Source organism: Chaetodon auriga, chromosome 17 (genome assembly GCF_051107435.1).
Source record: "Chaetodon auriga isolate fChaAug3 chromosome 17, fChaAug3.hap1, whole genome shotgun sequence".
In the NCBI taxonomy this organism is placed as follows: domain Eukaryota; kingdom Metazoa; phylum Chordata; class Actinopteri; order Chaetodontiformes; family Chaetodontidae; genus Chaetodon; species Chaetodon auriga.
The window spans coordinates 8226679-8341693 of record NC_135090.1 but is presented as its reverse complement, the minus strand read 5'-3'; the positions used below and the strand labels follow the sequence as shown (position 1 = coordinate 8341693).

Here is a 115015-nt window from a genome sequence, read left to right as displayed (position 1 = left end):
GATGGCGTATTCAGAACGGGCGGCTACGCTGTTGAAAACATCGCAGTATGGCGTCGGAGTAACTTATAGCCTGCACTTTACTGATGGTGTGCGCCTGTGTGAACGGATGATCCATATTTAGGATGGACACAACTAAAGAAAATATGTTGAGCTCTTACATTTTTTTTTAAAATTAGACTCTTCCATTTTAGAGCAAAGTCGTGAATTAGATTGGACACCAAAAGAAACTCTTGCCATATCATTTAACTTGAAATGTTTTATTTATTTACTTGCAGTGCACCTTGACCAAATGCAACCGCATATTGGAAGCACGTGGCATATAGGCCTGTCTGAGTAAAATCAATATATATATCTCCCTCGTTTTTAATAAAAAATAACTAGACATTATAGCTGAGCGGCTTGTAAGATTGATTCGTTTGGGGTGTGTTGGCCTCAGTCCCCGCGGCTTTATTTGGCCCCTCCTAGAGCAGTGGAGAGGGGCCGCTCAGGAGCCCGTGGACCAATCGGTTGGCGGTAATATTTCAGTGGGGAGCCCTGCCTGTGAACCAGAGAGAGAGAGAGAGAGAGAGAGGGAGGGAGAGAGAGAGAGAGAGAGAGAGAGAGAGAGAGAGAGAGGCGGTACCGCTGCTTTCCGCTGCTGTCTCTCCATCCTCCATCCTCCTCATCACAGCGGTCGGGGAGCTGCGCGGGATAGGCGTGTGTTTGTGTTTCTGTCACTCCAGCGAAGATTACGGTCAGTGACACAAGAAGCCTCGACTTTAAGGTGAGGATACACATGAAGCGGCTGGATGAGGGGGGCAATGGGGAGGCTGGAGGTGCAGGTGCTCCTGTGCAAATGTTCTCTGAACGCTCACTCCGTGGATGCGAGCAGGCTGTCATGTGGCTTTTGTCTTTACGCGGGGAAGAGAACAGCTAGATACTGGTTTGTACTGGTGCAGCCGAACATTGAACATCTGGGAATGGTCGGTTTGCTGTCAGCGGGCGTCCCAGCTGTGTCAACTTGACAGGAAAAACATGAGAAGTTGCGCCATTTGCGAGTGCCGCTCACACACACACACACACACACACACACACACACACACACACACACACACACACACACACACACACATTCAAACAAACATCAAATTGTCTTTGGCTGGCAGTTCAAACAAGGAAAGCACTCGAAGATGACGGTTATGGCCGAGTTGCATTCGTGCGTAAATGTTCGCTGACCGTGAAAGCGCGCTTGTGCGTATCTGTGGTGTGTGTGTATTTTGTGTGTATTTGTGTGTGTGCTAGCTATGTAAGTGTGCATGTCCCGGAGAGGAATTCGCGCTAGCTGCAGAAGTATCGCGTTTACAGTAGGCTACGAAGCAGAGGTGCACAACGGCTTAATTAATCAGACGAGAACCGCGTACGACGAGCATGGCGCCCGGGACAGAGAGGAGATGATACCTCAGGACCACCCCGGTCCAGGAATCCTCCAGGGGGGTGCTGATGGCGAGGCGGGGGTCGTTTAGGATGCTGTACATTTATTATTCTACCTGTGTATGCTTGGATGATTAAAGGAGGCGAGCTTTTACAGCCGTAAAGCGCGTTTTTTTGCGCTCCTGTGAGAAAGGCTAAGCATTCTCCCTGGTTTCACATGAATTATCTCAGTTACCGCCCCTTTCCCTGCATGTTACAGCCATGCCGCTGCAACCCAGCCCCTCCTCTGGCACCGCCTTACTATATTTGTATTATTAGTTAGAACATTTGGATAAAGATCAGATGGATCAGGCACAGTGCAGGGCTCCTTCACACCACGCAGGTGTGGTTTGATACTTTTTTTTCTGTGGTGTGTCATGAGGAATTCGATGTAAAGGATGATTGTTTGAAATAATGGGTAAAACCACATACTGTGTACGTATGAGCTGTGTTACTGTAATGGAAGTTAATTGAACGAACATGGCAAGGTTTTTGCCTTTGATTACTGGGAATCCAAGCTGTATCTTGCTTTGTGAGTGTGTGCGTGTGTGTGTGTGTGTGTGTGTGTGTGTGTGTGTAGGTGGGGGGTTGCCTCAGTGGAGAGTAGAGTTACTGTATGAAAGGGCTCTGCAACATCTCTGCACTCAACACCATGTGGCTCCAAAACCAGATGACATGAAACCAAATATCATTGGATAACAAAGTGGAGTGCTAATTGACTGACCAGATACTGTAGTTTACGGAGTGAGTGTAGTGAATTATTAATGGTACAGTAAGACATCAAGCTCCCAGCTTGGAAAGTAGCACACTGGCCTTGAATGCTCAAACTCATCCTCCCTCAAAATGATTCAAACTACAAAATGAAATTTGTATTTTCTGGCTGAGCGGATGTGTCGTATCAAGCTGACTCCCTCCGTGTCCTCTTGCTTTCCTCTTGAGCGTGTCCTGCCTGCGCACCCAGTTTGCAGAAAGAGCTGGTTTCTAATGGAGACGCCCTCAATCAACTGCACTTTCCTGTCCGGAATCTGTGAGATCTGAAAAAAACTGTTCTCATTCCCAGGTAGTTGAAACAGCATGTTCTGTCATAGGAAGCATGTCCTTCTGTTAGCAGGACACGCTGCTCATTTTGTCCATTAAATGGAAAACGGGTCAGTTTGACAGGACAGTGAACAGTTACACAGAACAGTTACAGTGGAAATAAAGTTCTTTTCCCTAGTTTGTTAGCTTATATACACTATCATAAAATACAGCTAAAGACTATGCCATAAATGCTGAAGGAATTACAGGATTCATATCAAATTTCCTTTTTCAATTATAACTCCTTGTGCTGAAGGCGTAAATAAAAACTCCAAACAGCAAATAAAACCCCTGCAACTTCTTGAAAGCACATTTTGGAGGAATCCCAATCCTCTTCTTCTCTTCTTCATTCACCAGAAAATCCAGAACATTAGGAAGGAAAGATGCTATCAAAATGCCGGTTCACTGTGACTTATCAAGTCTCATTCAACCTTAAAATTGATTTTCTTATTTTCAGCCAAGGGAAAAAAACAGAACAGGCTGTGTGGGATGGATATTTCTTGCAGTGTGTAGGGTTGAATTTGCCAGGGCTCATTTTGGTGCATCAACACGCATTCCACAAATCCCATTATTTCTTTTCACCATCACATAAGAGGCTCGGTAATGATGCTCCGTCTTGATGGCTGCATGAGGATTAAGTGTCGTCTGTTTGAGGTTCTTACACACTCTGTTCTCTTGGAAGAAAAACAGATGTGGGGAGTGGGAAAAGCAACACCTTGTAGATCCGCGATAGTGCACGGAACGATTACAGCTCTGCAATTGTTAACGGTTCCAGTTCATTATTCCGTATAATGACTTGAGAAACAAAGAATTTCTTGGCACAAAGTGACTCAGTGTCCAATATCTGACAGGAGATTTTTGATTTGGTCATGTCAAAGACCTAAGATGATCAGTTGATTGTGCTCAACACTGATTTTATCTTGTGAGGCTGTACAATGACAATGCTGATATTAAGCAGGCATTCTCCAGTGCTACACCATATTTACCATTTTAGTTTAGAATGCTAGCATGCTAGGCTTTACAGGTAATAAAGTCAATAACGTAGCAACAAACTTTCTGCGCTGCTGTGCTGAATGTTGACATTTACATTACAGTTGTTTGTTAGATTAACCACTCGCAAAGGTCGGCTGAAATGCCACTAAAGACGTGGATCATCGCGAAACAAGACAGGGTAAGATATTTACGTTCACCTGTCTTATGTGAAGCTGTTAATGCCAATTTAACGTGGACTAACTGAGCAGCAAATTTTCAGCACTGCAGTGCTGAATGTTGACATTGCGGTTGTTTGCCAGGTTAACTACTCGCAAAGGTCAGCTATTTGTGTTTTGCTTGTAGTTTTAAATCTGTCGCCATAGATTCAACCCTTATGAACAACAACTTTTGGCACTCAGTAAAAGCTCCTCTTGATTTCTTGGTTTCATAGATCTGAGCAACTGTAAACGACGCAAAACATCAGCATTCTGAGTGTGTGTTATAGCACTTCCCATGCAGGAAATCACTTCAACAAAGAGTGACATGATGTCATGTGCAAACAACCTTTTAAGTGCCAAGCTTTTCTAATATTACTTCCAACGCTAAGTGAGTCCAGATTTAAATGGAAAGCTTAATTTGGACATCAAACAAGGGTAGCTTTTGCTTGAAGCAGCATTATGTAAGGATTGGTATTTTTTGCGATTTGGTGCCCTGACAGTTTGAGATGACGATTTACTTATTATTCAACTCATATGTATATATGTATATATATGGGCTTCGTCTTCCTGGTCGATCAATGCTTCTGTGCGGTGTAAACACCAACAACCCTCCAGTGCTCTGAGTTCCCAGTCTGGTCCAGGTGGAGTCAGCTAGCTGCAGGGCTAACTGAGCTAACTGGTTAACACCAGCTACACTTAGCAGCAGTTCGCGATTGTGTTAACAACAAGTAATGCTATCTGTCCATCAGGAAACCCCGTGAATCACACAGAGTTTAGGCAGGAGATCGTGCCTGCAAACCCAAGTTAGAAGCAAGAACAGGCATTCATGGCACGCAGTGGGAACGACAGAGGCACCGTTCTCCCTGTTACAAGAGAGCATGCAAGTGTGAAAGTGATTTTGCAGCTTTTATTTGAAGGTATACACTGAGTATTATTGAGAAATGTAATGGTTTGTGGACTATCTTTAAAATATTGAAAAGATCAGATTTCTCTGCCATCAATAGTTTCCTTGGAGTCAAACCTTTCAGATTCACCATTACTTTATTTCCCCAATACAAACTGACACTGATAGGGTATCCCTTTGCAACAAAGCACTTTATTATCATCTCTGCAGTATATCAAAGCTCTGTGCTGACATCCTGCGATCTGTAGGAAAGCAATAGTGGTCTGGATGACAAGGTGAAGGGCTTTGAGTGTTTTCATATTGTTACAGTTGCCTCTAAAGCTGACCGCTGCATGAAAACGCAGTGCAGAGGAAACAGTGTTATTTGAAAGAAATGCCGTCCATGTTAATATAGTGCATTCACTCCAAATCTAGACGAATGGAGGCTGCTGATGAGAACAATTTGGGGAAGCAGTGGCAGGCTAAGCACGTATACGTATGCAGAAAGCATCTTTCCCTACCTGCTCCTCTCTCTCTCTTCATGTTTTATGCTCTCCTCTGTATATCTCTTTCCCCCTCAACCCAGACTTTTATAAACTACACTTAGTGTGAAGCCATAAACAGGCCATTTTGCATATTGCATATCAGTAAAGAGCATTCAGGGATGGTACTGGGGGTTTTATTGGGCTCTCACAGACACAACCAGGAAAGTGGCGGCCATTCATGCACAATATAAGCATGCCATGTTCTGTCATCCATGTGTTTTATGGAGTTGATTTTTAAAGATGTCTGGTTGATCAAGACATCAACCCGTCAGCTTTTGCAGCCGTATCATGAATCCTCCAATAATAAACAAAGCTGAAGATTTGAAATAAATTACACTGTTAAGGAGATGAAAGTTAGCTTGGATGATCAGGTGGAGTGATAAGAGGCATGGACATAATCAATTTAAATAATCAAGATGCTAATTTTTTTTCTTGGGTAATATTCAGCTCAGTTTCTGAAGGGGCCACCATGACTGATTCATGGTCTAATTTGACTTGCCTGCTAATATCCCTGTGGTAATTAACAGTATAACATTTACCTTTGAGTTAATCAGTGGATGTAACATTAGTCATTTAAAATGTTGCCTGTCCTGCAGCTGTAGCTTCCTCATAGAGCCAAACAGAAGGAAGGAGGGAGATTACTGTCATTATGAAACGCAGGCTGGCAAAGATGAGATGAGTAGATGCTGCAGACATTACTGAAGCTAAAATTACCAGGTACATTCTGGGTAGGGGTAACACAGAGCAGATTCAGTATTGTATTGGATTCAGTTTTCGCTCTAAATCTTCTCTCCTCGAGCTTGCTGTAGACAAACCATTAGTCATGAACACGATTCATATGGAGAGGCAACCTGAAGCAGTTACTTTTCTTATAAACCAGTGATCCAAGTGGCATGAGTCATGTCAATTTGATTCTGAAATAAATCAACAATTTGCTAACTCCAAATCCCTTTAGTTACTGCTACTGCATCTGCCAAGCTTTCCATTCTTACATGGAGCATTGTGGTTCAGCTTGCTCAGCACGTGTTGCTAACAGCAAAAAGTTTGCAGGCAGAAACTTACGCTTACGTTCATCAATCTTCATACCGTGTAGTCTGCATGCACCAGACCGTCCCCACACAGATGGTTCCCCATGAACACATGAACTGTTACAGCCCCAGTTGGGTGCCATGCTATTATTCCAAGAGCCCATTAGTCTCGTTACCTGCATTATTTCTTTTCCCACCCATATTCTGTGAAGACCCACCCCTACTCTGCCTCTGACTGGCTATGACTCTGATAACCAACCATATAACCCTAACCAATCAGCGTTAAATGCGGTACATCCCATTTATGGAAGCGAAACGTCAGTTATGTTGTACATTTGTTACAGGTCCCTCTCACCTCTCCCTCCCCCCACACATCAAAAAGCTGATAGAAATACTTAAAGAGTTTTCAAGAAGTCAATTTATTTGATACCATATCTTAGTATAGGAAAAGTTAAAGGGGCACTCCCCCAATTTTACACATGGACTCATTATGAGGAGAAATCTTTGGCCTGTTAAAACAGTTGTCATGCCTTCTGTGGCTCTGGAAACAGCTTCACTAATTATGAGAAAAAAAACGCTGATGATATCATGCTGATGGTGTCACACTGATGGGTATCTTGGGCATTTCCACTTGACGTTTCAAGCGTCTTGTACCCAGATAAAATTTAGCTTTCCTTTACACTTAATGGCTCACTCTATGCCTTCAGTCAGCTGACTGAGTTGGAAGCGGGAAAGGGAAAAAATATATCGGGAGGCTAAGCATGAAAGACAGTCTTCCTTTAGCTAAACTTCATAACTTTAATCGGCTTTTGGAGGTACTCGTGCAGTCTACGTCCACAGCGATTGAGCAAAATAATTAATGTCAGTATAGTTAATATAATATTCCTATAGACATTAAACAGGTTAAGGCTGTCCCCATTGTGCTTAATACCACCCTGACATTTTGTGAAGTGTGGTTGTGATATTAATGCTAATCTTCTCTCCTGTGTCAAAGGCACTTTCTCCTCCCGTGTGTCTGTTGGCAGGCTCGGAGTGTTGGCGACAACACAAACACTAATAAAATAGCGAGACCTGTATTGTTAATCCAGGTTTGGTGGAGCCGCACACACATGCACACACTCATGTGGATGCTTTTTCATATCCTTCACGCTTCGCTTTTAATTGTCAGCACTCCCCCTCATATTCATACATACCTTCATTGTTGCTATAATAAAGCTACTCTTACTGGAGAGTTAGCGCCTTGTGTTGACACATTTCCCTCCTGAATGATGAGTATTTAATCACTCCCGCTGCTGTTCTGGCAGGACAACGGGTCAACCCAAACTCATAATAGCAATCTGTACAGTACACACTCACGCTAGATCTACAGACCGCTCAAAATGATGTAATGGGGAGAAAGATACTCACCCCACCCCCAACACTCCAATACAAACTCTGTGTTGGAATCGTCTTGTGGATGGGACCTGAAACAGAGCTTGCAGGCGAGCGGCAAGGTTAAAGAGGCGAGGGTAATTGCTGTAACCTATCTGGGTGGAAAAATGTTTGCTCGTGTTCCCACTGTACTCTTCTCTGATGCACTTGGGCATGAAATTGTTCCCCTTTCCACCCTAGCAAGCCCCAAGCCCAAGTCCATTGCCCATCCCCAGCCAGGCGAGCTGGCCTTTCTGCATGTGTGTCTTTGTACGCCAGGGTTGTCTGTTTGCCTTCGGTCGCCTGTGTTAGTGTTTACTTGAGTGGTTGTTGATGTGTGTGTGTGTGTGTGTGTGTGTGTGTGTTTGTGAGAGGATGTGTGTAGCGGAGGATGGGTGGGTGTTGGGTGTCAGCTGGCCCTCTCCAGTCCTCTCTGACTGACAGAATAAGTGAGCGAGCGCTGCAATGATTATGGGCTGCATGGGGAACTGCGGCAGAATGATCACTGAGCATTTCATACTAAAATCGGAGAGAGGGAGAAAAAAAAAACAGAGTAGGAGAGAAGCTGATTTGAGGTCTGCGGCTCAAGCGCTTCCGGAAAGGAACCATATTAGCATATGTTCATTCATATATTGACAGAGGAATGTGCGTTTGTGTGTGCGGGTGGGTGTGTGTTTTCAATCTTGCCGTCTTCCATGATTGATGAATTGATGAATTTCATGATTGATGACATTCAGTCCCAGCCATTCGTTTCATGGGGAGTATTAGAGCTCAGCCAGTCATATAGTATGATAAAATACGACTCCATTCTTGTGTGTGTGCTTCTGTTGTGTCCATATACTAAAAATATCCAACATATCCAACATGCTTCCCGCTGTGCTGTATGCTTGAGAAACGCTGCCCAGGAGATGAGTGTTTCCACTGTATATCCTAACTGTATATTCTATAGTAATTGTCAAGGGGAATGCACACATTCTGCACATTCTGTGTTTCCCATGACAATTACATGCAGGAGATATACAGTATAAGCAGTTGGCACCCAGTTGTGAAAAACATGGTCTATTCTTTTTCTGCATGGACTGATAGCACCCACTGTTTCTCTGAAAATGTCATAAAACATCTCCTATTTATCCAGCCAGAAATGAAACATCTTTAATGAGTTTGTCTTAATGAGGGCAAAAATCAGTGTGTTATTGTGTTAGACATAAAAACACCTGATTTCCATTATAACAGGAATCATCTACATCATCATCTACAGCTAAAAGAGCGAGGCTAAAGCTCACATGTACGAGGTGGAAAGTTGGCAACTGGTGACATGTGGAGGACAGAGCAAATACATGTTGCATAAGCAATGGGTTAGTTTTAGAGAACATTAGATAAAACTAAGTAAAATGTTCTAATAAAATGTAATTTAGCTGTGTAAACATTCCCATACCAAATAAAGAGCATGACAGAGCCACTGTCAATTCTCTAAATTCAGATAGAAGAGCACCCAGGACTCCCACAAAGCAGGCGTTTCAGTCCTGAAAAAGATCACTTCTAATGTAACCTGTAATCCCCCAAAATACTATAGTCAGCAAATGTAATGTTCCATGGCATTGAAAGTAAAGTAAGGTTGCCTCTGCAGTTCGTAAGCTGGTTAGCCAGCCATGCTAACATTTACAGTTTATGTTAGAGCAGAAACACACTTTTTAATCCATTCCTTTCAATTCACTGCCGTGTTTTTGCTTTGCTATGTCAGAAAACGCTGGCGAGTAAAACACTCATTCAGATCACAGGTTACTCACTCCATGCAGCCTGATTCATGGAAGCATCCTTGAAACAAGTTGATTGATTGGATACGAAATGATCTCTCCCCGGTGGCAAGTAAATGGGAATGACATTAGAAGACTTGATGCCGGATTAAATGACTTGTAAAAGTGGGTGTTTTTATGGCGGAGGCATGGCTTTCCCAGCACCATATGAGGGATGTGCTTTACCTGAAGATGATCAGAGGGTGGAGGAGCAGGAAGGGTACAGCAGGAATAAAGGAAGGCGGATTGCTGGCCTAATGGACTGGATGAGCAATTGTGTCGATGACTGAGGATGACGGGATGGCAGTCATTTGATGAATGGGTGATGGTGGGGAGGCGAGGTGGGAGGGAGAGCGATATGAAATGATAGAGAGGAGTAGTTTTTAAATGCTACATCATATGGTAGCTATTCATTTCATTTAGCTCAGTTCCCTCCTCAAGGTGCACCATTTTTTAACATTTCTTCGTGTCTTTTTTCCTCCGTTCTTCCTTCCTCCCTTCATCTCCTCTCTCCTTCTTTTCTGCCTCCCTTCCTGTCTTCTATCCCTGTCTTTTGGCTTTTATCCCTCACTTTGCCTTCCTTCCCTTTCATGCTTCCTCCTTCCTTCCTTTTTTTTCCTCCTTCCCTTCTTTCTTAGCTCCATTCATCATCCCATTCTCTCCACTCCTCCCCCATCTCATCATCTGCATATTTCCCTAATGCCCTCTTCATATCTGCCTCCATCACTTCTTACCCTGCCTCCATTTTCTCCATTTTCTCATTTTTATTTCACAACATTTGTCTAATAGCTGTCTTGCTTAACTCCTCCCTCCTCCTCTGTCCTCATGTTGTCGTCCCTCCACCCCCCAGCCCCCCGCCTCCCAGCATTAACATTTCAACCTCCCCATCTCTCTCCCTCTACATGTTTTCCTACCTCTTTTACATCGACCAGTCCCTTGCCTCCACTCTACAGCCCTCTCTATCTCTTGTAAGCGGGGCATGTGGTGGTGCAAGTACACGCTTTCAGTGGGACACGCCTGCGCTCAGATTTAAATAGATAATGGCAGAGCCCTAGTGCTTGTTGGGCTCTCTGAATAATGCAGGAGATCCTGAAGGCATTGTTGCCAGGCTTCACTGATGGTGACATGCATACGCCAGCTCACAAGCTTGCAATATTGATATCAAGAGAGAGGAAGGGACTCAGTGGCAGTTATTTTTATTTCCCCCCCTACGTGCCAGCTTTGTTCTTCATACTCAAAGTTGACTCAAGCTGAAGAGTGTCCTTCAAAAAGGATGACAGCATCAGTTGTTTAAGTAAGTGCTCAATAACGACGTATGACAAAGCCCTCTAGTGGCCGTATGGATTATGGCTCTTGTGTGTTCGGAGAAGAGGAGGAAGTCGTGGGACATTATTGAGCGTCTGCAGAGGGGGGAGTTCGGGCGGTGGGATGCTTCAGCAAAACATTGGACACCGACACAGCACAGTCAAACAAGGATCTACACATGTCTTTCTGTGAAGCACTTACCAAGTGTGAATTTTGTTGTGTAATTAGAGGGACCTGTTGAAGCTGATGGGGGAAAACTCAAAACTTAAACTACTAAAGGTGGGGAGGTACTCAGGTACAGACTACCCACACGTTACATTTCTGCCCTGCTTTACTTCTATGGCTTTTTTATAGTGCATGTACATGACATAGCTATTGTAGGTAGAGATGAGAAATCCAAGTCTTTCTCTCCCAGTGGCGATTTTAATACCTCAAATCAGACCGTCTAATACTGCTGCTTTCTTCTCCTGTGTCTCAAATCTGACTACCTGTGAGGAACTAATTTGACTCATTTTTATGTGAGCTGACAGGAAGGGATTGCAGTGGCACTAAGAATAGTCATTCACTGTCACTGAACGGACTTAAGTGATGGCCGAAACACTTAATTTTCTAATGCCAGTAATGACAAAACTGTCGTCCTGTGTTTTGATTAGTCAAATCAAGGCAGTACAAGGGCGAGTGCTGGTGTTCATTTAGTAACCTGCTGGAGAGAGCTTAGATGTCTGCAAAATCTGTCTGAAAATAGTCTGTAGAGTCCAGCAGGTGTCAGGGGTTAATTTCTCAATCACTTATCATATACATAGTTATTGGGGCATGTTTTAATTTTAGGGTTTTGGATTGAGAATTTGTCATTTGTACTGTCAGATTAGTCACTTTTGTTCATTATTTGAGCCTTGGTTTGGTTACTGGCAGCACATAGTTAATAGTACGGGCGACAACGCCCATTGCCGTCTGCAGACTACCCACTCATTACATTGCACTGGGGAAGGGGGGGCACAGAGAAGAAAAAATCCCTCTTGAGTCATAAGTCAGTCAAATCTGAACACATAGACACAAGGATAGTATGTATTTTAGAGCAGATAAACATCCATTAATCAGTTTTGTGCTGCAAAACATCTCAAAGTGCCACTGCTGGCAGGTTTTTATTCCCAAATCAAGCACAGTTTGAACTTCCCGACTAACAGCCAAGAATATACACACCCGGTTCACTCACGGATTGCGTGATATGTGTGATAGATGACAAGTAGTAATTAGTCCATATTCAAATTCATTCATCACCAGCTTGATAGCTGGTGCAGCCATATTTATTTACTCATTTACAACACTTGGGAGTACACTGTTTTTCAGAATAAATCACCTTGAAATCATTATAAACAGCGAAAAATAGACCGTGGCACTGTAGTTCAAAACATCACATGAATCCAAATTAGATTTGAGTGTAGCCTCTGCAACAAATAATTAAAAAAATCACCGCCAATTTACATTTAAATCAGCTGAGATGATGCGAGACGACTCTCCTGTACTGTGTACATGCTAAGGTTTCTTGCAGGAACACACTGATGAGCCACTGCATAGGTGTCAGAAGTGTGCAGGAGACAGTGCCAGTGGAAAATTTACTAATTAACCACTGAGAGCGGATCACAAAGATAAGATGACAAACACAGCCCTCTTTATCTTCTCTTCCTCCACTTTCCTCTGATGGCGAGGAGACAGATATTGTCATTTGATCTCATGTCATGCTCTTATGAAACTTAATCATAGGGGTGATTGTTTAGCTCTCTTACAAGCCACTGCACTAATAACTATCAGTGTTATCCATTCTGCCACCGTCACTAATATTCTGGACTGCTGGGCAGCTCATCTGAGATTGGCTGGTCTGTCAGAAAAGCCAGTCATGGTTTGTAACACAGTTAAGGGAAAGATTGCTCTTTTTTAAACATTTGCTTTAATAGGCCGAGTAAACTGTGACTTTTTGTGCTTTTCAGTCTTTTCAAGGTTTTAGGGAAAGTCTGGTGAAAAAGGGCAGAAAAATAAATAAATAAAGGAAATATCATAAAGGGACAAAAAAAGTGGAGCTGTAAGAAAGAAAAATATGCCCCATTGTCTCCTGGTATCCTCGCTGCGAGCTGTGCACTGGTGCTTGAGGAAAGAAGGGGAAAAGAAGATAGAGAGAGTTGTGTTTGTGATCTTATCTTGTTATTTTCTCTCTTGCTAGTTATTCACTACTTTTTCTGTAAAGCCTTCTCCTGGAGGGCGCTTCTTACTTTTCAAGAATACAGGGTCGGTCCCTCAGGGGGGCATTTTGGGAGGCTGTTTGTGTGTGGCTGCCTTCGACTGTCTGTCAGAGAGAAGGGGAGATGGGAACGGAGGAGAGGAAGGAGTAGATGGTGTTTGATCAGCAGGGTGCTGAGTCACACTGGGATGTGATGGAGAGATTGGTGCTTTGCGACAGAGGAGAGAGGGAGACAAAGAGACAGACTAAATGAGAGTTTTGAGAAGTAAAGCCTCAGTGGTGTCCTTCCTCCTTCAAGGTGTGTTTCACAGAACAAACACACGTACAGACACATATTGCACAACGCACAAGTCTTCCCTCTCTCTGTTTCCCGTCTCCGTCTCAGTGGGGGTCTGTCTTCCACTCGGTGTGTAATCTGTGAGGTAGATGAAGCAAAAATCCTGTCATATATTTTGCCATCCATCTGAGGTGTGGTACAGTGAGTATGGGAGTGCTGGCTGACAGCTGGGTTCTCGCCGGAGCTGACAAATGCGAGCTTCCGAAAGCTCCAGTTTTACACCTCCAACAATGCCGAGCCTCCTCCTGAATGATGCTGTGTACCTATTGTAGTGGGATTCGTTACTGCATCACATGTAGTCACAGCACACATCAACAGAAATACATGTGATGAAAACATTTCCATTTTCCTCTTTGCTTCTGCTCCATTGCAGCCACAATCAACACTAAGTTTGGGTTTAGTACATTTTTTTGAGCCATTTATTGAATCGTAATTTGTGCAGCATGGGCGGCTGATGAGACATAAATGATACAATCAATGCAACTGACAAAACATTTGCAATATAAGAAATGATGTAGATTCAAGCAGCCAAACAAAATGGTTAATCTTCTTGCACAACAGAATATTGTGAAGTTTTACCCAGTGATTGCTGCATGGCCACCACTTGAAGCATTGTTATATTGCCAAATGAATTTCCACGTTGTCATCTTAAGCTGGCTAGAAATATGGCATTGGCTGAGACCACATTACAATACTCACTTGTCCATTGCTTATCCAGTCATGACAGACTTACTCCATTTACTTGTCACTTTTTTGATTTGGCGAAACACTACAGCTGTTTAAGCCTGTTTATTTGAGTTTCCAGCTGATGGAATTCATTATTTAAAAAGATCATTTGGCAGTTGAATGAAAACAGATTTGCACAGAGCACAGATGAAATTGCAAGTTTGTCATTTATGTTTTTCCCCAAATTAAAACACTACAGCATGTCATTATAACAGCAATTTCCAGTTGGGGCCAGTTTGGGTTAAATGTGGCTCGTCTGGAGGAGGGCCAGAGGCAGCAGCCGCTGCCAGGAGGAGAGCAGGAGGGGCCCACAGCTGTCACACAGCTCTGACCTGACTGCATACAGGGGAGCAAAGGTCCTGTGGCCTGACATGATACTGCAGGGACCCTGACCTCTGTCTGCGATGTGACGGCCACAGCTAATGAGGAAGCATGCTGGAATATGAATAATAATTCAGCAATAGGAGAAGTGAATACAGAGATGAACTCATTGCTGTGTTTTGACATAGGTAAGTGCTAACAGTGTTAGCATTAGCAGTATTATTTTTACTAGTAGTAATAGTACTTACAGTACAGCTTGTGGTTGTCGATGCTATACTGGATCTGACCACTCGCTGGTATTACATTGGTAACAGACAAGGCCTACAGGAGGGGCATGCTTGCAAGGTGCATATACAATTACACAAACTCGCTCCTGCGAGTGTGACAGTCAGTTGCATTGGTCGGATCACCAGAGGGCTGCAGGACCAAGGCCATTAGAGCCCGAGCTCAGCCAGAGTTCTGGTACCTACAGCATCCACTAATGGAATACATTCACCACCCCTGTGAGTGTGTGCATTTCAATGCCTGTGTGCAGTCACCACACAGCAAAACATTCACTGCACATATATCTGCCTATGCAGTTAATTAACCCCATGCCTGTAAATGCATGAATGCATGTATTCCCCCCATTCCGACTGGTTTTCAGTTTATCCTCCGTGTGTCAGATTTACTTTGCTGAAGGAAATCCAGCACAGTCTCACAATGATGACTGCAGGAATGTTCACACAGTGTTAGAGATGATTGCCTGTAGGCATTTTGTTAAGAAGATTGGTGCCAAAACCATCGGTCGGTCCATTAATTGGTTTTGATAAGCGAGGAATCATTAAAGTGATCTATCAAGGAAATAACATTTTATTGTTACAGCTTCTCAAACCAGAGGTTTTGCTGCTGTCTCTGTTTAATATCACTGTTTATACAGTGGTTGTTTACAGTGATTTGTGTACATTGCTTTATCACAATAAAGCAGCCAGAGTGCTTGGATCAGTGCTGAACAATGTCAAACTTTATACAAGCAACTATAGAAGTCTTGTGTCCTCTTTCAGAGTAATCTTTAGTTGTATAAGTGCATATGGGCTGAGCTGCATGACACGATAAATAAATAACACAAAGTCATATCTTACATATCTAAAGCTTTCAGACTGTTAGTTCAGGCTATTTGAGGATGTCCGTTGATCAGTCATTAAAATAATAATTATCTGAGGCCTTAAAGAAGATATTGTTTGTGAGTGAACAGTAAGACCAGCTGGGTTGGATTTCGCCATGTTTTGGTCCATGTTTTACAGTATTTAGATGCTGAAATGCTGATTGTGCTCTCCATTACAAATTCCTAAACATTTTATTAGCTCTTATCAGGAGACTGATGTGGTTTCTGCACAGAATTCATCAGCAGGTTGTGAGCCACAGCTCTCTGTTTTATCATTCAGGTCCATTTCAAAAGGCTATTAAATGGCCAATCTCCAAATTGTCAGTTGTGCAGAGGTTAAATAGTGTTTATTGTGCCCTGTGTTGGATTTAGTTTTGAGTGAAAGCAGCCAGGAATTACGAGAGTGATAGGATTGTGTGTGTGTGTGTTGTGTGTGTGTGTGTGTGTGTGTGTGTGTGTGTGTGTGTGTGTGTGTGTCCTCTCAGCTCACCTTGCTGCACCCTGGACATCCCAGTTTGAACATTTCCTTTGACAGCTCTTAAGGGCCAGTGTGTATGTTTGTGAAGGTACAAGTGTGTACGTGTGTGTATGCATGTGTGTGTGTGTGTGTGTGTGTGTGTGTGTGTGTGCGCGCACTTTGAAAATAAATCCCATAGCTCATATCTATACGTTGGTAACCCTCCAACTTATATGATTTCCCCTGTCACTCAATCTTGACTTTTTCTAACCTCCCTCCTCTCCCTTCACCCCTTTCTCTCCTCTTTCTCCTCCCTCTCTCCTTTTCCACCTCTGGTGCTGCGGCCTCTGCTTCAGTCTAACAGTCGTGGAGATTTTGGAGGTATATGGACAAGGCAAGGGTCAAGGTGAAGCCAACAGGGAGTTTAAGAGAGGGAGAAAGAGAGAAGATGTAAGGGTCAGCAGTGATGGAGAGCCTGGGGATGAGGGATGGGGTCAGCAGAGAGAGATTGGATGAAAGTGCTGAAATGGAATGAATCAAGGTAGGAGGAAGATGTAAGGGTGAGGATGAGGTGAAAAGGGAGGACAGCGGAGGAACAAGGGGGATGGGAGATGATTTGAAGGGTGATATTGTGAGAGGGGGGTGAAGGTTGCAGGACTGTGCTCTTGTTCAGCCCATCAACATTCAAGATTTTCTTTTTGTGGTGCTGTTTGGAATATGAAAATACTCAAACAAAAATAGGGCGAGATCATTCCACCTCACCGATGCAAATCAGTGCGTTTGAAGGGTTTTCCTACAATTAAGCATCTTGACAGAAGTAAAGTGAGGTGCTGCACTGATGCTTGTCCTGGAGAAAATTAGGAGAATTGAAAGATTTGCTTCATGAAAAAGCACAACTGTATTTTAACCCTAATTTGAGACTGACATGTTTTTAAAAGAATAGTTCAACAGTTTGGAAAGTAGGCTTTTTCACTTTCTTTCCAAGAGTAAGAGAAGAGAAGAAGATCGATATCAATCTCATGTGTGCTCATTAGGTTTGGAGCTGGAGTCAGGGTTCCTTTAGCTCAGCTTAGTATAAAGACTGAAAGCAGGGGGAAACAGCTTGCCAGCCTCTGTCTGAACTTAAAACCTCAAAAAGCAGACTTACACACACACACACAATGCGTCTTGTTTGTTCAATTCAAACCTAAAGGCAGAGTAAAAGTGACAAACTCAGTCAGCCGGTTGAGGAATGCGTCTTTATGTGAATGTAGATGTCGTGTATGCAGCATTAATGTTTGCCGTCTACGCTCTGACCTCGTCCCCACAAGAAAGCACAGAGTCTGAGTGGGGAGTCACGATGCTAAGGTAGACTCTGAGCCTCCAGGTCAATGCTGGGATGCTGTGTCGTGTGAGTGTAGCAGCGGACTCCAGTTGACTGCCTCAACCAGCTGGCACGCTTTGCTTTATTTATGGTTGAAGGAGAGTTGGAGTCTTGCTTTCCAAAGTCTTGTCCTCACAGAGAGGTTGCCAGGTATTGGCACCATCTTGTCTGAACAGAGACTCAAACTGAATCCATTGCTCACTGTCAGTATCTGGCAACCCGCGCTACAGCAAGAGACACTGCAGAGAGGCACTGTGTGGGTGGATAAACGGTTGTTCGTCGTTTAACAAGAGAAGAAAATAACTTTTTTCTGAAATGTAATAATAGGCTTTGGCAAAAATGAGCAGCGGTGCTACATCACGCAGGAAAGGTTACATATTTAGTGAGAGAGGCAATTGTTTAAACCGTCATCTAGTAGCTACGTTGCTGTTGAGACGAGATGCATCGAGATCAGCTCAGGAAGTCGTTGATTGGTTGATCAATCGTATGTTCACTTGCAGCACATCTCAATGTCATGGGAAAAGAAAACTTCCTGCATTTTTACAGGAAGGAAAGTGGAGAAAAAAAACAGGCCAATCAGTCATAATCAGGTGCTGATGTGTAAGGAAACAACTTCCCTGAGGGGAATCCTTGAATAGTTTCAGCACGTAACTTTCCCTAAAACCACAGTTTTTCAAAATGTCTGTTGATTTAACAATCAAATAAATGAGAAACAACATGTTAATTAGCGAGCTTTAGTGGAGAGTATTTTTGAACCTTGGGCCGAGCCAGGCTAGCTGTTTCCTGCTGCCTTCAGGCAGTTAGACAAGGCTAAACCTGCCCTGACTCCAGCTCCATTTATTAACACACAAGCATGAGATTTATATCGATCATGTCTTACTCTTGAAGAAAAAGCACATAAGTGTTTTCTCCAAAATGCTGTGTTATTCCTTTAAGCTCGGCATGAATTCCAGCGACATGACTGTCAAACATGATCATGCGGTCATGATGATGACAGTTAGCCTCCATGGGGGTTCATTTCTAACCATCCATTGAAACAATACATTTCAAGGTGTAGGTCATTTATCCTTGTTTCCACTCTGTCCTTCTCTCTTTCTCTCTCTCTCATCCCACATTCAGTGCAGCCATTCAGGTCAGTTCTAATTACTGGGGTCCAATTGGAATTGGCTTTTCAATTTTTGACGCTGCAGTGGTGGAAATCACAAGGTGCCAGTGCCAGCTTTCTCCCACCCCCACCCCGCCGCTCAGCGCCCTCCTCCTATGACTTAATATGCCTGATACATTCACCTCACTGCACCAACACTCGGCAATGCAGTGTGACTGTGTATGTTTGCGTGTGTGTAAGCGAGCGGGAGAAAGATGAGGCTATTACTGTAAGTCACTACAAGGCCGGCCCGTATACGTGGCGAGGGTTGTGTGTTAGTGAGGATGTGAATACGTGCGTGTGAGCGAGGGAGAGGGTAAGTGCATGTGTGCATCAGTGGGTATGGAGAAAAATGGAGGGAGAACAGTAGAAAGAGAAAAGGAGGCATGTCTGGGAAGCGAAGGAGGGATGGGAGTGGCAGAAAGAGCCTGGGTCTCTCTTCTGTCTTTCCTTGGGTCCGCAGTGCAGGAGAAGAGAAGATTAAAGTGGAGACGCTGCTTTTGAAGTTGGGCAATGTAAAAGAAGCATCAGCTACTGCACGGATAGACACACACACACACACACACACACACACACACATGCACATAGTGGCTTCTTCCTTATAGCCTAGTAAAGTGAGGGAATATCAATGCTGCTCAGGCTGCCTTTGATTCAAACTGCCGTTATGTGATCCCTCACAACGTTTTAACATTCTCTCGCCTCAAACACAAAAAAAGTGCCCCTCCCAAAAATCCAATCCAATCCCCTATTTAAATGAGAGCAAGGTGATAAAGAAGCAAACTCGATTAAGTCTTGACTGAGTTGTGTTTGTGGCCGTTGTGGGGATTTGGAGCCTGGGTCCACACAGATACACCGGCAGCCCCAAAGCCCACCCACTATCGAAGACGGGGATGGAAATTACAGCTGTAAATGTTTGCAGCGGTGGTAAATAAGAGGATTAATCGTCCACTTTCAACACACACACACATGCATAGAGACACACACTTTAACCCGAGCCCAGTGAAAGAGGCCTAAATATGAGTCTGATGCATAAATGTCAAGAGGTAATTGTAGGAGTAATACTCAGACTGGTGAAATGTCAGACTCACCCTCCCATTAGTGGGTAGACTCCAACATGCACCCCAGTGCCATTCATTACAGGCATATGGACATGGTCTAAACTAATGATAAACAATGATTGTCCAACCACTTCGCGATAATGATTGTGTTGGTGTCACATCGTGCATGTACCACCTGTGTGCACGTCGGTGTCCGCTTGACGAGTGATAGGATGTGTGTTGGGCCCACCTACACAAATCTGCATGTGTGTGTAGTCACATCCATTCTTAGCTTTCAAATCAATCTGCATTTATGGACATCGACATGTGCCGAGCAGCAATGAAGAGTGATCATGCTTATAGTGTCACTGGATCACAGTGAAGCGCCCAAAGTGACAAATCCCGAATAATATTGCTGATGACACTTCAGAGGAGCTGTCTTCAGCTCATAAAGCAATGTGTGTGTGTGTGTGTGTGTGTGTGTGTGTGTGTGTGTGTGTGTGTGTGTGCGTGTGTGTGCATGCGTACTGAGTTGGGAGGAGCTGTCCAGAATAACCCCAGAAACGCATGGGACTCATAATGTGAATATATTGGATTTTAATGTCCTTGTCAAGTCGAATGGTTTCCCATTTGAATTCTCTGGAGGCTGGTGCAGGCACACGCCGGAGCTGCTTTCCTACTTGGCCTAAAATTCCCTTTCGCTGCATGTGAAAAAAATGGTCTCGCCTTTCTTGTTCTTTGGCTTCATCTTTTTGCATCATTCCCTTTGACTGCTCTTCTCTCTCACTCTCTCCAGAAGCCTCAAGACAGTGGAAGATTTAACGGATTTACCTGCTTTATTCACATGCAGCATTAGGCTGAATCTGCTTAGTGTGTTTGTATTTTCTTTTTTTTCCTTGTCTCTTTTTCCAGTCTCTTCCATTATCCATCCATCCATTCATCCATCTTATCCACCAGTGTAGGTAGTACTAGTACCTACACAGTAGTACCTTCTTGCTGTTTCCCTAAGTTTGTTCTTTTTAAACAGAAAACACATTTTACATTGTAATATTTAGATGTTTCTTTACAGGAAATGACATACAAAATAGCCACCAGCAAGCTAGGTTGTTATTTTCTAGAAACTTCCAGCTCCTTGGTGACCCTTCACCTTAGTGAATTAACCGTTTAGCCTAAACAACATGTGTCAAGCGCTCAACACTCGCGCCGTTAGGACATTCCTATAAAACAATACAGTCCAACTTATGTTGTCGTTGATGCTGCTCATGCCACGTTCAGTGAGGACATGGTGTTACGTAGCTAACTTAGCTGACAAAACTAACTTTAGCTTTTTAATATATGACCTGTTTGGACTGAAGAGGAGACAAGGTTATATGCAATATGCTTGCTACATCTGACCTGATGAAAATGCTGATTTTATCTTTAAAATGCTGCTTAATAATGGTGTAAACTCTGAATATTTTAAATTAGTTTTCGCAAAAAAAGCGCAGCATACCTTACTACAAAATGTTACATTAAAAACGACTAAATGACCACGTTAGCGTAATCAGGTATTTCCCCACTCATTCTAAGCTGCATGAACAGCTGTTGCTTGCCTGCGAAACTGTTATTTTTAGAAGTTACGCTACAGTGACGTTCTATTTACATAAATTCCTGGTTTCGACTCGACGACGCTACAGAAGTTTCGTAGCGCTACATGCAACTTAAGTTTTCACATGCTAAGACATTTAAGTTGAAATGATGCAACCCAATTTAGTAAATCGCTAGTTGTAAATTAGCTAGTATTTACATCTATCTATCTATATATCTATCTATCTAGAAACTTCGTGTTTTTTTTCTATCTGTTCTTGTATCCTTTACTCACACACATGCCCACTCTAACAGGTAAGCTTATTCCTCCCAAATATCATAGTGAGTAAAGTTTTGTCCAAGGAAAAATGAAATTACAGCTTCAGTCTAGAGACCCCAGCAACATCCAAGGAAACACACACACTCCTCCTGCCTACAGATTCACAGACTCTCGCACTGCCATCTCTACACAAACAACAAAAATGCAGCTCGAACAGCCTGCAGTACCAACGCACTGGCCACACATAGTTTAAATACATACATCCAAAGCCCTGCAATCCAGTTCTTCATCATGTAGGAAGCTTTTTCTAAAAACACATACTTGCAACATCCGCGCTCATCCAAGTACCCGCTCTTCCATCAGTGATGTTCGGGCTCTCAAGCTCGCTGTCTGCGTCTCTGAAGGGACTCCTACCTCACGTACCGTACACCAAGAGAAAAGCCACTTGAATTATTGAAGGCAGAAGGAGAGAGATGGAGAGTGAACAGGGAAGTTGTGCATGAAAGAATGCGAAGAAAGTGGCAGACTGAGGTAAAGATAGACAGAAATGGAGGGAGAAGGAGGAAATCATGGGGACACTTTGGGAAGGAGTAGACAGAACAAGGAAATGCATGAGAGAGTGGGGATGCCGAAGGAGGCAGAACAAACAGGAAGAAAGAGAGGTAAGTAGAATGTGTAGTTTTCCCTGTGGCTTGTTTGCCTGCTGATGTAAAGAGGAAATGGCTCAATCAGCAGGGGCTTTTACGTACACTGACTGTAACTAGTTGTGGAAATGCGTGCCACACACACACATAAACGTCCATGCCCCGCGGGACTGCAGGAGATGAAGGGAAAGAAAAACAGACACTGTGCAGTAATGTCTTCTTCATGCTCAGGTTACGCTGCTCGATAGTGCTGTCGAGGCTGTTGGGCTTTTTGCACTTTGCTGCTCATGTCACTGTTTATGGGTGCAAAACTTTCACGTGCATGTGTGGGTGTATCCTGTGTGTGCGGAGAGAGGGACATACTGTATACTGTACATGTGTGTCAATGTGTGAAAGTGTGCTATAAACTGGCAAATCCTTGTGCGGCTCTGACTTCCCCTGGTGCTGGCTTTGTATCAGCACCCAGCCGAACATGGCTGCAGATCAATGTCACACACACACACACACACACACACACACAGAAAAGCACACGCACACTTGGACTTGTTTCCAGTTGAAACAGCAGGTGGCACAGATAACAGCCACATAATCCACAGCCATTTGGATGACTGAATGTGATACCCGAAAAGTTTCTTTGCTCTATCTTTTCCTCCATCCTCTTTCCTTCTATCTCTCTCTATCAAGAGTAATTTAACATCCCCCAAAAGTGTTTGTCTGCTCACCTTCAGTGATTTAAATATGAATCTTTTTGATCTTTTTACCATGCCGCAGTGATGCACAGGTGTACTCTGGAACACCGTGACATCACCATTGGGTGTGGTCACAGGTGCAACAGAGCACACTTCTGGTGAGAACACAGGGAGGCTGTGAATGTCTTTTTTACCCAATGACTTCCATCATTTCCTGGAAAGATTATCCAAAATCATCACAAGGGTGAAATGGATTTTGCCTTCCAACATGGAGCAAACTAGATCATCTGGAGCGTACCCCCACCTTAACAGTGTGGAGGCAGTGCTGGTTGATTGCAATATGAGGACTTTCATATCAGAAACCAAAGTTTGTGTTCTGTCACAGACCAACAATTCATGTTGGCTGTAACAGGACCTTTCCAAACCAGAAACCAAAAGTCTTAGTTGCTGGACTATATTGTAGATGGCATTGGCAGATATTGAAGATCTAAAATATCCAGGGTTTTTTCACAACTGTCCAATATCAATGTCCTTGCAACACTGTTGAAAACGAAATAGTGCCGCATAAAGACACTTAATCTTCACCAGTGACAGTCACATTGTGCTTAAAAAAAAAAAAAAAAAACAGCCATGGATGCTAAACACCAAACATGCCAAAATCAAAATTCATAAAGAAATTGCTTTCATGGAAGTGTCACCAGCATCCTCGTTTATCTACTTCTTTATTTACTGCTCCATTCCTGGATACTGTGTATTCAGTACACCTCAGTGATTAAAGTTGAAGTGTGGGAAAGTTTCCGGAGAGGTATCTTGCTTTGACTGACAACGTTGCCTTGTCATTGTGAAAGCTGTCAGCCGGCTTGTATTTACTGCTGGCCAGCCGTGATGTCGCTCACACACACACACACACACACATACACACACTCTGGCCGGGCTGCCGTTCAATCCCTGCTGCTGCACCCTTGGCTAACACAGCAGGATGACTTCCCGAGCCATGTGTGTATTTGGGGGTTGGGTCAGGGGTGTGTATGTGGGTGTGTGTATGCGTACGCATGCATCCATACATGTAAAGTGTTTATTGGCGAGGCATTCTCCTCCCACATCTGCACATCACTCATCCTCAGGGAGGCCTCCCCCCGCTTTCATCAAGCCGCATGGAAAGTGGGAAATAATTAAGGGGTGAACAGAGTGAAGTGGAAAAGTATAGATGAGGTAGGAAGTACAGTGACACATGAAAGAGGAAGAGGGAGAGAGATAGCGAGCGAGCGAGCTTTAGTTAAAGTAAGGAAAGCGAGCAAGGCATGTGGCGCGGTGAAGGCTCTACTGGTCACCATGGCAACCCTTTAAAGGCCGATCCCCAATGCAATTAAAGTGGCTTTGAGGCAGCTAGTCTGAGGGCAGAGAGTATGAAAAATAATGGCAAGAAAGAACAGACAGACTTAAGGGAAACAACCCAGCTGAATGAATGAAAACCGGCTATTATGTGTCAGTAATTGTGAGGGTTGATTGTGGGGAGGTCTCCATTCTTCACACTGGTTGTGGAAATTTTAATAATGAAGACGCCTCCGGCAAGGCAAGTTTATGGATTAGTGTGCAAGTGTGCGCGCGAGCTGAGGTGTGCACGCGTTAATGCTCGTCAAGGTATGCAGTGAAAAAAAAAAAACTGCAGGTTGTTTATTGATACCTTTGACCACAGAAACCAAAAGCAAAAGCAAATTTACACACGTTAGCAATACTTCGACAAGACGAGACAGAGGGAAGGAAGGAGAGAGAAGAGGCAGAGGTTTGCTTTGTAGCTGTACCGAGGGAGAAGGGCTTAGGCTCAGGCCGCCAAGGTGATATTATCAATGAAATTAAACCTCAGAACTCTGTAGCATTATTGCTTGCAATCCTCTCCAGTCCTATCTAAGCCCATTAAGCACAAAAGAGCACAGCATATCCAGACAAAATGAGTACCATTTTCTTCGGTGGACACAAGATCTGGTTCGTTCTTATTGCTCAAGCAACTAACTGCTTAATCTAACAGATTGTGGGCTTTCGCGTCCCTGTCTGAAAGCAATATTCAAACTCAATATTCAGGCTTGTGTCATGACAGCCTTAGCTATCCATCCTATGAGGATCACGTTGATTAGTTCATGTCCACACTGCGGATCAACTGCCAGTCATTAAGTGCACGGAATGAGGATTTTTAGACCATTCAGCTCTAGCAAAATACCATTCATGTCAACAGTGAGGACACAGTTACAACAGGGAAACTCAGAGGTTTTCTGAAATCTCAGGTATGCTTGGCTTAGCTCTAAATAATATATAAAACTAGCATGCAAACCTGGGCAATTTATGTCAGCTGAAATCCTTCATTCATGAAATTCGATAATTATATATACAGATGGAGCACTCATAGTATCCAGTGGTGAATACCAAACTGTGGACAACACATCGTTGAAGGCCAAGTCAGATGTTTTGGAGAAATCTGGTGTGATCAGAGACTGTGGGAGTAACGCCAGTGGCTTTGCTGCTCGTAAAAAGTGCAACAAAGCATTAGCTTTTGTTAGCTGCAAGCTAGACACAGTGCAGCAGAGGAAACACTGAGGAGGCATTGATGCTGCACCAATTGAAAGACAGTTTTCCAAGAACACAACTCTCAAACTGCCAAAGGATGAGGAGGCCATGACCCAGTGTAGAATGTGTGTGCTGGGACATCAGATCATTTGAAACGGTGTGTGGTGACGGATTCAGCACATGGCTTGATTGACAGCGGTGCCCGAGCTGGCTGCGTGGACGCTCAGCAGCTTCTGCCTGATCCGACAACTGTATCACGCAGGCTGACAAATTATGCAGAGGACGTTCGACCAAACATCATTCCAGAGCTGAGGATGCAGCCGACGATGGGCTGTCAGCGATGGGGCAGTTACTTTGGCGATAGCGTCCAATCTCTCCACACAGTGATTGGCCACTTGTGCAGAGACTTGAACCTCTCTCTCTTTTTCCATTCTTTACAAACCGACTTCTGTCATGTTTTATGAGGAAAAATGTGCACAACACCATCAACGCTCATCTGAAAGTGTGTGCCATTATCTCCATATGTGTGATCCATAGCCTCCGTTACATCGAGAATCTTTCTACAGCACCTTTGACTGGTGTGAAAACAACTTTATTTCAAGTATACCTGAGCTGTAACTCTTCAATCACTCAACCAACGACATGAATCTTGCCCCGCACGACATTCCGTCCCTCGTGAAGTGAATACGGCATAAAAAACGACCACACTGTTGAGATGGAATGACATTTTTTTTTTGCCACAACACCAGGCCTGCTTGTTGGTGCAGGGGAAAAATGTCTTGTCACGATGGGTGGTGTGAAATGTTCTGAATGCCAAGCTTATAAGACGTAGACTCTGCTGCCTACATGCAGCCGGTCAACAGCGACTCCATTCATGTGGGAAAAGCTTGGAGGGGAAACGATGAGGATATTTTTCATTGCACATCCAGGGCAAATTGATGGCTTGTGTTGTGGCCGTAGCTTACTGAGTGTTTATAATGTAGCATTTGCACTCCACTGCCCCGATCCTGCGACCCCCAAAGGGAATTGATTTCTGCCGCTCCGCTGCCCTTTCGCGTCTCTATCTTCTCTCGGTTTTTTCCTGTTCTCTTTCATTTCATCCTCATTTTTCCTTTTACTCTCATCTTCTGCCCATCTCCTTCTGCTCCTTCTTCTCTTTGTACTTTCCGTTGGGCACACACACACACCAATGTCTTAGCGATTCTGCTCAGTCTTCATCTTTCTTCGTCCTTCATTTCATTCGCTCTTTTGCCCTCCTCCCTCCCTCTGGCTCTCTTGTCATGCCTGCTTGTTTTATTGCTTCATACAGTATCTCAAAGCCCCCAGCTAGTCTTTACTTCTCGATTCGTCTACACACGATCTGCTCCCAGCTTCATCTTTCTCCGCTGCTGCTCTGTACTCATTTTTTCGCCCGCCTGTTTCCCTCTCTCCTATGTTTACACCCTCCATCTGTCTAATCACTTGATCGTCTCCTTTCAGTCTTTTTTCGTTGTTTGTCTTTCCCTCTCGTCTTCTATTTCTTGCCCCTCCTCTCTGTTTGTGCCTCCACCGCCAAGTGTTATCCCTTCCTCCTCTTCTCCGTCTGTCTCTGTGTATTGGGTCCTGTCCTCAGCCCACAGCTTGGTTGACAAATGGATTATCTTTCCACAGACACCACATAACCATCTCCAGATCCCTATATTTAACCAGCGCCAGCTATTTTATAGCTGTCATTTTTGCAGATTGCTACTGACAAGGTAACACCCCATGGCACACACACGTGTGTGTCCAGTCTTTTCACATATCTCATCATCATCTTAACAGACAGATGTTTGTACTCACATTCACTTCAAGCTGAGTTCATACTGGTAACATCCAAGTGATTCAATTGATTAGTAAGTACAATTATCTCATCCTAAGTATCTCATCTATATTGTTTAAGGAAAACAAATTTGTTTAATGTTTTTTTCTGATTTCATGTACGCAGCAGCAACATGACCTATGGTGACCTGCCTCTCCATCTTTCTCTCATTGTTCCTCCCAGGCCCAAATATTAATGTGAAGGAGATCCCAGGTGGGCCCTTCTGGTATTAGTGACATATTAGCTTTGAAGAAGGCTGAAATTAAAGTATATTATTCACTGCAGGCTGTGGCTTGCGCTCTGTTCGGTTTTGGTTAGATTAGCTCAGGTGGTTGAGGCTTTTCAAAACTGGCCTTTTGTGTGAATTATTTAGCATTTTCCCATTGGAAACCTCCAGTAAAGGCTCTGGCCTGTCACACCTGGCCCATTTTTCTGTTAGGAGAAAGTTGTATCAACTGCATGACTGTGAACTTTAGCCATGACACCAGTTGACCTGACATTTCTCACAAGCTGCACCAGAGAGTACACGAAAGACAAGTTTTTGAAGTAATGAAATTAGAGATTTGACCTGTGCCCTCCTAATGATGGGGCTCTTTTATTAATTTCATTTATTTTCATGTTAGTTCCAGACAATCTTTCACTGTGTGTGTGTGAGTGTGTGTGTGTGTGTGTGTGTGTTTGTGTGTTTGTGCAGGGTTTCATAGTGTGGTGACCCCGCTTCGCCCCTTGTAATGAGCGACATTTATAATGTCTCACTTTCATACATAAATAACCAAACACTGTGTTTATTGGCTGTAACAAAAGCAGGAGGAGGAGGAGGAGGAAGAGTGAGAGATTCATCTGCATCAGTACATGACAACGGATCAGTTCCCAAACTCTGCATCAAATTTCCAAGTTAGTGTTACGGGCTGAGGAAATGGCTGAACTCCAAATGCAGGACACACACAATGGAGGATTGAATATTAAAAAGGATTTACTACAAAAATGGATAACAGGGAGAAGTTTCTCGGAGATAATGATAAAGAGCGAGGAGGTAGACGAAGTGAGTCAGCAGGTTTTTCAGGTGGTGGACTGGAGCTGGGCAGAGAGTTTGAGACACAGGGATATGATACTGAGACACTCACTCAAAAAACAGACAAAGTAAAGCTCTGAAGCTTGAAGTAAAGTACGAGGAGAGCAAAGTGGCCGAGACATGCTACTAAGCTTGTGAGTACAACAATCCAGCAAAGGTGAGGAGATCCAGGTTTTTATCCTGTGGCTGATGAGTGTGGATTGGCTGCAGCTGTGGTGGTTGATTGGCGCTGGGAGCAGGTGTAAGTGAACCAAGATTGCAGGGAACCACCCAGTCCAGACACACATATCTATACACACACACACACACACACACACACACACACACACACACACACACACTGGTGGTGAACTGTTGTTTAGCTGGTCACTGAAGCCCTGCAATGTTTTACTTACGGGGACATGGGAAATCAGGCTAGTGTACAATTCATCCTCCTTTGGGACAAGCTAAAAAGCTAAAAATGTATCACTGCCCAAATTTACTATTGTTTGTGCGCCTGGAGGCATCATTCTGAGGTGTTTCTGATTCAGTATTTGAAATAAAATTTCATTTCTGATGCAAGGGTTGTGCTATAGATCTGGATATATCTGAAATAGAAATGTATACAAATCAAGAGAACCCTGTTTGGGCTTGAGTGTGTGTGTGTGCGTGTGTGTAGTAATGAATTCTTTTAAAGTGCAGCATCAGTAGGTCCATGCTTTCGCTTTGCCATTTCATCTCCATGTCATTATCGAGGCACACCTGCACGGCATGTGTACATCTCTGTGTGCTTCTCTGTGATTATTACATACTGCATACATTAGAGGATGGGTGGCGTGTTACTGTGAGAGATTCACAGCTGAGGGAACGGGAATGGCATAGAAAGAGAGGAAGATGGATGGAGACGCATACAGAAGGGACCACGGTGGAGCAGACGGGAGTTAAGATGTGAGGATTTCTTTGAAGGGATGGGTGGGACGTTGTGTGAGGGGACATATAGAGATGGATTTGACACTGGCCCGGACAGGTGCTGTGGTCATAGCCACAGACTGAGTGAGAGACAGAGGCAGTGTGAAAAATTGATGTGCCCTACTTACAGCAGCTGAGCAGAGACAGGAGAGGGAGGGTGGGAGGCTGGGATGATGTTAGATTTTGGAAGCGAGCAAACCATGTTGTGTTTTTTCTTCTTTTGTGCATTACATCACACCAATTTGTTCCTGGGTGTGGGTGTGCGCCTGTAACTCGTTTAGCTTCATGTTCAGCCAACATGCAGCGCAGCTTTGTTGCTCTGTTTTTCTTAACATCTGTGTGTGTGTGTGTGTGTGTGTGCGTGTGTGTGTGTGATTTGTTTTCAAACCAGCGATTCCTCGCTGCTGTTGCCTTATTAATTTTACAGCCTTAGCTGTAAACTAGCCAAATATAAAGACTTTATCAGTTTTGCACACACACACATGCACACACACACACACACACACACACACAGACACACACACACACACCACTCTGGAGGCCTGGACCACGCAGCTCTCATTAGCCCATCTCACACTCTTCGGCACTGTTTGACCAAGTACAGCCCTTTATCTGCCCTCCTATTTAAACGAGGTGGGGAGAGGAGCCGGTCCCTGAATGAGTCAGCAGAATGGTAACCACCCTACGTTAATCAACGCTACCAAACTCCACACAGGAACAACTAAGGAGCTGTGTCACTTTAGCCTGTGTACTCCAAGGAATATCTTAATGACCAAAAAGGATTTATGAGGGCTAAGTTTCAGGACGCACACTTGGCTTTGAGTCTTTGAATTTATGCTGTTCTCAGCAGCTGGCTTAATACGGTGTAGTGACCATGACTCACCTGAGGGCTGAGATAACTATTACAGAAAGCAAGCTCGCAGTGTTTAACTCTCATCTGCCCACCTGTGAGGTGGGTATGAATTGATGTTTGATACTGAAGGAATTTAAGGTGCTTTGAAGGTTTTGCCTCAGGCAGGTGAAGCAGGTGTAGCATGTAAATCAGGCACTGCTGCTCAGATCTCCTCTTCTTCGTCCTCCCCCTCTTCCATCTTTTCCTGTTTCTTGTTCCCGTCCACAGCTCCAGGAGTGACAGCATTCCCATTTGATTGACAGGACAGCCTTCGCTTGTTACCACAGGGATGATCTCACAGATGCGACAGCAGTTTGTTACGTATATGACGGCCATGGGTAGACTGCAATGCACGCTACAAGTTGACAGACAATACCATGAGCCTCAGGTGACAAATTAGTTCAATATGTTCAAAGCCATGAAACATAACTACACAAACTGAACGGGCTGTCATGCAAGATGAAAGATAATGAGAGCATGCCATTGTGATGGACATGTATGAAGCTTTGACTGGGCTTCTAACATGTGAAATACACACTTGGAACCAGCTTAGGTGTCACGGTGGTCTACTGCTTAGAGAGACTCTTTCAACCATAGAGAATATGGTTTAAGGCCGTCCTAGCAAGGGTCTTTTTGCTGAAGTATGTGGAAGTAAAAGGCTAAATCCCTGCTTGACCTTTGACCTCCCAGAGAAGATAAACTTGAGTAAGTGGGTTTTTTTTGGTGTAGAATTGTCATGACTAGAACTGGGTATGAAACCTCAATACTTTTTCGGTACGGACTTTTAGTCTCTTCCTTTGCAGTGGTTTAATGGTTTTATGACTGCAGAATTGACGCCACCCCCTGCTTTCCGGATGAACCAACCCCTAACAATCGCAGTGGTTGTGGATGGAAACACTTGTTCATTTGCATTTTCTTGCAAATGCAGTTAAAATTTGCCATGCTTTTGGATGGAAACCCAGCTTGCGTGAACTTATTGTGCCGTTAGCAACTGAGCTAATGAGACATTAATGTGACCAAGCTAATGGAGAGCTATTATGACAGACGAGCGCTATCATGTTCCCAGCTGTTTGTTAGCAGTTTGCTGAAGTGGTGCACCAGCCCTGCAAGAAATCACTGTGTCACCAAGATTCTAGCGAAATGTCTTATTTAGGTATTGTCCTTGTACTTCTGCTGCTGTTTAGACAATGAGAGCCTTAACTTCATGTGTTCAAACTAAAAAACTAAACTAAAACTAAACTAAAAAAATTCCTCAAACTAAAAAAAGGTTTGCTTTTACATTGGTATCCAAATTCAGTACTCTGCCCTATTGGCATGACAGAAGACTGCCACTGTCCTGTTGTATAACTTTGTAGGGCAGTAGGATCATGCCAGGTCCCAACTTAACACTGGAATTAGAAAAAGATTCAGTTTGGCTGAGTTTGACTCCTGACCCAGACAAATACATAATGGTCACATTCTCCTGTTTGACACAGCCATTAAAAAATAAGGAATGGACCCAAACCACAATGAATATTTTAGTTTGACAGCATTGACTTATTGGGAACAGGAACGGCCTCAATAATGACATCTCTGCCTCGTCTATTTTCATATATTCTCATTACTGACTTGCACTACCAAAACCTGTTATAATGATGCTCCTAATGAAGTAAACACCACCGAACAGGTTGCAACTTATCAGAAGTTACATGCTAGTTAGAGAGAGTATAAAACTCAGGTGACTAAGAGGATAATTTTAGGCCCTGTTGTCTCTTCCCAAAGTCTTTATCTGTATTTTATGTTTGTCCATCTGTCTCTCTGTCACAGCGTTGAATCAGCTCGTTTCTCTGAGGGAGCATGGCACGCTGGGTAATTGAAAGAAAGGGGGCAACTGGCACAAGTCAAACAGATGGAGATGTAGTGTGTGTTGAGCGTGTGTGTTTGTGTGTCTGTGTGTGTGTGTGTCTGTGTTTGGAGGCGGGGGGGGGGGGGGGGGGGGGCGTCTGGCAGGAGTCAAACGATTTATCAGCTCCCCAATGAAGGCCAAAAGCAATGCTTGCCAGATCCCCCAATCTCACTGTCATACACGCGCGCACACACACACACACACACACACACACACACACACACACACACACACACACACACACACACCAAAGATCACATCTTCCAGTATTTCTCCCTCCCATTTTATGTCTGTCTTCATCCAGGTATCTAGTTTTTGGCAGCCTGTTGTTTGATTGTTTTCTTCCATTTATCCCTCCATCTCTTTGTAGTTTGACGGCTGGACTCTGCATACTACCTGTCACTCCTTTTTCAAGCACATCTCCTCTTTCTCCTTCCCATTTTCCTCTCTCCTCACATCCCTCTACTGTCTTCATCTTTTTGCTCCTTCGTCTTAGCCATTGGCATTCCCAGGAAGCGACAGGTGCCAGGCAGAAAGGGAGAGAGAGAGAGAGAGAGAGGAAGACATCGAGGGAAAGAGAGGGAAGAAGAAGAAGAAGAGAGAGGTGGAGGCGAGACTTGATGTTTTGTAGCTCTTGTGTTCTAAAGGAAGGTCTCTCCTTTATCAACAGTCTAACAGGCTGCTGGGCTCAGTCACCCTATTTTTTCTTCCACTGTTTACTGCTGGGTGTCGGGGCCCCACACAGTTGGTGCCATGCACACCCTCATACACACAGACACACACATCTTACCTTCATGCTTCACTGTGCACGCATAAATACACGCACACACACGTCTTTCCTTCATGCGTCAATGTGCACGCACAAACACAAACAGGAGCACGCTGGCTTGATTCAACAAAAAAGCACTGTCACCTAAAACAAATATTGACAAATACAGGGGATTTGTGAATTTTTAACAGCTAATTTTTTTCACAAAGGATCTCTTTTGTGAAAACTGGAGGTCACTTTTGTTACAGTAGTATGACCAGAAAACACTCACAATGACTTAGAAGAAACCATTTCATCTCCGAGCTGCTGTCCTCTCCTTGACTGTTCATTTAAGGATTTAAAGGAGCTTCTTCAAGGCGCGGAGGAAATAATCCAGTGTTTCCATAATCCCGCATCGACGTAGGCACTCAAGCGGTCACTTTCACATACACACACACACACAGACACACACTTTCAAAGCAGCACACGAGCAGACACACACACACACAGACACATATACCTGCTGCAGGTGTTCGCCGTGTCTCTGATAACCTGCAGAAATGGTGTGCCAGTGTGTGACAATCATTCGCCGTCTTTTTACCGTCTTAATTGTGGTCTGTGCTGGACAGGATTTATTTGTCACATGGAAACTGAATATTTGATAATCTCCATGCTTTTGAAATACTCTGAGATCCTCTGGCCTTTTCATCTCCTTCTGCTTTTTTCATCTGAAAAAAAAAATGAAGAGGCTTGTCGATCAGCCTTAGCCAGCCACCTGGAAACCACGTGATTATGTTATACATTGTGCGTTGTCACTTTGTAGTGCAAAATGAGCGATTGAAATCACGATTGGGTGTGTGGCCTCTGTGCAAGGTCTGTCATACATGTGAGGGAAATAAAATATGCTGCCACAATGTCTTAAAATAAAAAAAAAAGGTTTCCTGAGAATTTGCCACCCAAATATCCCTAAAATCTTCCTCTCTCATGCGAATTTAATTATCGACCTCACTAAATTGACTTGGACTTGCTTTCCCTACTTAGTTGAAGGTGACTTTTCCTTCCTCTCACCAGCCTAATTAAATTGTAGTTGAGGATGAGCCATTTGGCATCACAAAAGAATAGTTTTATTTCCTATCTGTAGCTTGGCGGAGCTTCATGGATAAGACTTGGTATGAGGACAACAAACAGCGTAATATGTTTTAAAGTGACTCCAGAGAGGATTGCAGACAAAGACAGGATATGAAAAGTCCTCTTTTAGGTCTCTGTTATACCATACTGCACAGAGATGCGGGGGGGAGAAGGGGGTGCAGCTTTCTTTTTTTCTTTTGCTGTCTCATTCCTTTTAAAAGTTCTGCAGTTTCACAGTCAAGCAGGAATCCATCCATTGCCCGACAGAAATGCCAGGACGCTATATCCTCAGCATGCACACACACACACACACACACATGCACACACACACACACACACGCACACACTCACTGAAAAATACCCCAGATACTCCCAAAAGCAGGCAGTCAGAGTGTCAGAGTTTAGAAGTTTAATTGGCCAATGTGTCAGTAGAGGAACAGAGTGTGTGTGTGAGAAGTGTGGACAACTGCAGAGAGAGTGCATCGCCCTCCAAGCTCTCTCTGATTTCCAGACCAAGATGTGTTCCTGTATGATTGTCAACCTCTCTTGTGTCTCCACTGTTTCAGTGTTGCAATGCTGAGTGAGAAAGGTGTGTGTGCGCGGCTCTTCGTCTGTGAGATTTGGAGGTCTTTGGTATGAGAACACTTTGTGCATTCCGGGTCTGTGATGCCTGACCGCGCTTTGTGTTCTTGAGGACAAAATGGCCACTTTTTCAGACAAGCACTTGGGTTTAAGGTTAAGGTCGTAATGAGTATTATGCCAAAGTTACAGCTCAGTGTCATCAGAAGGTGGTGTAGAGAAATTCCTCTTAGACATCTTTGAAGCACTGCACTGACTTGTACAAAGGGTGCTGTACAAATAAAGCTTGATTGATTGATTGATTGATTGATTGATTGACTAGCAAATTATGCTGTTATACAAGCTTGATGACACAGTGACTACTTGCAGAGCTAGTTGAAAATCCAGCCCCGATTCCAAAAAGAGCCTCTTTCTTTTTTTCTGTATTTCTCCCCCTGGCAGTTTGTTCTCAGGATTGTACATTATTTAATTCAACAAAGAGTTATTGAAAAGGCCAAGACTGCTTGTTCTGTCAACAAGTTTGTTGCCTTGGTCACCAACTGGACAATAAGTTCACAGTTCCATCAAAAGACAAATTTCTACCATTGACTCCTGTCTCATACCTGTCAGTAATCCGTTGCAGGGGAGGTTATGAAAATGGATGGTGAGTCACAGCTAGCTGATAATAATACGATACCGTACCTTCCTCTGTCTCGGAATCTCTTCTTCTCCTGTCCCTCAAAGGTCAGCAATGGCAAGACAGCTCGCCATTGATCGATGTCATGAATTTGCATATCAATGTTCACCAGAATATCTGAACTCCAAAAAAATATGTGCGGCTGTTCTTCGTCCCGTGAGCAAATCCACTGCATGTGATTTCATTGCAGTGAATTTCACCATGAAATTTCACCATTTTTGAAAAGCTGATGTGAGCAGTTCTTCATGGTGGTATTGAGGTTAGGTATTAAGAGACTTAGATGCCATCAGTGGAGCTGTCCTCAGTATACTGATACAAACCTAGTTGTATTAGTTGTGTGTACAGTATGTGTTTGTGTGCTCCTTTGTGTGAGCATTTCCCTGCTCACACGAAAGGGTAGGAGGACTCCCTGAAGGAAAGACCTCATTCCAAGGCCTTGCCTGTCGATATTACTGCTACAAATCAGACCTCCCACACCGCTGAGAGCAGCAAATAGTACACACTCACACACACAAGCACACACTCTCACAGACTCCATTGACTAAGGGAAAGTTTTATTACCAATCTCTGCCTGATACAGCTCCCCTGCTACAGTTTGGACTGTGCAAAAGTAGTTTGAATGCTCTCTGCCTTGTTTGTCTAATCCATGCATGATGTGCTTATGCATGCACATGTGTGTTTCTGCCTGTATCTTGTTTATCTGTGTGTATGGTCATGCGCATTTGTGCACACATGGATGTTTTATTAGTATGCATGTGCACTGGTTTGGCCTGTTTGCTCAGTTGGGAAAACAGATTACGCAGAGATGTGCAGTGTAGCAACAGAGAAAACAAAACTAGTGTGAATCAAATGCATCAGCATGTCGTCTTTGACACGGCGGAGCCTTGAAACCTTACACAACCCCATGACCTTTTGTATATTTTGGCTTCCGATGAGGGAGGGCCAGGACACTCATTAGCCATTAGATTATGTAATATGCACAAAACTAGTGATCTGTGATGTTCTTTTTATTTGTGATAACGCTTCATTGAATTTTATAACCATCCTACATTTGATTATGTAAATTTCCATTACAGTCTGATAAGCCATAGTGATTAACATTTATAAATCCATATATATTCTCAGTTCTCTTAGAATACAGGAATTATAAGAAGCTTGAGCCAGGGAAATTCCCTCCCATAACCCAGGCATTGTCTGATTTAATAGAGCTGTGATCAGCTAGTTAAGCCAGTTCTCAATTAGGATAGCCGCTCATCCCACCAGCAGATCACAGTGGATCGGCAAATGATCCCCCGCTAAAGCTTGGTGGTACAGGAAAAGACACTCATCATCGTCATCCATCTGCTGTAGATCCACCAGACTTCAATCTCGTTGAATGCAGTCTAAAACTTTGCCTTGTATCTGTGGGTAAAGTGAAAAAAGAAAAACTGTTGGAGGAAGAAACAAAAGGTGCGACTGATGGAGAGAGACAGTGAGAGACAGAAAGAGACCACCTACAGTGTTAATGCGACTGGACGGAGAAGGTGTGAGACAGACTGCTGTCACAGTGGAGTCCATCACACGGACGTCCCTTGAAGTTGTGAAGTCAGACACAAAATTCGAAGTAAAACATGAGCTTTCAAGGTGAAATTGCAAGAAAAGGTGGAAGCAACGGAAACAAATCATGCCCAGACATGGTTCCATATTGACAGCGTGTAGCTGATTTTAGTTAGTGCTTACTGGAAATCAGGGTTTCTCCAACCTTTTTGCACAGCGACTGCTCAAAGTTTTCTCTTTTACTCAGTTAATCATTTGCAGTAGGAGCAGAGACACAGCGAATGCAGATTAAGTAGCTAAGAGGGTGTATAGCAGGGGTCATCAACTGAATTTGTCTAAGGGCCAGAATTTTTCAAAGCAGACACTGTGGGGCACAGACTTTCACATAAAACAGATTCATTCATTTAAGTCTAATTAGCCTATTATTGTTTAATATTTCCCGTTTTTTACAAAATTAATGTTATATTCATGACTCATATATCAGTGTGAACAGACTCCTAAAAACATGGAAAATCCATAATGATAATTCGATACTAGAAAATGCTCTCAGTCCTCCACCAAGTCAGTGCTTAGTTAAAAACCCTCAGTTCAGCTACCACTGAATGAGTCTTTACCATAATCCAGCCAATGTGCTGCTGTCAGCTCCAGAGAATGGCTAGTTTGGGAGTCCAACAATTTCATCGTAGGTCCAAGGAGTAGAGAGGATGGAGCTGGAAAATAATCAATTTTAGAACAGGTGAACTATGAACTACAGACTTCTTGACTCATTGTCTACGATCACTGTCTTCCACTGGTGACTAATGTTACATGTGTGCATTTTCTGAGTGCATTAATATTCTGCGGGCCCGCTGGGAAGCTTTGGCAGGCTGGATGTGGCCCACGGGCCGCAGGTTGATGAACAGCGGTGTAGACAGACTGATGTCTTTGCATACTGATCACATGCTTTAGTTTCCCAGTCGGTCTCACGTTGTCGTGGGCATGATGAAACCAAGTTCAAAGTAATTACTGCAATAATTGCTGAAATAGTTGTTTAATTAGCACTCAGCTTTTTGTTGCATTATATTGTTACCTCGCAGCCCAGTTGGAAATGTTCTGTGATCCGATATCAGTCTGCGGCACGTGATTTGCTGTAGACAATAGCAGAGTGATACTGCTGTAGCTAAGGCAGCTACATCCCAAATCATGTAGCATCAGCCAGTGATTCATTTTAGAGGTTGTGACAAGTGACATACTGGTCAAATAGTGACTTCCTGATTCCTGAAAGCCGAAGCAACACATCATTACTGTAGTACCGGACATTGGGTGCAAGGATCGGTCTTTGCTCTGCCAGCTAAATGTGAAATGGATGTATTGTGTAGTTTCAAATAATTTGCGTCACAAATCAAAGCACTAAAAAGAATCTCCCCTGGCTCATTGTTCACTGTTTGTTTATTCTAATAATTCATTTTCCATCACAGACCCGCTCTTTTGTGTCGTGTCGGCTTTTCAAAATGTTGCACTGTTATGAACTAAATTAAATGGTTTTTATTGTTGGATTGATTCAGTTCAAATTCCCACTCCCACATACACACTCACACACACACACACACACACACACACACACACACACACACACACACACAGATTTCTGCTCCCTGGTCATGCAGATGCCTCCAACAGCATAATAAAAGAATAATTTAAACAGAATAATCCATTGGTTGAAGAATTGTCAAATCAAACCTGCGAACTATACTGCTCATTGTCCAGTTTGCAGTATTTTTTCTGACTTTGCTATTATCTCTTCTCTGCACGAGTTGGGCAGAGAAGGGACAGTAGCCATTCAAACCTTAGACCACTGAAATAAAAGAGAGGAGAGCCAGCTGTGCTCACCCAGGAAGCGCTCAGTCTGTCAGCCTCATGCTTCACCAGGCTTCGCTCTATGGTGAGAGAACTGGACTCTGGTGGTGCAGCCGCCGTCGTCGAATTGATTTGGCTAAGTGGCCATTTATTTTAATTAGCTAATGAATAGACCGGTTGAATGGAATGGATGCAGAGCAGTTTGACATGATCACGTTTAGAAAGCAGCAATGGAGCCCAGTTTACTAGAGAGCAGCTCCCCTGTTGCAATAAATCAAACACTGCACCCCGCTGGTTTTATAGTACAAGAGGTACAAAGTGAAAGTAGCTGCATGACAGATAAAATACAGAAGTTAAGGAAGTGAAAGATGGAAGACAAAGAGCATGGAGCAATGGAGAACGCTTCCACATTTTTAAAGCTGTCTTTAAAGTGTGAGGGACTGTCCTGACTCGCGGCATATCCTCTCCTCATCTGTCTCACATTTTCATTTTTCAGGCCATCAATATATCGTGCACTCCTCTGACCTTCAGATTTCTGCACATGTTGAAGCAGTGTTCATTGGGGCTTTTATTTTGAGAATGGAGTCTTTTTTTTTTTTTTTAGCTTTTTGCGAATCAAAAACCCAAGAACACAAGTCTGCTAAATTGGTTTCTAATGTGAAGTTCAAACATTAGCACGCCCGGCTAATTAGCGCGGTGAATTACTTTCAAGGCCAAAGGGCATTTCATTTGCTAAGCCAACCATATTTTGTGATCGCACATTCCTAGGTGAAATAGTGAAATACAAGAACAATGCCGTTTCTTATTTCCATGCTTTTAGCCTCTCCTCCTCAGTTAGCTAGCTAGAGCTGATACAAATGCTCAGTGACATTTGTCATTTCAGTATTAAAAGTGACGGTCGCCGGCCAGAAATGAGAAGACTGCTTTTGTCTACCTCTGCCTGGAAAAAGAGCAATTGTTTGAAAACATGATGAAGAATTTCTAGGTGTGAATCTACCACCTTTTTCATTGTTAACTTCAGTTCTGTTGTTAGATGCTAAAGACTGAAAAAGAATTGACACAATTACAGGTGTGAAACCATGAAGCCCTCTGTTGCACAGGCCTGTTAGCATGAACATTCAACCAGCTGTTCTCTTTAGTTTGACAGACGGTATGTGACATAAGAAACTTCTAACATCTTGTGTAATCTTTTAAATTGACATTTAAACAAGAGTTTGCAATCTTCTCAGAATCCAGACGTTTATGCTCACCCACTGAAAGCAGATGGTGAAGAAAACAAAGGCTTGGCAGGGTTTGCGATAACTGAAAGGTTAAAAAAAAAAAAAAAATGCATCCAGCATGTCTGAAAAGTCTGTGCTTCTTGAACCAGTGGTTACACTCCAAAGCTCCAGTTATGAAATTAAACAATGAAATAACATTAAGATGAAACATTTTACTTGTAGGCAATGCTGAGACAACCTAATTTTGCAATAATAAGCATAAGAATTCATGAGCGTGCTTTGAATTCAGGGTTAAGCTACCCTGGACAACTTAAACAAAGCACAATTAACAATCAGTGGAGCAGCTTTTCCAAGGAGAAGTGGAAAAAAGAAGGGAGTGAAGCGCAAAGAGAGAGCTGGAGGAACTCTAAGCAAAAGCCGAACGGAGAGGCTGCCTTAGCAGAGCAGATGGTTTCAGCGTTTTTGCCCCAGGCACTCCATACACACAGAAATCACTACAAGGAAGGAGAGAGAGATGGAGAGAGATGATGATTTGAAACACTAACTACACATCTGCACTTCCTCTCCTCCAGTGCTTCAGAAGGATAGAGAGAGCAGAGAGAAAACTGAGGGAGTTGTGACAGGCATCACCAACACTGCGCAACGTTCAGAAGCCTCTGTGTTCAGAGCAATCACAGTTGACACATGGCATCCATCATCTCATGATACACTTTACCAATACGCTTTCTTTTACATTTTGCCGAACTTATTGGATATTCTCCTTTGTCTGTCAAGCAGATGCACTGCTGCAATGTACTGATGTACTTTAGTGTTTGTGGGGGCAACTGAAACCTAAAACAGAGCTGACCTGAAATCCTGCAGCTGAACTTCAGCTTGCAGACCCATTTGACAGCCAGTCTCCTCAGCGTCACTTCAGCTGAAAGTACACTGTGGACAAACACACACGCATACACACACACATACAGACACCTATGTGCTGTGCCGGGCTGAGTGAATGGTGGGTGATGGATGAGTGTGAGGCTTGGCCGTGCTGCCATCTGTTCCGACATGAGACAGAAAGATTGGAGGGCTTGCGGTTCATTGAGCTTCAAGCTCATCACAGCATTCAGCTCACCTACTGTATGCACTCCACTGACACCTGGATGGATTTGTGTGTGGAGGAAGAGTCCACTGCAAGACGAGAGGACCTCTGGATCAACTCGCATTACTTAAGCAGAGATAATCATAATTTCAAATATGATAATATCTGACTGCGTGAGTCCATAGTCGCACCAGAGTCTCTGAAATCAATTTGCTCTGTTTCTTTTCTCATTGAAAGTCCCTCAGTGTCGCACTGCCACACAGTCAATTTTCTCTGACTCGGCTGCCTACGCCTCTCCGTGCACATGTGCCCCCTAACTACCTCACTCCATCTCTATGAGATGCCCTGCCATTCTCTCTTTATAGCACGATAGCCACTCTAAACACAATTGCCATCGATTGCTTCATTTGTCCATTTTTGCCTCTTTTTGAGAGTTTAGCTCAGGTGAGAGGAATCACAGGTTGTGGTCAAGTTTCTGCATGCGCCACCTGAGAGGAAGAGAATCAGAGGGACTGATAAAAAGCAGACAGCATGATGCGATATACTGCGAGTAGAGAGTAAATTTCAAATTTCTGTTTGCTGTGTGTTGCCCGGCAATGACTCACACAAATGCAATCACATAAAGTGTTAAAAGCCACTCCATTACCAAATGATCAACAACATGACACACACAAAGGCAGCCTTGGAAAGTCATATGCAGCATCACACCGTGCCATTTTGGCTGTTCTGTCTGCTGTTATGTGTGTGTGATGCAATCTCTCTCTCTCTCATCCGCTCACCCTTCCTCCTCCTGATGACTGGAAGGTTATCGTAGGAGTGTCATGCCCAAAAGCCAGCAGACAGCTTTGCCCTTTACAACAAAGTATCGGTGCTAATTAGAGACTATGAGTATGTCACTGGACTTAAGTGTGTGTGTGTGTGTGTGTGTGTGTGTGTGTGTGTGTGTGTCACTGTGACTATCCATGCATGGCTCTATCAGCCTTTTACACTCCAACACAGGAGCATGTTAGTTCCACTCATCATTTAAATGGGACTTTTGAGATCTTATCCTCAGTGTTATGAGGCCACATCTCCGGGCGGCCAGACATGGCCTGAAAATGTCAGTAATCCATCTTGCAGGGATATACTGCGTTTATTTAAATATCTATCCATAATACCTTTTCCTGATCCTCTGCTTTGTCTCTGCACACGACTGATATGCCCAGCTACTGGAGCTCAGTTTAGACTTCATCGTGACTGCTTAGCTGTAGAGGATCATCAGTCCGTTTCAAATATCAGTCCAACTGTCATGAGAAATTGGAATCGAAACGTGTCAATACAGTTTTTGTAAATAAACAAGACGAAGAGAGTCTGGAGCCATGCTGGTGTCTCTGTGAGAATGGACTGCAATGCTATGAGCTAAATACCAATGTCAGCATGCTAACATTAACAATGACAATGTTAACATGCTGATTTTTAGCAGGTATAATGCTTACCATCTCAGGTTAGTGTGCATTTGCTAATTAGCAAACACAATGTCTCAGCTGATGGAAATTCCGTTAGTTTGCAGGTATTTGATCATAAATTACTGGAAACACAATTTGAAACAGTGACCTGATGGGTTTAGATCTAGATAAAACGTTTTATGGCAACCCATCCAAAAATGATTGAGGCAGTGAACAAAAACTGGCACGAGACGAAACATCAGCGGATCACACCATCGTTCGTCCTCTTGGCGTCATGGATGTCTGTGCTAAATTCCAAGAAAGTCAATTTAAAATCTTTTATTTCTTTCATGGATTGGGTGTTTACTCGTATGCATATCTTGTGCTTCACATCAGTTAATGGTTAGGATAGCTGTGTTGCTGTTATTGCTTAATTTTACGCATAGGAGCTTAAAAATAATCAGAATCTGCAAAATTTTGTGTAAAGGTGTTGTAATTTACATATTCACCACTTGAAATCCATACTCTGTATAACAGGATGCGGTGTATCCATTACCAAGCTTAATTTAAGGGCGGATAGATGGAAAGACTAATGAACAGCACTTTAAAGGAAAATACACACGTTCAAAACACTCTCTTACAAAAAAAAAAAAAAAAACCTATTCAGCAGATCTCAAGTGTTATAATTTAGTTTTTTGGTCACCCAATTTTCCTCAAAATGCCTTGTCTCTTTCAACTTTTTTTTATACAGTGATGTGAGAACTTATGCAACCACAACAAAATCAGAGTTGAGACTTTGAAAAAGCACAACATTTGTTATTGTAGCCACCACATTGTATGCTGTTATATTGAGGCTGCAAACAATCTCTTTTTGATGGCACAACAATGAACTATTTGGAGAAATGCAGGTGGTGGGGACATGCTATACAATACAATATGTGCAACGTTGCAAGTCCCATCAGTTTTTGGGTGGATTCCTCTTTAAAAGAGGGCTTGATTGAGCCCGTTATAGCAGGAATAGGCTTATATCGGAATACCTTCAAGTGGCAGCCAGGCCACCTCAAGATGAGATCTGGCTCATTGTATTACAATTCATCGTGTTTGACAGCATCCTGCCAGCAAATGCATCCTGGCTGAATGATAACAATGCCTTTTGAAACAATGTGAAACCGCACCCCAAGTGAGGACTTTGGATGGCATTTCAGGATTTGCTCTCCTGTTTGACTCTCCCACTGTCTCATACTTTTCCAGGTGAACAGACTGGAACTGTAGTGCATGCTCACCAAATGTGAGGCAGATTCTCGTCTCATCACGCTCCTGCTCTTTGAGAGAGCCGCTCTGAAATTCTGTGCAAACCCATCTCATCAGGAACAACCTTGTCTCAGCTTGAAACTGGCACTGGCGAAATAAAGGAAATCGTTCATGCTAAGCTGGAAAAAAGCAAGATAAAAAGGCAGGCAAGAGCAGAGGAGGGATCACAATCTGATGAATCTGCAGCAAGAACGAGAAACGTCTCAACCAGGCATCAGCTTTTGTGATTGTAGATTAAAGCAAGGGCATTAATTGGTGGAAGGGTGTGTACAATGACTATACTTCATCTTCTCAATGCATCAAATGTAAGAGAGCAGAAATGGGCCTGGTGCAGAGTTCACTGTGCAAAAAAACCATATAGCTGCTCAGGCGGCCATATGCATATTTGATGGTCTGGATCTCTCAAGGGTGGGTTAGAGGTCGAGTTTACACACTCTGTACTGGGACCCACAAACACTCTCTCTCTCTCTCTCTCTCTCTCTCTCTCTCTCTCTCTCTCTCTCTCTCTCTCTCTCTGCTGGCACTCAGCCCGACACCTCAGGGCAGGAGAGGAGAAATCAGCAAAAAGAAGCAGAGAGAGAAGAGAAGGTTAACTCAAAGTGCCAAACACGGAGAAGTTTCATATTTAAATATGTACTCTGAGAAACTGTGTAATAAGCCACATGCTGTTTTTTTAATCCTCTATTAACCACTCGTTTTTTCCTGTCCTCCAGCTGGTAATAATTTTCTCCTCCTTCATTTAACCTCCATCTTTTCTGCTAGCTGATGAACATCAGAAGCACGCTGAGTTTAGGCAATTTCTCTCCCTGACTCTGCCTGTCTGTGGCGTTCCTCTCTTGCGCTCTTCATCAGATCTAAAACAACTGAGCTGCTGGCTTTGTTGTCATGTAAAGGACAGCAGGGGAAATGTGACTATACTCTATTTGAGATACGCTCTAGCTGTTAGCGCCATGCATGGTAAATTATGGTTTGTGAGTCTTGCGGTGCGCAGCTCCCATTCCATGAATTAATAAAACTACAAGAGAAGAAGAAGAGGTGCTATCTGGACTGCAGGCTCTGAGGCCTGAACTCATGAACTCATACTGTATAATGAGTGCCATGTGTGTGTGCACGCATTCTTTATATGCAGTCTATGCATGCATGTATGTGTTTTTGTGAGAGAATGTTTGTGTGAGCTAGTATCCAGCAATATTCTCATGCAAGATGGATGTCAGTGAGTGCTCTGAGTGGACTGGAAGGGAATGTGTGGGGATGGGCAGCAAAGCAAAACCACAGTAATGTTATGCAAGGCTGCATCACATGTGAAATGGTTTTACAGTATACACTGTCATTTTTGTAGCGAACTGCTCCGAGGAAGTTTTGCCAGCGAATGTGAAATGCATGAATTCAAAATAAGCAGTAATGTGCACAGGTGCACACAGCTGGCACAGACAGAGATCAGGTCTGACAGCTTTCTTTAGCCAAACATACAGATTGTGTTTGTTTATGTTTTTTGGGGGGAAGGATAATTCATATCCCAAACAGATTCCAACCCACACAAAAACAGACTCTCATGAGCATGGACACAATAAAGCTACATACACTCATGTGCTGACTTGTCAGGCCAGCATGAATGGGGGTGAAAATCTAGGCCTTGAGTAAATGCATAGAGACTGTGCATGAAAAATTGATTTGTGAGATGCCACATGTTATTATATTGGAAATCTAAAGCTTTTCAGCATGTGAGGGAAGCTGAGCTGGCTCCATGATGTGAATGACACATATGGAGGAAGGAGAGAGACGTGCCTCTTTGTGTGTGAACACTTCCCTGTGCATTAACACTTTGTTCGTGTGGAGCTGCTGACGGTGTGTGGATGTTCTTGTTCTGTTTAATGAGCAGAACGCTGGATTAACACGAGAAGATAATGAGAAACGCAGGAAGAGACAGAGAGAGCCAAAAGAGTTGTTCAAATCGTCAGCACCCTGCTCGTTCCGCTGCATGTCAGCCCGCCTCATGTTTCCATGACCTGCTCATGGTCTGAAAGGCAAGCTGTTACCGGCTGGCTTCAGATGCTAGTTTACCACCAGAAGCATTGCGCTGTTTTTCCACGGACTGAACACAGCTTCAAAAATGGCAGAAGACAACACTTCTTTCTTCAGAACACCACCTCTAAACTGAAAATGGTTAACATTATACTTGCCAAACATAAGTCTGAGTGTGTTAGTGTTGCTGATGTTAGCATTAGCTCAAAGACCCATATGACTGTAGACTCTTATAGAGCCAGGCTAGCTGTTCCTCCTGCTTCCAGTGTTTATGCTGAGCTACGTTAATCACTATGGGTGAAGAAAACCACAGCTTTGCATTTGGGTTGGGTTGTTAGCATGCTAAATATAGCAAACATTTTACCTTGCTAAACTGAAAATGGTTAACATTATACTCTCCAACAAAACTGCTTTTTGCGCATGTTAGCATTTTTGTTAGCATTAGCTCAAATGGTTCTAGTTTCTTCCTTATTGCACAAACACAAGAGTTGCATCAAACTCCACACACAACTTTTTGGAAGAGGGGATTGATTGTAGCCTACTAAACCAAATTTAGTAGGCTACAATCATGTAACATAACCCAAATCAAGTCATTTCACATATCTGATATGAAGAAACAAAAATAAACAACAAAATTACAACCATATAACAACCCAAAAGCAATTCAGAAACATTCAAACTTTCAGTACAGACTGCAAGCACATTTGTTTGAGATTAAAATGCACTCATGTCATCATTCGTGTTATATTTCATCGCTTAAGGATCATAATAAATGTTACAAGGAAGAGAAAATTACAAACACAGGCAATGGGTCGCAAATCACTTCATAAACATGTTCAGAGGAAGCACAACTTCCATGTTACTAAGTAACAAGGTTGGAGTCAGATCTTGCATCAAGCAGTGTCAGACAGGAAACATACCCTTGGTCAGCCTGTGCATACATAGCAGCAGATGATTATACAGCAAATTAATCACCATAAAATCCCCCCTCTCACACGGAAGGCAATGACGAAAGCAAGTTGCATTGCTTCCCCAAGTAACCAGGTAACATGTTGGTAACGGCAACCCTTTTTTATCCTCCGATCTTTTGACATTCTACAAAGACAGAAAGAGATCTGACTTAATAGGCCAAATCCTGTACCAACTGTTTTTACCCAACACCCTCATTTCTTTGTTTTTCCTTGCTCCTAACAGAGCTCTCCCCCAGGTTTTAATGCACTGAGATAGATTCGTTCAGATCACAGCCACATAGTACAGCAGGAGCTTCACAGAACAAATTTTACGCTAATCCCTGTATTGCTTAAGGGCTACAAGCCAAGCAGTAAAGATGGCATAGCACAGCCCGTAGATGAATCTCGGTCGGGGAGGAAATGATTTACCTTTATTTCTGTTCTTTTCTCAGTGACTCTGTATGCAGTCTCAGTAACTTTTGTGTCTTTGTGGACAAATACACACATACGGGCATTTAACACACACATACAAACACACACGTTGGCATTTCTTTCGTTCATTATCACTTGGGTGGCATTTCCTGCATTCTTCCACTCATTGCCGTTTTGCCTGACTCCCCGACCCCCGTTGTGTGTGTTCAAGCGTGGGTATAATGTGAGGAGCAGCAAAGTTAGAAGAGGAGAAAGAGTTGAGAAATTGACAGATTGATGGAAACCGAGGGAAAGAAACTTGTAAAGAAAGAGAAAGACAAAGCTTTTTGTGTGTGTGTGTGTGTGTGTGTGTGTGTGTGTGTGTGTGTGTGTAGGTCACCAATGTAGTCAGCATCATCACATGGAGTAAGATAATCACCTCCCTCTAATGATGTGGCCGCTCATCGCCGGGGGCAACCGCAGCCCACGGCGATCTGTTGTTGACAATCACCACACGCACGCACAAACATACCAGACATACATCAGGACGCTCACGAGCGTGACAGCCAATTAATGAGGGGAACGGGACGGAAGAGGAGGGAGAAAGGAGGATTCAGAATTACAACATTCCTCAATGTCAAAACTCTTAGCGCTGCTTTGCTCGCCTCTGCTAATTAGTGTCTCGTTGTCCCTCTTTTTCTTTCATTCTCTGCAGGGTGTGCACATAGGTCTGTTTGACACCTACAGTTGCAATTCTAGGCTTTGCAGCTTTTTCCCCTTCAAACTGGAATGAGCGGAAGATACTGATGTCGGAAAATTGATGTTTAAATTCAAGCGTAGTTTCCAAATGAGCCTTGTCGCAGTTGTGTTTCACACCAGAGATCATGTGTATTCAAACATATGGGCAGTTTGTTGCATTTAACTTTCACACATGCATGAACAAACATATTGATTATCAGAGGAAAAAGCGTGGCGTGCCTCTGGAAGTGGCACTGGATGTTTTTGTTTCCATGCCTTCATGCTGTCTGCGCAGGTTATGCGGCTGATGTATGTATGTGGCGAGTATGTGCAGCAGTTACCTAGAGACTCACAAAGCAGCTGTGACAGTGCTGGCCTTTAGCAAAGCTCCATGTGATGGAGTGTTTTACATGCTACCTCGAGAAGGTGAATCTTCAATCTGCAAAAGCAATGCATTAACCCAATATGACACTCTGTGTGTGGTTCTTCCGTGTGTGAATCACACAGATGACTTTTCTCCTCCTTCCCTCACTTAAAGGTCACAGGATTGCTTGCTTTGAATAAACATGCAAATAAACACAGACGTATACACACACGCTCACGCCGCAAATGACTGTTTAGATCAAGACTGAGTCCCCAAACAGAAGAGATACGCAAGCAATCAATTTTGATGCTCGTTATTCTGTAATTAGACACACAAACCTATGCGCATTAAGCAAACAGGGATATGCTAATTGAAGCAGAGGCAGCCGGTCCATGACGAATTTACGCCCAGTGGTGCCGCTAGTGCGCACAACGACAGGTTGATGACGATTTAAAGATAAATAAACTCTTCTCTTGTTTGTTACTCATCACTTTTTTCTCTCTCAGACCTCTCTTGAATGAAAAAGATGTATCAAATGTAAATAGTGAGGATAGCTCTGCAGGTAAAAGAAGAAAAGATGTATTTCCTTGTGCTCTTTTGATGCGTCTCTTCCTCCCTTCTCTTCTCTGCCTCCTCCTCAGTACTTGCCATTGTAATGGGGCTGTTTGATGGTGCACTTTTTGATGATGTGTCCTTTTCTATGAACAGTGTCTGACCACAAGTGCTGTGTTTCTTTGAACGGCTGAATTTTAAACTCAATTAGCACCTGTGCACACCAATAAACACACGTATGCGCACGCACAAGCAAACAAGAGCCAGCTTAGTTTGCACTCACACTAGGTGCTGGCACAAATTAGACTGTGAAACACACACACACATACACACACAGACACACACACAGACACACACACACACACACCCATGTACCTGAGTGGTGAAGCTAATTTGCCCGAGCGGACCCGAGTGAAAGGAATAATGAGGCTTTGATGACTTCACTTGAAGAGAGTCGTTCCACCATGACATCATCTGTGACCTTGACATGACCCCCACACTTTGCTCTGATTCATTCACCCCCTCCCTCTGTGGAAATCTGCACTTCTGATTGGCTGAGCTCTGCTGCATCAGATAAAGTGAGATGTGGAAAACCAGTGTCACCATTTACTGCACTGTGATTTGGGATGTTATATCAAAGCCAATGTACATGTATTCAGACATCAGAGCAGAGATTTTTGTAGATACAGGCAAGCAGAGGAAACATTTAGCTGCATATGGGACCATTGAGAGGGAATCTGAAATAGCTGAGGCTCTTTGGTGAAAAACAAATCCAAAGCACTTTTGAAAGTGTTGCAAGGGCTTAAATCAGTCGGCCTGTTTATTGAAAAGCGTATAAAAAACCTGAAATGATCCAAAATTGCTCAGTGTTCATAAGATGTCCTTTTACCTGAGTGGTACAAAGCCAATTTGTTGCCATGTAAGACAGAAAAGGAAAATTTCAGAACAAAATTTACACATGTTTGCTTATGCTGAAAATCACACAACAATGTAAACATGATAAAATAGCTTACATTTTTCATTTTCTACTCATGAGATGGGAGTTGCAGTTTAAATTAAAGCACTTAAAGGAGTGTTGAAGTTGAAGCACTTCGTTGAAGGTTTTGAAGCGTCTTTTCGAGTGTAAGAGCCAAAAGCAGTTGAAATGAGTTTAAGTGCAATCACTGAAAGCATTTGGAATTTAAATTTCAGGTTTGAAGGCAGGGGAAAGGCCTGTTAATATGCACTGAGCAGTGAGTCAGCTGAAGTGTGAAAGATGAAAGCAGTTGAATCGTCGTTTCAAAAGCAAGAGATGAAAGCAGTTGAAATGTCAGCTGAACTGTAAATGGTGAATGAATGAATTGTCAGCTGAAGTTGAAGGGCTGGGGTTGCCGTAGGTGCGCTTTGAGTATTGGAAGTGCCAGTTCGAACGTAAGGGGTGACGGCTGGGATGTCAGTATTTGAACTGTCAGCTGCAAAGTAAAAATTAGAGTCAGCTGATTAGTAGAGGCTGAGAGCAGCTCTGTTGAAGAGTCACGGATTGTTAGTGTGTGCACGCTATAAATAGAAGAATATGCGTATGCATCGCTGAAGGCAAGCACACGCACTACAAGTTTTGTTTTCATCAGATTTTGGTCTTTTTAATTTTTGGATTCACGTGTGGATTTAAAATATGGCTCCAATCGTTCATGTCAGTGCAAAAAACCTGAGATTCACAGTCAGCGTCAAAGTGTAGGTGACCTTGAGCTGAACCTGATGACGTGGTTTTGGATGATGCTGTAAACCCTAGCTGCCACCCCTGTGTCGTATTACCAATAGTGTTCTGCTAATGGACATCCTATTCATTGCCTTGAGTCTGTCTCTCTTAAATGACCTCTCTGTGTGCATCTGAACGCACACAATTGCAAGTGCACACATTTACGCACACACAATGGGGCAAAACAGCATGCATCATTCATTTCTGTAATCAGCGCGCCGTCAGTATATTTGTCTAATGATCCATAATGCATTAGCAAGCTTGGAATTGGGTTTCGGGTGAAGGGACACAGATGAAAAATTACATTTAGAGATTCACACGTGCGTGTGCATACATTTCGAATATGTTCCAACACCCACACATACACCAAATCTTTCGCAGATCTGACTGAGAATAATCAGAGATATACTGATTGTTTGGAGACTCTGGGGCATCATTGCTACAGCTATATTCACCAGCAGCAGTGGAATGAATTAATCATAACTTTAGTCATTCTCCAAATTGCCTGCCTGTGACTAGCAAATGACGGGAGGTAATATGGGGCCATGACAAACTCTGCAGATTTGTTTTCAGGTCATTGTTTCCACTCTTTCTTTTTTTTTTGTGCAGTTCTTCTTCACCATCTTATTCTCATGTCCTGGGATAGCCAAGCAATTTAGAGAAAATAAGGGAAGCACAGAGGGACAAAATAAAAAGGCAGGGCGCAGTTTGTTGGTGAGGAAAGAGGGCGCAAAGAGAGCTGTACAAGTGGAAGGTAGCGAGAGGGTAAGAGTGAGTCGGAGAGGGTGAGAGGTTGATTGAGAGTAGGTGTGAAGGAAGAAGAAACACTCTTTTACTGTATCCAGCTGCTGCCAAGGAATCACCTAATGAGAACCAAGGGATCCTAAAGAGTCGAGGGAGAGAGAGAGAGAGAGAGAGAAAGAGAGAGAGAGAGCAGAAGAAATGCTATGAAAAATGGTGAGCTGTCAGGTGAGCACAGGAGAGGGTGCTGGGCTTTAAGTGTTTTGCCCTGACCACAGAGAATATGTGTGTGTGTGTGTGTGTGGGTGCACCCATGAAGACGCATGACCGTAAAGGAGAGCGCAGCTGCTGTCTGTGCGCACACATACACACATGCATTCATATAAGCAGATGCATACATGTTTGCAGCACATGCACAGATGTAACACTAACACATGGTTCACTTGTATGAAACCCAGCGAAGCAGAAAAAACACTTTTGTCCCTTCTTTCTTCTGCTCCAGCTTTTTATTTCCCTCATCCATCTCAACCTTTCCCCTCGCGTCCTTATAATATTTTTTTACCTTCCTTTCAACCACTCCACACCGTTCTTTCCACTTACCTCCTCTGTTCAGCACTTTCTCTGATTTATGCATGCAGGTCTGCGCCAGCTTAAGAGCACCGTATCACTACCACCTCTCTGTAATGTGCAGTGTCTGCAGGCGTGCCTCGAGCTGGTAAATTCATTTGATTTGTGTATGTTCAGAACAGAGTCTAAAACCCATTAAGACTGGAGATGGGGATGCTTGTTTTGCATCCAGTTGCCTGTGTGTGTGTGTGTGTGCGCACCTGTGTTTCTGCTAACCAGATCTTTGTCCAGCTGCTGATGTGGAGAGGACCTGGCAATGTGACAGTACTGATGCTGAAGAAGGTCATGTGGAGGCCAGCAGTGTGACGTTATGCACTGGTGCTGATGTCATACATTTGGATGCAAAACAGATTCACCAAAAAATAGAGTTCTATGAGCACCCTGCATAGCAAACAGTGCATTTTGTTGTACTTCAAGGTGTCCCCATGCATCTTTATTTTGTCCTGAAAGTCATTCATTTGTACTGAAATAAGATCTTGCTTCATTGTTTCGCCATTAATGCCGGAGCTGATGTGCCTAGTCAAAAATCTGCCTTCACATCAGGATAAGGAGACCACATGGAGACAATATTATATGATCAGGTACCTGCTGCTGTCCAGAAAAACACATCTAGTAAAACCATCTCCTCTGCAAACCGTCACAGCACTCACCGCCGTCTTTTACAGAATGAAACTACTTAAATATGATGATGGGACGCATAGAATATATTGGAAGAGTATAGAATATATTATTGTATAAAAGAGTAACTGTGAGTTAAACAATTTAAGGCATAATCTGATCTGATCGTGTATCATACAGTCTTGACTCTTACCTGTATATTGAGTTAACACAGTTAATTCCATTTGTATCATCCACTGCTGACTATCTATGTCTCATCTACCTCTCTCTCTCTCTCTCTCTCTCTCTCTCTCTCTCTCTCTCTCTCTCTCTCTCTCTCTCTCTCATGGTTGACTGCAAACTGTGCCACATCTTTTTTGTGGAGCAGTTTATACTCAGCCAGGCAGGGTTATATAAAATTGCATGATACTGCACAGCTAATATGATAACTTCCTCCATTTTGAACTCTCCAGTTCTCTCAAAGGTCAGCACTGCCAAAATGGGTTGCAGTTCAGACCAGGACACAAATTTGTGTGTCAAACTTCACCAGTGTCGAATTTCTAACTGGCAGCGCTGAGGAAATTTACTTTGCCTCCATGAATGAATGCTAGCAAATTGCAGAGCTTCCACTGAAATGCATTGGTGTTGTAAATGCTTGTGTAGCCAAGCCATTAGACTGAAATCTGTAGGAAAAAGCAGCAGAGAAATACCTTTCTGGCCCTTTGAGGTACCAGTTATCAAAGTTAACCGTTCAAACTTTGCTCCGTTAACCTTTCCTCACAAGCGGCTTTCTTGTATTCCTTTTCTTCATCCGTCTGCTACATCTGGATCTGCTCTCATAGATTGTCATGCATTCATCCTTTCCTCGCTCTCATCTCTTGTCCCTGTCTTTTCTCTTTCCTCCCTCTCTGAGAGAGCCTGGCCCATACAGTCTCCAAAGCTCTGTCATCTCACTTGCAGCTTAATAGAGCTCCTTTTAGCAGGCAGGGTGCATCGAGTCCTTACAGTATGCACAATCTCCTAGAGAAGTTATTAGCATGATCCTTACAGAATGTATAGGCATGATACTTAACTGTGTGTCTTACTCAAAGATATGTGTTGGGATTCAGGGGTTTTCTGGAATGAAGAAAACTGTATATTCCAGCTATATGGAAGGAATACATGCAACTATTATTAAACTTTTCCCCCTCTGTTAAGCTGATGGAAATCCCCTATAGGGTGTTTGCAGAGCTGAAGTCAGTGTTCTGTTAATAGGATCTAATTGGAAATGGCTGGTGTTAAGGAAGTTGCTGGGTTGTCTGAATCTAATCCTGTGGAAATCCCTAAGAACTTAATAAGAATATATGTGCTATGTCCTAAATGTAGGACAGTGGTTTGCAATTGGAACTAAGCCTTCGGACTCTTTGGCTTTATCGCTTGCCCTGAAGTTGAGAATACAGAAATACAATGCTTTTAACAAAGGCTCTTTAATGGGAAAAAAAGAAAAACACTTCTTGGGTATTTTGTCGAGGTACAGTATATGTTCCGTTCATCACAGCGTCAGTCAGATGTAGCTTCACGTGCTGCCTCCGTATATTTGCTGTCACATATTACTTTGCCTCTGTCCACAGGAGGAGTAATTGAACAAATTCAAATGATTTCAGCTCTTGAAAGTTATGAGCATTTTGTGTGCTTCATGGTTGGTACATGTTTAATACATCAACACCGCTGATGGCTGTTATTTGCATGCAGTTGATATCCAATGTGTCAGCTGGTTCTTGTCAAATCTGAATAAGCAGTTAAATTAACATTTTGCCAGATCTTAAAACCCTTTCCCCTTACAATGTTAAAAAGTCAAAACATACACTTTGCAAATACAGGATATACAGACAAGTATTTAAGCTATGGAGCCAAATATGTCACATGATAAATGATAAACATGTTTGAATGAATAACACCTGATCTTACATTTTCTCTTATTCTACTAATAGTAAGACTAACTGCACGTCTGCACTGCGTTTCTTGTACTGCTCACTGCAGTACAAGAAATGTCTTCTACATGGATCAGTGGTAAATATGCTGACTTGTTATGTGGGACATGCACTATTTTAGCATAATATCATGTACCTAGAGCAACATTATTACACTGAAACAAAATTAAAATATACAAGAAATGTCTTAAGTTTTAGTCAAATTTGTCAGCATAACAAACTTGAGGAGGCTAATACTGAAATGAGTAATAACTAAACTAAAAACTTCACATTTTGAAACAATAAAAACTGAAATGAAATGAGCAAACCCACTCTGTAGACTTACTGAAATGTAATTGAATGTAAAACAAAAAGTAGAAATGGAATAGAAATACAAAACTAATGAAAAACGGGGCCCTTGACAGTATCTTTATTTGAAAACAATACTTGAAAAATGCAAAAGTCTGCCAAAGACTAGTGCTAAAATTAGCTTATTTAGCCAGCTAGCCAGTGACAAAAACCATTTCATCGAAAACAATAGCTGCTGGCTACCTCTGAAAACGATCATCATTTAAAAAAAAAAAAAAAAAATACTGTGAATTTCAGTTGTAAATCTGCCAGTGTTATCACTGTAAGCTGCATATGTGCCCTACGAGAACAGAAGCCTTAACAAGAGCAGCAGCAGTGCTAACTGAGGGCAGCTTAGCAAATTGCCAGTTCACTCAAACACCTGTCAACTTTCAAAATAATACCAAGTTTAAACAAATTAAAAACTGTATTACAAGCACTTGAGTGTGCTACACTTTCATCATCTTGTGAAGCTACCTCAATAGAGCTATTAAAGCAGGGCTGCTGTGGATTGCTGTGTGGAAACTGCTCTCTCTGTGGTCTCTCATTGTTCCCTGATTGCAGTGGTCAGGCCAAACCTGTCCTCTCCTGGCCTGGTATGAACTGGCCTTGCTGCTCAGCCCTGTGGGAATCCTTGGCGCATGTCTGGCCCTAATTAATGCCCCTACTGCAGTCTCTTGTTAGAGAGGGAGATGGAGAGAGGAAGTGAGAGGGAGGGAGCGAGAGAGAGAGTCGGTGGAGATGGGGACTATCAAATATTGATTGTATTTGCATAAATAGCCGCAGTTGTTAAAAGCCCTGCATGATCCCACTTGCTAGCTTTGCACTCTCCAGGCATGCGTAGGGAGAAAAAATAAAGAGAGGCTGAATGAGGAAGAAAAGTGGTGATTAGAGTCAAGAGAATGCATGGATCTCCCGCAATGCGACATGGCGTAGGCCTCTCAATCAAGCCATCCCAAAGGCTGCGCCACTACTTGTTACTTTGTAATTTGCACCAATTATTGCCCCATTAGTGAGTCCATTGTAGTAAAGCAGACAGAAGATAATGATGCTTTTCTGTGGAGTTGGTCATCAATACAATAGGTTGAACAAAGCACCTGAGGAGGTGAAGCAGTCACTCTTGTAGCTCTTTACTATTTCCAGTATATCAGTGGGGCACGTAATAAATGTGGTCTTTGAAATGGAGGGGCATCACAGTGAAGTCCAAGGAGAGAAAAGGAGAAAGTAATTGCTTTTCTCCTCTCTTGCCTCTCTCCTCTTCATCCCAGCTGCTCTTCACTTTGCATCCCATCAAGCTCTGCAGTCTTGGCCCCAGGACCCTCAGTGAGGTGACCTCTGGTGACAGGTGGCTGGACTACTAAAGTTGATGTGAAAGTACACAAAGTGAGTCTGAGTATGCAAAGTAATAATAAAAAAAAAAAAAGAAAAGATAAAATAAAAAAGCAACTCTGTATGTGTGTGTGTGTATGCATTTCAGGAAGTTTCTCTGAGTATATTGAGGATTTAATGTTAACGAAGCTGTAGCCCTCTCTGCATTTTTAGAGGTTATGCAGAGGAGAACTTTGAGTCCCACAGTTGTTGCCAAAGAACAGAGTGTTCAAATAAATTTGCTCTTCCAGCTATGCTGAAAGGAAAAAGAGAGAGAGAGAGGATAAACTGCAAAACTCACATGAAAGCTAAGCAAAAGAACAAGATTTCTAGGCATTCACTGGTAAACAAAAAGCCTGGCAAACGCCTCAGTTCTCTTGTTATTTTCAGAAAAGACCGGCGTCTACACAGCCTGTCATACCATATAATTATAAACTGAAAGTATTATATAATGGGAATATCATATGAAGACAAGCCTTATGCATATACAGCTATGATTAAAAAGTCACCAAGCAGCATCACACACTTGGGAAAACAAACAAAGTATCTGTTGAAATTATTATTTTTCGAGGTGCCCTTATGTGTAGTAATATTCCAGTATTTCAGTGATGCAAATCTCCATTAGAGCAGCATATCACCACATTTTTCATAATTATTTGAAATGCACATACTGGATAGCAGAATTATTTTGCAAAATATGATGAATGTGATCTCAGTTACTGCGAATAGATTGTTACTAAGTCGTCCCAAGTTATGAATTTTACATGTCAGTCGTTGCATGCGGCAAATGCTTTGGCTACTTTTGTGTTGAAAAAAGGCCATGTGAGTCAAAGTTAGTAAACAGAGTTTAAATGAAGTTTTTTACTAAATCACTTGCTGCATCCAATTTTAATTTAGTGTTTTTGTGTACTTGTATCCATGATATGTTAATACCACCATTCAGTATCAACTAATGCATTTCATGTTAGACACATATGCTTACTGTTACTGAAACTAAAGACAATTTCCAGTCTGGTACTGATTTTGGAGCAAATGAATGAATTTGCATTGACTATGTCTGGCAATATTTTCTATTTTGTGAGAGATTCTGACTTGAAGTTACTCATTTGCATCTGGGCTATTGATGCATTTTGTTTTTCACCACTAGCTGGAAGCTGGTGGGCAGATGAAACCGTATGCGGGTGGAATTTACTGATCTCAAACACCCGTTGTGTCTGCCATCATTAATGCAGAGGTTGCAGTGTGGGTATTCACCTGCATAGGTCTCTGTGTGTATGCCTATACGTGCACCATGCATGTGTGCCTCCAACATGGATGTGAGGGCGCGTGTGTGTTGGAGTTTAACTGCGTATTTTGTGTATGAGAGCAGAGCTGATCAGTGTCCATGCGGAGGGCTTTGTCACAGCTGACCTATATTAGATGAAAGCAGCTGGATCAGTGGCCTGCAGGGACAGCAAAAGAGTTGTGTTCTAATTATCTCTGCAGCTAGCTAGCGACACATCACACCCGCGCATACACACACACATACACACTTTTCGGCAAATCAATGGGAGCTCATGAGAGCATCTGCCATGCTCTGCTTGACGAGCGACAGCGGCAGATCCTCCGTGTAGGATTGGCAAGGATACAGCGCCTCATGTCACATAATGCATATTAAAACCCTTCTGCGATCGCGGACTATGCCCTCTGAATGCAAGTGTGTATGACACAACTCTATTTCGCTTAGCAGAATATAATTATCAGGTGATACACTGCTAAAATGAAATCAGGCTCTTGTTGCGGCATTTGGGAATTGTAGCAATGCATCCAGTTATCTTGTCGACGGATTCAAACAGTGTAGATGTAGTCTGTACAGTGTTTTGGCTGCTGTTGCCATGGAGGCTCAAACTAGTGTGTGCGTTAGCTATAATGAGGCACGATATGACGGAAAGGAAAAAAAAAGCCCAGGGAGCCAGGGAGCTAACAGCTAATAGTAATCACTGGACTAATGCTAATGCTAATGGAAGGGTAATAAAGTGTGCAGAATGCTGTGGCATCTTCCATTAGCTTAGCATTTAGCATTCAGGTCACTCACACAGAAAGGGGAAAGGACATGCTCCGTTCTTTCGTTCGTCATTTCATCTCCATTGGTTGAACACAGGTACATACGCACATGTTGTCGCATCAGGTCATCCTATTTTTGTGGAAGCCTCAGTGTTTTTCTTTTTTTTCTTTTCTGAAGTCTAAGTGATTTCACACATTCTGCTACCTTTAGTAAGTAATTGGAGGCAGCACACACTCAATTAAGCTGTTAGCCTCTTAGTCATCCCCTCCTCTTTCTCTCTCTATTTTCTGTCTGTATTTCTCTCCATCCTTCATTCCCAACCTTAATTTCCATACCTAATTTTGCTTTCTCCACTGCTCCCATGCTCTCCTCTCCTCATATCCTCCCCTCGTCCCTTCATTTGCGGGTCCAGAGCTCCAAGCGAGGGAGCTGTAGCGTCAGCCAGGCAGTCAAGGGAACTTCTTGTTTGGGGACCCACAGGCACATTTTTCACTACACTGCATCTTCAGGCACCGCCAGGGATTATTTTACAGGTCGGAGCTATGGGGAGGGGTGCATTTCCCATGACAGAGGGAGGGACGTACTGTAGAGAAACGAAAGAGAGACAGAGCTAAACACTTCCTGCCAGGTACAATATGTGTTTGCACCAATCAGCTTGTGAGCTTTTTGCAGTTGGAGCTTCCCTGATGTGTTTCTCATTTTCTTTGTCTTTTCCTCCCTGCAGAGTGATTGAGAGCAAGTTTATTCAGTCGGCCGTTTCCACCTGAAGACATGGAGCACCATTTCCTGATGAGACTGTGGTAAGTATAGATTATGCATGTCCACACACAGACACGCCCACCCACGAAGAGACATACACAAGTGCAATTCCTGCAGCTACTTGTCACCTGCATCCTCACATATAAAACCCACTTCTGTCTCATGCGTCCTTGAAATCCATCCCCTGGAGGAGCACATGAGAGTTCCCAGTGGAACCTCTCAAGGATTAACGCACGTCAGTGAGGCAGCTCGAAGAAAGCGTGGATCAGAAGCACGCCACTCACTCTCTTCTCTTTCCACAGCCTCTAGTGTCTTGTGTTTGATCTCTCGTGAGACCCTGCATTGATTGAGTGCCTCTCTGTAGATTTCCTGCTTTTTAAGCTGCAATCCACTGTCATGTACATGTATGTACAACAGTTTGAGTTGTACCTCGCATGTGTGGGTTGGGAGCGCAGCTTTTCGGAGGTGACAAACTGCACTGATTGTTTCGCAGGAACGTTGACGTGACAAAGTTGGCCTCGCATTTTGAGAAATGATGGAGACAGTGATGCAGAAAGAGAGGAGAGAAAGATGTCAGACGAGTGCTGGCTGGCATGGTAGTAAAGTAAAAAATAGCAGGCAGGGCCGACCGATTGTGCTGGCCCGAGGTTGTACTACTATTCTTAGCCTCAGTCTCCTCCTTTTCTCACTCTCTTCTCCCTCTCCCCTCCCTCCTTTCTCCTCAGTCTTTTGTTACCGCTGTGACGCCAGCACTCTTCAGTCCATCTGGTGTCTGGAAGCACTCTGGATCTATCTACTCTCCCTCTCTAATTGGCTAAAGCCACTTAACTGTCCTCCATTCATCTACCTCCCATCCATTTCTCATTTCATTTATTTATCCTCCCTATTCACTTATTTATCCATCACCACCTCAGCTCATACAGTCATGCATCCCTCCTTTTTGTTCAGAGTTCGATTAACTATACAGTGTGGAGCTCTGAGGGGGCCACTTGTGTATCGCTGCAGAGGGGATCTCTCACAGACAAAGTACCTTGAGTGTGTGCGTGCATGTGTGTGTTTTCTCTGATGGGCAGGAGGTTGTGATTTTGTGAAATTACAGATGCATCAAAATGTTCTAAGAAGCAGAAACCCTCTGTATTCAACCCTGACATGGCGAGTGCAGGGCAATTCAGTTCTGACAAGTGTGAACGTTACATGAGCGCAAGCACATGATGAACTGCCCCCATATTAGAAAATAATGGACTAGGTTGAGGTGACGTATGAAGACGTTTCTCTCTACCGTCTCCATCAGTTTCTACAGGACCAGCCACACCTCTTCACCAGATGGTTTGTCTTTATTTTTGTTACTTTTACATTGTAAATTGGATGAGATAGTGCTGGTGTACAGTAAATAGCCTTAGTCAACTATTGTATTAATTAGCGGGTCTTACCATATCATTGCAAGAAACGCTCAACTGAGTAAAGAGAAAACAAACAATGCCTGAATTCCATTTACAGTTTAAGGCTCCTACTAATGAAAAAAAATTATGTGACTTTACAGAGGTGAAGCACAAAACTCAGCAAAAAGTAAAGCACATGCTATGCATATACGTGGCACATTAAACATAGAAACAAGATTAAGTGCCTTAATGGAGTTAAGAGGCCACCACAAGCTTCCAGAGCAGCTTCAGCCAAGTTTGCGCATCTCTCACGGAGGGAGAGGTTCCTAAAGAAGCTCCCTCATTTGGTGATTTGATGTTGCAAGTGGAGAACACTGTCGATCACGTGTTGTCCGGCTACTCAAGAGGTGGAGATCTTGTGGCTACAAAGGCCGTAGCATGTGACTAACGCCATTTAGATTTAATAACCTGAACAAACGAGTAGGAAAAGACAGATGCTACAAAACGCAGATGCTTTCATAAATGTTGAACTCAGTGTATGGCATTGTTATTGAAACGGCATCCCCTTTCACTGAGATTTATTGCAGTATGTTACAGCGTGTTTGATGCGACATCATTTTACAGTACAGTGAACCCCATAAAAGGCTTTCAATTGATGTCATGTGAGGTTCATTTTGCAGAGATGAGTCACTTCCCTCCATTTCCCACCCTCTCGTCACTCAAGTTCCACTTCTGAATAGCTGTCTGTGTGTGGGTGTGCATACAATATTGCAGTCATGTGTGTATCTGGACTTACATGTTTGCTTGTGCATAAGGCTTTGTGGCTCTGTGCCCAGTCTCCGAGCCGTCAGCATATGGTTTGTGGAAGAGTAAAACTTCAAACAGCAGTTCTTTCTATCACTGAAGGACAGTGTCTCATTAGGAAGCACATTAATATGCGTGTAGTTTGGTTTGTGTAGCTGCAAAGAAGCCGACAGAACCGAGCCTGCAGGAGAACAGGTTATCAATTGTGTTTCTCGATTATCTGCAGTGCAGCTTATCAGCAGCAGATAAGAGAATTAGGCTGAGAATCATTTTCTCTCTAGCAGTCCTGCGTGCCAGCCCCTTTCTCAACAACTTAATACAGGAATAATACTATTAGATGTACTTTCTTATTTTTATATTGCAGTCACCAGTACAAAGAAACTTTACTTTTCTTATTATTCCTACAGGACTGTGTAATTTTCCCAATCAAAAAAAGTTATTTACTCTCCTATTTCTTCTCCGAGCTGCGCAAACAGAGGGCCATCTGTCACTGTCAAAAGCAGTAGCTCCTGCTTTGTGTTACTGACAGCAAAATGAACGCAATAAAAAAGCGATAACAAAAAAGCATGTAATAAATATGTCCACTATTTTGTGCCGCAGAGCTACTGTTGGTATTTTAAACCCTGATTGTGTTGTTGTCAAGTCCAGAGAAAAGGCAACGCAGCCATTTCATGTTCAGGAAATGTTGCAAAAAGATTTTTTTTTAAAAAAGGAATCCTTTAAAAGATTAATATGCTAAACAGATCTGTCCAAAAACTTTCTTGCTCATTTGATTTTTTATGAGGGAAGGAATCAGTTATTATGTGTGAAAATCAACATTAAGCAAGTATTGTTAGAGTGGAAATGACTGTTCTATTCTTTCTGATTACGTGCTTCTCTGCATCTCCATCTCTCTATCTGTCCATCTTTCCTTTTGTCTTCTCTCCCTCCCTCTCTCTCTCTCTCTCTCTCTCTCTCACTCCACATGATTTATGGACATCTTTTATCAATGTTGAAAGCAGGGCTCATCTGTTCAGCACCACTCAAATCCCATATCATACAGTCAAAGAAAAAGGAGAGATTCGAGTACAGGGGTTTCAACCTCTGTCTGTGTGTGTGTGTGTGTGTGTGTGTGTGTGTGTGTGTGTGTGTGTGTGTGTGTGTCTCATGTTGTTGTGTGACATAAAGCTGTTTACATGGTCACGTTGCAGGGACTCGCCTTCCTTCTCGGCACAAAAGTCCCCATAATGTAAATCATCATGGGATGAAGACTTGGGTAAAGGTTCGGTTTAGGTTAAGGTTTTGTGTGTGTGTGTGTGTGTGTGTGTGTGTGTGTGAGTATGTGACAGAAGAAGGGGGGGGGTAGAGGGAGGCTGTGACTGTCTCAGCCTTCATATGATTTAATCAAAGCCATCCATCAATCTGAATAATTAGACAGCAGCATGGTTCGCATGACCAGCGCCCATCACTTAGAACACACACACTCACACACCAGCATTCACATTTCTACACAAATATGCACCAACAAGCCAGAAAAACAGGAGAGAAGGTCTCATCAAAGACCGAGGCTCAACACTGTCTCTCTATGTACAGTCACGACTATCGCAGCTGAAACATGTTGGCACTAAATTCAGACATAATCAGTCAGCAATAGAATTTGGGAGCAGTTTTAGCCGGTCAGCCTGAGTGGGTCTCCGTCAGCGGGGTTTTCAGTTGCTTGATGGCCAATTAAATGTGTAGAATTAGTGCTGGCAGTCAGAGAGCTCTGCGCAAAGCCAACTAATGGCCAGAACACAGGGCCTCACTGCAGAAACACTCAACAACGTGTCAGTCAGTGTCAAATGAAGTTTTACAAGTAGTCCTGAAAGAGCTGAAAAACACATATCGTTGAAATCCAGTTTTTTTTTAACCGCTCTTGGCTCTTGGTGTGGCAGTGTCAGCCTGTCAGTCGGCCTGTGGCTGTACCACTTTGATTCAGGTGGAAAGGCCTCAAAAAACACTGGATTGCCATGAAATTTGGTACAGACATCAGTTGTGCCCAGATGACACTGTTTTCACTCACTCTTCACTCTTAGTCTTTTCTAGTTCTCCCTTCTATCACAAAGACTTTGCACATCTGTAATACACTGTTTCAAAAATATCTTGTATAATGAAATCATCCTATAATTCCTTTCCATTATATGACGCTTAAGTGTCATTTCTTGCAACTTATAGTACACGACTATCTGCCACTGCTGTAATACATGTCATAAGATCACATTTTATTTGATAGTGTAATAAGATTTGACTGACATTTGGCTTTGCATCTTTAAATAACTCTGTAGACAAGATAGAATGGCAAAACTATTTTTGCAGTGATGCTTGAAAGTGCACCGGGCGAACTGAGGAAAGATGCCGGTCCTGATTTGGTATCTTTGTCATGTCCTTCCTCGCTGATATGTGGCCTGACACCTCCGCATGGCGGAGATTTGAGTCCTTGCCAAGCCTTCCTTCATTGCTTTCTATCATGCCCTGATATTCCCAAAATAAATACCTATCTCAGTGCCAAATGTTGTAAAAGCCCATACTGCCTTTATTCAGCTTGTTTAATGATTGCTAATAGTTCCAGAAATCACTTTATATATCGTACTCGTATGTTTGAATCGTTTGATTTTAGACAAAACCGACAAACCCACCATCCATACCAAATGTGCGTTGATTCTCCTGCATGAATGCCGAATACGTTAAAAGATACTCAATAATGACTCTGCTAATTACATGCACATCAGAGGATGATATGTATTGCAACTGCAGATTAACAGTAATCCCGCCAAGATGTATTTCTTTATTGTGTTGGCTCATAATCAACCAACAATGCTGCTCTTACGCTTTGAGTGATCCTGTTTTAATGGTGAGTTAGTGTTTACATTGATTTGATGAGGGGGAGTTCGGTGGCTCTGCGGGCTCTCGTAGGATTTTAAAACAATACAGACTAATGAATGTTCACACACTGCAACGAATGCGTGTGCTTACACACTATGGGTTGAGCTGTGCGGTAACAGCTGTCTCTCTCTCTCTCTCTCTCTCTCTCTCTCTCTCTCTCTCTCTCTCTCTCTGCTGACTAAGAGCAGTGAGGTATCTTGTCCCTTTCCCTCTCCTCTATTCCTCACACATTCTCTCATTGATCATGCGAGCGAGTGACAAAAATGCAGCGTCAAGATTTTCAAGGGAAGGTGAAAGCTTCCCAGTGTTTTTTTCCTCTTGTCTTTCTCCTCCCTTCTGCTGCGACATCTCTCCTGTTTCCTCTGTTTCTCCCCCACTTTCTCCCCACACTCTAATGAACACAATCACGCGGAAGCCTGCAAGAGAAAATCACATCCTCATTTGTCATTATCACCTCATATCTGTTCTTCAGCGGCAATCTCTCTCGCTGCATTTCATTTTCAGTTGCGAGTGAGTTGTCAGTGCAGGTAATAGGAGGATTTGAGCTTAAAACAGATCAGATTTGTCACAGAAAACAGCTGGTAAAGTGAGGAAGGTGCAGTTCTGAAACTGTAAAATTCAACAGATTCAAGACTTGCGCACAGCGCGTGCGTGTGTTTGTGTGTGTTTTTCACACCAGTGACTGTGTGTGGATTGTGACTAGAGGGAGGCAGTTGCAAATTCTAGTCACTCGCAGCATTTATGCTCCCACAGTGACCTGCCATGCCAGTCACAGCTGAAACAACATGTGCTTCCAAGACCACAAGACACAAACACACACACACACACACACACACACACACACACACACACACACACACACACAAACAGGACACGTGCATACTGAGTGAAGTGAGTGACTGCAGTAAAGGTGTTTATCGAAGACGAATCAGAAAATACTCTTATCTCATGAATATGTAAGCTGGGGTCACTTCTGAAATCCACCTCACATCCACTGCAGCGATGTCCAAAAAGCACGAAGCAGCCAAAAGAGAAAATAAAGAGGAACTATAAAATTATTCACCACCCTGTTCGTTGACCTTTATTGCACGTCATTCCCTGTCTGTTTCCCCTCATTTCCTGTCATCTCTTACTATTATTGACTCCAAAAAATGGCAAAAAAAAACAAAACAACTTTAATCTAAAAAATTCTGATAATCTGGAATTATCTTTGTATTGGTAGCAGCGTGATTGTATGGAAATTGTTGTATTAAGGCTTCCAGCTTTAAGCACTGCTATATTGTTTTAATAATATGCTGCGTTTTCATTAACTTGACACATTTTTCAATAATTGAAGCAAAGTAGGTGTTGTGTTCTTAGCAAGTTCACGGGACCCAAAACACCGGGCTCAGACAGGTGAGGAAGGAGGCAAATGAAAGTTTAACCGTGTAACGAATATAATGCAGGGTGTGAGTTTGGACGAGGAAGAAACCAACATGACTGAAGGCGAGAGGAGACGGATCCAGATTCTGTGTGAGAGCAGACCGACAGGGCATGGGTGAGGAAGAGACAGCTGAGCACAGACAGGGACATGAGAGTCAGGAAGGCAGGTAGCAAACAAGCATTCTGACAAAGGTAGTTAGTGCTTTTCTTGAGCTCTGGTTGTTTAAGGCGGACCATACGACGAATATTGGTTGAATCCCTGGTGAACACTGTGAAGGCAGGTGAGTCTTGATTGCTTGATTGAGCGCACCTGTGCTCGGGAGGAGAGGAGGCTGTGGGCCACGCCCTGCAGCGACAGACTCAGACTTGACGGACAGGGGAGAGACAGACAGGAGACAAAAGGGGGGGGGGGGGGGGCGCAAAAAAGGAGAGGAGACTGAAGATCTCCACAGTAGGCATAATAAATGGTCCAGTAGAATCTAGTGATGAGATGACACAAATGTGAATTTCTTCACCCAAAAATAGATACTTAAAAAAAAAAAAAAAATAGAATCAAACATAAGTCTGATCTGAGTCAGACGTTACCGACAAGATGAGTGGGAGAGACACCCTGTATGGAGTCATGTAAACATGCTGTAAATGAATGAATTGAGGTTAAAAATGGCATGTGTCGAGGTATGGTTACCATGGCGAAAGCAGCCTGTGGTTGACAACCTGGCAAGTGAATGCAGACAGAAGCTTGTGGTCGTCGCGTATATGGATGACTGAATAGCCTCCTGAACAGAGTGCATACAGAGGACATAACACATTCACATTCTGGACACAGACGTACGTTCCTCGATTGATTTTAATATCCTTCACCACATGGTGTGTCATTTTCATAATATACAGCTCCACAAACATTTCCAAGGAGCAGATTAAGATCAGGTCGAAATGTTGTATGTTCCAAGTCACTGTAAATCACAGAAAACAAGCACTGCTCCTCAGGAATACCCAGTGCTGAACAAGCTTATTTGAAACTGCTGCTAGTGAGACTCAAAGCTACTCTGCACTGGATGTGGTTAAGGAGGCAAGCATGTAACTTTATTTATGCAGCACCTTTCAAGAGCAGAGTTTCACAAGGTGTTTTACAATAAAAAAAAAAAAAAAACAATAATAAGGCAGCCAACATAAAGTAAGGTGAAGCAACTCTTACAGTATTCACAAAAAGTCACTTGACGTCAAAGGGATTTCTTCAAGAGAAAATTCAATACAGCAACATAGCATTTGGTGTGCTAATCCACGTCTTACTGGGAAAAATTGTTTACTACTGGAAATATTATGTTACCAGACTGATACTGGGAAACTAGTTAAACTAGTGGCATCTCTTCAGGTAGGGTTTCTCCTCAGAATAGTTTCTGTCTTAAGCTAGCATGCAAGGACGCTTTTCCATTAATTATATTTGACATACAGGTCTCTGTGAAATGTAATCCAAAACCAGATAAACAATGGGGATTAGTTTTTAGTTCTGTCAGGGGAGACGCTAAAGGAAAAAAGAAGACAAAATGAAAGAGCAAGGTATTTTTTTGCAAGTGAAAAAGCACGAGCAAGAGAGAATAAAGTGTAGGGCATACCGAACGCATCACTGAGCCGCCTGCCTCTCCGACACTTGACTTGTCCTCTTCCCTTTCTCTTATTTTACATTCTATCCCTTTGCATCACCACTGCATTTCTCACCCCATATCCCCTTGTTCTCTCCATCCTCGGTTTTTTATCTCCGCTCCCCTGACTGTGCCCTGACACTCCAAAGCTCTGCTCCCCTCATTAACTCTCTTTCATGGGGCTGCAGATGACAATAATTGGTTTGAAAACAGGAGACAATGGGATACAAGGATTATCCCCGGCTCACACCCACCACCGCTGCTACCCCATACCCGCCCCATGAGGACATCACTGCTCTGCATCCTCCCTTCCACTTCCTGTCCTCGTCACTCCACTTGTCCTTTCTTTTTCTTGTCCTTTGTTTCATAATTGCTCATTGGTCTCTTTCAATCCCCGAACCCTTTCAAACTTTTTTTTTTTTTTTTTTTACTCTCTTGAATTTTACAACACACGCACACACATGCACACGCACACACTTTCTTATTATCTCTCTTTTTCGGCTTTCTCTAACCCCTTCTCCCCTCTTCTTTATTCATATTTTCGCAGAGAGCTGTGAGATGAGTCCCCATAGGGATAAATCTTCTGTTCCTGCCAAGAGTGGAAGTGACATTACTGACACAGTCTCTCACACACACACACCAACACACACCAACACACACCCAGAAAGATAGTTCTGTGAAATGATAATGACATTTGATTAAACACTGTGACTAATGTGATGTCATCTTTCCAAGGAAACCATGAACCTGTGACAAAGTGATGGAGAAAAAAACAGAGAGAGGGCAAAGACAGGGAGGTGGGGTGAGGGTGGTAGGAAGGGGGGGGGGGGGCAGAATGGGTGAGGAAAGCAGGATGAAAATAAGAACAAACCTAAAAGGTACACCATCACCAAATTCACCTCAGTCATTCTATCCCTCTGTCACCTTCTCCCCCATCTGTTTTCTCCTCATTTCCATTTGTTCTAAAGTCACTCTCTCCATTGCTCTGGCTTACCCCCCGCCCCCCTCCTCCCTGCTCCATCTACTGCATACTCTCTCCATCTCTACCCTCCGTTGAGGGCTCTCAGATTTCGGCTGTAACTGCTTTAGCGCAAGGGATAATGGTTTGTAATTCACTCCCAGCTCCTCTCTGCTGGTCAGGAGGCCCACTCATGTACAAGCAGAGAGAAGTAGTCAGTATATGTGTGTGTGTGAGTGTGGGTTTGTGGAGGTGTGTGTGTACAGGGAGAGGGTCCTGTATCTCTGGATTTTGTATGACTTTGTCTGTTTCTTTCTCTCTGACTGTATTCATGCTAATATGTGCGTGTGTGTTTGCATTTTTCTTGTGTATGCTCTGCACTAAATGTGCATAAAGAGCCTTTCAACCATACAGTCTGCGGGAGCGTGTGTGTGTATGTGTTTATGACAGTTTATTCATCTGATGTGTTATGTAACTCCTTGTCAAAATGAAATGCTCCTATCATCCAGAAATAATTAGCGCACACACAAATACGCACTCTGCTGTAATGTGGAAACTTAGAAGCAACACCCCCTCCGCCCCCCTCTCACTCTGGCTCCACGGAGCAATACTCCACCTCCCTGGAGTATGAATAATAGAGGGATCCCATATGTGTCAGCTTGTAAAACTAGATCACCAACTGTGGGCCTGAGGAAGCTTGGTAGGCCCAGGGGTGCCCCAGGGCCTCCGGGGTGGGGATGGGGGTGGAGGGGGGCGGTTGGGTGGAGAGGGGTTCAGGCTAAGGAGGACCAGGCAGACTGTCCACCGTGCGGTGTCTCACCTCAGGGCGACAAACACAGCTTATGTTGCTCATGCAACATAAGCGGGCCAGTAGCATCTCAAAACTAAACTGCCCTTTTAGCCATCATTTCTCTGGTAAAGCGTGACTGGACTGAGATTTTGTTATTGTGTAAGATGGTGCCACACGAATGGCACCCTGTTAAAGCAGCTCTCGCTCACATTTAAGGTTTTTCCTGTAGTTTCCTTAGCTTAGCTTGTTTTGTAGTACTGTTATAGCTGCGATTACTCTTTTAAACTTGTCCATGCACCGTGGACACTGAACTCGCCATGTTTGCACTTGTCTTTTTACTGGTTTTTGCAGTACTTACAATCAGGGGATTGGGAAAAGTACCAAAGACTCGGCATCCCAAGGACCTCAACAGCTGCAAGCCTTTGGCACAAGCATCACACCTGATGAGCACCCTGGAGAGGATGGTCCTTGTCCATCTCAGCCCCCCATCGACCTGACATTGGGCTGGATGCCACTGTCATCCACCTCGTTCATAGATCCCTCTCTCACCTGAAAAAGGCTAGAACGGCTGTGAGAATCATGTTTTTTGATTTCTCAAGTGCCTTCAATACCATGTAGCCCATGCTTCTGGGTGCACAGGGGTGGACAGCATGGATCATGGACTACCTCACCAACCAACCACAGTATGAGAGAATACAGGATTGTGAGTCCAGCATAGCAGGGGCCACTCCTGAGGACCTAGTGCAGCATTTAGCAGCTGAAAAGACCTCACGTGTTGGTAGAGACCAAAAACAGAGTGAATAGTGGAATTATACTTGCCTTGTGGACAGAATTGTGACTCAGTGTGAATGGTGATGTTGATTTGTGCAGTAATTTGGCAGCCAAATGTTAAAACCATATCAGCTTAAAGTGTTATGTCAGTGTTGTGATCATAGTTTGTTTCCAGTGCCCCCCACCTCACCAAAACATCAGTTGTTGCAGGTTAAAATGATATTGTTTAAAAAATGAATGTTAAGATTGAATGTGATACTAAATTATTACTTGTCAGTACAAATATATTCTATCAGTGTACACTGCATTATCACAGATACTGCTGTGTTAGCTCTCTTCCCAAAGAACCCTTCAAACCCTTCAACCATATGCATTGCAATCGTAGATTATTTTGGATACAAAGAGGAGACTGTTCTATATAATATTTTTTGCACACCGGTGCTGAAAACTAAAGGATAAATGTCTTCAGGGACCAATTTGTGCTACATGGGCTATTTCTGTACTTCAATCAGTAGATTTCAACCTGCAGATGTCAGGCAGGCTGTCTGCCCATGAAAGTTCAGTGTCACTCAGATTCATCTAAATGATTTTCCAATATACTCCGAAAGACAGAGGTACTGTCACTCTGCTTTCAAACACAGAAGTGCCCTCTTCACTCTCAATGTTTAATACTACTTTTTCTGCACATATTTCAAATTTGAATTCAGCATACTGGGAACATAACTAACCTCGTTTTTACTCTATTATTTATAAGAGTGAGGTCAAGCAGTTTGCCTCTGTCACATAGCGTGGAGCATACTTAAGACAAATGTTCTCTTAAACCACTTCTTAGAACATAAAATGGACCAGATGGTAAAGATTGTCTCAGAGGAACATGTTTGATTGTGACTTTACAAATGTAAAAAATATATGTGCATTTTTTTTTAACACTGCAACTGTCCAAACTTTATTAACCTTGGACAGACCAGGGCCAGCTGTTCGCCCCTGTTTCTGGTCTCTATGCTAAAGTAAAGTAACCAGCTGCTGGCTGTAGATTCATATTTCCTGTGGAGACATGAGAGTGGTATCAATCGTCTATCCAACTCTCAGCAATAAAGCGAATAAGTGCCAAATTTGCAAAAATGTCTAACTATTTCCTGAAGAAGTCTGTCAGATACACAGTTACTTAGCTTTCCTTTCATACACTAAGGAATGTGAGTTGATTCACATTTGTCCACAAGCACCACTTGAACGACCAGATTTTGGGAAGTGTCTTCGAGCATAGAAGCACGACCAATCATATAGTTCACCAATACCTCCCACCTCATTGGTCCATTCAGCTGCTCCACTGCACTTTTGATTTAGGTCCCCAGATTTGCTTTCTTTCCAACAGTTACTGAACTTATCAGGCTCTGACATGAGTGTGTTGTCGCTGTCACGGTGCTGGTCCTTCCCTCTGTTGGCAGCAAGGTGGAGAGTGGCTTTGTTTGTCGAGATGTGCTCAGCAATTCAATTTCACAGCTCCGTCTCAGATGAGAGCAGGAGGGGCATAAGGAGAGGGGACAGTAATTGAAAGTCAGCAGAGCTCATCCTGTGTCCTCTTCTGCTTTCATTTCTTTTGTGTACATCTCTCTTATATCTGTATATCTGTGTGTGCATTTGTGTTTGCCTGCTTTAATGTCACTGTGTCATTATAGTTGCAGCGGTTCTCTTTTTTGCATGCTCCATGTAGTTACTCACAAAACAATGTGTTTTAAACACAGCTGATATGGTGCTCTCACTCCCTTTGTCTCTGCTTTTATAGACAGCAGAAAGCTGTCCCAGATTTGTCCAAAAATGTGTTTTGATCTCGCCTGTGTTTAGAGCCAAAGTCCCTCACTTTAATCAATAATTGAATTACCTGTGTGACAGCATAAATAATCATTTCAGCCACATGAAAGAACCTAAATTTGCATGAAAAGGTACATTGTTATCCCAGTGAATGTTCACTCTTGAAGTTAACATCAACTTTAAACTTAATAGAAAGAAAGAGGAAAAAAAAAAAAAGGAAAAACTATGTATCCAGTATCCAGGATGAGTTTACTGGGAAACTACTAGGATATTAATATGAGATTGTAATGAGGTTGTAAAAGATGTAAAACAAACAAAACAGAACGTGACAATTTGCTTATCCTTTTTGACATATACTCAATTGAAAACAGAATTAGGACAATATATTTAATTTTTTAACACATCAACTTCATAGATTTTTGTACATATATGCTTAATCTGAATTTGATGCAGCAACACATTTCAAACAAGTCGGGACAGGAACAACTAAAGACTGGGAAAGTTTTGGAATGCTCCAAAAACACCTGTTTGGAACATTCCACAGGTAAACATTGGTAGCAGGTGATAGTAGCATGATTGGGTATGAAAGGCAAACAAGCAAGGATGGAGCGACATTCACCGCTTTGTTACCACATGGTTGTATAAAGGATATTACTACATGAGTTCAGGAACACTTCGTATAACCATTGACAGTAAACACAACAAATGATTGCATCCTGTTATTCTTATTAACATGTTATAAAGCGTCCCAACAACAACATGTTAGATATTTATTTGAACCAAATTAAAGCACATTGCACATTTTCTATCATTTTTAAATTTTTATTATTTGTTTGGGCATCAGCTCTCTCTCATGGTGTCATTGGAGTGTGAAGCAACAAGGGCTTTGACTGTAACTAGGTCTGAATGAATGCTTTGGCTGTGATTTTATTCGAGGGGGGGAGGGAACGAGGGGGGTCACGCTGCATAATTCAGAGGGGATGGTAGATTATGCACCATCTGTGTCCATATCCCAGTGGCCCTGTCAGAATTGATCCACAACCCTTGACCTTTGAGATACTCGGCGTGTTTTCCACCCGCTCTTTGGTGTGCGGTGTGTTAGTGTGCAGGCATGTGGGTGTTTGTATTTCTGTGCGTTTTCAGCATGAGTCAGCCTGCTGCTCGCTAACCTTTCCGCTGGATTACACAGTGCAGGTCAGATACACACGAGGAGTTTTTTTTGTCTTTATTTTGTTGGCACTCAAATTAAAGGTCAAACATTTCTGCGAGAATATGAGATATAACTGGCAGTACATACACCACGTAAATAGGTCATATGAATGAAGTTAGAAGAACAGTATAGAACTTTTTGGGAAATATGCTTATTTTTAGTCAGATGATAAGATCGATGTCTGTATTCTACAGCTGGCGGGTATATTAGCAATGAGAATAAACAATAAGGTTGGAAGAAGTATCCCTGTCAGGTTGCCAGACAACCAGTGGAGGCCTTTCTTGTATGGATTGAACAGCCAAGATAGTATAACATGTTAATTAGTGAGCTAACTGAGTTAGCTTTTGAACAGAGCCGTGCTAGCTATGCATACAAGGACCTTTGTGCCATTTAAATGAATTATTTGGTATTTTGGGACATCTGCTGATTTGCTTTCTTACTGAGGCTTAGTTGAGAAGATGAACAACATTCTCACAGTAAATGTGAAGCAGCTGGTTAGCTTAGCTTCATGTTGTTGTTTTCCACTTCTTTTTCACTTTTCCATCTCTGTTTTATACAGATTAAACACACAAGATATCGTGTGGTGCTGGTAGGCAGATTTTGTTACCTTAGGTAATGCTAAGCTAAATTAGCTGCCTGCCAGCTCCATCTTTTTATTTACTGTGCGGACATGAGATGGGTATCGATCTTCTCATCTAACTTTTGAGAGGAAAGCGACAGAATGTATTTGCCAAAATGTCAAACCGATCCTCTAATCATGTATAGTAGCTATTTGACATAATGTGATACAGATACAACCATATGGAATAAGCGTAGTAAAGAGGGTGAGGGGGATTGTGTTCAGAAAGGGTTGTATGTCACAGATAGGCAGTGGAAAAGGAGATCGGCGTTGATTTTGGAAAAACTGTCTAATTCATTCGTTCTTGTGTGTTGCCTCAGAGCTCTTTGGCTGTCGTTTATCTTTGCAATTCCATGACTCCATAAAGATGTTATGCGGTGTCTTTGTGTCGGCTGTAAATCACTGACCATCTTGACAAAGCTATGACAAGAAATTGACCCTGTGTGTATTGTTACCATGAAAAGCTGTCTGTGTATTCTAGTCTATTCAAAGAAAGGTCTTTTAGTGGTACAGTACAGAGTGCAAGCGTATGGCACTGAACACTTATGACTGCAGTGAATGCACGGCATTGATCCGAGCCTGCAGAACATCAACACAGCAAGTCGGGGTAAGGTACAGTAGCTGCTGTGGATAAACCTGGCTTCTTCAAGGAGAAAGTCACCCTCAGGTAGCTGTTAGATGTTACCGATTCTAGTATTCTGCTATTCTATTCATTAGGAAAGATTTTTCAACTGTTGTAATTCAGACTTTTGGTGTGCCCACTTGCCATCAAACCTCCTTTGCTTAATGATTTTTTATATTGTATTGCCGTTGGTTTACTTGAAGATAGATAAAGCATAAGAAACAGCGGAAAGCCAGAGTTGTGTGAGATCAAAGTGAAATCCAAAGTTTTCATCAAGAAAATCAAACTTTATCTGACTGTGTGCCATCATGTGCAGTATAGGCTGGTGTACAGGTGTGGTAGTGTTACTCATTATCTTTTATAAATATGATTGTGCTTCCCAGTACAACTGTTTGCATTTCTCTCCTTTTTTCATGGCCTAAGAGCCGGGTCATGACAAGTTACACTACGCATCTCATATTCTTTTGTCTTATATCACTGTACACTATCACTACCCAAAAACACAAATACACCCACTTCACAAGAATCAATGACCAGTCCATAACTCACCAGTGCGTCACAGCACAACAGGGCATCACAGGACGTCTGATATTCACCATGAGGTCATCAATCTGGAAAACAACTGTATGAGAAATGGAGATGATGCTTATGAACTGTAACCATCAAGCAGAGAGCAGCGTAGGAGAGAATATAGTTCTCCATGTCAGCCAGAGGTATGAGGAAGAGTGTGCACCCCAAATAACAATAAGTCTGAGAAAACACTGAACATGGCGTGAGTTACAGAAAAAGGAGAGACATCCCGCAGAGAGACATGAATGAAAACTCAGGTGGACTTAATAGATATTGATAATAGTTAGAATAAGTTCTCTTTCAAATCAAACATTTTCAGATATGAGTGCAAAGTACTGTCATGTGATCATGTAATGTGATATGCTACATGAGCACACTTTAAGAGCAAATATTACTGGGACCATGACAAAAACTGCAGATGACCATTTAATATCATTACATTATAGACACTACTACTGACCATAATTGGTCCAGCTATACACTCGCTTTCAACCTAGTCTTGTTATTATAATACCAGTGTTACAGTCTAGAGCTCTTGACCATGAGTGGAGGACCGTGAACTGAACAAAGCGCTGACCTTTAGAATCTACTTTTGCTTTATATTAAATCTATTAGCTCAGGCGAGGATGTACCTTTGGCTCAGGGAATCACTGCATACCCTTTTGCTGCTATCCACTTCTGTACATTGATGTGACATCGTGGGTTAAAGGTCATAATAAAGTAAGTTTTTGTCTCTGAATGCTGGTGAGTGTTGCGAGCTTAGGGCACAGGAGCAGGAGAATTAATGCACTCTAAAATGGTATGATACTTGATATTTTCCATCTGTATTTTTCTCCTTTCTTAGTGCAGTAAAAAAAACAGCTTGATGTCCTTTGTTGAAGTGGGCACAGCCCTGTCATAAGCATAGTCAAGCACCTCTGAAGAAGCAAATCGGCTGTGTGATGTGCTTGAACTAAATGACTATCTTACTGTAATTCTCGCCAGGGTTGGGATGCTTGAATACAAAGTACGACATGAAAGGCCGGGAGCTTCGTCTCTCACGCGGCACACATCAAAGAGCAGACAGGCGAATGACACCAAGCTTTCCTCTGATCCTCAAGGAGTCAAGAATGGGAATGAGTGGTTGACAGTGCTCCTTAAATCGCTCTGTCCCTCCACCCGAGCAGTTCTCCCACGTCTCCTCTCCCACTCTCACTCCCCCTTCTCTCTCTCATTCTCAGCTCGTGTGATTTAATCTTTCGTTTGATTGACTCCAGGTTTCTTTGCCCCTCGTCACAGCTGGCTGAGAAGTTAAGGCCGTTAAGGGTCCGTATTGGTGTGATGAGCCCAAATCGTTCCGCTTTCATGGCACCCTTGAAACTTAGTGAGGTCATGCCGCAGATGCCTGTACACATCCACGAGTATATTCAGGAAAAAAAAACAAAAAAGACACCCGTGGCCACGTTAAGGCCATTGTGAATGTGTGCGTGTGAATTTGTGGGATGTCTAGGTAGCGCTAATGTGTAGATTCCTGTCTGATTGTGATTAATTAGATGATGAGAAGTGTGCGCTGACAAGCTGCTTATTCTGATTAGAGAGATCAGCTTCCTGTGAGAGGCAGAACTAACAAGGCTCATGAACCTCCACACCAAGCTTTCTTAACACATCTGTGCCTTGTCTGCACTCTCCTCCCACAGCTTTGGCTTTCTGTCACCCCTCAGCTTCATAAGTCACCGGCTTCCTGCAGCTTACTATATAATAATATCCTCTGTTTTAAAAGAAGAAATACCGTCTTCCTCTTACGTTTGTGGCTTGCAAAACCAAAACAATTAGATGCAAGAAACTAACATGCCCCACAGACTTGAGGCTTTTTTCACGAATAGGTCGAGCCACCACACACACGTACACATTTGATCTATTTATAGTGCAACTTTAAAGCATCAGAATGGAATTTAGATTCATGAGACATATGGTGGGGTGTACACACTATTTTATGAAAACAGTGCAGCACTTTACCGTGTGCCACACGACACCTCTTAGCTACGCTAAAAGCACTGTTAAGTACAGCAAGAGTGGTTTACTGGTTAAAAAAGAAGGTCTGCAGCAATACAGGTTCAAGTGAGAAAAATATTACCTCTGCCCCTGAAAAGCTCCGACATGTCTTAGCATTATCCTAAAATATGACTCTGTAGACCGAGCAGTGCTGCTTTGCAGAATCTATTAAAAATTGGACCACTTGGACCACTGAATGAATCACCACTGTTCCAACACTTGTGAGTTGTTCCATGCACTACCATATTAAAATGAAATTGCTTTGTGGCTCTGGGGTTCAACAGTGGGATTGCATGAATCACATGTGGACAAAATATTGACAGAATTATACAGCAATTGGTAACATGCATTTGAAACCTGGTAATGAGCATTTTTATCCATTTTTCAGTACAGATAAGAGCTATATGCTTGTATAATGGCCATACATAACTTGGGGGCGTTAAGTGTTTTCTAATAAAGAAAAGCACTCTACTTATTTGTTTCCCTGCATGAATCTGCATCCTTCCCCCTCTGACTTGCATAATCCTCCTCCCTCCCTGCTTACTTCCTTCGACCAAATGGCAGGTGTCCAGCTTGTTTTCCAGCCAGGAATCAGAGGAAAATTAAAAAGGCGGCTAAAGTACAAACAATCAAAAATCAATTGCACCACAGTTGAACAGTAAGCTGGTACTTTGTCCTTGGAGTGGGCTCCTGCAAGCTTCTTACCTTTTCATTTTGGCTCAGTGTTCAATGCAAGAACAGATTTTGTTTCTCTATCTGTAAAGATCAGATTTCCTGTCCAGGGGAGAAAGTATAAGGCTATTTCCTGAAGAAAAAAAATAATTCCATCATAAAGATATCTTCAGCAGATTGGTAGGCTCCTCGGCAAATGTAGAAATTTGAATGCAGGTGGATTTACCCCTCCTGTTTGCTGAATATAGCTTCTCCCTCTGTGTAAGAAGGCTTTCTCAGCTGTGGCTGTCTAGCTCATCTGTTTCCCACAGATGGCTTGTCATTCATTCAGTCTCCAACTCACAAGAGATCCAATATTCCTCAGAAAGTTTTGCTAAGCGTGTCCCTCTGAGTCATCCCGGCTCTCTGTGTTTCTCTCTGATTATGGGTATTTCTCTGAGGGCTCATGGTTGTCTTTTATTTTCTCCATTGATGGGTGATGGACAGACCATCCTCGCTAGCTCAGTGACACATGCAAACGCACACACACACATAAAATTTGCAGGCCTGTGAAGCTGCGTGACATTAGAAGAATGATAAGTCCCCCAGCACACAAACATGGCTCACACAGAGATAAAAAGATGCTGTTGGTTTACAGAGAGACTGATTCAGCACAGAAAATGCACACTCACACACGCGCGCTGCAATTTTACTGTTGGAAACACACTAATCATGGGTTCATTGTCTTCCATTACGGCGAGTCAGACAGGTAATCAAGTGGCTGTTTCCATGAGTTCTCTACTCATTAGCACTCATTAGCGTTTGCCTCTCCACTACTTCCATGATCCTGATTATCAGTGCATCTAAAGCTGCCTCTACGAGAACAGACGTCTTAGAGAAGCAGCACCAGACCTCATTTATCAAGTGACCGTGCAGCCATAATTTCATTACACTCAGCCTAGTTTTTCAGAGATAATGACTATTTACTCATTGGATTTTTGTTATTCTAAATGAGGTACCCACTGTATTAAAACCTCTGACCCCTTGACCTTGCGGGCTGATTTCATTCCAGTCAGGACAGACTTTTCACACTCGCATTCAAATTGAGCACCACTGATTTTTACACATCATCTCTCATTGTCTCACATGGGAGGGTCCAGTTCAGCCTGTGAAAACAGTTGTGTAATGTCTTCTGTGGCTGTCGAGAAGCTCATTTCGTCCCGAAAAGGAAACAAAGTCGAGTTTGTAACAGCTAATTGTTTCTAGCACTCAGCACTACTCCAGCGGATACAGGCAGATGTCAACAATCCTATCGATGTAGCTGTCACTCTGATGGCATGATACAAGGCACCGGCACAGAATATGTCAATGTAATTGAAAGCAGTGCAGGTGGAGGCAACTGTGTCCTTTTTGGAAATGGCATGTATTTTTGACATACTCGTCAGTGGTTCACTGAGGGACTTTTTAAAGAAGGCCACAGCTTCTGTTGCAGCATATGTCTTAGTTTTGGCACGTGCAAAATGACCAACCTTTTTAAGGGTCTCAGTGAGGAAAAGGTGTTCCAGGGAAGATCAAAAGCATGCATTGAAGCTTTTTGAAGTTTAATACATTCATTTTTGTTTTCGCACATCACTGCATCACTGCATAAGAACATCTCTGACTCCCTACATTGCTCTTAGGTGCCCCACCCAAAAACAAAATGAGCTTTCTTGCATTATTCATTCCACATAACCCATAGTAACGCCTTCCCTTGATCTTTCCTTTGACAATTTTATTAGAGCTGCAGACTCATTTCATTTTGTCTGACAATTTTATCTCACTAACACTTTATCGAAGCGGCAGTTTTCCGTGCTATAAAAATCAAAGGCACAGTGAGCCACTAACAGCAGGGAGACCCTGTCGTTCCCTTCACTCCTGCATTCAGATCTTCTTGTTCTACTCCATTGAATTGATTGGAAAACCAAAGTACGTACCACCTGCAAATTTCACCAGAGGCCGCCGTGTGATTGTGTAAAGATTTTTGGATACCTGCTCCAGTAAACCCCATCTTTCTTCTTGCAATTCAACAGATTATGTCTGTGTGACAGCAAGTGGAAAAGTTTCCACAATCAGGTATTTTTAAGGACATCTCAGCAGTAGAATTTGTATTGGTTTCAACAAAGGAATGATAAATGAGAGCTGGCATCAGCACTGATTAATGAAGTCTTCATTATCTTGTGTTTTCCCTCTTCTTTTCATCCTCGCTCTCGTGTGGTCTCATTGTTTTGCCTGGTTAGATTGCGCCGATTTTGTTCTTCATAATGAGACAGGAAACAATAGCAGAGCACTTCTTCACTTCTCCTCCTTAGCGATACTTGTTCTTTTGTCTGCATCCTCAATGAATGACTCCTGAATGTCACTCTCTTTTTTTTTTTATCTCTCTCTTCCTCTTTTTCGGTGAGCAATTCTCATTGATTCTCAACTATGAATGGTGACTTGAATGAATGAGAGGACCTTTCCATTTATAACACTTCTGCCTTTTCACTGGGTTGAGTTTGTAGGTGGCTATAAATCAAAACAGGCTTTTATAAAATTCAAATGCGCGTATGTACAGGATTTTAAATGACACAACTAAATGTCAGATATTGTCAGTGCTGGATGGCTGTCTTTTTGAAGAAACAGTGGTTGTAATGCTACATGGCAGTGTGCATATCCTATTAGATAGTATCTATTACAGAAATGAAATTACCCTCAGTTAATTTGATTTGGATAATATTAGGCTAATAGAAGTGTGCAGTGCTCTGTGCTGAATGTGAATTGAGCGAACGGAATTATACATTCATATCGCACACAGCTGCAACCTCTGGATGTGAGATGGGCTGGATTCCAAGGTATTCTTTTTCTATGTGCGCTCTCTCTCTCTATCTCTCTCTCTCTCTGTCTCTCTCTGTCCCTCTTTCCTTTCTCTGACATACTCTTGACATAAATGACTACAGTAAAAACACAAGCCAGCCATGGTGCAGTGCTGACAAATTCAACACTAAGTGAAATAGATGACTTTTGTTTGGGTCTGGCAGTGCAGCACGTATGCGATGCATTAATGGAATTACATGCATCGCTCATCTCCACCACAAGAAAAAAAAAAAAATCAAAGTACAGCTTGAATGTTTTTGGGGGGCTGTACATGAGGAACATTCTCTGTGAGTCATACACAATGTTGTCAAGGTGTTACTGTGCCTGTAGAGACCACTGGATCTCTTTCCTGAGACAAAATGATACATGCTCACTTCCAGGCCAAGTTAAGGGTCAAGTGTTTGAGGGTAAGCCTTAGTCTAGACGTTAGCCTTCAAACCCATTGGAAGCTGGGCTCAGGTCTCTTCTTTCAGGTCTGTGAATACTGACCATTGATACATTTCAATACTTTGCTTCCAAAGCTGTATGAAATTTACATTAAATGTTCAAGGTTTATGGCTGTGCAAGGCCTGTCTGTAGCTGTCTTATATTTTCAGTTACGTTTGCAGGATGTCAGTCTGTTGGTCCACCACTTTGGCCCAGAATGAAATATTTCAACATCTTACTTGTAGAGGTATTCATGGTTTCCAAAGGATGAATCCTAATGGTGATCGCCTGACCTTTCCTCTCCTGCCACCGTGAATTTGACATTAGCGGTTTTGCGTGAAATGTCTCAACAACTATTGGATGAATTGTCTTGAAATCTGATCCAGACATGTTCTCGACGGGATGAATTGTGATAACTTCTGACCAAATGCCTGCAGACATTGATAACATGACATTCCCATCAGCTGTAACTTGTGTTCAGTGCTAATTAGGAAATATTTGCATGCTAACTTGCTAAACTAAGCAGGTGAACATGGTCAACATTATATAGTGCCTGCTAAACTTCAGGATGTGAGCATTCTCACGGTGCGCATGTGTGTTGATGTTAGCATTTAGCTCAAAGCACCACAAAGTTTCTAATTGCCAGATTTTTATTGCAGATGTGAACTTTAGGCAGAAACTTCTGTATCCTCCCGGCAGAGCTCTATGCTCGTGTGTGTAGAGCTAAATGAAGGTAAGACAGTGTTTCAAGTATAGCCAGCAGGAGAAGGTAGTACACATACACATACAAACAAACACTCTGCCACAAAACACAGTATTTTCACTGCCTGTCACTTCTCACCTATTGCACAGCTGTGTCCCTGTTGCCGGGAGAGACACAACACCTCTCAGCACGACATGGTTTTCATCTTTCTCAGCGCATCTGTAGGTTGCTGTGTGTTTTTGTCCTTGCGCATGTGCACATGTAAAATGCATCCAGTTATTGATTCATTCAGCATGTGGCACAGCTGACACTGAGACCGCCTTTTAACTTAATGATGTAAACACTTCCCATTTAGCCGAGGTGACTGCTGAACTATTTCTTTTGCACCTTAATGAGATTAAGTGTTATTAAGATTCCTCCATCTGTTCAATATTAGACTTCTCCAGACTGTAGGCTACAGTTTTAGCATTGATATTAGTTTTCTCTAAAAAGGAGTTGCAAGGAGGTGGAAGGTTTGACAGGCATTGTAAAAATAGGAAATATGAGCAACGGAAAGGAAAAGACAGGCAAAAGGAAGTGAATGTAAAAGAAAAAGAAAACAAAGGTTAGAAGACAAAAGCAAAGGAAATGGGAGGGCATGAAAGAGTTGGCCCACCTCTGTTTCAGCTCTGCCCTCAAAGCTACTGTACATGGCAATCCTACATCAAAGCGCCCGCATGCACGGCCACACACATAGACAGCATGCAAATGCACATATACATTTTGCATGTATACTTCATTTGCATTTCAAACATGCTTTCATTTGTGTTTTAAACATGTTCAAGGAAACGCACACAAATAAATCCTGATCTTGTTGCGTTGCTGACATGGTTGTACCCTCAGAAGATGAGCAGGGGTTGATCACAATTATTGATCCTAAGAAACAACTCTCTCTCTCTCTCTCTCTCTCTCTCTCTCTCTCTCTCTCTCTCTCTCTCTCTCATGGTGTATGTGAGATTTATGCAAAGATGTTCTACATGTAGTAACCTTGTTCACCAAGTAACCTAGCAACACTGGAGTCAGCTGGTTAGAAGCGTGTTTGTATCCATCCCACTGCCTGTATGTGATTTGCATCTGTGGACACAGCTGCACTCAGACTCGATGTATGTGCTGCAGTTGGAGAAGTCTGAAAGTGACTGGTTCTGGGAATCCGTTGACAGAGTCACTGCATGACGTTAGTGTGTGAGTTATTTCTTTTTCTGATTTTGTATTTGCTCTTAAATACGTCTTGCTGTGATTTTCCACCCCTGTGATTTCCTGTCAGTCAAACACTGGGTCAGTGTTTCAGTTTCTGTGGGAGGATTCTTCATCCTTCATTTTGGTAACAGGAATTGACGAAACAATCTCACTCCAAAGTCCATTTTGAAGCTTTTCTGGAGCTTCTGATCATATCTCGCATTTCTCCTCAGCGAAAGGATTTTGCATGGATGGATTTGTGTGTGTGTGTGTGTGTGTGTGTGTTTACAAGCAAACTGTAAATGAGAATGAATGTTCATTCTTGCTTTAACCATGAACAGAAGAACAATTATTGCGGGTCAAGCCAAATAGTTCAATTGCAAACAGAATGCAAAAATGCATCACTGTTTCTGTAGCAGATGAATTTATTCCTACAGGAAAGTCCTCTCCAAATGGAAATATGTAAAAACGTCCAGACTTTGAAGTTATAATCCTTAAGATTTCAGTTTCAGGATGTTGGAGGTGCGCAGCCAGCTGCTTGCAACTCTTCATCCAACATCTAACTGCTCCCTCTTGTTCCAGTGAAAAAATTAAAAATTATCCTTTGGTGAAAAAAATGGCCAATGTCTTGTTTGCCACCCAGTATTCTGCCAGTTGAATGCTTTTAATGTGAAATGTTGGGTCAGCAGTAACAGTAACATAATACAGCTCTAACACAGTGTTACAGTAACAGTAAGGGCTGATATCAATGAGATTAACATACATTCATATCTATCTATCTTCCAGATTATTACTACTACTGCAAGTAAAACAGCACAGACAGAGGCAGTGACACTTCAAGGCGACCAAACTTTATGACAGTGGGAATAGACTCTGAGCTGCTGCTCGGTGTGTGTGCCTGTACGTGCATGTTTGTGTGTCGTGATTCTCCTCAGAGCCGTGGTTTCTGCTTCTACCTTTGATTTCCTGTCAGGAGAGTTTGTAAAACAACACAACACGAGCGACTAGAGAGATGTAGGGAGAAAGAAGGAGAAGCAATGTATTGAGAAGGTGGCAGAAAGGGGGAGCGAGGGGTAGGTGAAGAGATGGAAAGAGAGCTATGAAGTGGCAAGGTGAGGAGAGAGGAGCCGAATGAAGAAAGAGAGAGGGAAAGAGGGAATAAGAAGGACATAAAAAAGGAGAGGAGGAAAGGTGAGAAAAGGAGAGAATCAGAAAAACACTTTCATCTGAGCTACAGTGTATGTGTGACTGTGTGAGCGTGTGTGGATGGGCGAGTGTCGTCCTGCACAGGGTTAAGGTCTAATGTCTAATGGCTGACTCTGTGAATGAGGCTGTTACACTATTCTCTCATTGCCTTTGATCTCTGTTTACCTCCATCTAATATCCCCCGCAATGTCCTCTCATGTTATCCGAGGTGGGGTGGAAAAATGCAGGCAAATTACAATCGAGCAGCACTCTGCTAAGTGGTGTTGGTATTTTCCTTCTCATTAAGTCACCATCAGGGGCCTTCTCAGGCTGTTTTCAGGCGCATAAACATACAGCTTCATGCTAAATGTGTTTCTTCGTCACGTTCCCCGAATCAAACTGATTAAAGGTGGGGTGAGTCATTCGGGAGAAAGAGTGTTGATATTGCCATCTCTCCTTCTTCACAATGCCGTTACACGTTAGCATGCCAAATTTGCTATCCCTCTTGGTTCCCCCCCATCTCCCCTCTCCTTCCCCGCGTCCTGTGCATGATCACGAACGCCACCTGTTGCTGACTGGCTGGAGGAGTGTTGGGTGGCTCCGTCCGAGACACTTTGTTTGTTTCCCATTGAGAGAGCCAGGGCTGTGTACAAAAATCTGATTTTTCTCCAGCACGCACCGAGAACAGGCAGCTGGCAAACCATGAGGAGATCTTTCTTCACAATGACTTTCTCCAGAATGACTCACCCCACTTTTCATCCTGGCTGTTTTACAGAAAAATGAATCCATTTTGACATGATTACATGTACTGAAAAGAATTCATCAAATTCCTTGTCAGTTGACGAAATGTACTCAAATACCCCCAAAACTCAGTTTCCTTCTGTTTGATATTATTGGTCAAACAGGATTTGTTTGCTCTGCATTGCTATTATAATGTAATTGTTTTTTAAATGGATTATCAATATGGAGCATAGACAAAACTGTGTGGAGTCCTACGAAATGACCTGCAGATATTTGACCTGCACAAACACTGAAAACCTACATTGTCACATGACACTAGTGGTCACTGAGCAAAGCACTTGCTGTAAAATGACCTGTGTTTGCCCTCTCCTGACAAGTGACCTCTTGTACTGGCGCCTACCATTTCTGAGAAGTGAACCAGTGTGAAGTTGTTGGAGTGCCACGAAACCTCTCAGGGAGGAGGAAGGCTTGGTTTGGTGTAATGCGTTTGAATCTTACACTGGTTGATGTTAGTTTCTTTAAACAGGGTTTCTTTAAGAGTCTTAAAAAGCGTTGGATTACATTTCCTCCAAAAAAGATATTAGAAAGTCTTAAATTTAATTTACCAAAGTCTTAGGTATTCTTTCTTGCCTGTCGTAGGCTGTAATGTCAGCCATGAAACATGCTTTTGTATCCAGCTGTGGGCTGTTGGGAGACATTACACCTCCATATACACTTTAACTAAGCTGTGTATTGCACGTTGTGTGTAATTAGTTGGGATTGATGCGACAGTACATTGTGCTCACACGAGGCTCTTCAATCCATTTCAGTCAGCCCAACAAACAAACACCACGACTGCTAGCTACAGTTGCTAGGACACTACAGTCTCATCAGGGGGAAATGTCAGTTTTAATTAAAACTTACGTGAACATCCATTTTCTGACAACTGTCAGGTTCCATGTTTTGCATTTGATTTCTCATAACATTAGGAATCATTGTTTTATGCTGCTGAGAAGCACTGACAAAAATGTGATAATAAAGGAGTGTATATATATATATATAACATTAAAACAGAGAATATATTATGCGGTTACTTCAAGGGCATTGCAGTCTTGCGTGGGTGTGAAGTATATTGTTTTGACTTCAAATATGTTTTAAATGTGTATGTTGTTGTCTATATCAAGTGCCGCTATCGCAAGGAAAGTTCCAAGTGGAAAACTTAAGCTCCAAGTGATTTAAAAAAAAAAAAAAAAAAAAAAAACTGGTGCTGACCCTGCAGGTCCTGTAAACTGACTTGTTTAACTCCTGCTCACCGCCAAATGTCTAAAACCTGCCAGACAGTTCTGCCAACATTTTGTAAGACGAGGAGTGAAAGTGAAAGAATGGAAGACAGAAGGAGGAGGAGGAGGAGGAGGAGGAGAAAAAAAGCAGGTTGTGCAAGAGAGTATGGGAAGCATGAGAGATGGGAAAACAGGGCAAGAGGAGGAGGAGACTACGAGAGCAAGATAGAGGAATTGCCCCCTAGGCACTCTTCAATTTTGCCCTCATGATGGGAGCATATTTCCCCTGTGCTGTGGCCATCATCACTCTCTCTCACACATTCGCTCTCACACTCGCTGCCTCCCACTCCAGCATTTCCTCTCAGCCTGTCTCGATGCATTTCTGTTATGTTCCTCTCCCTCTTCTCTGCTCATCATGGGCGTCTCAAGCGACAGTCCATTGTCAGCCGCCATCCCCAACACCTATTTTTACTGTATGTCCGGGGTGTGGGGGCCATGTGAGCGTGCGAGTGCGGCGTATCCATCCTGCCAATTCCCTCCTGAAAATCAGCAGCTACACAATTCATCCAAAATAGATATGAAAGCGTGTTTCAGGCCTGCAGGTGCGCTGCATTTTTTAAAACACAAAGCCGTTATCTTTTATTCTTTTCTTCATGTGTTTTTCCATTTTTTCTATGTCGGCCTCCCTCTCTGTATGCACAGAGCTGACGAGCTGCAGCTTGTGCATTTTGCAGGTCCTCTTCCATGGGTCACCCCTGAAACGTTCCATCTTTGCCATCATCCTTGATTCTTTCTGGATCCTGATGGGTTAGCTACGGCAGTCAGCCGGCTGCCAAAGAAGTGTGTGTGTGTGCATTTGTGTGTGTGTGTTTATGTGTGTGTGTGTATGAGAACAGACAGTGGAAAAATGAAAATAGATCATTCATGGCTAAAAGCTGAGAAGAGCAAGTCAGTCCTTCTGCCAGTTTCCCAGCATGCATGTCTCTCTGGCTGGCGAAGAAGGAAGTGCACGCCAACACACAGCTGAGCCAATCCTCTATTGTTTCCATAGCTGTATTTATACATTTTGGCTATTGTCTGTCCCACTCTGCATGATGGGTGCGCAGAGCTCCAGTGGTTAATAGCTTATTTGAAGCCTACTGTAGGCTACTGGCACATATGGACAGATACCAGGTTAATGAAAACTTTCACATTGTTTGACTACAATTCTATAAGTGTGCTGTGCAGTTCACCTTCTCATACTCTCAAATGAGCCAACATATCTGCCCCAGACCACACTGTCGCTTCATTCATTGAACCTGCAGTCAAACAAAGGCCGCATTCAGGCAGACAAAACCACCACCGCTCAGCATTTCAATAAAAGCCAAGACAGTAGCTGCCTTGTCCAAATGATTGTCTGGTATTGTCTCCCATACTGGTAGCGAATCAAAACCCAATTTATACCAGTAATTCACAGTATTTCTTATACATGTTAAAGGAATAGTTTGAGACTTTGGTAGATTATTCACTTTCTTGCTGAGAGTTAGATGAAATGATTGCGACCACTCTCATTTCTGTGTGCTAAATATGAAGCTACCACCAGCAGCCAGTTAGCTTAGCTTATCATTCAGCGTACTAAAAAAGTTGTAGTTTTATGGGGGGTTATACGGTATGCCAAAAGTATTTCTTGGCTGGTAACTTCCCTCACAACCTTACAGTCAGCACGTAACCTTCCATAAAACCACAACATGGTGTTTGTGAGCTTTAAAGTCGCTTGTATGTGGATTTTGTTACTTTAGGACAGTGTCAGCCATGTCCCCTTGTTTCCAGTCTTTCAAGTCACGGTAAGATAACTGTACAGACATGAGAGATTATATCAATCAATAAGCATACTTCCCTTAATGTGGAACTATTTTGCTTCCTCTAATTACATGTCTTAGGTCATGAAATTTACATGAAATATTTATTCTCTGGAAGTGATGCCTTTTACCATCAGCCTGTTAATTCATGCTTCACAATCACTGTTCACAGCTGTACAGTAATCAGCTGACTAGTCACGTCCAGTCATATTCATGCAAGTGTAAACCTTTATAACAGGACAATTCTCACTGTTACTCTGCTGATACACTCGTGTCAAAGCTGTGTGCTGCTGCAGCTCCATCCGCCTCCATTGTTTTAATGTTAAGATAAATATAAGTGACTGAATGATCGCTGAAAGTTACGTTAAATTGATTGCTTGGACCTGTAAACACAGGAATATTTGGATGCAGAGGTCTTCATTGCTAAAAATTGTAATGTTCTAATTGTGGGATTTTCACTTCTAATGCTAATGAAATGCTCCTGGGCTCAAGGTCTCTCTATCCACCAAACTTCATGGTGACATTTTTGGAGCTATTCTGCCTCAGGATGGGCAAGAACATTTCCTTGAGGTGAAGAAAAATACATCCAAATACGTGTATCACTTCTGGTATTTCAGCTGTTGAATTTACAGTGAAACACCCTTTGACCCACAACTCACAGAGATGGCAGAGAGCAGGCAGACTCAGCTGTTAGCAAAGTGGGTCAGAGCAGCTGGCATGATCGCATGAATATTTAAAATGAAACAGCTCCAGACTGAAGCCTCTGTAACAATCACGTTGATGCCAAGCAGTGTTAAACAATGACAGCATGTTGTACAGCTCCAACTCCCTACTGAGCTGCTACTGAATATTTCTGCGTGCACAGAAGGGGGAGGGGGGTTGTCCAAAGAGGAACAGAAATCTAGAGAGAAGACAAAAAGATGTGCGGTACAAAAGGAAGGAACGTAGGTAAGGTTTCGATTTTAATTTGAAGAGACCTCTGAAAACGTAGAGGGGAAATAGGCTAATGGAATTCTTTGGTGTGTAAAACATGTGTACATAATACAGGAATACCTCAATTATCTAACAAGAAACGAAGAAGGGAGAACACTTTTGGATGACAGACAGATCAGTAGAGGCCAACAGATGAAGAACGCGAACAAACTTTTGTAATTAACTCAACACAGAGACGTGTTGACAGATAGAGAGCCAGGCGGACTGACAGGTTGAAAAAAGAAATGAAAGAAAAAAAAAAAACAAAAGAACGGAGGAGAGCGAAGGGAGGGAGGGAGAGACATGACTGGAGGATGGATAGAAGTAGGTCAGGAGGAGAGACAGAGAGGGAGACATGTGGAGGGAAGGATAGAGAGGAGGAAATAAAGGAAAGAGACAGCCAACATTTGGCTGCATCTTCTCTACCTCTCTGCCTTTTCACATGGGCGTCTTTTGTATTTGTGCACACGCAACCACACGTTCAGGCATGTGTCGTGTGCGTGTCACTGTGATTGGCAGCTCCTAGCCAGCAGTCTGCTCCAAAGCCAAAGACTTCATAATAAACAGAACATGGTTTAATTTACTCCTCCAGGCAGAGCGGCGCTGCTCACTTTGCTGTCTATTCATAAACAGGGACACACACATGCAAGTACGGCGCACTGCAAAAAAATATCCAGCCGGCCAAATCATTTGATATATTTATACATTTTTTTTTATGTCTTGCTTTTCTCAGAAGTTATAAAGATACTGCAGTGATTGTTAAACTGTCTTTTGGACATATTTATGGAAACTGCTTCTAAAATCTGGCTGATCTTTTCCATGACACTTGACTGCTTGACCAACATGCGTCCGGGACGCCGGCTGTGTATAGCCTATGAGAACCTAGAGTTAACACCATCTACCCAGGTGCTGTGGCTGTCTGATGTCCGTCCACGGTGGGATGTTGACTTGGAGAGACCCGTCGTCACGGCTACTCCAATGACACGGGTGGATGTGGGTGAGCCTTCTCGGTGGCAGCTCTCATTCAGCCAATCAAGGCAAACAGGCTATGCTCTATTTAATGATTATCCCAGCATCTGTCCCCTATCTCTCATCTCTGTGTGAAAGCCGGCAAACACGAGCGCAGATACACTCGCCGGAGCTCGCTGAATCCCATCCAGCCGAGCAGCTCGATTCTGGCTTTCTTCGAGTAATTTCATCTCAATTTAATCAAATCTAGAAATGAAGGGAAATGCTTGTGTGCCTTATAACCAGGCTGCGTGCCGCTGATTGATTATATAGTTAGCAGAGAACGTGGTTAATAGAGGATGTGATTACAGCAGCAGCAATTAATGCCAGTCCAATAAAATGCATGATTACCACATTTGGAATGTAATTTTACTTGTTATCCCTGTGCTGCAAAGAAAGGCAGTGCAAAGATAGGCTTTATCCTGTTTCCATTGTGTTTACTTTTACTTACAGCAAACAGAGTGTGTGGGTGATAAGGTTTACATTGTGCCCTGTTCTTGCTGCAGCTTGGCCAGGTGTATCGATTTCATGTCCTGCATTTGTTTTGTGGAGAAGGTCCCGTCCACTTCTGCACTTTTCCCCTTGCAAGGCAACAGTAGGGATGGGTTCTGCCTGTTCAACTGGAAATTGTGTATCATGCTATTGTTCATCTGGGACTCAAAGTGTGAATTTGCCATTTAATTGATAGCACAGATGTGCTTGAATATGCTTGGACGCTTGCCGCCGCTCTCTATCTCCCCTGCATTAGGATGCAGGTGATCAATAAATGCACTGTTTTCCTCAGCTGTAAATCATGTGACTGCTTGGAGACTCCCTGTGGGCAAGGATGGAGGGAAAAGAGACAGACAAGGAGTGCTGGGCTGATGAATTTAACGATAAACGGGAGGGAGAGAGAGGATCGAGATGTGCTAAATGGGAGAGCGAGGCAGAAACTGAAGACACACCGTGAGAGAGAAAGAAAGGCTAATATTCTTGATTTATCAGTCAGGCAGCCTTTGAGATGAATGAGAAAGCTGTCTGTGGCCGCTTATTGCAGCCCGTGGGATGAATGCTCACTATTGCACTGTTTGTCTTTGGTTGCGTAAAAAATGAAGTGCAAAATCAATAAAAATGTTAATCAGAATAAGAAAAAAACAGTTTTCACTCTCAGTTTATCAAACCACTTGATAGAAGAGACCCAACAATCAGACATCAATCTACAAAGTCGCTTCTTTTCTTGTGATTTATTTGTAAATCATGGCATGAATTACATTCCACTGCACCTTCCAGCTTTGTGTCTCTAACAGACATATACAGCACAAAAATGCCAAATACGTTTATACCTGTACTCACTCTCAATCATATTCTTTCAAGATGATATCACTGTTTTCATGTATTCTAGCCATTGCTGTAGTACAAATCAATAGCAGCTACTGAAGTATCACAAGAGTGACTGGCAGTAATCAGCAACACCTACTCATCATCACCTGATTATTCTGTGTAATGAGATAGAAAAATATTTTGGATTGCAAGACTGAACTCTAGATTCAATTATTTGATACGATGGATATTTTTCTTCATAAATACAGTGTGCTCACTACTGTCTCCAGAGATACAGAACTTAACAGTGATTCTTTTTGTGCCTCCAGGTGAGACCGGTGCAGCCCTGTCACGCCCACAGCGCCCCCTTTCGGCCCGGACGGCCCACCACGCCCCGGCGCCTGTGAAAGGGTACCATGTCAGCCGTAGCATGTCCCAGCATTCCTCCGGTGGTGGCGGAGGAGGCCCCTGCCACTGCACGCCTGAGGACTGTGATGGCCCAGGCAGAGAGTACTACCAGGGTCACGGTGACGGCCACTACTACCCTCCAGGAGGTCCAGCAGAGGCCCTGGCACTGGAGAGGCACCATTCCCACCCCCACTCGCACTCCCATAGCCACTCTGGAGGGGGAACCTTCCCCCGCTCCCACCCCAGCCAGCACCCACCTCTCCAGTCGTTTGACTCTTGCGAGGAGTGCCTGTCCTCTGGCCACGGGGGAAAGATGCACCGCATTCCCCCAAATCTGATAGACCAGTTTGAGAAGCAGGTGCCCTTTCATCCTGATGGCTTCCACACACTGCAATACCAGCGCACCACTAGTGGGGGTGCCGAGCAGCGCAGCGAGAGCCCGTCACGTATTCGACACCTGGTAAACTCTGTGCAGCGCCTCTTCGCCAAGTCCCATTCCTTGGAGGCACCGTCAAAACGGGAGTACAACGGGACGAGAGGAGGCGGGGACTACCGTGGTGAGAGAGGAGGAGGCCACAGGAGTGGAGGGGAGGACGGTGGAGGTCACTACTCAGGCCACCAGCCTCGCTCAACCAGGAGGAGCAAGTCTCGAGAGCGTAGCAAGAGTGGAGACTCAAGGCACGAGTCAGGCAGACGCCACCGCAGCAGGACGGCAGGCTGGTGGAGCTCTGATGACAACTTGGACAGCGATAGCAGCTTCTTGGTCAGCGGGGGCAGACGAGGGTATCCCAGCGGACACGAGAGCCTGGATGCAGCCATTCAGGAGCTCACCATGAAGAGGCCCAAGGAGCGTGGTGGTGGGCCAGGGGCTGGGGAGTGCGTGGCCTGTACCACGATGGCTTTGGCCGGTAATGAAGGAGGGGGACACCATGGACACCACGGCCACTCCCTGAAAAGGAGCACCTGGTCAGCCATGACCGTCAGTCAGGCCAGGGAGGTGTACCCGTCCAGGGGAGGAGCCTATGATAAAGCCCTAGTGCCCATGGAGAGTAAGCTCAAGGAGAGGACCTTCCACTACCTGCAGGTGTGTGTCCACCTGCATGCCAACCACTGTTTATGTGCGTGTTTGTGTGTGAAAAGAGTTTGTTGGTGACTTCTGTTCAATGCTGGCCTGCAGCAAAGAGGAGCAATATTGTAAGGTTCCCATTAAGGAAAATGTGCATCGGTGTATGAGGAAGCCAACATTTTGCTGTGTTCTCTCACAGAAAAAAGTGGGAGTGAGTCTGCAGATTAACCCTTAGCTCAAGTTTACAGATTTTGCATGAGAAATTTCACGCCTTCTTCTCAGAGTCATAACTCAGTCAAACCTGGGTGCATGTTACTCTTTGCAGTGATAGCAGTGACTCCAATTTCCATTTAATGTCCAATCTTAATTTTGATGATTTCAAAATCATGTATGAACAGTGCTCCTCATGACTCCATATCATGCCTATTAATCACCAGTGGACATTCTCTTCTGTTTCAGAATGAATCCATTCGATTGTTGTCTCTGCATCCATGATTACTGTGTGCAACAAGCACTAGCAGTTAATACGGCACAACTTCATGGTACAAATTCACCTAAATGTAAAGAAATACAGGCTAAATTGTACTCATGTGTAGCCAACAGCTAACTTACTGACTCCATGACAACTTAACACTTCTCGTTTACAGTAATTGAAGCACAATGGGAACTGCAGTGCATACAAGAATCTCTATTTGTCCATATACAAGTGTTTGCTGTGTGTTTAAACCCCCTTTCACACAAAATACCATAACAACTGCATCTTTTTTTTTTTCTTCACAAAAATTGTCAAAAAATCAGAAGTAAAACTTGAAAACTGAGCAGCCCCAGATTCACAGGGTTAAAGTCCACCTGAGAGACCCATGGACTGTTTTGTTATTTTGCCGTGAGTCAGAAAACAGTGATTGTCACTCACACAGAGATTATTTAATGTCTGTCCCAACAGTGCATCTCTCAGTTCCTGTCACCACAGTCTATCTCCATACCTAACATGCAATTTTCCCTTTCCCCTTTCTCTCATTCTGTATACATGAATTCCCTAAAATGAAACGCTAATGGCTGTACCTACAAAGTCAGCTGAAAGAGCACACACAAACATACACACACACACACACACACACACACACACACACACACACACACACACACACACACAAACCTCCAGCTGTGCTGAGGTAGAGCTGCCATGCAGGCTGTGTTTCTACGGAAACAGCAGGTAGCCACAGGAGTCCCTGGTGTTTTTCCAACTCTCATCCTTTAGACACAGCTGAGCTCTGCTGATAGTAGAGACAGCGAGAGCAGGGTTGTGTGTGTTAGTGTTTTCAAAGGACTAGCCCCGTACAATTCGCCTCTGTGCCGTAGGCTACCATCACATTCACACCTTAGGACACGAAATGAACTTCCCCACTGCAGCCTTCCTCGTATCTCCAGGTGTCACTTGCAGTTTTGTGAGAAGCGGAGAGATGGCGTGAGGAGTGAATTTTTGTGCTGAGCTTAGATGTGCTGAAGTCAGCCAGATTGATCCATGGCTTCAGAGGAGACGTCTTCCTGGAGCTGCAGATATAAAGCTGTTTGGGTCTCCAACACCAGTGCAAGACCTCAGGACATGCAGCAGCACAGGTACCATATTGAAGCAATGGCTCCAAACTGAAGCCTTGTTCTTTGGGAGCAAAACTGACAACATTTGCTGCCAGACCAGTGCAGACAGAGTGTGTAAAGACTAGGTATCACACATTCAGCAACTTTAAACTTTAAAGTGGCCATATATGTTTTTATATTAACACAGACAGATACAGTAAGCGACTAGATGGTGAACATATGTGGAACATTTAGCTGCTAAAGAGTCAGATATTTCCCTCAAGTGTTCGTGGGCAACAAAAAACACATCTAAAAGGAGAATGACTGTCGGACTGACTTTCATCACGTTGCCAGAAACTGGCTCAGAATCAATGCTAATGTTGCTCCGGGTCTGCTGGTGGAGAAAAATTGCTCATAAACTACGACATGGGCTTACACTGATCAGGCATAAAATTATGACCACCTGCCTAATATTGTGTTGATCCCCCTTTTGCTGCCAAAACAGCCCTGACCTTTCAAGACATGGACTCCACTAGACCTCTGAAGGTGTGCTATGGTATCTGGCACCAAGATGTTAGCAACAGATCCTTTAAGTCCTGTAAGTTGCAAGGTGGGGCCTCCATGGATTGGACTTGTTTGTCCAGCACATCCCACAGATGCTCGATTGGATTGAGATCTGGGGAATTTGGAGGCCAAGTCAACACCTCAAACTCGTTGTTGTGCTCCTCAAACTATTCCTGAACCATTTTTCCTTTGTGGCACGGCACATTACCCTGGTGAAAGAGGCCACAGCCATCAGAGAATACCGTTTCCATGAAAGGCTGTACGTGGTCTGCAACAATGCTTAGGTAGGTGGTACGTGTCAAAGTAACATTCACATGGATGGCAGGAACCAAGGATTCCCAATAGAACATTGACCAAAGCATCACACTGCCTCTGCCGGCTTGCCTTCTTCCCATAGTGCCTGGTGCCATGTGTTCCCCAGGTAAGCGACACACACGCACTGGGCCATCCACATGATTTAAAAGAAAACATGATTCATCAGACCAGGCCACCTTCTTCCATTGCACCCTGGTCCAGCTCTGATGCTCATGTGCCGTTTGTTGACATTTTCGGCAGTGGACAGGGGTCAGCATGGGAACCCTGACTGGTCTGTGGTTATGCAGCCCCATACGCAACAAACTGGTATGCACTGTGTATTCTGACACCTTTCTATCAGAACCAGCATTAACTTTCTTGGCAATTTGAGCATCAGTAGCTCTTCTGTTGGATTGGACCACACGGGCTAGCCGTTGCTCCTGCATCTATGAGCCTTGGCCACCAATGACCCTGTCGCCGGTTCACCACAGTTCCTTCCTTGGGCCACTTTGATAGATACTGACCACTACAGACCGGGAACACCCCTCAAGAGCTGCAGTTTGGCCCTTGTCAAACTCTCTCAAATCCTTATGCTTGCCCATTTTCCTGCTTCTAACACATCAACACTGAGGACAAAATGTTCACTTGCTGCCTAATATATCCCACCCACTAACAGGTGCCATGATGAAGAAATAATCATTGTTATTCACTTCACCTGTCAGTGGTCATAATGTTATGCCTGATCGGTGTATATCAAGTGCTAACTTGACAAATTGAAATTATTTTGTCACATTTTGAGATCCCTCACCTGACAAAAAGGTTATGCTTGCAGAGTTCTCACATCATACAAACGTTGAGTCTAACAAGGAGCCAAATTCTCAGAGTACAACACAAACTGAAGTCTGTTCAAATTTTTTGCTGCTGTTCAGTCAAGAAGTTAAGAAATGTTCACCCATGGAAATAATCCAATAAGATAAGGACATGAGAGATTAATGGAAAAAATATCCTCATAAACAATGTTATCACCAGGTCTTGTAGGACTAACTGACTAACCCCATATTAATTCTACATTGTTTCCACTGCAAACATTAGTACTCACAAAGTCATGGAAATAAATTTTGAAAGTCACAAAGTGTTTTTTTTTTTTTTGTTTTATTGCACAGGGAAGACAAGGTGGTTCTCAGTCATGGAGTAGCTACCAAAAACATTGTGTAATATGTATTTACGAGCTTATACTGGCAAGTCCGCACTGGGTCATCGCTCAAGGTTGCTGCACAAAAACAAGACAAAAATGAAGCAGCTCAAAGTGAAAATTGAGGGAACAAAAATAAGTGAATGTTCACAAGTCGGAATTGTCATGGTCCGAGGCAAAGGGACAAGGTTTCTGCCATGGTGTGAGTGGCAATCATGATGTGCGGCATCAGAACCTGGCGCTCTTCGTCCCCTAAGCTTCTCCCTTCCCCTCGGCCTGTGTCTGATAGATAAGGGATGATAAAAACCAGAATATGGAGCGAGAGTGAAATGAAGACAGAAACAGCGAGGTAGGGAGAGAGAGAGAGAGAGAGAGAGAGAGACAAAGATCGAGGGGGGAAAGAGCAAGGTAGAGGGAATGCAGAGATAGCAAAGCAAGCTAAGGGATAGAAAAGAGATAAAGGAGGTGATGGTAGCCAAGGGGCAAAGCGAGAGGAGCAGAGAAAGATCGAGATGAGAAAATGAGAGAGATAGTACAAGGCCAGGGGGATCGGGAGATTAGGCTGAATCATCTTTTAAGTGATGACCTTAAAAACACACACTCAACTGGATGCCAAACCCTGGGGGCCTTGACTGTGTGTGCGTCAGTGTGTAGGTGTTTTCATTTGGTCACATGCTTGTGTGAGACTACACACCTCACAGCATTTGCAATAAAGTGAGAGATGGAGGGGTCTGTCAGGACACGCAGCTGCTGTTACTTGCTGTTAGCTCTCATAATACTGGAAAAGACGTGGGATCAAATGGCACCCACACACACAAGGTCACACAGACGCACACACATGTTTGCATATCCAACTGAGTGGTCCTCCACAACAATAAAATTCATTGTACGGTACAAGGTTGATAGCTCTCCTCTGCTATGATGCTAATCAAAGCTGCACATGTCAATATTTTTTATATTACCAATGGATCAGATGAACAAACTATATCTGCAACTGGCTTATTCTTCAGGAGGCCAGAAACATAAGTCCAAACATTGCTAATGTTGGTCTTTGTTCTGCTGGTTTATGTAAAAAGGTAATTGCTTTCTAGTCCGGCTTTAGCAACTAAATGGCCAAAAGAGAAATTAATGCAGCCTTAAAGACAGGATCTGTGATGTGTTTAATTGTCTCTCTTGATAGATGTCCTGCTCTCTGTTCCTCATTGGTCAGGTTCTCCACTTATCATGGCATATTTTGGAATATTGTTGAATGAAAGAGGTGTATTTCAGGCAGGGAAAGTTGGGATATTTGATCAAATCTCAAAGTAAATCAGGGAATGCTGGAAATTTCACCTCATAACGCCACTTCATGTGAATATGCCAGAACATTTTTCACAGCTTCATTTATTGCTTTGATTAATTAATTTGTTATTTATTTTTCCCTCGGAAAGCCTTCAGCCAGAGAGGGATAACATTTTCAAGAGTTATGAACGCGTTGTGAAAGTCATTCATTTTACATGACGGTCACAGTGGGAACCTGTCAGTAATTTTCTTTCATTTCATTGCTCCTTATGAATTCTCTGTTGTCTTCCTCCTGAGTTTCTTGTCTTGACTGTGTTCCTGAGTGTGAGATTTTCATTTTGTTTTCCCATCACTCTGATTCATCCGTCTTCCTGCTTTCTGCCTGCTCAAGTCTCAGCTTCTCTCTCCTTTGTTTCCTCACCCTGTGCATCGGTCTGTCTCTCGGTCCGCCACCTTTCCCGTCTGTCTGCCTACATGCCGTCTGCCGCTCCACTCTGCTTGTCTACCTGCTTTTCTTGTGTGTTGGTTTATTTGCTCTGTCTGTCGGCTTCTAGCTTACTCTGTTTCTCCTTCTCTGTGTCAGTGTTTCTCCAGCTGTCAGAGTTTCTCTCTTTCTGTAAGTCCCTTTGTCCCTTTCTCTCTTTCTTTAACACCATCTCCTATGTATGCATACGCGTGTGTGCATGTGTGTGTGTGCGCTCTCACTGTGTGCATGAGCATGCTTGCGCTATCTGTTCTGCTGTGTTGGCTTTACACCGGGTGCATGTGTGCCATTGACTGGATGTGTAATTCATCGCGCTCCTTCTGTTCGAGGTGTGAAATATTTTTCACAGATGAAAAATATTTCTGTTTTGAGAAGTCTTTTGACTTTAATAACAGATATTGGGAAGAAGCTGCCAACAGTGCAGTAAAAAATATCTTCAATATCTCAATACTAATAAATTCACATTGTGATCAACTGCTTTTCTCTTAACAGTTGGTGTGGAAGAAGAATGCATACTTACTTTGAATTCATTTTAACTGTGTTTAACCCATTTGTAGAGAATCTTACTAAAACCGAGTTTGACCATGTACGTACTCTACATGGGTGTACACCTGTACTCACCATGTGCTGCAGTTTCAGATTAATCTCCCTCCGCCCTTTTCATAGTTACCTACGACTATGTGAATGTTGGTGCAAATGTGATTGTGCCTCAGGTCCCGTCAGAAGACTGGGGAGGTGGGTATGGCGGTGGCAGTGCATCCGACAGCGGAGGGGAGATTCCTTGCCGGCGCATGCGGAGCGGCAGCTACATCAAGGCCATGGGCGATGATGACAGCGCTGACTCAGACACCAGCCCTAAAGCCTCGCCGAAGTCCACCCTGATCGCCCAGAGGGATGCCTTTAGACGGTCAATCAGCATGGATCAAAGGTCAAATGTCACAAATGCAGTGTTTATATAAGTGCTTAAAGTGCCAGCCTGTGGTGGAATGAATCTAATTACTCAAATACAATGACTCCAGTAAGGTACTTAAGTATAAATTTGAGGTATTAATTACAGATTAAATTTTTTTTATACCTTTCTTGTCCATAAAAACCACACTGTATTTCCAAATTTGGCTTCTTGGAATTTGAATGTCTCTGATAAACTGAAGGATGCCGTGTTCCGTTCTTGATTGAGAAAAGTTTCCTACTTCTTAAACTGAATAAACTCTTTAATCCTGTTGGATTAGCTGGAAAAATGCTTTGCAAAGCTGAAAACAGACTGTTTGTCTTAGCTCAAGAAAAGTTGACTTTTTAGAAATACGTGGTTCTCACAGGACAGTGACACTACATCATGATGATCTCATTAAAAATTTAATTTGCCCAACTTTACACATCAGTTAAATACAAAATGCACATTAATGCAGCAGTCATCAAAGTTTTTTTCATACTATAAGTACAATTCAACCTTTAAGCTTTTGAGTGTAGAACTTTTACTTGTAGTGTAGTATTTTGTCGTGTGGCATTGGTACTTTTACTTAATTAAAGGATCTGAGTACTTCTTCCACCACTGAAAAACAGCTGGCATTTATTAAATTGCTTGTGAGGACAGTACAACTAACTATACATCCATTTAATATTTCTAGAAAGCCTGTTTGCTCCATTCGAAAAGCCAAAGAAGGACATTTTGCATGATGCTAATGTACTGTTGTTGAGCTCAAGAAATTCTAAAATACATGCCTTTAATATCCAGTCAATTTCTGTGTTTGGGTGTCACAGTTTATTCAGATGATATGACTCAAAGTCATGCTCACCACTGAGATTAAACTGTTTACATTTTATTTTATTGGGGAAAAAAATCCAAAATTTTCACAAAAACCCAAGAGTATGTATTTTCAAGGACTTAAAGGGGATGCTCCAGTAATTAAGTTCTCTACTTTTATGAAGCGGAGGGTGGGTCAAGCTCCGAAAACACATGATCCTACATTTGAGGCACAAGGCACTGAGGTGGAGAGCAGCTCAGAGAAACACTGGAGCACTTTGAGCTCAGGTGGTGTGAGTACAGCGTTGAGGGCACATGGAGGCAAGAGGCTGGGCAGCATGGTGGCATAGACGCTGGAGCTGGAGATCAGTGCAGGAGAACTCACAGAGCACAATGAAAAGACACAAGAGATCAAGTACTGGTAATCGACACGAGAGGAACAAAGACTAAATATAAACCTCTAGGTAGCACGAGCAAAGGGGCCAACTCGAGCACTAAGAAGCAGAAACAATCTGCCAACGGGTCCTCTGCAGTCCACAGTCTTTATGCCGTGCTTGATTGTGATGACTCCCAGCTGTTGGAGCCAGCTCCCAAACCACCTGGAGAACCACACCCAGCCTCCGCCAAAAAAGGACACACAGGAACCAAGCCCACACTTCTCAGTGCACGGGAAAATACCAGAATTTCCCAAACCACCACAAGATTTCCTACAACGTAATTCGCATCATCACTCCATCAGACCCTCCCTGCTTCATAAACACTCATGTCTCGCGACAAATATTCAGTTTGTAAAGCAAAACACACGCTGCAAACGTATCATTTTTTTTTGATTGACACTCTCTTTGACCAGTTAGGATCTTCTGAGTCATGTCCACAGCCAACAATAGCCAGCAGGAGCCCATGTTGAATGGACGCGCCTCATTCTCTTTCCTGTAAAGGTCAGGCCAGCTGCAACTGATTGTGCAGATGAATGGCACTTTGTACAGCCAATGAAATTCTGAAAACAACAATATGCTCCTTCAGTGGGTAATTTACAGCCAAATCAAGGAATTCAGTGCATATAAGGATATCACACAAGGTTTTAAATGATAAGTATTATAAATGGCCCCGATATTAAGATATATAACCTATATTTAGAAGTATAGATACCCAAAATATGAACGTGGATGCCCCAAATATAGATTGCCTGAGCATAGATATAGATATTTCTCTAAATAAATATGGTAAATGGACTTCTAGATATACTACTATGAAAACATATGCACCATATTCAGTTTCTGTGGTATTGTTATCAGTTTTTATTGTATTTGAACTAGGGTAAGGCTTCATGCTGTAGTCCTATCGTGTTTTCCAGCTGATAGGGCCCAGATATAGCCATCTGCAGGCATCTATTTGCAAAAAAAAAACACTCAGGCAGAAATAAACACTTTGTACTTCAGTGTGTTCAGACTTCTATTTCTCAACACCAGTGGCTCTTACAATGATTCTGACTGCTGGGGATGAAACTTACCTTTCACTCAGTGAAATTTTCCGTTTCAGTTGCGGTTAACCAAATGGTCTACAGTGTGCTGCTGAATGTTACAAACAAAATGAGTTTTTCACAAAAGTAGCACAGCTGAAGATTTTACAGCCAGAATATGATATGAAGTAAGAAGTAGCTATCTATGTCATCATACACTGTGTCGGTGTTCCAGTTGTCAGTCAAGCTGATTAGTGTTATTTTCCACTCAGGTACTCATGTAAGCAGTGTACAGACTCCTACCCCAACACCCGAACTACACCCAAGACCCACACCCGTTCTCGCAGTTACACCCGCTCTCTGACCAGCTCACAGGTAACAAATATTGTTGTGTATTTGTGTGAATTATGTTTGTATAGGGCCTTGACTGCAGCCATGTATCTCTCACCTTCCTTGTCATCATTCAGCTTGGAGACACGTTGAACCGTCAGTTTGAGGCGGTGTGTGAGACCATGTTCGGGGAGGTGGAGTCTCAAGCCGTGGAGGCCCTGGATCTCCCAGGTGTGTTCCGCACTCGCAGCCACAGCTACGTTCGTGCCATCCAGGCCGGCTGCTCCCAGGACGACGACTGCCTGTCTGTCTTCTCCATGTCGGGCCCCCAGGGCAGCATCAAGGGCGGGGCCGGTAAGTGTGTGGTGCGGTGTACCAATACGTCTGTGTGAGAGTTAGAAAGATGCTTGGTTGTCTTTCATGTGGTGGCAACCTGGCGGGAAACACAGCAGGACAGCCAGCGGGGGAGAGAATTTTGTGACAGCTTGTGTCTGCTTACCTCCACAAAAGCTAGTTTATACACTTGCACACATGCATCCACAAACCACACACCCGTAGCCACTGCACAGCAGCATGCAACGACTTTTTAATTTTTAATTTTCAACCTTTTTTTCCTCTATCCTTTCAATTTCTATGATCTTACTTTTTCACCCAAGCCTTCTGCTCCTCTGCAGCACTTTCTTTGTGTTTGTGTATATGTGGGCATGCTATAAGCATAGACTTGTGTCTTATGTTATTGTGCATGCTCTTTGTTCTCTGTCATCTCTGTCTTGTCTCTGTATCTCATCTCTCCCATCACCCTCCCTTGTGTGATCGCCGGTAGCTCAGACTCAGTGATAGGTACAGGAACGCTCATGATTATGATGATAGCTTAGCGTCTCCAACTGCTTCCTTCTCTCTGTCGATCCATAGCGTGCGTCTTCTAGCTGTAGCCTCACGCTTTCACCTTTTTACTCACTATCACTCATCTTTGTGTGAAACATGTCTGTTTTTGTGCATTTGTGCAATCACCCTCTTACGTAAGCCTAATTTACAGTACATCAGCAGTAGTTTGTGATAGTCTGTGTGTGTGTGTGTCTGTGTGTATGTATGTGTGGGTGGGTGGGTGGTTATCTTTGCTTATAAGTGTTTGTACAGTAGACTGCAGAGCCACTCGAGTGCCTTACAGGATTCAAATTTCCAAGCTTAGACCAGCAAATCCCCCCTGATGCTTATTAAAGTCTGCGAGGTGTCATACATATCAACCATAAGCACACACACACACACACATAGTAAGCAAACTCAAAGACACATACACCTACATACATGCATGCTCCCATAATGGAGCTTATACAGCTGTATGGTTGGGATCTTTGTAAACTGTGACAAGCTGAAGATGCTTAGAAAGAAATGCATTAAAGATTGACATTTTATTTACTGAAAATACACTCTGTGTGTGTGTGTGTGTGTGTGTGTGTGTGTGTGTGTGTGTGTGTGTGTGTGTGTGAACGAAGCCGTGCAGGAGGAGACAGAATCTTTCTTTCTCATTTTAAGATTTCTCTCAGGAAATTGCTTTATCTTTTTAAGGAGCAGAGTTAAGTTAGCTCAAGGGAAGAGGTTTTCCTTTGTCACTTCTTCTGTCATGTCTGTCTTTTCCACCACTTCACTCTCCGCGTCTCACTGAAATTCAAACCACAAGCTGATTTTTGGTGAAAAGAAGTCACACTTTTGAGTTGCGTTCATGAATCTTTCTGTCACATCTTGCATTGCCATTATTTCTTAATGATTTTGTTGTTTTCTCTTTTTCTCTCTCTGCGTTGGCTCACCCCCTTTTCATGTCCACAAATTTCCCTTTTTTCGCTCTTTGGCTTTCCTTTCACCTTCTCCTTCCAGTCTGTCCCTTTTGTAAGTATCCCCCTCCCCTGCTCCCTGTTGATATAGTACCCATGTTACTTTTAACAGCCCACTATCCCTCTGTCTTCTTTTCTCCCACTCTTCTGACACTTCAGTCTTTCCTTATCGTAAAGGTGCTCCTCCCCCACTCCCACCTCGCATGTCCAAGTCTTCACTCTCAGTGCGAGCCCAGAGCAGCACTGAGTCCACCCAGGATGCCTACTTCCAGAACAGTGGACAGTTGGTCTCGAGCTCAGGCCTCGGGCGTCCCAAGCAGCACAGCAACTCCGTGGACCTGGGCAGCTCTGACGGCCCCTCAGGTCGCTCCTCCAGAGGAGGGTACTACACCACCACGGGCCCTGGACGTTCCCGACAGCACAGTAACTCGGCAGAGAGCCTAGATGGGGTGAGGGGTTCGAGGGAGCTGGTGCCCTATGGAGGAGGTCCGGGAGTTGGGGTGAGGGCCAAACACAGCAGCTCAGCCGACAGCCTGCTGGAGGGACCACCGAGGCCAGCCAGGGAGAGGGATGGCAGGGGCGGGGGCAGCTTGGGAAAGTCAGTCTCTCTGCCTCAGAACAGCATAGTGCTGAGTAAAGCTGGGGGGCAGGATGAAGGACGTGGTGGGAGAAAGTGGAGACCATCCATAGCTGTACAGGTGAGAAAGGACATTTTTCTCGAATGAGGCCGCAACTAGTCTGTCTAATCAAAACACAATCACCATTACACAATGTACGTGTTTTCTTACAGAGAATTAGACGAGAAGATTGACAGCACTGACATGGTTGTGCGTTAGCTACAGAGCAAGTGTTTGGAAACAATTAGCATAGCTTAGCATAAAGGCTGGAAACAGGAAAACAGCTGGCCTGCTTTCCCCAAAGTTCAAAAATATGCCGACCAGCTCTTTAAACTCACTAAATAACAGGTTTATCTGTCTGTTTGTATGCATCTATAACTGCTTCTTGGCAACCAGCAGCCGGGGACACACAACTTCAGGGACTTTTTAGATATGAGATCGGTGTCAGTGTTCTAATTTGAAGCAATAGCTTGACATTTTGGGAAATAAGCATTGCTTCTTCATTTTCCTGCTGAAGGATTGATGATAAGATCGCTTCAACTCTCGTGTGTCTGGTAAATATGAAGTTACCACCAGCAGCTGGTTAGCATAGCTTAGCATAAACACTGGAAACAGGTTAAAACAGCAAGACTCGCTCAGTCCAAAAAAATCTACTCCCATTATAACCCCTCATAAAACCACATCTTGTTGTTTTTGTACTTAGCTTTTCGTATAGATTAAACAAATAAGATATAATGTAATGTTACTGAGCTTTAGAGGTGCTGGTAGGTGGATTTGTTACCTTTGGACAGAGCCAAGCTAGCTGTTTCCACCTGTTTTCAGAATTTATGCTAAGCTAAGCTAACTGGCTGCTGGCTGTAGTCTGTTATTTTGAGGAAAGATAGGAGAGTGATATCGATGTTCTCATCTCAGACATACACTCTCAGGAGTGTATGTCTCAAAATGTCTAACTATTGCTTTAATCCCAGTTATGTGTGATGATTTTAGGGTGTATATTTGAACAGATACCACTGGAGTCTGACTGTGGTGCTTTGTGGCTCCTTCTGTTCCAGGTGGACAGCTCAGAGACTCTGTCAGATTCAGACGCAGAGGGCAAAGCTCTCACAGAGGTCCACTCTATAGGGGTCCAAGTAGAAGATGACAAAAGGTAACGGAAATACAACTGAGAATCAAATCAACAAAAAAGTATTTTTCTTTGAAATCTTCTAAACTTGAAGTGCGTTTGTTTTGCCTGACATTTAACTTGCCTTAATCATGGACCCAAGCTCGAAAACTAGGATGTGCTTTTGTTTATTTGCTCATTTAATTTCACCCCAAAATGTGTGTCTTCATCAAGAGGTTTTGGTCTTTGCACAGTAATTTATGTAAATAATTTTAATATATAATTTGAAAAAGCCTTCATTTCCTGGGCGCCCGACAGTGCAGCCACCTATGGTTGATTTCTAGGCTAGATCTTATTATTTCATTTAACATTTCATCAGACATCACAGCTTGAACTCAGTATCACTTTGTTCCAAGAATGTGGTGTTTTTCGACTGTAACCATGACTACTGCAAATCATACCCTCGACATGACTTTTACATGTGATGCAGCCCTGCTCCTAATTATATCTACTGTTGTATCGTTGCCCGTGGGTCAGATTCACACGCATGCATGCGAGCAGTCACAACATCACATTCTCCAAAACCCCGAGCAGAGTGTGATCATGCACCTGTTAACAATGTCCCCTACCTCCTGCAATAATCAAGGGTAACAGTGTGATGTCGGGGGAGAAAACAGGAGTGTGAGAACAGAAATCTGAGTCACACCTCACACCTCATCAGACAGCAAAGAAGGATGAGGGGAGGTGGGGTGCAGACTTTTAAAAGAGTAAACACTCATCACCGAGTCCATTGACATGATATTTGCACACACTGGTGCGTCATATGCCAGAGGATTTAGCAGGGCTTATCACAACTGCGTGAGTAGTAGTGACTGCAGTGACAGCATGACTATCCCTGCTGCAACAGAAATGTGCAATTATCAAAGGAGATAAATAATTTGAGGAAGGCTATTGCATGTGATACTTCGTGTGACTGGATGGCTATGGGCCTGCCGTGACTCCCTGTGTTGCAGGCGGGCTCGTTTCAAGCGGTCCAACAGTGTGACGGCGAGCGTGCAGGCCGACCTGGACCCTGAGGGCTTCCCGGGGCTCAGCATTGCCGTGCCAACACAGGACAAGAGTCTCCAGTTCGGCTGTTCCTTCCAACGGCACTCGTCAGAGCCGGAGTCAGCTAGCCAGTACACAGAGTGCCACCGCACCGTCCACACACAGGGACAGTGGGCCTACAGAGAGGTAGGGATGAGAAAGTCGATACCACTCTCACATCTGTCTGTTATATATGAATATACAGCCATGAGACAATTTGCTTAGCTTAGCACAAAGACTGGGAACTGGGAAAACAGCTTGCCTGGCCACAAACTGTCATTTTTGTTTGAATTTAACAAAATGAGATAAAACGTATTAATTAGTAAACTTTAGAGGTGCTGGCAGGCTGATTTGGTTATCTTTGGAGAGAGGCTAGCTGTTTCAGTCTTTATGCTAAGCAATGCTAATGCTGCTTGCTGTAGATTTATTTTTTCATGAGCAGACATGAGAGTGCTATCAATCCTCTCTTCTGATTCCTGGCTGGAGAGCAAAAATGTCACACTACTCCTTTAAATTTGGGCTAAAAGGATGGTGTGTTTTGTAAAATCAGGGTCAAGCTGAGCAAGTCTAGGTAAGGAGTAACATGAAACAAGTGATGAGAAGAAATGTTTACTTGTAAAAAGAAGAAAATGTAAAATTATTATACTTATATTAAATATTAGATATTAGATATTTAGTGACTTGAATATCATCACATTGGCCAAAGAATGCTGTATCTTATCATGCATTTGTCAGTAATCCAATACATTATGATCAAATAAATTGCCAACAACCACGTATTCTAATGTTATCCCAGGATTTTATCCAGAGTGGCTACACCACTGAGCCCTGTCCAGCAGACCCGCGGCCCCACCAGCACCCACACCTGCCTCCACGTTCCCACTCCCCTCTGCCCATCACCTCTGAGAGAGCCTGGGCCGGAACGCCGTCCCTGGAGGGCCCCCGGAGCCTGCCCGACTCGGGCCGAGCCTCGCCCTGCATGAGAGATGGAGAGTTCTTCCTACGCCTCCTGCAGACGGAGGTGGAGAGGATGGAGGGCTGGTGCCAGACCATGGAGAGAGAGGCAGAGGAGAACGAACTGCCAGAGGAGAGTGAGTTTGGGAAGAGGATCAAAAGGATCAGAGATAAAGATAAATGATGAATAATTCTTGGATTTTTAAAACTACTTATGTGCCGTTTCCTCCCTAGTTCTTGAGATGATTCGAAATGCAGTTGGCAGTGCCCAGATGCTTATGTCTCAGAAAGTCCAGCAGTTTTTCCGCCTCTGCCAACAAAGTGTGGTGAGTATGTGTGATTGCATGCAAAATCATGACAGCACACATTAGATATGGTGCATGGTTTTGCCGAGATTCACTGTCGCTAAGGGCAAAATTAGCTTGGCTGCAAAAACACGACTGCAGAAATTGGTCCTATGGAATTTTTTTGTCCCTCTCGCTTTTTCACAAATCCTTGTATAGTATTTTGCCATCCATCACATGTAATGTCCTGCCTCTCTGCCAACCCAGGACCCATCCGCATACCCCCAGCCTACCTCTCAGGACCTGGCAGGCTTCTGGGACCTGCTCCAGCTCAACATAGAGGACGTCAGGGTCAAGTTTCAGGACCTCCAGAGGCTGAAGGACTCTAGTTGGAGGCTCCCACCTGAAAAGAAGGTGAGAGGCCCCGGGGTCCAAACAGCTCTGGTTTCCCTACAGCACTCCCCCAGAGCTAAGATGGCAGTTTGCAGAAGAGTAGCGCAGATGGTCGTGCCCTCCAAACCTTTGCAGGCTGTGAAAATACAGAACAGCAAGAGGAACTGAGCTAAGCTGCTCACGAGACCGTGGAGTCTTAAACTACTACAGATCTAAATGCATATCAGCATTGCTGCATTTATTGCTGCTGGTCAGACAGAAGAAAGTACTTGTCTGTTACATTATTGTCTATAAAGCTTACGATACTCACTTATCAACATTATTCTTGATACCAAACTAACAAGTGTTTCTCTTTCCTTCTTTTTCTTTTTACATTATCTTTGTTTACCCTTTCTTCCCCATTTCATTTCCTTTTACATCCCCCAATGCCAATGCATGCTGAGATACTTTTTGCTGACTTTTTGTTGATTTTGGTTATTTGTTTGTCATAATGTCTCGGTCCATGATTCTTCCTCACTTGAATTTTACCCTTTTTGTTGGTGGTTTTGCTCTTTGGTTTGTCATTTTCTTTGTTTGTCCCAATATCTCCACTTTTTTTTGCATGGGGTCCCTTTCGCACAACCACACAAAACCATTTTTTTTCACCACCCGACGCAATGAATCCACTGTCCGTTTCCATCTTATATCTGCGTGTCACCATTGCTGGGTTAGGAGGATAAGAAGCTTCCTCCTCCCTTACCAAAGAAGCCAGCAGGCGGGGTGAGTGGCAGCCTCCGGGCCGATAGCAGCGGGGATGGGGGTGCCGGAGGTGGGTCGGGGGGCCTGGTGGTGCCTCGCCTGGGTGGTCATACCCTGCCCATCAAGGAGAAGTCCCTGGACCTTGGGGACCGTCAGAGGACAGAAGCGAGGAGGAGGCTGCTGCAGACCAAGCGTGCCGCCTCCTTCAGGCAGAACTCGGCCACAGAGAGCGCCGACAGCATCGAGATCTACATCCCTGAAGCCCAGACTCGACTCTGAACACAAGCCTGAGGAGTCTCCCACCCACTTCCTCACTAACCCTCACTCCTGCGAAGCTGACCCACCCAGGCTTTCTCTGAACCCATTTCTGGATATTCTGTGGGTCATTGCCGTTTATCCTCTACCTTCCCTTCAGCGTTTCCAACACTTAACACCACAACTGCAAATTCATCTCTTGCTCATTAAACAAGCAATGACAGCCATTTTAGTGTCTTGAAATTTGGATATTTTACTGACACAGAGGCCTCGACATGAAATGGTAGCTAGCAGATATGAGTTAGAGACTTTTTTTAAGAATTCTCTGATTTCTTTTTGGCTGTCAGCAAACAAGAAATAGTCCACTTTTATAACAGCGGTCAGCAGAGGTTCACGCAGTAGTAGCATGCCTGTGCGTATTCACCTAGCACTTCTCCATCACTGAAAATAAAGGGCTTAACAGGCACAAAACCTCTGCGTGAGGCGGTGACAGAATCACCCAATTTATCCCCTGTTGCCATCTCCTGAACGCCATTTGCAGCAGAGTCAGCAAAGATATATCCACACTCTTCACTGATGCTACCGGTACGGATGAATAAACATGGATTCATTTCTCTTCATCAGTTTAAATGCCCTTAAAGTCAGATGGTTGGCAATCCCCAAAGAACATTCTCCAAGCATAGTCAGTCAACTACAGCTGGCTCCTTTCACCCAGGTGCCATCTGTCCACCCAGGCACCCAGTCAAAGATTATGAAACAGTTTCTGCCTCTATCCTTCACTCCTCACAACCCCGCGTATCCATCGACTACCCTCAGCATTCAGCAGTGAGGCTGTTTGAATGTGCAAGTGCTATTTGTACATAGTGTGCACACTCATGTTTGCCAAAAGGAGCTTTTCTGCGGTGTAGCATCACAGCCTTGACAGCTAGAGAGCATCACAGACACAAAAACACAGTCGTTTGCGTTTTATGTAGTCTCTCTGAAGTTTCAAGTGTTCAGGGGTGGGGCTGCTGGGAATTTTTAGGGGAATATATTTTGGTGGCTTTTCAGGACTTCGCTGAGAATGCCTCCATTTCACTGTGAGACTTTAGCACCACCAAGTGGTCAAATGAGGACCCAAACCAACAACAGTGGTCTGCAGAGAGTTCTTTCCACCTCAGTCAGGAATTAACAGACGCCCTGATGAAACAGCCATGAAAGAAGATCAGTTTTTTCGTTCTTTTCTTTCCCTTATCACACATTGTCTTTCCTCTTGTCTTGAATAATCAGAGTGGACCTTCCCATCAAATATTTGCATAGTTGAGAAAATAAAGCAGCGGATCACAAAGTGAAAAGGGGGCAGCTGCCAAAGTCTTCAGCAAATTCTCTGAATTTCACACGAAGAAAGAGAGAATGATTTCTCTGTTCGAAAGAAAACAAAAGGAGCCATATTCAACGTAGCTCCCTCCAACCCCCACCCAAAGAGTCATCAAAGAGAGGAAACCAGCAGATGCGCAGTGATGAAGAAGAAGCAACTTGATAGTGTTTATGCTGGGATTAAATAGCATTTGTTGTGAATGGAATTATATCGTATGTTGGCTGCACTATGTGTTCCTTTCCCATTGTTTTTATTTACTTCGTGAAATCATACTATCAGATGTTTTCCAGTGAACAAAGTGTAGCATGATTTTAAAAACTCTGAAGGGGTCTCATTTCCACATTTATGTCAGAGCAGATATTTCTAGCTGAAGCGTTTAGTATGGATGGTGCATATAGGTTTGTACGCTTGTGTGTAGTGTGAATATGAAGGGCTGTGTGTCAGGGACGTGTGATGAAGCCCAATGAATACTAAAATGTCCAAGCATGACCATTTTTTTTTTCTTTTTTATTTGGATGGAATATGTTGGTAAAATGGGATATTTTAATGGGAGATGTATATTTTATAATATAATCTACATTTCTAGATTAGTAGAGACTATTGAGTACAGTATATGTACAAAAAAAAAGCGTATATCAAACGTGAAATACTACAGTATTATTATGATAGATTATAGCATTGTGTGATACTACAGCTGTGTGGCATATCCAGACTCAGTACATGTGAAAAAGAATTTCAAATGTTTATCATCTTCAGTTTGTGAGTGCTGGGTCAGGTTCACAGGGTATATAACTGGCAAGAGTGTTAATTGCCAAGTATGATCCTCCTTAGGCCTACTGTATATCTGTCTGTGGTTCTAACAACATATACTGCTGTACCCCCTCCCTGTATTTCCTCTTTAGAACCAACCACATGTGCCTAACCAGCTATATGTGGAGGTTTCCTTTGAACACAGTTTACAGTATATATATATATCTATATCTATATATATAGACATATATATAGATAAAGAAAGATATGTAAATAGAAATATAATATAAAATCTCCAGAGAATATTGTTGAAGAAAATGTTTTTATTGTACTGACATGCCATCCTTTGTCTCCCTCACTTTCACTTGCAATACACACATAAGACTGGCAGATTATATCGATGTTAACACTGCATGTTTTATGTCAACCTCGTTTGGGAAAATTTAGCAGAATCCGATTTTTGACTGATAAAAGGAAAGCAAAATTTTGTAGCTTATAAACCTTTTTTGTGACTGAAAAAAAAAAAAAAAAGACGAGATTTTACAGTGCAGTTATTTCCATGAGTCACTTCTTTGTACAAAGAGTATATCCTTGGAGGACGACCTTGAAAACAGCAATCAGTGTTTTGATGTGAATCTCAGCAGATCAATTTAACAACCTCCATGTGAAACAAGCTGCCCTGGCGATGGAAAAAAAAAAAAAAAAAAAAAGGGCTGAGAATCAGACGTCATGTTTAATTCATCTGCAGCAGTGTGGGTTGCAGAGCAGCCTTTTTATCCCCTCATCCTTCCCCCCTGTTACCCTCAAACTTGACAACATCTCAGTGGTGTTTGGCACAGCCCTCATCAAACAAAGCACAAAGACCTGCTTTTATACTGTTACTCCACTGTGAAGGCCTCTGGACTCCACCCTCGCAATCCTCAAACCTACACGGGGAGGGATGGCAAGGTCTTTCCAATACAAGCCGGCCTTGAGGGACACCAGGAATCACAGAGGCTTTGTGGGATGTTTATCCACCGTAGCAACTACTACTTCTTCAATTCTCGCTGACTTCCTCCTCTATTCTTTTGATCACACGTTGAGGTGTTAGCCAGCCACCTTGCCTTGAAACAGGTCCATTGCAAACACACTTTTGGTGGTATGATTTTCATCCTTTCTGTTCTGTATTTTACACATCCATTTGTCCTATGTCCTCACAGTATAAATACAGGAGCCTCAGCTAAAAATAGCACCTGGGTGTATAGTTGTACAAACATTATCCGAGCACTCACCACCACACCAGACAGACTACTATATGAACCCTTTCACCTCTTTCTAGAAGTGCAAAAACCCCTCGCGGACAGCCAGACGGACAAGTCAACTCCGAGTACCTCAGTTTCTAGCAGCAGTGTCTCCAACCCCGACCCAGGCCTCTGTCCTCAGGGGATGTAATGCCACACAACCGATGGACCCTGAAAATACAGGATCAGATCAGTCCCACAGGAACGTCATCCATATTCTCTGAATGAAAGGGGAAATCCTTTTGAGCCCAGATTCTCTAGTAGCCATTTTCTGAGACTGGAGAGCACGAGTGAAAGAAGTGGTGGTCGAGGCAAGAGCTCAACTGTAGCCAATGTGTGTGTGTGTGTGTGTGTGTGTGCTGTATACTGTACATCTACAGGAGAGATGCTGTAGCAGCAGATTTGAGTTTTGGTTATGCCGATATTTCTGAGACGCAGAGCTGCTCTGGAGGAAAAAGCTAAGTCACTGGTTGTGTTAAACCTCGGTCTGGGAAGTCAATGAAAGAGTTTTTTTTTCCAGATTAAACAACTACAGCTGTGGCCGCCTGCGATATTTCAAACTGACCCACTGTCAGAAACTGATGAAAATGAGCATGTTTTGTTTGTTTCTGTGAAGAAACATTCCAGCCTGTTGAATGCTTTTAACTAAGTAGCAACAATAGGAAACTTTAGATTAGCATTAGCAGTACTTTAGCACAGCTTTGATGGATAAATGGATTACACAGATCATTTTCTGTGAATCTCTTGCACATTCGTAGGCAATTTCAATCCACTGTGGCCATGGCGGACTCCGCCACTAACACTAAAAACTACAAAATAGAACAAGAGTTTCAGAATATCATTACATTAAATGGCTATTGATAAAAAATGGCAACCACAAACAGCAGGCCCTGATTTCCTGAAAATCTTAAGGATTCGATCTTTAAAACTATTTATACTTTGACCAAAGTACCTGAAAACTTATTTTTGGCTCTTCTGTCCGAGGTTTTACTTCCCTCCGCCTCCAGAGCAGCTCAAACTCTAGAAGATGTTTAACTGAAACTCCAATGTGCCTTTAGCTCTGAGGTGTAATTGCATTTGTATGCGTGTGTGAGAGCGTGTGTGTATTTACACTGTAATGTTGTTTAACAGTACACACACAGGTAACCATGTGGGTCAGAGACAACTGAGCAATTACTGTGTAATTAACAAAAAAATAATACCCTGCCACCCTCATGTTTACAAAAATGTAAATACCTGTTACCAATGGACATTGCTCTTCTCAATATTACATATATTGTTATTACAATATGATTATTATTAGTATGATTATTGTCATTAAAAAGATTAATTATTGCCATGACGCTCATTCTTATAAATGGTGTTGTCAACTATAGGTATGGGTAAACATTGTTCTGTATTCAAGGGCGAGTCCTGTGTACGATAACATAAAAAATAGCTTAATCTATGATGACAAGTTTTCAATCGCTGCTACCAAGGAGATGGAGTAGAAGAAAAGCAAACTGACAATAACTCTGGGAAGACATTTTTTCTCTGGGATCAATGATGGACACTCCAATGAGGAGTGAAAGATCACCAAAAGAGGAAAGCATTGACCAGATGGACCGAATGGAAGATCCAAACATCAACCCTCTTTATGTGCATCTGTTCCACTCTGAACTCTTAGTTCTGCCACAGGAGAAAACCAACATGGACATCAAACTGATACCGACTCTACTCTCTCTGTATTCTATGTAGCAAAAACTAAATAGCCCCTTGTTCTCTGCTCTCCTCCTCTTTCATCTTTCTTGCTTTTCTCACTGAACACCATGATTTTTAATCAGACGGGTTTGATACAGCGAGCTTTTCTGTCTTTCAGCCCAGCTTTACTCGTGTTCTCGTTTTCTACATCTGATTCAGTGCCAAGACAGCATATTGTACATACAAACATTAAATGCTTCTGTTTTTTCTCCTATAAAAACAACTGACTGGAGCATATAGCAATAGCGATGCCATGAGATATGAACTTTGTTTCATAATGCCACCAGTGGACACACTAGATGCATGAGAACACCACAGCGAGCGGGAGATGCAGCGGGATCATGTGCTGGAGAGCAGTGGAGGTCGTTGCACAGTGAAGTGTAAATCATGATTCTGTTTGTTGTGTTGTGGTTCTCATTTTGTACATACAAATTTATTTATTGATCTTGTATGTTTTATGGATCTGGATGTGTCAGAGGAGCACGTCTGATAGCGCTGAAGCCCAGAGAGATGGCACACTGTGACGTGGTTTACCCCAACACAGAATGTAACACTGTCAACGTTGTCAAAACATTTTCTAATGGCTAATATTATTACTATTAATATGATTATTATAAAGCTATTTTAGCGAGTTAAATGAGGGGTGCTGTGTCTCCTTTGTCTTTCTTTCGTCTTGATTTTTTCAACTATGGAATGTTTTAAGCGTTGAAAAAAAAGGAATCCTTTAATCAGTTAAAGGTCCAGAAAACTTTCACATCTGAACTTTGTCTGTTATATTAAATACTCATGACTAAATTAGCAACAACAACAACAGCTGCAGTTTGTAAAAACAAACAAACAAACAAAACGTTCTCAGTTATTATTTATGAAGCGTTCAACTATCAAAAACGCCATCAGGAATGCGTGGGTTTGTTTTGATCAGGTTTGATTGCTGGAAATATAAGGCAACAAGCCCACAGCTGTTGGCAGTTTTTGATTAAAATGTTGCTAACCTCTGATTGGTCCACAAAAATGCATGACATCACCTTTTCCTTAGCCTCACTAACTTCAAAGCAGCTGGAAACAAAAAGGATTTGAAAGCACTTTAAAGCATAAATTGGACATTTTTGCAAACACACTTATTTGCTCTCTGACGAGGAGTTAGATGAAGAAATCGATACCACACAGCTGTACAAAAACCAAAGAGTGCCGGACTACAAGTCAGCTCACTTGGTTGCAAAGCGACCAGCTGGGACTCCAGGAAGTTACTGTGACTGACCAAGAAATCATCCAGCATATAACCCCCATAAAGGGAAATTTTAACACTTCAGGTTTTGTACAGATTAATTAAATGAGATGTAACGCGAGCTGTGCCGGTTGTAGGATTTTGTTACCGTTGGGTAGAGCCACATTTCCCTGTTTACAGTCTTTATGTTAAGCTAAGCTAACTGGTTGCTGACCATAGCTTCAGATTTAATGACAGACATGAGAGTGTTATTGATCTTCTCTAACTCACTGCCAGACAGCAAATAAGCTAAATTTCCAAAATGCTGAACTATTGCTCAAACAGGAAATTGTGTTTATGCTGGACTGCACTGCTAACAGCGAGCTGATTTTAGGGTGTTTCTAACAACTATAAAAGTAGAGTGACCTATATTTCAATTGTAAAAAACAGCTTCTCTCAAAGTAATTGTCTGCCTTATTGTACTTTACCATGTTGACGTCCGTCTGAAGCTAGTGGCACTCTGTCATGATAAAATCATGACTGAACACAGTACTAAATGACTTAGTAGATGGACATTTTTTGCAGATATACCCACTTGGGAGAATACATTAAAAATGCAAAGAGCAGTTGGGTCTTCTTCTCTCTTTCTGCCTGAAGCAATTTGCAATGTAAACACCAAGCAGGTTAAAGGAGAGGACAGAGAACAATTTAGCGCCTGCGTAGCACGGAGTCAAATGCACATTCCCGTAGGCATCC

The 115015-nt window shown here is 43.1% G+C and overlaps 1 protein-coding gene across 2 annotated transcripts; it reads left to right on the top strand.

Annotated features, from left to right (window-relative positions):
* The first annotated feature begins 643 nt into the window (after positions 1-643).
* dlgap3 (discs, large (Drosophila) homolog-associated protein 3) lies at positions 644-113695 on the top strand. Of its 2 annotated transcripts, none has more exons than XM_076754840.1 (13): positions 644-763; positions 58527-58602; positions 90606-91768; positions 97854-98068; positions 100613-100715; positions 100808-101024; positions 102659-103197; positions 104169-104263; positions 105232-105451; positions 106101-106395; positions 106493-106584; positions 106810-106956; positions 107647-113695. In XM_076754840.1, the coding sequence occupies exons 3-13, from the start codon at positions 90707-90709 to the stop codon at positions 107950-107952; spliced, it is 3291 nt and encodes a 1096-aa protein (XP_076610955.1). In that variant the 5' UTR covers positions 644-763; positions 58527-58602; positions 90606-90706; the 3' UTR covers positions 107953-113695. The 2 variants fall into 2 exon arrangements, with proteins under 2 accessions (XP_076610955.1, XP_076610957.1); XM_076754842.1 differs by lacking the exon at positions 644-763 and adding an exon at positions 55695-55773.
* The last annotated feature ends 1320 nt before the right edge of the window (positions 113696-115015 follow it).

Bases quoted from the DNA above. Each gene is read 5' to 3' on its own strand.
- dlgap3 (XM_076754840.1), top strand. From the start codon at position 90,707: ATGTCCCAGCATTCCTCCGGTGGTGGCGGAGGAGGCCCCTGCCACTGC. The intron at 106,585-106,809 runs GTGAGTATGTGT...CTGCCAACCCAG, and splicing joins GCCTCTGCCAACAAAGTGTG to GACCCATCCGCATACCCCCA. The intron at 106,957-107,646 runs GTGAGAGGCCCC...TTGCTGGGTTAG, and splicing joins GGCTCCCACCTGAAAAGAAG to GAGGATAAGAAGCTTCCTCC.